We start from the raw sequence: 140,663 nt of genomic DNA, 5'->3' as shown, positions 1-140,663 counted from the left end.
AGCACATTGAGGTAGCACACTTTTCACTATTAACATTAAAATTACACAATAGGCATTAATAACAAACATTCATAAAAGGCATGATCAACATATGAAAAAATAAAGTTTTTTTAAAATGTCATGCTTACCTTGAAATCCTCTAACAACACTTTTTCGCTCTCCTTAAATTGATTTTCCTTTGGATACTATTATTTATACATATTTTTTGTCTCACAGGAGTCTTTCTCTGAACACCTTGGCTTCTCCAATGGAGTTGTAACGGGGTATGTATGACTACTACATGTTAAGGTTTTTTCCATGGACATAAGTGATATGTGTGAGTATTTTGACCCACAGTCATTGGAGTACATGTATGTTGTTATTGCTCTTATTCCAAGCCCTTTCATGGTCTTGTTGGACACCATAAAATAAAATAAGAGGCCAGTTTCTATGGGTAATATACAAATTTCTAGTTTGCTGCTTTCTCCATGCTTTATAAATACAAAACTGTATTAAATCTAGTACGCCGAAACATTAAGTTTACTTCTTGTTTTATAACTTCAAATATTGTATGACTGTGGAATACTGAAAAAGTTATGCTCATTTTAGTGCTGCTGCTAACAACATGGCTATAATATCAATAAATTGTTGATGTGAGCAGACCGGAACTGTATCGTTCCTCTGGGAAGTTTGAATTGCTGGACAGGATCCTACCTAAACTCAGGGCCACAAACCACAAAGTGCTGCTCTTCTGTCAGATGACATCTCTCATGAACATCATGGAGGATTACTTTGCCTACCGCAACTTCAAGTACCTGCGCCTGGATGGTAATTCACTCTGTACCACTGTACCATTAATATAACTTAAAGATTTGCATTTTCTCCATTTTCTCCATTTGATTGTTGACAGCTTGACCAATTTCGCAACTAATCTTAAAGCAATAACCATTAACATCTCTCACTGGTGTTTCTATTTTAGGAACCACTAAGGCGGAGGACCGGGGGCTGCTGCTGAAATCCTTCAATGATCCTGCCTCTGAGTACTTTGTGTTTTTACTCAGTACCAGAGCAGGAGGACTGGGGCTGAACCTACAATCTGCTGATACTGTCATCATCTTCGACAGTGACTGGAACCCTCACCAGGTCAGCAACGACATGTGTTGTAAACGCATTGCAACCTGGAAGCCTGTAGAAGGCATTATTTCAAAAGAAACAATAATGCACCCACAAAGCTTATACATAATGAAGTTCTGCTTGTATTCCCCAGGACTTGCAGGCCCAGGACAGAGCACATCGTATTGGTCAGCAGAACGAGGTACGAGTGCTTAGGCTGTGTACAGTCAACAGTGTGGAGGAGAAGATCCTGGCTGCTGCCAAGTACAAGCTGAATGTGGACCAGAAGGTCATCCAGGCTGGCATGTTTGACCAGAAGTCTTCTGGATGTGAGAGAAGAGCATTTCTGCAGGCCATCTTGGAGCATGAAGAGCAGGATGAGGTCAGAGCTCATTTGTTATTTGTGGAGAATAGAATTTTCATGGAAAACAGCGAAAATGGTCGCAAACATTGAACCTGATCACTGGGGAATGTGCAAGGAGGGTCAACTCGTCCACCTCACACTGTTGATTTGCTAAATTTTGAAGAAAATCACAAAAATCAAGTAGCAATCAAGTAACTAGGATAAAAAATTTGAGTTCTGTGAGCTTTAATTTTGAGTGAAGACCCTGAGGAAAAAATATTGAAAGACCGATGAATCTTAACCTTAAAAATAGATTAGAATTGGCAGCCCTCCCCCTGAAGTGTTTCCTTCACGGTTGTGAGTGTTGCAAGAGGCCTTTATCACTGCCTGCAGTTTTAATTTGTCTCTTCTTTCTTTGCAGGAAGAGGATGAAGTTCCTGATGATGAGACCGTCAATCAGATGATTGCCAGAAGCGAAGAGGAATTTGAACAATTCATGGTAAGTGGGAAGGAAAGTAAGTGAAATATAAATTAAAATAAATACATTTTGGCTAATATTAAGTGTATACACAGATGTAGCTCCATGATTACATTAACAGTAGGTGTTCACAGTTTGTCCTTTAGTTTTGGCTTTTATCGTTCAATAGTTGTATGACATATCAAACATTCCCATAAAAGCTGTTTGTAACCTGTTCTTCCTTTTTCAGCGTATGGACCTGGATCGGCGGCGCGAAGATGCACGTAACCCCAAGAGGAAGCCTCGTCTGATGGAGGAGGACGACCTACCCGGCTGGATCCTGAAGGACGATGCTGAAGTGGAGAGGTTGACCTGTGAGGAAGAGGAGGAGAAGATGTTTGGAAGAGGGTCACGCCAACGCAAAGAGGTGGACTACAGTGACTCACTCACTGAGAAGCAGTGGCTTAAGGTACTTCTCCTCTTAAATACAGTACAACTATAAGAACCACAATGAAAAGGAAGGCACTCAGAATCAGAAACAGAAGACTTTTATTGCCATCATTTGTGAACACAGTTCACAAACTAGGAACTTACTTTGGTGATAAAGTGCAACATAAAACACACTGAATAAATACAAATACAAATAAGGGCATGCACAAAGTTAAAAAAAGATATGCTTAAAAAAATACTTGTAGGTAGAAAATATATACAACAGCAGCATCAGAACAACAGTGCAAACATGACTTGTTAAAGTGACCGGTATTATAAAGTGTCCAGTTTTGTGCAAATATTATAAAGTGTTCATAAGACAAACGGCAGAGGGGAAGAAACTGTTCTTATGACGAGAGGTTATGGTCCCAATGGAGCGTAGCCTCCTGCCAGAGGAAGTGGCTCAAATAGTCCATGTCCAGGATGAGAAGTATACGGCCTGCTCACCCCCGAGTCCTGGAGAGGTACAGGTCCTGTAGAGATGGCAGGCTGCAGCCATTACCTTCTCAGCAGAGCTCACAATGCGCTGCAGTCTGTCTGTCCCTGGCAGTGGCCCCAGCGAACCACACAGTGATGGAGGAGGTGAGGATGGACTCAATGATGGCTGTGTAAAACTGCACCATCATCTGGACCGGCAGCTTGCCTTTCCTCAGCTGCCGCAGGTAGAACATCCTGTGCTGGGCTTTCTTGATGAGGGAACTCATGGTCGGCTCCCACTTGAGATCCTGGGTGTTGCAGGTGCCCAGGAAGCGGAAAGAGTCCACAGTGGTGATGGGGGAGTCCTTCAGGGTGAGGGGAGGCAGGGGGGCTGTGACTTTCCTGAAGTCCACGATCATGTTTTTGGGGGCCTGGTAGAGCCAATCTGGTCGACATAACTGGCCTTATTTTGAGTCCTCATCATGAATACACATTCATTCACAATAAGGACTCTACCAGGGGCATGAAGCCTCAACAACATGGCTCCTAGGATTATTTGGGTGCATGTGCATATTGAAAAATAATTTTCTTTATGGAAAAAGGATGCTTGTACATAATTGCAATATGTAAAATACTAAATTGCTCAGCTAAAACATTTTGCTTTTAAACGCCAGAGGAGATAAGAATATGAGACCCATGTATTTGCATCCCCACAGGCCATAGAAGACGGAAACTTGGAGGACCTTGAAGAAGAGGTGCGTCACAAGAAGACTACCCGGAAGCGCAAGAGGGATCGGGAAGACGGCATGTCCACCCCCAGCAGTTCTGGCCGGGGGAGAGACAAAGATGATGATGGCAAGAAAGCCAAGAAACGTGGCCGCCCTCCAGCCGAGAAACTGTCCCCTAACCCGCCCTCTCTCACAAAGAAGATGAAGAAAATTGTGGACGCTGTGATCAAGTATAAGGATGGGTGAGTGGAAGAAATAATGATTGAATGCATGAATTTCTCAATCACAATTATTTTCAGTTGGTCTTTTCATTAAATAAGTATAGCTTTGAATATTAAGGTTAAATAACGTGGACAGGTTTATCCCTTTAGACCCTTTTTAGCACAGAAAAACATCAGATATTTGCAATCCATATGCTTTTACTGCCTCAGGATTGACTTGAGGCCTGCCGATTAAATAGACTCAAGTTGACCATTGCAATCTGGAATTTTTGTACAGTCCTAACTGGAATCTAATATGTAGTATAACTTTGTACAAGAAGTTGGTCCAAGCCTTACATGGGCTCATGACAAAATATTCCAAATCAGTTTAGGACTTGATAACAAAAAAACTTCTCAGCCCGTCATGCATTTGCGTTATGTCAGATGTTAATTGTGGATGTTATTGTTTGCAGTAATGGCCGACAGCTGAGTGAGGTCTTCATCCAGCTTCCCTCTCGAAAGGAACTGCCAGAGTACTATGAGCTCATACGCAAACCTGTTGACTTCAGAAAGATTAAGGTATGCGTATAAAACCATTCAGCAGTTGCAGTGTTAAGTATTTTATTTAAAAAGAAAGTAATCAGAAATGTTAATAAAGCAATATATACATAAAGTGGTTTTATATTCTGCAAGGCCTTGTGTTATTATAGTGGATAGTATAATGGCATACAGCTCCTGTTGAATAACATAAATTCTACTCAAACATGTTCATGGGTAATTTTCACCTACACAATTTGTTTCATTCAGTAATTGTGAAGTCAAATTGTTGTCATATGAATTACAATAGCTCAAATCTGTTTTATGTCTGTCCTAACCTCTGCTTCTCTTATTTTCCAGGAGAGGATTCGTAGTCACAAATATCGTGGCCTCAATGACCTGGAAAAGGATGTGATGCTGCTGTGTCAAAATGCACAAACTTTTAACCTGGAGGGCTCTCTGGTCAGTAATCTGCTCCATCACCATGTTTGAGTTAGGTCCTAAAAATAAACTTTGTCTTTGCAATTTTTTCAGATCTACGAGGATTCCATTGTGCTGCAGTCTGTGTTCACCAGTGTGAGGCAGAAGATCGAGAAGGAGGAGGAGAGTGAAGGAGAAGACAGTGAGGAAGAGGAGGAGGAGATGGATGAAGGCTCAGAGTCTGAATGTGAGAACCACAACTCGCTACTGATATTGACTTATTAAAAAAAAAATCTTAAATTAAATTCGATCTGTTATGTTTTCTGACATCCTTGTATCATGTGTATCAGCTCGATCGGTGAAGGTGAAGATTAAACTGAGTCGTAAAGAGAAGGGTGACAAAGGGGGCAAAGGTCAAAAGAGGAAAAGCCGAGGGTCACGAGCCAAACCTGTGGTGAGCGATGATGACAGCGAGGACGAGCAAGAGGAGGTGAGCTCACACATTCTACTCTGCTCATCTAAAGCATTTAACTCATTGTCAGCATCAAATTCATCCTTAAGACCATTTACCATTTGCACTGATTAAATCTTGTGTGATGTGGTAAAATTTACAGAACAATACTTCTTTGTATGCTGAAACTCAGATTTGCTTTTAATTTGGATTTCAATAATTTTACGCAAGTAATTTATTTGGTTGTTTGGAAAGTTGTCCCCAATGGGCAGATTTGCAGTTCTGATTGGATCCAAATGCCATACTCTGTACTTTCTGAAATGGTCCTTCTTTGCCTGGTGTATAATAAGTGCATGTGTCTATTTTGTCTCCAGGATCGCTCCGGCAGTGGCAGCGAGGAGGACTGAGCTCTCTGATTCAACGCCCACCCTCTCGCCCTTTGACTGTGATTTATATATTCTACTTAGAAATGGCAGGTCTTAGTTTTACCTAGAAGAGCTCATTTTTAGTAAGACTGTTGTATTCTCATAAAGTATAGCATTAATCAAACCCCATTAAACTTAAGATATGAAGCACCCCATTCCCATATTTAATGCATTGTCCTGTATGAATAGTAGTGTCTTTTGTTAAAGTGGAACATGTTGAAGCCTATTGTAGACTGATCGTGGGTTTAAAAAATTTTTTTTTTTAAAAGTGGTATTCATTTTCCTTATTTTTGGGACCAGGAGTACTTTTCTGAATGCATGTTTGTCTGGATGTGTCTTCACTAGCATCTCTAATTTAAAAAAAAAACAAAAAAACAACAACAACAAAACTTTCTCAGCGGGTCTCGACTCGTCCCACCAGCAGACCCCCTCCCCTTCAGGTTGGTAAACGGGGAGGGAGGGACAAAGCCGTTGCCTGTATTTCTGTCACTGGACTCAAATTTCATAATAAAGGCACCTCATAATAAAATTTGAACTGAAGTCATTTGTTGCAGTTACACAATTGTACAGTAGATGGCGCTAGTGCTACGTTGATAAACCTTGAAACAGTTTATTCATAAAACTAAACCTCACCTCTTTGGTCAAACCTTAATGTATGGATGATCTGTCCTTGGAAAAATAAATGCAACATGTTTACATTCATCAGCTTTAAGAACGTTAAAAGTCTCATGCATAAACAGTCCAACCAACACTTCTGTGTTTTGTGGCATCACCAGATGTTTCCTGCTACTATGAGGGTTTTTTTAAACACCATGTCAAGAACTAAATGATGGTTACAAAAATCATAATGATCCAAGCAGAATGACAAATTTCATGGAAATAAATGATTAGCTTGTTTTTCCTACATTGAACTGTAATAGACAATACAATGATTCCATATTTATCTACCTGTATTTGTTTCTTTTGTGTTTTGTCCATAGATTTGTGTATCAAAGTGTTTACCACTCACAAGAACTTCTCATTCTGAATCCTCATTACTGCAGAGCAGTGTGTGCCTCCAAAATCTACTTGTCATGGAGTAAAGGTCCCCATGGTCCTCTTTAATGTTCCTAAACACACCGCTTCAGTCCACATGAGTCAGGCTTCCACTGGGTTGTACGTGACCTCTTCTTCGATTAATCATTGCTAAAGTCGTTCTTTGAAAACTGGACTTCCATGTCATGGGTGCCACAAAAACATAACCATTTCATGTCACACAATTTCCACTTTTGTGGTTGTCATTAACTTAGGGTTTATCCTAGTTTACAGTGTATACAGCAGAACTCTCTTGACGTCTGGCAGTATGCACCTGACCTTGTCCTGTGCACATGACAGAGCAGTCCAGTGGCAGAGTTTGCACTGTCCCAACAGTTTTTGAATTGTGTACAGTTCACACTGTGGTTGCCTATTATTCATGCTCATGAAAGGTACACTCAGGAGCTTCTCTGGTGGAGGGCCATCTACTTGTCTCCATGAAGATTATTGTTTTGCCTGGAATGTACCACTGTATGGCATATTTATTTCAACTGAGATGTCAACTATGGAGAGGCTATTGGGTCAAAGTAGAAATACATGCTTCCTCATGAAAACCACCTGTAATTGAATGAATGCAACATTGATACATGTAATGCCATACAGTGGAACATTGTAGGCGAAGCAATAACATTTCCAGTTGGTGGTGGACCCTTGACAGGGTAGTAGGGGAAGCATTGTCTCCAATTGGCTTGTTTGTTACTGACAATATCTTTGCTGATTGGCTGGCCTAACCCTCTTCCCTAACATTAACCATTTTCAGCCAAAGCCTATTCTCTATTCTCAGGCCTACAGCAAGACAGGAGCAAGGCAGCAGCTGCTTTTCCCTGCCACCCTGTCAAAAATAAATTGGCGGGCCCTCCACCATAAAAGTTACATAGTGCACCTTTACAATCGCCCCCTGTTTAAAACACCACTATACCTTTGATAGGAAATTCGATGTTTGGCATTTGAAAGATTCTAAATAGCCTACATCTTCAAGGAGTGCATGCCCACATGTCTTGTGAATAATCTTGAGAATATGGAAAGCTTTTAGCCATGTGAGTTAGAATCAGTTACAGTGACTGTTATTTTTAATGGTACTAATATTTACAGCAGGTCAGAAAGATGTTATTGTCCCAAGTGTCATCTGAATAGATGCATTTTGGCACTTTGACCACAACAGGTACCCCAGCAGGTGCAGGTTGTCAGCAATTAAATTCAGGGAGGATATGAGACATTTTGCTTTTGGTGAGGAGATGGAGGGCCTGAAGATGCTGATTCTGTTACTGCAATAAAAGTGGAGCAAAAAGGGTTGCCAATGAATTTGCAGGTTGTTGGAAGAGAGAGTGAATGTATAATTTCAAGGAGGTTGGTTACGGATAGAGTATTAACCTAGTAAAAGTCGTTATAATGTCCAGGAATTAAATTTAAGATCTTGTTCTTGTGAGGCAAAAGTGTTCTTATGCATTTTGTATTTCCTTTTATATTTTTTGGGTTGAAAGAATAAAATTATTTGACAGTAAACTCACAAACTGATGCTGGTATCACATCCAAAGAAGAGCTTGCAGTGTACATGGAAAAAGACGGCAACAGCAACAGGCTTTCCTATGGGCAGCCTGAGTAAGTAAGTGTTGACACAAGTCATGTTTTGAAATGATCTTTTGTTTATTGTGAGCAGTAGATTCACAAAACCTGGACAGAGCTGTAATGTAAGCCAGTTGTTTTTGTTTTAAATAGTCCTCCTTTCAAACATTGTTCTCCCCTTTGCCACGTGTTGCAAAGATGGTCTATAAGAGAAATGTAGTGTAATAACATGTACTTTGGAACCCCTAGAAGTTCGAGGAAATTTTCACAGCGGTGTTGTGTTTCAGAGCAGGGGCTGGACCTTCTAGGAAAGCAGGGGGCAGAGGAGGGGGTAGTCCTCTTCACGTTCAGGGCCATACCACATACCACAGCTGCTCACGCCAAAATATACAACTGTAGGCTCCAGCCATTCTACTCAGCCCACATACTGTAATGCTTTTGAAAATAAATAAGAAAATATAGGCCAAATGTGATTTATAATTGAGGGGCATTTCAACTAAATGTTTGCATATAAAGACACAGTGATTCTATAATAAATAGACTTTTTATTTATGTACAACAGAACAACAGCTAAAACAGCATAAGTAACAAATATTTACAATTATCCACATCATATGTACACATGTATTTTATGGATCTATGTACAGCTGCCCACTCCCTCCCATAAGCTTCCCTTTTTAAACATATTTACATGACCTCACTTTGTAACGGTTTCTCATCCATCTAACATCCCACTGTAAACAGATCTAAACATTTTCACCATCAGGACAAGGCAAACAGTCAGGCATTTAGAGTGAAATACTTGCTGCTGTATTAGAGCCAATGTTAACATGTGGCTTATGTTATGGGGGAATGCACAGGTAGGTCCGGCCCCTCACTGGGATGTAAATAATGTCCACGTGAGCCACAGAGAAGGCAGAGGCCATTACTCACACATGGAACCATCAAAGCATCCGTGATAGAGAGGAATGTGATCGTCCTCTTGAGACGAATAAGGCAGGGAAAGGTCTGCTCTAACTAGTCCTGAGAAAGTACAGTATCACTTTAAAAACACAGGGGGGGGCCATGGAAGACTGCAGCCAGACAAGGCACAAGCAGTGTGGCTCAGCAGTGGCATAGGTCCCTTTTGTGAGAATACATGAGGCAAAGGCTGCTTTCATATAACAAACTTATACAGATGTAGTGAGGTCAATATGGTAATTGAGTTAGTAATAATTAGAGTGGACATTAATTTGTTTTCACTTAAAAATAGAATAAAAGTGATGTTTGTTTTCTTTAAATTAATTTCTATGTTTTTTCAAACTTAGGCAGTTACAACTTGGGCAACCAAAAATCTTTAAAAAAAAAAAATCTAAATCTTGGTAAAAAAATTTTCCCCTTTTAAGGGTGACACATGAAAGAGAACCTTATCACATCTTCTGATGCGATAAGCTACATGGAGATTCTATGGATTGTCGATGAAACTTGTACAGCTGATATTTAACCCTGGCTGTCCACTGAGTGCTATATCTTTGTGTGAGGTAAAGGTCTTCAGTTTTCAGTGAAGGCTGGATTGTCTGCTTCTTCATTCAAGTCAACTATCTGTCTCTAAAAAAACACAAACAGTGAAATCTGTTAAACCTGTCTTTACAGTGTTCCATTGTTTTAGATGTTGTTTTAGAGCCAGTCCTTACTTTTGGATACGTGTAACCAGTGTCAAAACTGCTGCTCCTCCAGATGCGCACCTGGTCCTCTGTGGTCTTCTGGTACACTGGGTTGTCAAAGTGAATCGTGTTTGTGTTCTTGAGTCGGTAGTTTCTCCACAGCAAAAATCCACCAACAACCAACATACAGACAATGACTAAAACGAAACAAGTCACATTAAGAGAGACATTTTGAAATGGACGTTTCCTCCACAGATCATTTCCAATTTACAATGACATCAATACTAAAATAAAACTAGAAAATTATGGGACTATGCTATACCATAACAGAAGAAAGAGGCAATTGTACACTAAATACACTAAACTTACTTCTGAGTACTATCAAAAAATATCCATACATCACTAGAAAAACACATATCAGTTTGTGAACCATTGCTTTAAAATCATTAGGCAGGCACTCACCTAAAGGGAGCGTGATGTACAGAGCGATGGGGGTACTTGAGGCAGTGCTGGGTACAATTCCAGGAACATGTCTCAAGTCTGAAGGGAAAGTAAACAAAACATTGAAATTAATGTGGTACTAAACCAGCTACTGTGTATGCAAATAGAAATGGGGTTATGACGACATATGGGTTATGACGTCTATTATGATTCTAAAACGCTGAGTCAACATACTGAGTCAACATGTTTTCACTTTGCAAAGTCTAATAACACTCTGATTTGTATGGATTTTATGTCACATGGTGACAAGCTGTCTTTGATTGTTAGACCAACCTTTCAGCTTTGAAAATCACTTAATAAAAAAGAAAAATTTTATTTTTTTTGTTGTTTTTAATTTTTTTTATTCATGTAATGCCTAACAAAAAGTCAAAAGTCAATTTTCCAGTCATATTTTCTATCCAGCAGCATTTGTTGTTATATTCATAATAAAGTACCTGAGGTAGTGGCTGGAGCCTGGGAGTTGGTCTGGGCTCTGGGGGGGACAGTGGTGGAGGTCACAGCTTTGGGTGCGGGGGTGCTGGGTGCAGCAGTGGTCCTCACTGTGGGTTTAGTGGTGGGTGGAGTCCACTGGGTCACAGGTGTGGGGGGAGGTCCGGTTACTGGTTTATGGACCACCACAGGAGCCTGGGTGGTGGTGCGGACCAGTAATATAGCTGTGGTCGTGGGTGGGGTGGGGGGCTGCACAATCTCAGGCTTGGTGGTGACAGGGCGGGCAGGTGTGGGGATGGCTAGAGACGAGTCAACAGTGAACATTAGCTAACATTAGGCTTATTTAAAGCTCGTATAATATGCTTTATTCAGACAGCTTTAATATTGCATATTGTTGGGGCATTAATAGGCTTTATAAGAAAAGGTTCACATACCAGGAACACATCTCCTCATGTCTCGGGCGAGCGTCATGTTGTCAGGACACACACAGGTGTATCGTGGGGGGTGTCTCCCCACCTGAGGGGCTGCCAGACACATGAACTCACAGCCACCATTGGACACTTGGCACCAGTCTCTGCCTACAATAATGCAACACACAATTATTTTACAGGCTATCATAACATTCTCAGTATTGATTAGAGTTTGAAAGACAAGTGTCCTACCAGCAGGCTGCTTGAGGTTATGGTACAGAATAATGTCCTCAGGTGATGAGAGATGTTCAGCCACTGGTCTTATGTCCTCTCCGGTCACTCTGTTTGCACTCAGGATGGCATTGTTACTGACGTCTGTCCAGAAGACTTTCTCCTACAAATAACACAACAGCCTTAGTACTTTTATATAGTATTACCGCATATACAGCAAGTATTACCATCTGATTATAGGACCTCTGCCTATTTAATCAAAAATGTATTAATTTGGGTTAATAAATAGCAAAAAAAATACATCACCTAACAATCATTTGGCATGTTAGAAAGTGGGCTAGACTAGCCTAGTTTATCATGCAGCATATCTACCTCAAACACTGTCAGTCCCAGTGGGTGAGCCAACTGCTCCTCGTCAATAATAAGGGTGCGCCGTCCACCACCCTGCACGTCAATACTGGAGAGAGTGTGTAACTTAGAGTCCACCCAGTACAGCCGCTGGTTCAACAGGTCTGCAGGAGCAGGGGCAGGAGTCAGACCAAATGGATGCATTAACACAAAGGATGGAGGAAAGTCAAGTGTTTACCCAGAGTGATGCCATTGGGCCACTCAATGTTGTCAGTGACCAGAGCAGTGCGGTCCACTCCATTCAGCCCACCCTTCTCAATCTTAGCAGGGTTACCCCAGTCGGTCCAGTACAGGAAGCTGGGTAGAAACATAGTCATTTTTAATCAACTATACACATATGTTATGTTATGGATAATACATAAACAGCATTTAAAGGTTTATTCTATGCTAAATTGACTTTTTGAGCCAGGTTAGGTTCTTCACTATTCAAATAGCAGTTGTTAAAGCCTTTTAAGCATTTTCAGAATAGTGGAGTAAACACAATCCTGGTGTTTGGAATGTGTTTGCTATGCTGTATATATTAGTTATGAAATTAACAGAATTAATAAAAAATATATATCCTCAAGATGACCATGCAACGGGAACAATTCCTCATTATGTAGCTCTCTGTATTTCTGAAGATGAAAACTTACTTGCTGTGAGGGTCAACTACTATGGCCCGTGGCTTGGACAGTCCTTGACGGAAGAGAGTTTTACGCCGCGTTCCGTCAGCGGTTACCACGGAAACAGTGCTGCGAATACTGTCGGTCCAGTACAGGTTCCTGTGGATCCAGTCAAAGGCGATTCCCTCAGGAGCCTCGATGTCATTACTGATGAGTATGTTATGACTTGAGGGGTTTTCGGCTAAATCCATCTGAGCTCTAGAGAGATACCACAATTTAAGCAGAAAAATAAAAAACTATTTAAACTACATCACTACTGTGTGTCAATAAACTACCTGTAGATCTTCTTCTGAGAGATATCAGACCAGTATATGTCTTTTGTGGCCATGTTCATGTCCAAAGCCACTGCGTTTTTCAGTCGGGGGATGACTCTAGTGTACTCGCTCTTATCCAGGGTCATTTTCCTGACCTCATGACGGTTTGTGAAGAACAGGTAAGCTATGGTACCTACAGGATAAGAAAAAAATGATGTATTGAATTGAAAATAAAGGAAAGTATTTATTCTTGGTGTACAATTAAACACAATTAAACAAGTATTGACCATCCTAATACTGTTACAGGTATAATCAGCAGCATTCATTTTTAAAAGTAGCCTAAATATGCAACTCTCATTATCTATTCATATACCATCATATAATGCTTCAGTTTGAATCAGTTTTACTTTTTCCCCAAAACAATATAAAAATGACTTGTACTAAAAGATGGAATTTACCAATTGCTTTGCAGGCTTTGGTGGCAGGGTCCACTTGGTATCCCTCCTCACACTGACATTTGTAACTGCCAATCTGATTTATACAGATCTGGCTGCAGGTGTCTGGGTTGGCACACTCATCGATATCTAAAAAGAGCAAAAAAAAAACAAAACAACATTATCTTAAAAGCAGGGAAGTGTCAGTGAAACAAATTAATCTCTAAAGAATTAACTCACTGACCTGGAAGAGTGAGTAAATAAAATACGCAATAAGATCAAGGTTCCAAACTATCGAAAAAATATTTGATTAAACTCAGTTACCTTCACATCTCTTTTTATCAACGAGATAGAACCCGGTTGGACAAAGGCACTCATATCCGATCTTTAGGTCATTACAAATGTGTGAGCAGCCGCCATTGTTGAAGAGACACTCATTGGTGCCTGCAGTGAAGAGAGGTGAGTAAATGTTTGTTTGTCTGTGCATCTCCAGACGCTCATTAGAGACAGAGAAGTTATAATTAGGTGTAAGAGACTGGGCTGTACTTACCACATTCTGTGAGAGGCTCATCAGACCAGTCCCTGCAGTCCCTTTTCCTATCACACACTTTGTTCATGTGGATGCACTCCCCACTACGACATCTGAACTTCTGAGGGCCCTCACACTGTGTCACTGAGGATGAGAAACCAAATATTACAAAAGGAAAAGAATGGAAATGGGAAAGAGATAATGTGTAATTTGTCATCCCTAGTCAGTGTTTAATAATTTAAAAAAAACAATGCTGTGTAATGAGTTTTAATATTGAGTATTCTAGTAGTATTGCATTTTCATTATGTTCTTATTTTCCTGTAAAGTGTTAATAAACATTGATTCATACATTTAACTTTTAAGTAAAAGGCATTAAATGGGGTGCTTGTTTTCTGTCCAAGAACAATGACACTATTAAACTATTATATTCAGGGACACTGTACCATTGATACAGCCCAGCTCGTCGCTCATGTCCCGGCAGTCATACTGGTGGTTGCACTGGTGGCTCCCGTGGATACAAGTCCCGTCTCCACATTCAAACTCATCAGGACGGCAAGTCACGTGAGCTATAAAAAGAAACGTCTCAAAAAGTAAGTATAAAAATATTTACTTCTCAGATTATGAGCTAAAAATAAGCTAGTAGCAGGGGGACATGGAGTAGCCTGTGTCTTTCTTTATCAACTGTGTTTTAGTTAAAGATTCCATAAAGGTATCAGTACTAGTTTTGTCAATTAGTATCTGGGTATCAATATCTTTGACGACTACATTCTATCCTAATATTATATCACACCATCAGTAGACTTTATAGTTTATGGTTAAGGGATCATATATTAATGGCTAACTAATTGCTTGCTAACTAAGTGCTTAATTACACCTTTGTTAGTATTTATAAAGTACTTATGAATGTTTTTGTGTGTTTATGTGTGTTTATGTGTGTGTGTGTGGGTGTGTGTGTCTGTGTGTATGCGTATGTGTATTTTTGGTCTAAGGTCATATTTTCAGCCATGATCTATTTTCATCCCATTAAACTGTTCATTAGCATTGTTAGCAGTAGATGCTTTAGTGCCTGCTAAGAACCACTAATTACCATCCAATTACCACTTAGTAAATAATATGTGGAGCCTAAACCAGGTTACTTACCACAGTTGGCTTCATCAGATCTGTCCAGGCAATCCACTCCTCCATCACATCTCCAGTTGCTGTGGATGCACTCGCCGCTGCCACACTTGAACTCTAGAGCTGAGCAGCGCTTGGTCCCCACATTGGTCCGGGACCCGCAGTTAGAGGGCCACTCATCAGAGCCATCACCACAATCCAAGTCCCCGTCACAGGCCCACAGGCGGGGAATACAGGCCGAGCTGTTACATCTGAAGGAGGCGGAGCTACAGGTGATCGGGGGGCATGACGCCTCATCACTGCCGTCCTCACAGTCCGACTCCTCGTCACAAACAAACGAGGAGGAAATGCACTGGCCTGTCCCGCACCGGAATTCTGAGTCCATGCACTGTTTGGGAGCTGAAGGGAAATGAAAAAAGGGGTAAATACAAGAAACTGTGCCCCCTTCCTTTGTTGTTCTTTTCTTGAGTTTATCAATGACGATGGCGTACCACAACCCTCCTCATCGGCTCCGTTCTCACAGTCTGCCTTCCCGTCACACTGCCAGCTCTTTGGGATACACTGGTTCAGTCGGTCTGCGCAGGTGAACTCTGTAGGTCTGCACGATTTAGCCACTGCAAACCATACACATACAACTCAGAATACCTATAGCTACTTCACGGTGCTCAGCTGTGGCAGGTTTCAAAACATGTCCAGGTCATTTAAACTCTTATCTATTGCTTTGATATTGAAATGTTCTGGTAAAATATTTTGAACCATAATATATCACATTACATTGAAAGCCAAAATTTGAAAAATGTACTTACAGTAACTGAGGCACATACATAGTGTATTAAACTATTTTAATTGTCAAGTACCAGTCAAGTGCCACACTTCTACAGCCTGCTTTGTTCATTCTTGTGAATACTAGAAGGGGAGTACACTGGGTGACACTTACAGCAGGTTCCAGGGAGCTCGTCTGTGCCATCACCGCAGTCGTCTGTTCCATCACAAACCCATCTTGCCGTGATACACTTCCCATTGCCACATTGGAACTGCCTCGTACCACAGGTAATGAATGCATCTGTTTAAAAACACAGTGAACATTAAAATGACTTTGTACTTAAGTAACATAACCTAGCAGTGTAACATTTTTCCAAAAAGGGAAATTGTGCTGTTTTTGGTCAGTGTACCAGATTCCACGTTTTTAAAACATTTTTGTTTTAAATTTTTGCCATTAGGAAGAATTATTTGCATATATTAACTAGTTATCCATTGCAGCTGGGGCACCTGTTAGAAACAAAGTATCTTTCCAGAACCTCCTCCAGACCAAAAGTAGAATGGTATCTCCAATAAGGCAGTCATGCTTCCAAGTATATACCATATTAGTATAAGACATATTGTTTGCAAGCAAACTTCCCAACTACATAGATTTTTTCCCCCCATCTAAGTTATTATGAGTAAACATTAACCAAAAGTGGAAGCAGGTTCTCAAACTGACAATGTTAACCCACTTGTGGGTTTACACAGCATGGTCATGTTGCTACTTGTTGAGTATAGTTAAGTCAAACACACCTCCTGGTTCTATACCGCACCTTCTGGTTATCTTCATTTGTCTATACACATCATCACTGTTCAAATACATAATATTTATAATAACTTCCCCTCCCCCAATGTCACCCTCACACTACTAAAGCTGCATTAGACTGCACTTAAGAGGGCATGCTCCCTGGAGACTCCCCCTGGGAGACCACCTGTTTGTGATGGGAGTTAAGACACTAACAGACACAAACAACAGCAATAAGGCAATGAGGAACACTTGAGGCTGTCATTGATTGCATGAAACGGGTACTTTGACTGATATTGATGAAGCTTCTTACACTAATGCTGTTTATCATAAGAAATACCATGAAAAGGTACTGTTTCTTTTTTTCCAGCCTCTCCTGTACAGTATCTGTATGTTTGGATTCTGTATGCAGTCTGAGACCACTGCCATAAGTGCTGAAATGCACCTACTATTGCTTTATGGGTTCACGTGACAGCAAAGAAGGTAATCAGTCATGGAAGTTATTCCTAAAGGCAAAGAGACATATGCAAATTCATTCAATACTCATAAATGTTAACTGTCACTACTGCAATTGTTTGTGTTTTTAATATTGTAAAAAAAAAAAAAAGAAAATTTTTACAGTTCACTTTTGAACTTTTATGTTCTTACTTCAGTCCCCTGCCCCCTTAAGAGTAAAATGGTGGATGACAGTGCAGGTTTCCCAAAACCATCTGGTTTCCCAAGGTTGTGGGCTGTCACCTGGATTTGGTTCACGTGGCATATTTACAGAGTGAGCTTAAAGTTCAGCAAACCCCCTGATGGTAGTGTTACTGGCTGGATCAGTGCTTGGGTTATAAAAATATCTTACTATTGCATTATCCTCTATTCAGTAGAATGCAATATTATTAATACTTTGATATTGCGAATCTTAATAGTCTGTCACAAATTGTGGCTGTCCCAAGCCTATGTCGAAAGGATTGAATCAGATGGCAAACTTTTTTGAGCTGTTTTTTTTTTATTTGTATGGTAACAAAATCAAGATCCTTAATCTTCCTTAATCCCTAAATGAGTAGTAAATATTTTCACTTAAAATTATGTATTGAACACAAAGGCAACAGTTTCAGATAGCATGATAAAAGAATGTTTTCATTTGTATTAGTAGGTCTGACCCTGACCTTCCAGAGACAATACAGAGCATTCTTCTGTCAAGGCTGTTGAAAGGTGGATTGGTCTGAGCCAGTTTGGACAAGCTTTACCAAAAGCATACATCGCGATGTGAAGCTCTCCCAATATGTTTATAGTGCAAACCCCTCCCTTTTACTAGAGCGCGGGGTATTTCAGGTAAGAGGAGCAAATTGGACCCAGAATCCAAAGAGCAATCTAAGACATATCGGACCATAGACGAGGAACCCCCTCAAATTCTTTGGATATTGCATCAGGGTGGGATTCCATGCAGTTGGCTGATGCAATGTAATAAACTGTGCCATTTTTTTCCTGATCATGTGCCCAGAATGTTTTTTTGAGTTGCCATTGGCGCGTATCCTTGCAGCATGAATAGCGCCACCGAAAAACCGGCTTTTCTCTCACTCACACCGTATTCTGGCGCTCCTTGAAACCCATTGGCTACTATGAGCGCCACAGTATCCAAACTATGCCACTACATTCACACACCAGCCTGAACAAAACACACCAAATGCATTCGAATCAGTGAATAATGCCGAAAAGCATTCAATACCACAGTGGTAAGCTTTATGATGAAATGTGATCTTATGTCGATTCAACTTTTTTTCATCGAAAGCAGAGAGGGGAGTGGGAAAAAAAGAGATTTGACCTACATTTCAAGGAATATCTGTGCCCTCCCCCATCATCATGCATCCGGTACTGTCACGGGAGTGGGCAATTTAAACTACCCCGTGCTGTAATTGGTTCAATTGGCTAATGCAAACGTGCCAAAGTTTACTTTTTTGGGGGGAAAGCGCCAAATTGATGCAAAAATGCACAGTATTTAATTCGTGATGGATTTGTCATTTTAACTTTAACAACAAAATAAACGTAGCCTATATGAATCCTTAAACTATACTTACTTGTTTGATAAAAGGTGAAGATGAGGAAAACGACGTATGCGTAAAGCAATCGTCCCATGTCTCCAAACGCGCGGTTGGTTGAACTGTGCGCGTCTATTCTTCTGTCCAATGTGACAGTGGATGAGTGTCTGTGAGTGATGCTACTGCTTGTCACCCAAATACAGGGACCGTAATGTGTGAATAAACTAAGTGCAGAGAATATTATCCCTATATCAGGTCCCGTTGAGTCGGAAATTAGATGGTCCAGTTTTGATGCTCAGGGCCGGGATGCTCCACACACTGTTCTGTTTGGCAACAACATCAGACCCATTTCAATGTGGTCCTGGGTGGGTGGGAACTGCAGGGGCCCCCGAGAGAGGGGCGGATCCTGCAGTGGTGTGATTTCTGAGGCACACAGTCCCTAAAATCCGGGGGCGGGGTAACGTGCCTCGGATCCTACTACGAGCGCGTTAACCCTTTACGCCTGCAGGAAGCCTGTAGCAGCTGAATATATGCAGACTGTTACTGTATTTGTGTACATTAGCCTCACGGAGGGGCCTGGCACAGTCAAGAATTTGACCTCATCATCGCAGCTCCAGGGCCCCGCGTGCGTTAAGGAAGAAGGCGGCTCATATTTTATACACAGGCGGTGTCAACAAATGTGAAGGCAGACTATATCTACACCCTTCCAATATTACCATTACTTGTGGTGCACACAAGGATATTATGATAATATATTAAATAGTCCATATGATTCTTTAACAAATTAATAAGGTCCCAACTGCCCCTTTTGTACTGTGTGTATCTCCAAAAATAGACACAATAGTCATAATTTGTCTAGCACTACTGTCTTGATAAAAAAAAAGTGCAACAAAATATCTGAAGTATGTTTATGTAACATTTTTCTCCTGAAAATGACACACGCTAGTTTCAACCCACCTCTGCCAGTATTGGACATAGGTCTAAAACAAATCTATTTAAATCAGTAAATGGTGCTGCATGTCTGAAGTCCACACTTTGTCCCTATTTGAGAGATCACAACTGTACACTAGCTTCACTGTCGTCACATAGCCATCTAATAAAATTAATTTAAATAAAACTACAATGAAATAGAACCTACACTATACGTGGTTAAAATGGAAGTATGATAAATATATAGACAAGCTATAAAGTAATAATGGGTTATATTTACTCACAATGACTTCTGCTACCATGTGTCATAAAAACAGTATGGGTTCAAAGTCCGTGGCCCTCATAGGTCCATGTAGTTTACAGTGGAGCAGCATCAGATAAAACGTGTAAAGAGATAAAACTTCTAAACAACCTTGACCCACTGTGAAGAAGACAACATGATTAATTACACAAAATAGATGATTAGAAAAAACAAACAAATAAACATGTTATAATCACAAATGTACCATAAAGAACTTGTTGAATCCTAACACACTAAAATACTTAAAAGGACCAATAGGAACAAAGAGCAGATAAAAATTAGCGTCCTATAGACCTTGGTCCATTTCCAAATTCTATTACATTTGTAGGCCTATGAAATGCTACAAAAAAGTCAGTATTGTGTATGTATGTGTATGTGTAACTAGTCCCGATATTAACAGTATTCTTTTTATCAGGCCTTGTCCTGAACCTGCTCATCTCTGTGTACTGTGGGCCGGGGTCTGCTTAATCTGAAGTGACATGGAATTTCCAGGCCTTTGCAGTAGTGGGAGATGCCCCACCATTAACAGTCACATGTAGGCCAGGCTAAGAACAAGAGGAGAGGGGTCACATTGGGCATAGAGGTGGGAGAAATATTACAAACATGGATAACATCGCAATTGTTGTTGTGGGGAGTATATTACCTATAGTTACAACTATTAAAAATGGCCATAAAAGAGACTGAAGCATTAAGCGTAATCTCCTAAACAAGGACATAAAGTGATATTTCTGCACTGTGGGTAACTTTATGATCCAGTCAAGGTTTGTACTTGACTTTCACCGCAACCAAGACAATTACAGCCATCTTTTAGCACATTCCTGATGCACTGTGAAAATACCATCTGAATATTGTTACTGAGATTCAAAAAATATCCACATATTTATTTTTGGCAATATCACTCACCCCAAATTGGATGGATGGATTTTTTAACATGGATCATTAAGATTTTTTTGGTTGCTACCGTTACTGTGGGTGGTTTTGTCATTCTCAAAGACAGTCACACAACATGTTCTCAGACAAATATTGTAGATGAAACCTGTCTAATGCAAGTAATGTTACAGTTACAAAGCCTATGCGGCAAATAAACATCGGACACACTGAAATTACAAGTTATACCATCTTTATACTCAATAATAGCCCAAACACATACCTATAAAAGTAGGTATGTATTTATGATAGGTCCTGTTGCAACTTATTTTATTTACATATTCACACTCACATCCATCTATATTTTTGTCTTATTTCTAAGCATTCTGAACTGAATAAAACATTGCACAATATCCAGCCTGGCTGCTGTCCCATACAAACTGTTGATGGTCCAGCTCAGAAGAGGAAACCAGTGCATATAAGGTCAAGTTCTGAGCAAACCACACCCCCTCTCCTCCCATACTGCTACACTCACCACAGCAACTATTTCAGGTTGTTCCACTTTCTACCCGCCACAGCCCATTCACATTAAACAAATTCACTTTTGGCAGAAGAACTTCAATTTGTCCCCCCCCAGCTTTCCCTTGAAGGTCAAATCAGGTTCTCCCAGAAAGAGCAGATGCACAGTAGCTCCTCCCCCCAAAGGAGACTAGAACAAGGGGATGTGGCTATGTGGGCCATAGCCAAGAGCACAAAGAAAAGCTTGTGTTGCTTGCACATAACTTTGTAGTGATGATCTATGATAGTGCATGGATATGGTGTGCCTGCTGTCTATTTGTGTAATGTAATGCATATGGAATGGAATTTTCTCTGAATTTGAAAAGAGATGAATCAGAGAGAGAGTGGATAGAATAAGCTAAGACTACTGATTGTCATCTTGAGTGCCATTTTGAAATTACTGCATTTCAGCCGTGTGTAAATTTCTATCAAATTAAAGCTCTAATATATTTAAATTACTTACATACTGAATCTGGCATTGGCCTGTTTAAAAAAGAATAAATAAAAAAAAACATTAACATTGGTTAAAATGGTTATTCAAAGAAAATGGTTCAAAAGAATGCATGTGATTATTCACTCTAGACTTTATGGATAGTCTCTCCACTGATGAGACTGATAAAAGAAGAAAGCTACGTCAGGAAAGACATTAGGTGTGAAGTAGTAAAAAGGCAAAAATACAGGAGTTAACGCTTGTCATTGTTTTTTTTCTTTGGATACACTTAATAATAACTATGCATCAAACAGCCTTAATAAAGCATGAATAAAGATCCATCCATCCATTTTCTTCTACTTAGCCAGGGTCAGGTCGTGTGAGGTCATGTGAATAAAGATATCATTCATAAAAAACAAATTCTATATTAATAACTTAATTTAATGGCAGCTATTGAAGGTTAATTGGGTGTGGTTCTTAAAAGGTGCGACCAAAACTATGCTCCCTAACCAGTACAATCTCATGACTTAAGTTGCCAGACCTTGAAGTAGGCCTACAGGGGTAGAAGTGATCTGTGATTATAAAATTGAATACCAATATTTTTACGGAGTTTTAAAGGGTCTGTCGGGAGAGATACCTTTTTTTCTTCAGCCCACACCCATGTTTACTCAGGTGGACGTCTTGCAGATAATACAGCATGGGCCCTGAGATGTTCAAGAGTCAATCATGTGAGAAGGGTCATGGTCAAGAATCCTGTGAGATAGGAAAGGAACAGATTACAGACACCAAATCAGATCACTTCAAAGAGGCCACATTATTGCTATAGAGAGTGAATGTATTGATAAGTATTAATAATAACAACGTCAAGTAGATTTAGTTGGGTCAGAAATTAGGTCTGAAATGAAAGCGTAGAAACTATACCCTGCTGGGTAATGATGAATGTCTTCACAAAACTAACCCATAGGAAGTAGGTCAGAAGAGAAGTTCACTTAACAAATCTTAAAAGAGAGAAAGAATACTAGCGAGAGCCACTGTTCATTGGCAAGGTCAACAGTGCCTTACCATCTCCTTTTGGGCCCCATACTGGTGCAAATATTCTTCCTCATCTTTCATTGAAAAGCTGAAAAAATAAACAAAATACAGTGAGGGCACGTAATACACAATACAGATATAACAGACAAATACAAACTAGTGTCTGATTCCAAGAGTAAAATGTATCTATAATTTGCAACATTGCAATAGTTTAGTCTACAAATGAGAAACTTAAGCAAAACGTTCATCTGCAATCAAGAAGCATTGTGGTAATTCATGATGCTATTTCATTTTAAAATTATTTTGAGCTTTAAGCCATGGTACTCTTATTTTGTAATCAACCTTGAGCAGTGATTTATGCCTGAAATTTTTGTCCGAAATTTTCTACAGTAGGTAACGCAGTAAGATCTGTGGAGAGGCGACCGGCATGCAATTAAAGATCGCTGTATCTGGATACACAGAGATTTTGTGCATGTTTGAATAATGTTTAGGCTGTCTTCCTCTCTAGAGTGCTCCACTGTGTTACTAAAGTCAGTACACCTTCATCCCACTCATTCGGCTCATTTGAACTCTAAAATTGCCTAAATCTGAACTAAAGCGACAGGAGAACTCTTCGTTTAAGTTGAGCTCTAGGCTGTGGCTTTCATAAAATAAAAACTATGCCAGCGCGCCCTCTGCTGGATCTGGGCTGTGCTGGTGAACGTTCTTTAAACCGGAAACCACGTGGTACAGACAGATCCACATAGACGCCACAGCTGGCATGAACACACATTACATTATATAATTTACTATCAAATATAGACGCACATTATCAGACAACATGCCCGAGAATGCCACATTTAAAATAAATTCACAGTTTGCGCAAAGATATGACAAGTATCGCCAGAAAGAAGAGCTACAGAAGCGTAAGTTTGCAGCCGTTAGCTTAGCACGGCTAATAACACAACGTGGGACAGTGCAAGTTTGGTTAGCGTGTAAACCTGTTTGATATCTAACCGTAATTTTGCTTTGCAGTGAAGGACCGTTTCGGAAACGGAGATGAAGACAGCGAATCCTCCTCAGAATCCAGCTCTGACGACAGTGAAATGGTGAGCAATGAGAGTGGATCATCAGTTATACATGAGACCCATGTATTAACAGAATGTATTTGTAGCTAAGCTAAATTATGGTTTGTCTGCATCAATTTTTTTTTTTAGGAACTGGACCCAGAGTTGGAGAGGGACTTCTATAGAACGTTATCACTGCTAAAAAAGAAAGACCCAAAAATCTATGAGAAAGATGTAAAGTTTTACTCCGAGGGTAAGTTTGGAGACAACTTCATTATTTTATTTTGCCAACTGTAGGCCTACCAGGATATTTGTTAAAGGTATAACGCCTATCTTTTAGTTCAATCCACCAGTGACGAAAAGCCCTCAACCTCAAAGAAAGCGGTGAAGCCCATGTATTTAAAAGACTATGAGCGCAAAGTCATTCTGGAGAGAGAGGGGTGAGTGGTCTGCTGATGTAGCGTCTTCACCGCTATTATTTATGTTTCCATCTTACATGTGCGTTTATTATAGCAAATTTGAAGATGATGATGAAAGTGACGAGGAGGAAGCTGCTAAGAGGAATGAGGTGTGTTTGTGTGCATTATGTGTGTTTCAGATAACTCTAATTGTACAGATTTAATATTCATTTAAATTTGTATTTTTTTATGCTCGATTTGTCTGTTTCCACTACAGAGAGCAGCTTCTCCAAGCTACATTCAAGAACAAAAGGAGTTAAAGGAAAGGTAAAAAAAAAAAGTGTGGTAATGGAAGTCTTAAAATGGTAATATTAAATTATCATTTAAAAATTGTCCTTAGCTTTCGCAAGTTCATCCAGGACAGTGATAATGAGGAGGAGGCTGTTAAAAATGAGGTCTCACAGCTGCTGACCAGGAGGATCAAAACACAAGAGGAAAAGGTCTGAATTGCTCTGCCACAGAATACCCATTCTTTAAAAAAACAACACAATATGCTTATTACTGTGATTTGTTTGTAGGATAAAGAAGAGGCGGACTATGTGGAGTGGCTGAAAGGCCAAGCTGAGCTCGACGACCAAGAGGAGATGACGGATATGGTGAGGAACTTAACTGTCAATATTGCCAGTGTGAAAATGAGCAGACATGCTGGATGGTCCTTAACCTGTGTTTAGACCATGGTGTCTGGGGCATCGGGTTTACATGCAAAGTATATAGGGGACACACGTCTAGCCAGGTCCAGTGTTTCGACAGCACATTTCAAGTGTTCACAAGCATGTCCAACGGCAGAGTAGAAAATTTTGTGAAACTTACCACACATCAATGAGTTTCAAGTGTTTTCCTTCAGATGCAGAGGCATACAACTAGAGGCATTTGTCACGGTGTGAACAAATACATTTCTGTAATCATTGTCTATTTGTAATAAAAACATTTTGGGGTTGTGGCAGAAATATTTGCGAGACTACTGGAATGACCCTGAACTGGATGAGAAGGAGCGTTTCCTCCGAGACTATGTTCTGAACAAGGGTTATCGAGAAGAAGATGAAGATGTGGACCGGTAGGTACACTGGAAGACCTCAATATTTACAAAGATCTTTACAGATCTTACTGACCTCACTGAAACTATACTGTTGTGATCAGGATTCCCACATATGATGAACTGGTCCAGGACGAGGTGGAGGACTCTGAGGAGGAGGGGGAGAGCTTTCTTGAGCGACAGGAAGACTTTGAGAGGAGTTACAACTTTCGTTTTGAAGAGCCTGATTCTCAAGAGATCAGAACATATCCACGCAACATCGTCACATCAGTGCGCTCAAAAGATGACAGCAGAAAACGCAAGCGAGAGGAGGTTAAGGAGCGCAAGAAGAAGGTACATGTTCATATGAATCCTACTTCTCATTGTGGGTGGAGAAGCACTGATACTAGATTTTGTTACACCTCTACTTAATAAAAAAATAAAATAAATAAAATATACATATAATCACAATTATTCATGGAAATAAGCGCTGAATTCAGTTACAGAATTATGATTATGTAATTGTATGTAATAGCGATTACTCTACTGCAAGATTCATATTTTTAATAGATTTTATAATTGGTAGGAAAAAGAGCAGAAGCAAGAACAGCTGAAGCAGTTGAAGAACCTGAAGCGTTCTGAGATAATGGAGAAGCTGAAGAGGCTACAGGAACTGACGGGAAACGAGCAGCTGGCCTTCAGTCTGGACGACCTGGATGGAGACTTCGACCCTCAAAAACATGACCAGCTCATGCAGGTGCAAATGATGTCACAACATTCTGGAGTCTTTCGGAGTATAATGATTTGACGGTATTTTGCCAGTGTTTGTAGAGCGCTTTGAAAAAGTGTGATCACGGACCTCTCTAAGGGCAGTCTAAAGCCCTTATCATATTAATTGTTTTTTTTTAACAGTGTATCTAGTGTGTCCCTTACTGTGAATAACACATGACTTTCATTTGCAGAAAGTGTTCGGAGATGAATACTATGGAGGAGAGGAAGATGAGAAACCTCAGTTTGATGATGATGAAGAGATTGAGGGTAAGTCAGTAAAATGTATACAGCTTTTTACTTTTATGATAAAATTAGACTTAAATCTGATATGTCTGAAACAGAGCATTGGAACTGGGATTCATGGAGCGGAGGGGGAAGAGAGGATGAAGAGCATGAAGACTATGGTGAAGAGGGGCAGTACGAGCCGCACTGTGATGACGAGGGCTTTGTTGTGAGTCATATGTCCACTAATGACAAAACATATTTGAGCTTTGTTATTCATAAACTTGTTGCCCAGTAGATGGATGCAGACTATGACCCAAGCCAGCACATATCCAAAAAGCAGAAGAAAAAGGAGAGGCAGAAGCTGAAGAGGGAGGACATGCCACAGATGGGCAAGAAGAAAAAGAAATCTCACTTTGCAGAAGTCATCACCAAAAGCAAGCCAGTGTTTGACCCCAGTACGTTTCAGTACCAATGGAAACAAAACAAAGACAAGACCAATATTACAAGTATATTTCTGTTGTAGAGGTGAAGACCTTTGAACAGTACTTGGATGAGTATTATAAGCTGGACTATGAAGATATTATTGATGACCTCCCATGCAGGTTTCGATACAGGAATGTGGTGGCAAATGACTTTGGCCTGACCACCGATGAGGTGAGAAATGAGCTAAGTCCACCTTTTGTGGTAATTGGGATAAAATGCACTCTGAAACTTCATCTCCTTTAATTCCTTTAATTCATACAAAGCCTTAGGTCTTGTCCCTTGGCAGTGGCAGTGATGAGTGTGCAGATACTGACCTGGTATTGTCCTCTGCTCTGACCAGGACATGATCTCAATTGCTTAATCTTCTCTCTGAGCTTAATCCAGACTTTCCCATCCTGAAAGTTACACAGGCGTATTGTACTTGTTGAAAAATATGTGTGTTCTTCATTCAGATTTTAAATGCTAATGACAAGGAGCTGAACCAGTGGTGTTCTCTGAAGAAGACCTGCATGTTTAGGTATGGCACTCTCAGTGTACTAAAGAGTATACAAGGAATATGAACATAAGTTTTGGTCTGATTACTACTTTGTGTCTTTCCTAGGTCTGAAAGAGAAGAGCTGTGTGATTTGAAGAACTACAACATAAAAGCTCGAAATGAAAAGAAGAAAAGGGAGATTCTCAGTTCAATATATTCACAGTGAGTATTTTTTTTCTTCACGTTGGGATTTTCTGTAAAGTTGTAGTTGAACACAGATTGTGTCTAAATGTCCACAGAGAGGAGCAAGAAATGGCTGAGGCTAAAGGTAAAATGGGCAAGAAACGTAGAGACCGCTCCAAGAACACTGAGAAACGAGACAGAACTGAAGTGCAGGAAGTAGATGCAGACAGAGCTGCATCTACTTCCTGCACCTTAAACATAACTGCAGAGGAAGAGGAGCCTGAGGAGGTCCTGATACCCAAGAAGAAGAAGAGACACACAGAGACTAAAGGGAAAGTCCCAGAAGAGGCAGGGGAGGAGGTGAAACCAAAACCCAAGGACAGATCAAAATGGGTCAAGAAGAAGCCCAGACGTCTATCGCTCTTATCTGCGTCTGGGCTTAAGATCGGAGGGAGAGAGTTCAGCCGACAAAGACTGAAGTCCTATGGGCTCAACCCCAAGAGACTGTACTTCAGACAGCTGGGTCGCCAGAGACGCAAGGAGCAGCAAAAAAAGGAAAAGCGGCAAAAGAAAGACTCATGATCAGTGTTATGTACGATGTGAGCTCCATGTGGGACTAAATTTAAATTGTGTACCATAATATTTTATAAAAAAAAATAGTAATTACAGTTGATAAATTTATATTTTATGCTGTAATAAAAATCAACACTGATGAATATTGTTTTCCCTTTTTTATCATGTAGAGCGAGTATAGGTTATGTGTGTATTTTACCTTGTGGCTTCTCACTTGTACATATTCACTCTCAAGTATAGATTTTTTTGTTCTTGGTGTAAATGCAACAGTTTCTAGCCTCATTACATGACAGGTTAGGAGTAAATCTAAATCAGGCAATGTTCATGCCTTTTTGATTTAGGATCTTCATTTAATCCTCATCAGGTCTTGAAAATTGACTGCAATAGCATAATTAAATGAATAATATCGTCATCGAGAGAATTGAGTTGTAGTTGGTCCAAAAGATGGCGCTATACGCTCATGTGTCTGGTGTCTGCCGTAGAAGAAGAGAACGGGCGCGATCAGGTAGTGCATTTGAATCAAGGCAAAAACAAAGTGAGTAGTTTTTCTTATTTTGTCCAGTCTACGATTAGAGGCTGTTTTGTCAATGTAAAATCAGCAAAACTCTCGTGTGTGTTAAGTTCCTTTCCATTTCATTACTAGCACCATTTAATCCAGTCCTCAAAAGGTAAACGATGCTCGAGGATAGCATTAGCTATTAGCTAATTTGGCGATTTTTAAAAGAATAAACAACGATTTTGTCACGTGGCACATAACTTTGCCTAACCCCTTGTGTTTGGTGTACAAAATTCTTACAATTATGCTATACGTAAAAATAAAGATAAGAAAATTGGCTTAAAATTGGACATAACTTGTGTATTTTGATCAAATTGATTTCAGATCAAATGTATGCTTGATCAATTCCCCAAACCATTACCTGCTTTTGCTTTGAATCCATTTTTCACAGCAATAGTTGAGAAATATTTTTCCTGTTTCTCTTTTGATAGTAGAAGCGGAATGGCACAAGGACACAAGTTTCAGGACCTGGAGGAGACCGGGGCAGCTCTGATGGACTTTATCAATAGCAGTGAACTCCACAAACTCCGAGGGGTCAAAGATGCTCAACACATGCTGTACGACCGACACACAGAAACAAAGAAGACTGTTACACAGATTCTAATGGGCAAGTGACCGTGTTTTTCATTAAGTTTTGTGCCTTCCACCCATAGAAATCATAACTATCTTTTTTATTAAAAAAAACAAAACAAAATAAACTTATCTGGAATCTGAAATATTTATTGCATAGTCATTTAAATATACACCATACCTTTTGCCACATTGCTCTTTTATTTCAATTTTTCTCACTCATCTGTTCAAAAAGAAAAAAAATATCTGTTCATTTTAAAATAAGTATCAGACCAATACCGTGAGAACCCTTCAATATCACTGATACCAATACTGGAACAGGTATGTGGCACATCCCTAAATATTTGTCGTTTGCAGCATTTATTGTTATGAAAGAACTGTGTCGATACAATTGCTATTTGTGGATTTTGTCTGTTACTGTGGAGTTTGGTAAAGGCGACGGTGAACAGGAAAGGCTTCAGTGTCACTTATTATCCCCAGATGTGGCTCAGATCGAGGAGAGTGCCGGGCAGAGGTTGCTGGACATGCAGGAGGAGCAGAAGAGAAGGGAGCAGGATAGTAACAGTCTAGAGGAGCAGCTGAAACAGTGCACAGCCAAGAGCCAGATTACAGACTCCGAACTACAGTATCCTTCATGTATCTGTTTACTGCAAAAAAGCATACCACAAACAGAAAAAAACTAAACGCATAGACATGGCACATTTGGTTTTTGATCTTTTTGTATGAAATGGTATAATTTATTGTAAAAAAACAACAACTGTAAATTGGATTAAAATGCAATAAACTTTAGATGGAGACTATTATATCTTTATTAGAAAGTTATGTATAGCTGCTACTTTGTTATTTCTTTATCACATTCCAACAGGTTTCTACAGAAGGAGTTTGATAACTTACTGAACAGTGAACAAGAGCTGGAAACTCTACAGAGTGAGGTGAATGAGGACACCACAGAAGTGATCCCTTCATCTGTGTAAGACCAATTTGTCTTTTAATGTTCCATTTCTTTTTTTCCGGTATGGTTATTTTTTTCACAGGTCAATGTAAAACAATCTGACCCCTTAAACTATTATTATATATTCATCCTCTTTTATTCTTTTGTCCCCTCTTTTCTTGGCTGCTCTGGATTATCTTAAATTAAAAATGTCTATTTATCTTGATGCATGTATCTGTCTGTCCTCTCTAAAAACTGACAAAATACAAACTCGACATTTTTACAGATGCTCTAAAGACACAAATGCTGTATAAAAAGACAAAATATAGGGCAGCATATTGGCCCAATTTGGCCTTGTGATGTCACCTGCTTGCCCCCATGGAGCAGCAGAATATTCTGGGTATACAACATATCTATACAAGCAAGTGGCAGACCATCCACTGAAAGAAGTTACACAGGTCTTCCAATACCTTATATTGTATTTCAGGCTTCCTATTTAGGACACACACATTTCAAATTTAAATTATGTTAATTGTATGATTGTAGAGTGGAATGCACTTAAATGTGATTGTTCCAAAAGATAAAATGTTTGTTTTCTTCCATATCTCCTCAGTTATGTTGCAAAATTGTACTACCTGATAACCAAGATCAAGTGGGAGTACGACACAGAGCCCCACATTCTCAAAGGAGGTACTGTTAGTTTGAATGCTTAAAATACATCTCTGTACCCCACTGCTGTACATTTGTATTCTAATGCGTTTTGCAGTGCACTATGGGGCAGAGCTAGCGAGTCCCATTCATATCGACAAGTCGAGCCAGTCTCCAGGAGAAGTGAGTGACCATCTCTGGAGCTTTGTCAACTCTGAGTGGTAGAAGAGGTTCAACCATTTTGTTTTACATGCTTGTAATTTTTATGTTATCAACATCACTTGTATATCTGTAATAAATTCATGTTTCTAATATTATTCAGTCATTTAATTTGTAACTAATTTTGGTAAGCTTTGAAAAAAAAAAAAAAAAAAAAAAATATATATATATATATATATATATATATATATATAAATTATATTATACAATCTTGCTAAAGAAGCTGTTTAAACTGCACATTGTATCCCAAATTTACTGCAATTTGTAGGCCTCTAGATGTCGCTGTGATTCAGCAGAGGTCCCACTGAGTCTGCTAAAAAAAAAGATTTGATGCATAATAAGATTGGGTTTATAATATCAAATTGTATAGTTTTTTTGATGTTGCATTTTTTAAATTAAGTTGTGGTTTAGTTATTTTTTTGTGACAGTAGCTGATGTGGGGATGATGACATCATAGAATCATTTATGAGAAAAGTGCATTTTGCTGTTGTCACTTCAGGAAAGAGGAAGGCTGGTATTCTGTGGTTCTTGTTATGTGTTGGTGTGTCTTGACTTGTGGTTGACAGTTAAAAAGAAGTCTAGATCAGTGTTTATTAATGTTTTAATGAGAATTTTATATTCAATTTTCCTTGTTTGTAAGATGCAATAATGAAAAATACACAAATGTCAAAAACTATCAGTCAACTGACAGTTAAGGGAAAAGTGAATTTTCTACTGTTTTCTTAATGTCTATATGGAAATGCAATTTTTGACTCAGAAGATGTTATGACATGCTTGGAAATACTGGCCTTGAAAAATGTGAATACATTTGCATGTATTTTATTTGTAATTACTAACAATTGAGTCTGAAATGCCATAGTTATTTGTCAATACTGTTTTAGCTATGAATTATCTACAATCTGGAGAAACTAAAAAGTCAACACACTGTCGAAAAACTATAACATAATACATAGGCCTACTTTACCTCATACTTTTAACAAACATAGGCAACTCAAAATGGGAGGATATACCAAAGGCAAGGAGAAGTCAGGGCCACCATTTAATAACTTTGGCATATCTAATAATTTCAAGTAAACTAATGTAGATCAATCATACAGAAAACATTTTTTGAAAGAGCCTTCAATGCAAAGTTCAATTACAATAATCTATGATAATCTACTGCTGTGGGTTTTATACTGCTGTGGACTGACTTGTGCTATAGTAAAAGAAAGAAAGAAGCAGTTACAAAATTAGTTTGAACATGATTCACATACTATTGTATTGTTTATTCAGTGCAAGTATAAAATAGAAATCATAACTTAAGAGTATTTTACAATACAAATGCCACTTTGAAAAACACAAAAAGATTACACATATGTACAGTATTATGCATATGAGACAGTAAATAGTATTTATATATATATATATTACATTTATATACACAAGACACAATTGTCACTACAGTCACAATAAAACTGCAGACTCAGTTTCATCCAAGTTGGTTTTAGCATTGAAAATGTACAATTTTGTACAAGATGAAATGCCCACATTGTGGTCCATAGGCGTCACAGCCCTGCCTGTCATGTTTAATGCTGCTCTTATTCATCATGTGTTGCTACATATGTTGTGTGGACCTCCAGGGCAGCACCACCAGGGCTGCACCACCAGCACTGCACCCTGCCCACTGCTGACCAACACTCACATGGGCTTGATTACAGATCTGGCAGCACATTCTGGGTGTGGATACTCTGTGATGGCTAACAACGTGTGATTATGTGCTACAAAGGGAAAGGCAGGGACGATAAATGTCTCTTTAGCCTTCACTCCCAGTCTGTCAAGTGGACACACACCGCTGCTCTGAGCTTTTATGTCATACGCGTGCAACCAGACAATTATCACGTCAACTGCTTGGACTTTAATTGAAATACAAGCCTTCAAAAAGTGAATATGTCAATATTATAGTAAAAAATCTATTGCTACATAAATTTAAGATTTAAGTTCATGTCTGAAATCTAGGCCTACTGTGTCATTCAACCATTCTTCTTGCTTATTGGGTTAGTTGAACAATATTATCAAGCTTAATTGGCTTAACTTAGCAAAACTAAGGTAAATAATGCTGACATGTAAAAAAGCAGTCCAACAAAATATACTTATTTTGTCTCAACTTCATGTAAACCTGCATATTACTTCAATCACATTTTTAGTTTGGAAGCAACTTGTTCATAAGTGGTTTTGTCCATTATTTGTTCTTATGCTAGTGTCATGATTTGGATATCTTGGGGTAAATGGCTTTAATTGTTGATGGTGTGAAATTTCCAGAAGACACTGTTGTCTCCAGGCCTTCTAACCTGTGAGAGGCTGCATCAGTTTTACTGGTGCTACACTCCAGAAACGGGATGCCAATCTTCTTCACCTGTCCATCTTTGGTGAGGAGGCAGTGTCGACAGAGCAGCCTCAGAATGGCACGTCTCATATCTTTGCTCGTCAGTGTGTAGATGATTGGATTGAGGAGAGAGTTGAACATGGCAATTCCCAAGAAATAGTCAGCTTTGAACAGCACTTGGCAACTTTTAGCAGGGCAGAAAAAGTCCAGAAGCAGCAGGATAAAGAGGGGTGACCAACATGCAATAAAAACTCCCAAAACAATTGTAACTGTCTTGAGTAGTGCCAGGTACTTTTGGGACTTGCGGTACAGTCCTTTTCGTTGGGGACCAGAACCAAGGCGTTGTGTGTTGGTCTTGACGATGCGGAAGATTCTCACATACAAAACCACAATCGACATCAGTATAGCTGTGAAAATTGTTATATCAAAAAGAATATAACTTTTGGCATAAAGGGGAAGAACTGTGGAGCACTGGTCTAATTTTCCAATACAGTTCCAACCTAGTATGGGAAGAACTCCAAGAAAAATAGACAGCACCCAGCTTGCACCAATCAAGGCAAACATCCGGCCTTGCTTGTCTCCTTGGTATGGTTTCATCCTCACCATGGTAACATGTCGCTCAATTGCAATGGCTAGCAGGCTAATGACAGATGCAGCGAGCATTATGAAGACACCACCTTCTCTTAAAAACCAAAGTACAGGGGTCATGTTAAGAGTGTTGGCGCCAGATGTGATGATGTTGACCATGTATGTAAAGCCTGCTAGCAGGTCAGATAGAGTCAGGTTTCCCAGTAAGTAATACATGGGAACATGGAACTTCTTGTTTCTCCATAATGCAATTAGAACAATAGCATTCTCAAGCACAATTAGCAAACAAACCAGCAAAAATGCAATGGCTTCTGGTTTCAAGCCCTCTTTATATTTATTCTCTTTGAGTTTGCCAGTAAAGTTATAGTGCTTGATGATAACGTCGTTGCTCTGATATTCACCAAACATTTTAAGAAAATTCCTGGTGGACGGAGTCATAGGTTGCACAGATGGAGGAACAGCAGCATACGCAGAATGGAAGGCTTCTGTTGCCATTATTTAAAAAAAAGAAAATTGTTCCTTTTGAAAACAGAAATTAGAATCCAATTGTCATAAAGTTACTAGATGGAGCAATGTCTTCATTGTCAGAAAGACAGTTGTTGCTGTCAAAGTGGAGCCTTGTCTTGAGGGTTTTGTGGTTGGAATATTATCAAGATGTTTCGATTCCGAACCTTTGCAGCAGGGGGCGGTAAAAGCTGAGCTGTGAAAAGACATATGAGAAAGTCACAATTTGACTTTGAAACAATAGAAACGCTTTGAATACAATAGAAATAGAATAGAAGTGAGTCATTTTAAATAGTAGGGCTATTTATTGTTACATTTTCAAAGCAAAACATGCACACATGCAAAAAAAAAACAAAAAAAAAAACAATTTTATCAGTGAATGCTCCTCTACAATTCTGCAAAAATGCATATCGGGTACATGTGTGATATTCAAATAGGCTAGATCAAGAAGGAAGCCCACTCACTGTAATTACAACCAACAATAACACACTGGACCAGAACTGCGTTGATATATCAAACATTCATAAGCCTTAGATTAAAACACATAAGATTTGACGCGATTAGAAACTATTGTTCTTTGTCCGTGTATGTTTAGAAGAGCAACTATTGTAATTTACGCGTACGGATCAAGCCAATTAGATGGTTCCATTAATTAATGAAATGTGCTATTTAAGTTAACTTTTCTTGAAGTTTTAACAACAGGACCACTTCCACTCTGCTATGCCAGCCACTGTTTTATAATATAGACTTATGGGATACATAGAAGTTCACTTGACGCGTTGTTACGCACAGGGACGTACGCACTTTAAAATGATTTTGAATTAGTACTGGACTCACATCCATTACTTCTACTCTACACTATAGTCAAACGTGTGATGTTTAGATGACCGCTTTATTAATACAAAGATGTTATCTTTAAGTACAAAGTAGCCCATAGGTCTAATACAAAAAGAAGTTTGAGTAACGCACCTTCTGGAGCAGGTATCCGCACGGAGCGTGTCACCTCAGAGGTATCACAATCACATGTGAGTGAGAGAGAGAGGGGAGTGATGTGGGAACGGAGCAGGGCAGGACTCGACACGCACATGTGGGTTGGTCTACTACTACTACTGTTACCCTTCAAACACCCCCGCTTTACCCCCTCCCTGCGTCCCACAACGACCCCCTCGGGCTGCCCTGCGCTGCTGTGGCATCAGGGGGAACTATACTCTACTGATGGACTGGAGTTTGGCGGTGCAGGCGGAGAGGTGACCGACTTCAGCGGTTGGCCCTCGGGTGCAAAGCTCTGCCAGTGCCAGGAAAATACTAACTTTGCTCATGACTGGAAATTCAGGTTTGGTCCCTCTCATTTCATGTGGCAGTGACAAATTAAAACGAAATATTATGTTTGTTATGTTTAAATGGTGAAACAAGTATTTCCCACAATTGTCAATATAATAAACCACGCATGTTCTGTGCCTCCAAATTTCAAATTGAAAATGTGATTAATCATTAGTCATTAATGCATACTGGCTTATTTGCTTACACCTTTGGTGACCAGTGTTCAAACGTACTCCTTAAGCATTCCTGTCTCTACAGTATGATAAAAGATAGTTGTTGTTTAATTGCACTTGAGTCACGACATGTTGTATTTGAGTCACACAAATAAATGATGAGGGAGCCGCAGGAAGACTGCAGTTCATAAATGCATAACATAGCAGTGACTCAAATGGATATGGTTCACGTTCAAGAGTAATGTCACTACAATAACAAGTGTCAGTAATTGTTGACTTGCTATTTTTAGGTAAAATGGTAAACTTTGTAGTAGCAGCCTAAACATCAAACCAAACAGTTTGTACAGTTAGCTCAGTTCTCTTATGAGACGTTGTTCAGGCCAAAAACCCCAGATTTCAGAAAATAACTTGAGCCCTCATCTGTAATTATCCCTCACTAACCATCAAAACACACTCTTTCAGGGAGCTTGTGCTATAAGTTTTGACTACCATCACACAAGACAGCCCAAAATCTGCCCTCTTGATGAACTGGTGCTTTTTCTACAGACTGTGTGGACAAAGAAGCAACATACACAAATGCTCATTTAATCCCTATTTATATTTGGTAGAATATTCCTGTAACAGTGATATATGGATATTATTTATTTCTTTATTTAACAGAACAAAGAACATTATTACGTTTACAATAGAAGCCCAAATTCCACCATTGTCTTTTGGGAATAGAAGTGCATTAGTATATTATACTGGTAATATCATTTTCAACAACCAGGGATTTCAAGTTTAGAATTATCCAACAATCTTGCTCCTCCTTTTCACACTGTTGGTTTTCTGAACTTACATCGCAAATTACACATATGAACCTCTGACTTTTCATTACTCCGGATTACACTAATGTCCATATAAGTGACATAATGACAGAAAACTGCTCCCTGAAGCAGTGTTGTGTGGTGACAATAGCGGGAGGCAGGACGAGGGGAAATTACGTAAAGCCAAGTTCGTGATGGAAGGCTGGTCCTGCTCTAAACAGGAAGCAGCTCATTGTGCCTCGAAAGGAGCGGGATATCCTTGTGAAGCAGATGAAGTCACGGGTGCTCAGTGACACATGAGGGACTGACTAACAATGACGTCCCAGACTGATCAGCATTCATGTCCCACTGGGAGCAATAAGGGCGTTTATTCTGTATGCCACAGGATATTCATTCAGATACGTCATAGTTACAGTTAGTGTTGTCATGATATTAAAATGACTAGTTCTGATATAGAGTAAGACCATTCTAAAACTATTAAGGAAAAGTCCACTTTTGCTTTTTTAAATATTGTTTAGTATCCGGTATCAATACTTTTGACAACCCTAGTTTCAGTCTTCTGTATGTTGTTACAATAATAAGACACTTTTTTGCCCTCCCCAATGTTCTGGAAGAATTTTTCAGATTAATTATTTCCATAAAACAAAAAATGGATAAAGAAATAAAAAATCCATATAGCTGCAGTGTTTTACAGCTAATCAGAGGCTGTGTTTTAAATGCTAAGATCTTTAGCCTTACTAGCCAAAACCTTTAAACCTTTATACACCAAATATCCCATTGAGTTGTCATTGTAGCTACTTCTCATAGCACCTGCAACTTTGGTCTAAATGTGTTTTGTTTAAGTGATTTCCAGTTGTCCTCTCACACCCCACACTGACCCCCACACTCAGTGTATGCTCCCTCCCTCTCTCTCTGCAGCCCAGTGGCATTCAGCTCCTCACCAGGCCACTGTGACAGCTCTCTGCAGGACCCCTCTCATTAGTTAGCACACAAAGACCTGGACAGCAGGAATCTTCACTGGTTCTTCTTCCCACTTCTTCCCTTCTCTCTCTCTCTCTCTCTCCTCCAGGCTTCCGTTCAGCACTGGTCCCACCCAACTGCTTAACTGACCACAGGGGCTTTCTGTATTCTCATTTTCCTGTGACGTTAGTGTGCTAGCAGAAAGGAAGCCACTCAAGATGCTTTTGTCATGGCTGCTCAATTTAGATGTTCCCTGTCAGTTTGGATACAGTACACAGGCTACTATGTGTCACTGACTGATGAGTAAATAACAAGTGGGCTGTCTTTTTATACAAATATAATATTCATCCATCCATTTTCTTCTGCTTATCCGGAACCAGGTCGCGGGGGCAGCAGTCTAAGCAGGGACTCCCAGACATCCCTCACCCCAGACACGTCCTCCAGCTCCTCCGGTGGGACATCAAGGCGTTCCCAGGCCAGCCGAGAGACATAGTCCCTCCAGCTCGTCCTGGGTCTTCCCGGGAAATTCCTCCCGGTGGGACATGCCCGGAACAGCTCCCTAGGGAGGCGTCCAGGAGGCATCCTGAGCAGATGTCCGAGCCACCTCAACGTGTAGGAGCAGCGGCTCTACTCCGAACCCCTCCCATGTGACTGAGCTCCTCAACCTATCTCTAAGAGAGTGCCCAGTCACCCTGTGGAGGAAACCCATTTCAGCCGCTAGTATCCGCGATCTTTTCCTTTCGGTCATTACCCAGAGCTCATGACCATAGGTGAGAGTAGGAATGTAGACTGACGAGTAAATCGAGAGCTTTGCCTTTTGACTCAGCTTCTTCCCTACCACAGCAGTTTGATACAGCAACCGTATCACTGCAGACGCTGCACCGATCCGCCTGTCAATCTCACGCTCCATCCATCCCTCACTTGTGAATAAGACCCCGAGATACTTGAACTCCTCCACTTGAGGCAGAGACTTCCCACAAATATAATTAAGATATGCCTTTATTAGTCCCACAGTGGGGAAATTCCAATAATAATTCAGGTTAATTGTTGTGACAATAATGGCACAATATTTCAAATATAAAAAGTGTGTTTTAAGCAGAAAAAAATTACAAGCTTAACTACTTCAAACACATTTTCTTCACATATTGTTTTTGCATATTGTTTGAATTTATATTTTGCAGAATAATTCTCAATCTGCCTGGTCAAGTTTGAACAATGTAAGAGATAAAGTAGATGTACTGCCTGACTGTTTTTCATAAGTCAAGACTGACTTACGTTTACGTGTGACAAGTGATCCATTTGATGCAGGTCACACCTCACAATGACATTTTCACCTTGGCTGCATTTTATGTTGTTTTACCAGAACAATGGAGTGCGTTCACACCTCCTCAGCTCAGACAAGCGGCTGAGTTAAGAGCAAGGCTTAATAGAGTTAACACTTGTCAAAGGAAACTGCAGACTTAAGCTTTCACTTCAATTGGCATAGTGTATTCACACAGAATCACATGCATACAGCCTATGATCACATATAAGGAAGTCATATCCTCGATAATCTGAAGAATGGCTTCACATTCATAGAGTTTTGCCCATGTTTTAATCAGTAGCAAAATAGTATCTAGCTTACACATTCAGGACACTCACATCTAATAAAGGATATATGCATATGCAAGTAAGCATAATCATACAACAATCCCATGCTAACAGTAAATGAGTCAGATAATGCTAATGTTATTTGCATTACATTGTAGTCCCTTTCACTTCTGTTTACAAGAGTTCTGCTGCAGAGCCACTTAAAGTCTCTGGGCGGAACAATGCAACAATGGTTTGAGGATGGTTTAATCTCACAAATACACATGATGCATTCTGAAAACACAAAAATATGTTTAATTATCAACTTAAAGGTTCTTTTAAAGATTCACTGAAGTAGGTCATTACATTTTTGACTTGCATCTTGTAAATTACTTGGAAGTTTGCCCTTGCCCCAGAGCGGTCTCCTCAACACACTTCCAACTGAAGAGGTTTCACAAATCTGCAGTGTTTTAACTCCAGATTGGCCTATTCCTCAAAGTGAGGCTGAAAAAGAGAATAAAAAACAGGGTAATGTTGTGACTGGCAGGCATTTTTAGGGTTGCTGGAAATAGCTTTGTCCGAGTACAGCTTTGTGCACAGTCCGGACCCGGAGCAGCTGTGGCACCAGCTCCTAATAAGGGGAAATGGGAAGACCACATGGAAATGTGGGAATGCTGATTTTCCATGGATTGACCCAGTCTCTCCATAGTGAGACTCCAGCTGCTCTGGCTGAATATGTGTTGTCTCCTCTTTTATTAATCATGGGACCAAATCAGGCCTCTCCATTACAGCATTTGAATTGAGACGATAAATGAAGACAAACACTGGTCTCAAACACAGCAGTGGTTTTCTTAATCTATTCTTATGTTGCTCTTTTAATGACTTCTCTCTGTCATGCAAACATTTGTAAATCCAGAGGAGAATGGCCTGTGACCGCAATAAAACTTAACATTTACATTGAGTGTGCTGTTAGTGGGGCCCATGTGTAAAATATTTCCGGAATGAAAGTCACAAGCTCACACCTGTTTTGCTAATACTGAAAGTATTTTCCTTCAATTTTGGTGATGCAATTTTTAAAATAATATCAAATGTATCATGGCACTTGTGTGTTTGATGTTTTGAACAGGAGTAGTCCAGCAGTTGCAACTATTCCACATCTTTTTGCTTACTTAATGTAACACATTTTAAGTAATCTTAACATATTGTACTTATTAGTAAAATCTAATGATGGTCTATGCTATTCTATACACAAATACAATCTAATCCTTGGTAGGCTTACTGTGTATTGATGTATTTTTATATTTATATTCTTGGAGGCATAAGCTTTGTTGGTGAAGTGGCTAAAGTCATTACACATTAGGGATTCTCTGGCCCAAATAAACACAGGAAGGAGCTGCCATTCGAGTGGATTTTAATTAGACGTGAAGCAAGCGCATGTGAACTGTCATTCGTGTCCATACGTGAACACTAACATCCTCCCAGAGCGCACTCTTTCCATAACACGGATAAATGATTGTTTGGCCATTTTGTGCATTTTCATGACTTTCCACTAAGAACCCTTACAGCTGTGTTTATTAAAATAAGCAATAGCATCAGTCAAATCGAAACCGTATGCACAAAAGAGCGTTGTTTAAGTCTGAGACCGCAGCTATCTTTCTCTGCCAAGAGAGGAAGTTTGCTATGTGTTTGTTATTAAGACTAGTTCAGTGAGCATGTTCGAAGCATTTTGAATGATTTTTGCAGGACTTTTTCTCATTGTCAGAGTTTTGTCCACAATGTATCAGTTTGTGCGTAATGCTAATTGTCCTCCATGTTGACTGATGGATGCAAACTAATTGTATCACAGCCCACGATGTTTGCTCAGCTAGTTTTTTTTTAATTTTTAATTTAATTTTATTTGTTATTTATCTTTATTTATATAGGGAGATCCCAATCGGAGCAGACCTGTTCAAATACAGAAAAATACAAACAAAAAAACAAACAAATAAGTACACAAGTCTATAAAAAAAAAAAAAAAAAAATCATCTCAGTTCTGATGCAGCCAGCCTTTAGGCTTATACAGTCATGTGATCTTGTATTAAATGCTCCTGTATCAATGTTCAACAAGCAAGTGAGATATTCCGGTAATCTATGAAGCAGCAGTCCCTTATAAATACATTTCATACAGTGTTGTTCTCTTCTGACAGACAGTGATGGCCAACCTATTTTTTCAGAGTGTATAGTGATGGGTTTCACCTGTTATGAAATGTTAAGTTAAGAGATAAATTACAGCTACTTTATGTAAGTTAATTATAGTGTATTTTCTTCATTTTGATTGACAACAGTTGCCTACTTTTTATTAATTTGAACCAAGTAAACCATGGGGCATATAGTACTTGAATTTTAGTTTATGTAGTTATTTTTAGCAGCAATTTTGATTGTATTCTAAGTTGTTCTCTTCAGCTTCACAATTGCCCGATGATAAAAATAATAATGCATTATTTTTTTTGACAATCAAAGAACCTTTACATTGCGTTATTTAATCACTCCAGTGGTGATGGTATTTTTGCTATTTCTGTAGCCATAGCTGCCCTAAGGTAGACTAACAGAAGCAACGCTGCCAATCTGGGCTGTCCCTCAAGCACACACCACATTTATTCATAAATATAGGCAAGGTTGGTGAAGTGTCTTGCCTAAGGACACAATAACAGTGTGCACTGGTCTGAATATTTGATCCTCTAACAGTTGGGTTGGTGGACTAGTACTTTTACCAATAGCACTAATATTAAATGTGAGAACAAAGATTTATTTTCCTGTATGTAGGAGAGGTTACGCATGATTGCACCTTTGGATTAGAAAAGTAGAGCTTGTTATTTAGCAATTGGTTAGTTAAATATTTTTTATTTTATGTAATGTGATGATTGACAGTGGTAATGTAAAAAAAACAACAAAAAACTGATCTGAATATCCCTCACTGTCTATAGTGAGATAATATTGGACCTTAAGGTTTAGACATGGTAAGTCTTTCACACAAAGTAGATTTTAAATTCAGTTACTATGCAGCTTAGTATGATTGGCTCCTAGTATGTATCCATAATCAAACCAGTACAACCATCACCACAGACCTTGGTATGCTCTTAATTAATCTGTAATAAAGTTAGTTATGTCATTTGTTCCACAGATAAACCACAGTGTCTTTGTCATGAGCATCCACATTCCTACATTTTAACTTCTAACCCCTCTCTCATCTACTACATGGCTGACATTCACAAATAGAGCCACATCTTGATAAAAACACATTCTTTCCTCTACAGTCTCAATGCCTGACTGTGAACCTTCTGCCAGTGTCTTTTTCCATGTTTCTGCCATGTGGCCTTTCCCTTCATTGCACATTCACTGACTAATCATGCCATGCATGTATTTTCCCATATTAGCTGTGAACGTGAAAGCATGGGTTTATGAAAGGTGGTTTTGTTCATAGAGCCACAGTTTACGATGAGTTCATCCTGGAGGACAGAATGGAAGGAACGGGCAAAACATGAGTCAAAGAGCATTTCCCACATGTGGTGGACAGACAGGGAGGAGAGGGGTGGGGGTCTGACTGCTGGTCGGGATGAGTCATGTGAATAACTAGCTGGACCCTGGAAGAGATTTATTCCTCAATTAACAACATGCTGAAAAGCCACAAGAACCTCACCATCAGGGGCTGAATTCTGGGAACAGCGGCCCACTCCCCCTCAAATAGGGATGGTGGGACCCACTTGAACAGCTCCATTTAGGAAGTTTAATTGACAACTTTACATGGTTTTGAAATTTCTTCTGCACCTTTTTCAACTTGAAATGATGTATAACTATGAACAAGTTTTGGTTTGTTGATCTTAAAACACTTAGATATGTATATATATCTAATTAAGCAATTGGAGAAATGCATGGTTCAATCATGTAAAAAAAGAACGAAATATTAACACAGATGAATGAGAAACAGCACTGCTTTCTACAGCAACGATGAGGATGTCACTGTATGTTGTTGTCCAGACCTTCATTTTAACAGAAAATAGGAGGGATTGACTTACCAGGCAAGTTGTCTTTACTGCCATAAGCCATAAGCCAGACACCACTAGTTGCCATATTTCAAATAGGAAGCGTGCATGGGTGTGCTCCATTGACTCTAGCTCCAATTCCATTTGTATTGAAAACAGTCACCCCTCTCTCCGTAACTGCTGCTGTCAGGCTTGTCATTTTGGTCTTAAAATGTTCCTATTAACCTGCTCTATACGATCCTGGTATTTTTTTTCCGCTATTGTCTCCGTAAATCAAGATATGAAAACCGCTTCTCCTCAAGGTTGCTCCCATTAGCGTTGCTAACGCTAGTGGGAGCAACCGAACGCTTTAGGTGATGCCACGTGGCATCACCTAGAGATTTGGCCTGTAACATGTAGCAGAGCACGAGTATGCAAGGCTCACTGTATAAATTGTTTTCCAAATGCATTAATTAAATTAATAATTTATTTATTCAATTTCAGCTAAATAAACACTGCAGAAAAACTCACATTCAGTTTTATCAAGTGCCAAAAGATCAACAACTTGCTGAACAAGGTTTACACCTACCCATATTAATATGTTTGGCGGGAAGGATTAATAAACCCAAAGGGCCATGTGGCCCCCCGGGCCGTAGTTTGACCATGTCTGGTCTATGCTGTAAGCACTAAAACTGCAGCAGCAGTAGACTTTGTAAATTTTATGTTAGTTGACCTAGTGAGCTTTCCCATGAGTAAATAATGTTGTTCTGAAGTCTCCTAGAACAGATTTTAGCAAACAATTTTTATAGAAAATTGTGATGCCATGTTTGTTAGTGGGAGTATGAGGATGAAAAAAATATTGTTTTATTATTTTGTGACACTACATTCAACTACAAATTACAAAATCATTTCTCTGTTCATACACATGTTTCTGTGTGAGAAATCTGCCTGGAGCTTTTATCTGAATGTGTTCATTTTATGTTGTATTATTACTCTAATACAATCATAATTCACAGCAGTAACAAGTCTGTTTGAGCTCAGTAGTTGTTCTTGCTGGTTTGGTCCAGGACAGTGCATATTAATGAACACGGGCTCATGTAAACACGGTTAGGTCAGAGCAAATTTCCATTTGTTGTCTTGCTTTCCTCTTTGTTCTCACTTTCATTCAGCATCCACAGGCACTGGAAACAAGATGTAAGAGGGTTTCCAAAAGGAAAACACTCTGTGAATGTAGATCTTTTAAGTTGTCAAAAACCCCTTTAGTCTGTATTTGAACTATGCTTGTGTGCGTCGTTACTTTAATGAGAACAAAGAATACAAGAACTCCATGCAAAGGAAGCCGACAGCAAACAGGTACAGCCAGATTAGGAATACAATAGCCATTTAATATGCATTCAGGAAATGTCACAGTTGTTAGACCATCAGAAGAGATTATAAACCATTAATGCAGTAGCAGTCACTCAGTACTTGTCATCTTTGTTAAAAATGCCTCCATTGTCTCATTTCAATAGCAGTTCATTTTATGATCCACTCCCACCAACACGCAACTCAAATCAAAAACGTTTCACCTCCAATAAAAAAGTTGGTTACTGTTATAGCCAGAGTAGATAGGCCCACTTCCTGTCAGGAAAGGCTCTCCATATATAAAACACATAGAAACTAGAGGAGGCTGATAAGACCACAGAGCTGCCATATTGGGGGAATTGTGCAAGGCCAAATTACACCCAATAAAGTCTATTTTGGTTTGTGGTCATGCCGAAATCATCCGGAAACTGTTCTCTCAAGAGTACAGTGTAGGAGAACAGATAGGCCAGATTTTATTTTTCTTAACAAGTCAAAAATCAGAACTGTATTTTTCTGCAATGGCAGGGTAATTTTTTAAAGGTTGATAAAGAAGAAAAAAACACATAGAGATGGCTAAAGCCCAAGCATTGTGACTTCAGCCATCTTGAATTGGTTCTTGTAGGCAGTGTGTCCCATATACATAAAGCTCTTGTAGTGCAGCTGAAGTTAGAGGAGATTTTAAAACAGTACATTTAATCCCCTTTGGACAATTTGAGCTCCACTGGTAATAAGGCTTGAACGTATGGCTCTATAACAGTGGGAAAAAAAGTACAATAAATGTGTTTCAGGAAAAAACTGTGATGAACAATAATATTAAATGAATGTACCAGTGAACAGGAGCAACAATAAATAAGTAGTACAAAGAGACATAAGCATGCTGTATCTACAATGAGTTATGAGTGTGTTATCATTAGAATAAGAAAATTATGCCTACTAGTTCAAATAAAAGGTAAAAAAAAATAACATAATTGGGTCCCAAAAATATAATTAATGTCTAATTTGTAAATCAATAAGTCAATATAGAAATTGGTGTGTCAGTCCTATATTGCCCCAATTAAAACACAATGTAGTTTGTTTACTGAAATTTGTAATCAGATTTGTTAACTGTACATTTTACAGTTATTTTTTGTCAGTATGTTCATTGTGCTTGTTGATTGAGTGGACAAACCTTTTCCTGTGTCCATCAGTGATGGAATGCCGGTATCATGCAGTTACAACAGCACGGTATTTATAGTCAGCTGTTCTGAGAATTATTTTCAAATGCACGTTTGACAGATATTTAAACATTTAGTCTGTGACCATGAGTGCAGATAATGCTACAGTACAACCTATAGTCACACATTTGAACTTAGACAAGACCACCCATGGAGCTCTTGTCTGGGGTGAACCTGAGCAGACACTTCCACTGCGTAGTCACATGGTTTATTTGAAGTTAATCCTTACGGCATTGTTCCTGTGCGCTTTCAAAAATAGCTGAGTCTAACTGTTCATTACTGGCGGGCTGTGAGTCGGATTTCTGTATTTAGCCCAAACCAAAGTATTGTTTTTTCTTCTCTGGTTTCACAAGAGTCCTGTAAAGAAGAGCCAGCAGTGGGAGGTTTTCTGACGAATGGATGTCACTGTGAGAAAGTTCAAGTGCAGTCATAGAAGCGGTGAGCGGTGTTTTCTTTGGCACAGGAACTTTATCAGACATTGAGATGCAAGGCTCGGTTACACATAATAATCCTCTCCTGACAAAAGTATTATTATTTCCGTTCAAACTAAATATTCTCTGTCAACATCAGTGACAAAACTGAATGGATCCATGTGCATTGTGCACAGATAATTTGGTTGATTGAGTAAAAACTGATAATAACAGCTTACCACTCATCTAATTTGTCCACAGTCAAATAATTTTTGATCATGCATGTATCACAATCAGATTGTGGGGGTTGACCGCTGTCTTAGCTTGTTTTCAACATCCATCACACTCCCCCTTCTCTGTTTAGCAACTGTAAAACAATAGTAAAAGGTTGAAGCTCTTATATAAGCATGAAATTGGGGCTGCATGATTATGTTATTTAAAATGGGAAAACTTGTGTTGTTGCGTTATATTTATATTTTGCAATCTAGATTATTCCACCAGCCAATATTGTGACATTAAAACAGATCGATATATGGTGCAGACCTACATGCAATTCTACCATTGTACTACATTGGCCCTGGTCCCTGGGTTTCAGATGTACCAATATGCACTTGTCATATGTACATTTACAACATGACTTATTACAATATCGCCCATTGTTCTCTCAACTGGTATGGATGACATTAGGTTTTAGTTGTTGCCTGGATGATGCTCTTTTCTAACCTCTCTTGATTGGGCAAGAGTAATTTATTTACTTTGTCAAATATGCTTGGCTCTACACGTTAAGGGTAACGAATGTTATTGCAAGACAGTCCCAAGTGCAATTCTCTGAGTATGTGAGTCTGGATAGGTTCACCCTGTCAAGCTAAAACATACAGAATATACTGGCTCAAAACTCAAACCAAGATTGCTCAACATCTGGAAAATGGTCTGACAGGTTGCTTCAGGTCGAAAATGGGACAATAAGGTCTTACCGTTAACCTTAAATGTCTGAATATGCACTATAGTTAAGGTGCTAAATGTCTTCAGTATTTTTGGGGCAGTTTCCTTCTCTGTGTCTGGCGAAAGTGTGAACATGTTATTGTAATCATCCTAACCTATTGTACACCAGAGGCAGAACAGCTCATTTGTCTGGGACACTTGGGCTTTGGTGAAACCTTCTGCACAGGAAGTGACTTGCTCAATATTTGGTGGGTTCTTGTGTTTTTATTGGCTGACATGTCCACCCTCTGGAACCTATTAAGACCTATTTAGCTTGGCGCACATACTGGCACACGCATGACGAAGTGTGAAGTATCATAATGTAAATATAAACCAAACATGTTTCAATGTGAAAGGTTGTTAAATGTATGAATTCAACATGGTGAGATTGGTTTGAATAAAAACTTGTACTTGATCTTAAAACCAATAAGCAATGCACTCACATACACATTTCTATTCACTTATAATGACAAATAGAATCCTACTATACAAGTTCTAACATTTTTCTCATGAAACTACTACGGCCTAATTGTGTTGAATAGATGCAGTTTTGTAACATTTAACATGTGCATTCTCACACCCACATCCTTCACGTTTGCCAACCTCTAACTCATACTATGAACGTAGGAAAATACCCACTTATTCATGATTCAGAGTGAAACTGGAATTAGCCACCAACAATGTGCTGCAGGTGGTAGAAAACAAATGCCTTATTCACTCAATCTGATGGGTTCTTAGAACAAAGCACAACTTAATATTGTTGTCTAACCTATATGCCTTTTTCTAGACAATTCAAGGAAACAAAATTCACGGTTCTCATTCTCTCCTGTGTGTTTTTGTCCAAAAGATGGAATGGGAAATGCAGAATATTAAATTTATGCCACAAAATTTCATACAACAACATAAAAAGTTGAGATTTCTATGTTTGAGTCACCCAAATATTGCCACACACATTTATGAAGAGTGCTGAATAATAATAATAATTTATAATAATAATAATAATATAAAAATAATAATAAAAATTCACATACATCCAGTAGTTTGATATGCTGAAAAACTTTCCTAAAATTTTTCCTAAAATGGCATAAATAACAGCAAAAATACCAATGGCTGTGTGTAGAACAGTTGTGGGATAGCAGTTGCTGTTGCGTGTATCGTAAAAGGTGGCAGGTCCCCAGCCCTCGCAGACATGAGTAGTGGCTCTGTTACTAGGAGTTGTAAAGTTATGCAAGCTATGTCACTGTAAACGCCAACAAAGCCCATATTCTTTACTGCCAAATACACAAGACCTGTGTACCAGAGCACTGCATGGGAACGGCTGAGTTCTGCATCTCTAGACACACGCCTCATCTAAAGAAGTTCACTATAAAAACATATGCAGAGCAAGAGTTTCAGCTGCTAACTGACTGACAGGAGTTTGGCAGACACATCCTTCAGTGCACCAAATGAAAAATGTTGACAGAGGATAATTGTAGTTTGATTGCATGCTTTTTCTGGACCCATCACATTATCTGAAGAATCTTACACAAATTGTGACATACATCAAGCTGAACCAGTCTGAGCAGACCCCAGGCCAGCAATTAGAAAAGAAATCAAACAGACACAGGGTCACAATCAAGATTGCTACTCAGAAAGCATGTATTATATATGGGCTATACCAAACTTGTTACTACACTAATTATTTAAAGATGCACTATGTAACTTTATTGATGGATGGTCTGCCATCTGTTTTCTACATAGTGATGATATCGCTTTGCCTAAATGTTACATAGTGCACCTTTAAAATGGGCTTAATTTAATCTGAAGTAATTGCTTAGTGTTATGTCATTCTTGTCAGACCAACATACAGTAGGTTTATTTGAACACATGGTTGCAGTTGTGTGAGTAGTCCTCTGCGATTCCATATTCTGTGGTCTCATCTGTTTTTGGCTTTTTTGTCCTTGTCTTGTATCAATTTGAGTAAATTATCCGCAATCTTTCCTCCCCTCTGTCCAAGCCGATTTGAGTCACATGTTTATTCACGGTCCTTCCGCAAATCCAACCTTAATCATGACCAACGCGTGACTGCGGTCTGGGACTTGAACTCCCATCAAAAAGCACTGGGTCTGGTTAAATGAGGTGGAGATTATGAAGGAAAGTCTTGTTTGGACAGTTACAGTATGATCTGATGTAGTCCCTGCTAGCATGTGGTACGGTGCTAACCAAGCTTCCCAGAAAATATATGGACGGCACATGTTCCTCTGCTATTGAAAGACTTTAGGGCCACGATCGGAATCTAGTGCTGGACGTCTGCAGGTCATTGGTCATATTTCTCCCACACACAGTCTCCATGTTTCCCTCATGGCTCTGTACAAGGCTGACCTAATTATGTGCCATGTTTTAGTGTGGTCATATTATTTGGTATTTGTGGTGAAAGATGATTGGCAGGAAAAGTATCCAGCGCATAGTCACTTGTCAATGGAGTTACTAACGTTGTAAATCTGCTGGGTGAAGTGTAGGTGAAAGTGAAGAAAGAAGCCTCACAGACTAGACATGATGTGATGGCACAATTTGGTAAAGATAAAATTCAGCATCTGCAGTCCACTAGATCATATAAATGGCAATCTAGACCTTAATCTCTCTTGTATGGCTTCTTTTTCTTTTATTATATACGTATTGTTTACTGCCTCGATTTTCGACTAGTGTGCCTTGAGGTATTGCCAGCTGTGCCTTCAGAACATTTCATACTTGAGTTAACAGATTCACACATGGATTTAATGGAATAATTTACTGTTTTGGAGTGTCCTGAGCAAAATTCTGATCCAAAAGGCAACACAAAACCACTACCAAATGTAACATACCAGTCACCATAGCATATACACTACCAGTCAAAAGTTTGGATAGACTTTTTCATTTATTAATTGTTTTGTTATTTCCATGATTATTTGAATTGTAGATTCTCATTGGAGGCATCAAAACTATGAATGAGGAGATATGGAATGTTACAAACAAACTATAAACTTAAAATAAATCAAAAGTTGCTTTACATAAAAAATAAATTAATTAATAGTCACCCTTTTCTGTGGTTTGTATTTTTGGTATTTCTTGACCCTGACAAGGCACACTTGTGAAGTGAAAACTGGAGACTTCATCAAGAAGCTTATGGAGGGAAGGCCAAGGGTTTGCAACACTATCAACAGAGTGGCTTTTTTACTTTAAGGATTTGAATCTAAAATAAAATTTAAAACAAAAAAAAAACAAAAAACAACAACAACAAAAAACAACTCAGTTGAGTTATTTCACTTGTTTTTCTTTGTTATCTGATTCCATACATCTTGCTTCATATATTTGATGTCTTCCGTATATATCTAAAATGTGGAAAGTATTGACCATAAAGAAAAAAAACACAGAATGTGAAGGTGTGTCCAACCTTTTGACTGGCAGTGTACATGTGTAAATTATATATGTGAGGTCTAATAGTATTTTAGTAGGTGTTGTGTCACAGAATGATTTCACGCGCAATGATTCAAAATAGTTTGAAAACCACTGGTTTAGAAGATGATAAAATTATAATATAAAATGAGATAAAGATGATATTTTGTGTTACCAACCAACTTGATCGATGAAATTATAAATAAATATATAGCAAATCCGGCACAACATTTAACACATTAGTGTAAATATCTGTTTTTCAGGAGAATAGCTGAGCATTACAGTGAATGTCAATGTGAAAACATCAGCTGTGTAGTGGCTGATGCTCTTTTCCTGTCAGCAGCTCATCTTTACAATAACTACTCAAAACCACATCATGGTACAAAGAGCATCTGATAACCATTAGCAAGCAAAATGTGCAGGGTTCTGCATGCATCCTGTAAATATTCACAACAACCTGGGATTTGTGACTGAAAAATCAGGATAGCCCTTAGGCATGTACACATAATGTGACAGACAGACAGTAAATTAATAATGAACTACAATCAGGCTATTTGTTATAGTCTGTTTTTGCAGAAGTTTTGTTTTCAGAATAGCTCAGGGTGGAGTAGGTGTGCACAGTACTATTTAACACAAGGACCTTGTGACATCTCACTTTGGTTAGCACTTACCACCTCATATGAAGAAGAGAAGCTGTGGGTGGACTACACGTCGGCTTCTGATAACCACATGCATAAGACCGACTTCAAATGTGTGGCTGGAGGCTCTTTTTTTTCTTTTGTTGAGTTTTTCCTTCAAGGTTCCTGTTTTTGAGCCATAAATTTCCTCAGTTGCCGTCATGATTGGGCTCCTTCAGAAACGCATTTCCTTGTTGTCGCCTGTTAAGATTGACTTACCCAAACAATATGACTACCCTAATTACACTGAGGAGATTTGTGGTAAAGCAATGGAGCTGCAACCAAAAGTTAAAATGACAGTAATTCTGCAAGACCCATTAACAACAATGGAGCTTAATTAACGTCTCTAGCTGTATTTTCTTTGAGAGTTAGCACAGTACGCATGCAATACAAGTAGAAAATGTTACTTACTAAGCTTGCAGTGATACATTTTTAAGTGAGGTTCAAATTATTTTGCTTATATCAAATTCAGATTTAGTGCTGCAAAAGACAATAATTGCTTTTCTACATTTACACTACATCATTTTGCTACAGTAGGTCAGGCTTTCTCTCTGCACCTTATACCTTGTGGTTGTGGTTGTCTTGGACAGACTTTAATGCCCCCATGTCATTGCCCCATGAAATATAGTTTAATCTGGCTCTAAATGAATATGCCATATGTAGCAGTGAGGAGAGTTTTGTAAACTAAAATGTGACAGTGAAATATTGGTGAACAAGTTCTTCGTGTAACATACTGCATGACTTTGGCTTACTACAATGAAAGTAGTGAGTAGTAAATCTAACGTTACAGTCTGGGAGCAGTTGAAAGAACTGCCCCCTTGAGCTGTTTCTAAACTTGTCTCAAAAGCCTGTGCCGACTCCCACATCTTTGTCTATTTTTAACCTCCTCGAAACCAAACATGTGTATTTTCTTGTGTTATGTTTTGGGTCATGACCTGAAAGTGCTGCCATTTGATTGTCCAATAACATGTTCCATTAAATATTCCCATGGACACAAAGCATCTATGTGCTCTTACAGTGCAGGACTGTAAGCTGACAGCTTTTCGATTTTCATATGCTGTGCAGAGGTCCAGGAGCAGGAGAATCTTCTCCGACGTAACTTTCGCCTGTCCCTCATGATGCACTAATAAGATTGTCTGTAGATATATAATGAAAATCCTGAGAGGAAATTGCCACAGAAATCCATTTGATATAATGATAAGTATGTTATATCTGTGCTAGATCTGCTCTTGTCCTCCACGATGACGTATCATGTATAATGTATCAGACACGTTGCTCAAAAGTAGAGCCACAAGCGAGTGAAAATAAACCAAAAACAAAAGTCTTTGGAGAAGTTGTTTGCAGAGAGAAAAAGGCCAACTGAGGAGTCAGAAGAGGAGCCTACGACCTCCAAAAAGAAGAAAGCTAAATTTAACAGACAATACCAGGAGTCCTACTTAAAATATGGGCTTGTTGCTACAGGTGACTCTCACTCGCCAAGTCCGCTCTGCGTAATATGCGGAAAAAGCGAACGAGACAATGAAACCTTCAAAATTGCTTCGGCACAGAAAGACGTGTAGAAGGCTGGTCTGTGAAAATAAAACCTACATTATTTCGATCCATGGTGCAAAAAAGGTTGGAGACCCCTGTCATAAGCACACTAAAGTTGTTTATACAAAGTTTAAAGGTAAAAAACAAAAACAAAACAAAAAACAATATATACAGTATATATATATATATATATATATATATATATATATATATATATATATATATATATATATATATATATATATATATATATATATATATATATATATATATACATACATACACACAAATATTTGGGGCACAGAGGCACAGTCTCCCCCTGTGTTACGGGGAGGTCTTCCTGACCGTACATGCCGATCTTTAAAATCTGTCAACACCAAAGACGTTACATCACAGAACTGGCTGTGTTCCAGGGCTCACTGTATGCAACACAGATTTAACAAGGCCCATGAATGTATTGGTCCAACTTAATATATGAGAAGATGCACACATTCCATGTGGTTGCAGTGTCACCAATAAACACAAAAACTATGTGTAAAGAGCACTTTGTTGAGTCAGATTCACATTTAGTATTTAGTATATTGCTAATTCATTAATTAGATTGAAGGGAGTGTGGGATGACTGCTGCCTCTGACACACGGGCCACAATGGGTTCTAAACTTTATATATATATATATATATATATATATATATATATATATATATATATATATATATATATATATATATATATATATATATATATATATATATATATATATATATATATATATATATATATATATATATATATATATATATATATATATATATATATATATATATATATATATATATATATATAAAACTATAGAGATATAGAGATTTGGCCTGTAACATGTAGCAAAGCATGAATATGCAAGGCTCATTATACAAATTGTTTTCCAAATGCATTAATTTAATTAAATTAATAATTTATTTATTATGTTTCTGTTAAATAAACACAGCAGAAAAAACTTTGAACAAGGTTTACCCTTACCTTTTTTAATATTTGGTTACGTTTGGTGGGCTGGATTAATAAAACCAAAAGGCCGTGTGTGGCCCCTGGGCCATAGTGTGCCAAGGTCTGAGCTAGAGTAAAGCCATTTTGTGTGTCACATAGATGATAATAATAATAATAATAATAATAATAATAATAATAATAATAATAATAATAATAATAATAATAATAATAATAATAATAATAATAATAATAATAATAATAATAATAATAATAAAACCTATATGATACATTTTAGTACAAATCAACACTTAGGGTTAGCTATTGGTTTTGACAAGTACAGTAACATGAAAATAATGGCTTCAGTGTGTTTATCTCCACAGATGAAAGGAATTTCAACAATCAAAAGCAGAGATGAATATTAATCTCAAACTTGCCAATACGTTTTCAAATGAAATACACTTGGAAATGAATAACACTTTTGGATAAATCAATGTAAAAGTATTACATGTAAGCATAACCCACTGTATTTATTTTACAGTCATTTATTGTATATTATAGCCAAACTATTCCAAGATGTTGCAGTTACAACAATCCTAAGCCAATATAACCATAGAAACATGAGCTTAATGAATCTAACACAAAAAGTACATTTAGTTTGAGCTGCTTTACATTAGACTACAATGACCACACATTAAGGTCATTTACTCTGTATGGAGAAAATCTGTAATCCTAGCCTTCCCAGACTGAATTTTCCACTACGTTGTGCAAGTTCCAGCAGCAGACAGCAATGAAGGGTTAACCACATAAAGATTCTCACTTGCCAACAGATTGTAGAGGAGGAGAAAACTATAGTCACTGAAAATAGCACCAAAATGACCTTTTTTTCTCAGGGCCTGTTTTAAACCCACTCCACCCTTTCCTGCATCCTTAAACTTTAGGCAAAAATCAGCACCGCACAACCTCAAATACGTTTACATATCCATGGGGAGCGATCATAGTACATGAAAGATGTGGGGGAGAATTAACGGAAGTACTAATACCCCTTACAGTGCGCTTTCTCGGGAAGTTATTATTTACTGTTTTGGAACTGAGTGGGTGTTCCAGGACTGGATAGATTTCAGAGCTGATTTCTCCCATGTTCCTCTTACATTTAAAGTGTGGTTTTTCTTTTTCTTAAAAATGGACACAAATAATGCACAGCAAGATCTACGGTTTTTAGATTTAATGGCATTATTCTGTCTTTTCATAGACACCTTAGGATTTGTCATTTATGTAATTTAAAATGAAAAATGATGTAAGTCTTAATGTCAAAGGATGCAAGCAGAAGGCACAAGAACAAGGGGTGAAGCAATTTAAATCAGCCTTATTAAATATTATCTGTGAATATCATAGAATGAACACTGGAATGATGAGGATGGTCAAGATTTATGTTTTTTGATCAGTTTACACCAAAGTTAATACGTTTACAAGCTGAAAAGGTTAGTTTTGTAAATAAAAAAAGAGTCTGATTTGATGTATTGGATATTTATATTTGCCACAGGGCAAGTTACAGGTCAAATCTATGTAGTGGTGACACCACTCACAGTAAGAAAGCATGTTCTGTCAGTCACTGAATATGCATGATAGACATGTATAATACCATACTCTGGAACATTACAGGAAAAGCTATAATATCTCTATGTAAACAAAATGCACATTTAAATATAATACTGTGAACACACAAGTTAAGAGTGCCCCATTTCACCTCAACTTTTCTTGTTGATGATCTTTTCTCCAAATAAGATTCTACACTATCTCACCTGAATCACGCAAACTTCCAGTGAAATAATCTGATCGAAAAACAACTGCCCTGAGTCACATTTCCCCCACAGTCTATACAACCAATCCCATCTCCACTCCATCAGACTTAAGATCCAAATCTGTTGTGTTTTCAATTGTATTTGCATTCTAGTTTCTTGAAGAGGCATTAACAGGGCATTGTCTCTTTGACTGATAGTGCCGCATGCCTGGTGTCTAGACGCTGTGATATGGCCAATCTAAATGACTGGTCCCTGTTACGTCGAGCAGCGAGTGGGATTCCTCTGCCTATTGTTTGGGGCCGATAGAGAAAGGCCTTGATGTAGTCTCTGGAATGAGATAAAATACAGTCAAAGGAAGTCCATAGGAAGACTTTGAGGAAACACATGTCCGCAGCCAATCACAGATGAGCGTACGGGAAGTGTGGCAGGTACGGATGGTCAGGTATGTGGTGTCCAGGGAGCAGTTGCAGGATTTGAGTCATGGAAAAGAAGTGGAAAAAGCCACATGCCATGCAGAGTAAACAGTTTGTGAATCAGGGTTGAGTTGAAAGAGGAGCAGGACGGGCTTATAAAAACTCTTAAACAAGTGTTTGTTTTGAGGTCATCTCGTGGGAAGGACAGAGTGGGAAGAATCGTGATGCAGGGTAGCTGTGACAAATAAGCTGTACCACAGTAGTGTCCAAACTCTTGTAGTTTTCACTTTCAGTTTTTAAAAATTCCATTTATGCCCAAACTGAGGAATGTCAGGGGAGGTATATCTGATTATTAGTGGACACAGGCATTTAATCATTGTTAGTTACTGACAATTTTTGTAATAATAGAAGCTGTAAAGTGTAGTGTTAGTTTTCTTATTAAAAAAAATTATTTGTGCCATTCTGGGCCAACAATCACATTTATACAGGCATGTTGTGTCAAATGTTTTATCTAAAGGAACACCAGAATTTATCAGCAGTATCTTCCAGTAGAATCTTTATAATTTGACTTTGGTAAATTTAACTCAATCGTGAATGTCTGGATGACCAAAAGGAGAGGAAAGAGATGCAGATGGAAGAGCATTTGGCTACAAACACGTATAAATGAGTATTAACAGTCTGCTCTTGTATCCACGAGACCTGAGACACAGGTGGGCTGCATTTCATTTGCAATTTATGACTTCCTGCTAGTTCACTATTTTTATTTGAATCAAATTTCTCCCAAATGACCCCAAAAACTGACACATCTTCTCATTAAACAGATTGTGTATTGGCTGTAAGCCCAATAATATCAGCAATTGTGTTGTAAAAATAAGTGACATTATTTTCAGCTATTGTGCTTTGTACATCACTGCCAAGTCATTGTTTCAGATTTTTTGAAAAATACATGCCCTACAACAACAGGAAAATAATTCTGGGGGTCAGTCAAAGTCTAGTTTATGTTAACACCAAAAGTATAACAAGTTAATACCAAAGCATCTAAATTTGGACCAATAAATAAAGTGCACATTATAATACTCTGAGCACAGAATAATAAAACAACAAACAAAATTTAATTTAATCTTAAAAGTTAACCTATTCTTAGTGTTCCAAGTGTAGCCTAAAGAGTCTTAAAAGGTATAAATACACAGCTGCTATGCAAATCTGTATATCTATGGAAGGAATTCCCGCTGTCCCACTCTTCTGAGCTATTCTTGCACTGGTTCTGCCTGTTTCCGAACAGACAATTTTCAAAATGACTACACTAAATATGTCAGATTGTATATCTTCAAATGGCATGGAAGAACTGATAGAGCCATCACATAAAAACATTGTTCTGTGAAATTTTCTTGGGCTTAAAGGAGCTTTGAATATCTAGATTTCTTCCAAATGCAGTGTGTTATTGCCCCTAACCCCACACTGCCCCTCACTCACAGTTCTATCACTGCTGCCATCTCACACTCATATCCTCACATTGTCCCAGAGGAAAAGCTGACCTCCAGCTGCTGATATAAACTCCACACAACCCTGCCTCCGCCTCACCCAAAGACCAAAAAGAGCCCCAGGAGTAATGTGCCAGGACCCTACTATAACCACCATTAGCATCTAATAATACCAAAGGGAATACGTTTAGTCCTCAGGGTACAGAGTCTCTTCTGCGATGGTTTGGTGTTGCGCCTGTTGACAGCTGTAGATCCATCATTATGGCTAATTTTACTGGCAGTAAAATAAATATTTCTTCATGACCTCAAATAAATATTTCTTCATGACCTCATTGTCAGTTACATAATGGGGGATGGAAACATGTTCTATATTGTTTTTATGGTGGCCTCAACGGCTGGATTCTTCTGGTTTGAGAAACAGACTCACTTGATGTAAGTGTTTGTAGGTGTAGCTATTCCATTCACTTTAACCAAGAGAAAGCTGCTAGTAACATACAAGACTAATTGAAATGAAAGGCATCATCATATCTGATTTTTTTAAATGTGAAAAGCAGAACTAGGTTATTTTAAACTGTTTGCCATGCGTTTAGAGCATCTTAATCATTGACCATGATGAGTTTATAAATGCTTTTCACAACATTCAGAGAAATTGTGTTATGCTAATGCAATAAGAACAATAACAACAAAAAGCATGCTAGCCGCAGACTTTACAATTAGGTGCACACAGTACACAGTGTACTTTCATCCAAATATGTACAAAAATGGGTACAGGCCATTTAACCTAGTCATAAATCAGAGGCTATTTGTGTGTTTTTTTCTTTCACACTATTGTTTATACTTGATGTATATATACATATACATGAGAAAAAATACTGAAAACAACAGATGCATTTACTTTTTATTTGTCCACATCCACATCTGGTTTGGAGGTAACTTATAGTGTGTGGTATTAATATGCTTGTAAAGTGCAGACTCACTGTTGGGTAACTTCTGTTTCACTTTTACACATTGTAATATTTTTTCACATGTTGGTTAGTACAAGGTTTAAATGTGCTTCTAGTGTACAGATGTGGATGCACTGCAGACACTTAGCAGAGAATGTGAGAGAGGATAAGACAGTTCTCACAGTCGTACTTATCAACTGTATCTTAAGTCTTGTATCAGAAGCATGCTGGAGAACACAGCAGGGAAAGTTCTGCTGGTAAATAATAGGATTACTTTTCTCCAGTAAACAAAGCAGTGGATCATGCAAAGGTTAAAAGAAGCTTGCAGAAGGGTAACTTAGATAATGGGAAAAGAATGGGAGCGCTAGGTACATTGTTCATAATGGCTGTAACTTCCTTGAAAGTTACCACAAAGATGTCTGGTATTATCAAAAATTACGGATAGTTTTTTATTCCAATATAAATAAAGGGTAAACCCTTACTGTAAATATTCATTTGAGCAGGTATTGATACTGCATTAATCACATAAATACATAAAAATTAGACCTTTCCTGAATAGTGGTATCGAAAAGTCCTTTCCTTGAAATCATTTGATGATTACAACACTACTAAACACACTGCTGAGATGAGTTCAAGATAATTTACCCCTTTTGAAGACTAACCATAACGAGGAGATGGATCCTGTGTTCTTCTGTCATTAATATTTAAAGTTTTGACTGGTTTAGATTGTAGATGACTGAAAAGTTACTACACCTTTGGCTTGTTCACATGACTGCAATTATGGAGATTCTTTTAGACGGTACAATTTCTTGTTTATGAAGTTTAGGTTTCGTCTGAAGATGAGCGAGAATCTGTGTGCTTGGGTGGGCGTGTGGGGCAAAGGCTGTGGTTTGACCCAGATGACTGTTTCCACACCACACAGTACCACGGCATGCTACAGACTGCATGCCATCTGAGCCTGTGGTTCAGTGTCTACATTTGTTTTTCCCACCGTATCTTATATCTACATATGGGCCTTTGACTGATGTGAAAAAATCTGTCTGCAGTACTATTCTTATGACTTAACTTTTCTACACAAATTGTTCCTATTGTGTGTGTTACAAGTTTACGTCAGAGGATGGCTGTTAATGGAGTGCCAGGTATGGCATATAAATTTGACATTTGGTGTACTCTTTTTCCCCATGCTGAAATATCAGAGGTTGCTGCAAATACCCTTAGTCAGTTTGGAAATTTTAATTTGAATGCAGTGTAGTCTCTATGTTGGTGAGATGCACGCATGCTATCACTGTGTGAATTGTCAGACTGAGGTAATGGACAAAAGTGTGTGTACACAGTTCTATACGTAAAAGCTCTAATTAGATAGTGGGTGTGCCCTAAAAGCAGTGTACGTAGATGTAGTATTCAAAGGTTATTTTGAACAACAATGACCACTTGAATTATTAGGACTTTTTTTTAAAGGTAATGCAATTGCTCATAATCATGTAGGGATGATACAAGACGAGACAAGCCTGGGCCTGCAAGAGAGACATAAAATTTGATTTTGACATTTTATATAATTCAAAAATTGCGTTATGTTCACAATTTTGGTCTCACTACTTTTATTTATTTTATTAAATTCCTTTGTTGTAACTGTAACAATACTTGGAACTAAAGTTTCTCAAGAGATGTTGCTCAGCAAAGTTTTTTTTTTTTTTTTTGTCCAAGCCAAATGTAAACACATGAAAAAATCTCACCAGATCATTTTTCCTATATGTACACAATGTTGTGGCAATTTTATCTCACATGATCTTGTGGCATTAGTTTTTTCCTTATAATCATGGCATGTTCAATATTAACTTAACCCTGAATTTCACACATTAGAGCCCTGCATAGATGCTTCTAGTGCCCCAGGTACTAAAGCTACTTTTTACATTGCTAATGAATATGCTGTGGCTCTGGGGAGTAAAGTCTTTGAGCTAAACAACCACAACCCAATCTGGCACCACATAGAGTTCCAACTGCAACTGAAACAAGTCTTTTAGTGAGTCTTTAATTTTCATGAAAAGCCCTGATTCGAGTAATATGTTTTTTCTAGATGGAAATGGAGAGCAGATCTCCAAATTACTCCTGTTTTTCCTTGACCACATGCAAGCTTTGTTGTCATTCTTCATTCTTGTGCGGTTTGTGTATCTCCTGCCTCTTGAAAACTCTTGAACTTAAATACATAAATAGTCTTAACATTCTTGTTGGCTCGCACACACACAACAGGACAACAATCTTGTCTGTTGTGATCCTAAAGCACGGTCCTCTGAATGCTCTATAAAGTTAAGTGGACAACAAACTCTGAGTCCATTTTGAGTGTGATTTTTATTGTTTTTTCCTGCGCTTTTCTTCACAGGGCCTCTTGGCTAAATAAAGCACGACTTTGTTAGTTTTGTTAGTTCCTTTCTGTGGCTGGGAAACAGGGAGGGAGAGAAGCAAGAAAGTCCCCAAATTGGTGAAGACAAATTGTCCATGTCGCCATAATAGTGTATCTAGATGTTGCTGCAACTGTTGTTGCCGGGTTTCAGGATAATTAAACCATTAGAGCTTTAAAGCTTTTTGGTTATGTTTTGATAAAGTACAAAAAAATGGACAAAATAACATAAACAAGTTTTACAGATATATACTTTATATTAAGGAGCATGGGCTGACAGTTATTCAAGATTTACAGCTACAATGCAACTTTAGTTTGTTCATTGTACCTTCCCTATGTGAATAAGATTCTGCTTAGTAGCAAAAACATGCTTGAAAAATTGCTAGGAAATCCCCTAAAATGACAAATGATCCATGTCCTGGTCACGTATCTTTTCAATTTATTGTGTAGAAGGTTAGATGGGAATAAAATGCTGAAGAAGTTGCCTCGACCTTGCGAACCCTCCAGTTTGAGGACTTCCATGCAGGCAGAAGAGAGCGTGTTAAAGATCTGCCTGACAGTGTGAGGAAAAGAGGGGAATATGCTGACCTGTCCTGGGAGGTTGCTGCCAGAGGCCTGAGGGGTGAGCTCACAGTGTTCCCCTCCTCTTACAATCATTGGTGCTGGTGGGTGTGGGTGCAAGTCTTGTGGTGGTGTGTGGTTGGGAGGTAACACACACGCCCTGCCATTGAGAGCACAGGCGGACAGGGGAAATAACAGGGTGCCGTGGCCTAGGGGGAACAATGCCACCCTTTAATCACTGTACTCATTCCATATGGACTAAGTGTGTGTAGCACATGCCTGTACAGTGACATAGGCTTTGGATACACTATAGCATTAACAGTATGCAATTGGAAGTCATGCAAACTTATCTTACATACATGTGGATTTACAACAAAAACATACTTTACCATTTGTTTTCTCGTTAGTACTCATGTTTTTGTTTTGGAGTAAAGTACAAACCTAGACACTCACAAGGTGACATTTCTGTAGCTTTCTTTGCTGTCCCATCTCCATTAGGGCTGGCCAGTTCTAGATTCTTACCCAGCCAATCAAATTAAAATCAATTAAAACTGCAAGCACTGATAAAGGCCCTCGCCACCCCTTGCGACCGCCGGGGTACATGCTTTGGTCGGTATGGCAATAGGGATGTCCATGCCAAATTTTAAATGTTTGTGACAAAATAATTTTTTTGAGTACCATTCAAAAGGGGTGCTGTGGTCAAATGTAATGTTTGACATATGTAAATTGTATATCATTGCATTCAGATCAACATTTTGAACCAAATATATATTAATGCCGGGAAATAGGGCACTGCATGTTTGAGTTACGCGGCATTTAAAACTTCAAAAAAGCATTTTTGAGGGGTTTTTTTTGTAGGCTGGCCACACCCACATTTACGATTTAGAAAACTTCAAGAGAGTAGCCTATATTCCCACATGGATCTAATTCATTTTGACCAATTTGCAAATTTCTTGAATGTGAGAGTGAAAATTTTGAAAAAATTAGGTTCCGCTCACAAAGGGTGAGGTCATAATATAATTTTTTACTTGTCTTGACATGTTCTATGCTTGTACCAAATTTTGAACATCAAAATAATTAATTTTTTGCCAAACTTGAATTTTGGGTCCAATAAAATTTACTTTTTGTTAACGTTTAGGGGGTCAAAAATGGGTTCCACCCATTATTTTTCTCCTAAACCATAACAGCTACAGTCATGTGACTTTCTCACATTGTGCCCCATCACAAATAAGGCCCCTGTGAATTTTTTCACAAGTCCAGGACAAATCGATTGTCTCCTACGAATTTTTGAAAATTAAATTTAAAGAGGGCGCTAGAGAGACATTTTGTGAGAGAGTGCCTTGATTTGCATATCATTGCGTTCAGCTCACAAATGTGCATAAACGCTGTATTAGCGTTTTCCCAACAAAAAATGTGTGAAAGAGAAATATTTTTTTGAAATATTCAAAAAATTGTGATTTTGTATTAAATTCACCATGACCACAACCAAAGTCATATTCAAAATGTAATTGATAATCTTTAATTACACATGGGTTTAGTGGGATTTGGCCAAATTTGAAGTGTTTGTGATGAAAACTGTGTGAGGAGATGTCCTGAATGTGAGGGTGTGCACTTTTGTCATTCCCGAGTTTGATTCAATATGGCCGACTTCCTGTACGTTTTAGGGCGGGCCCATTGTATCATTTTTGTCATGTTCTGACATGTTCTATTTTATGATGTAAGTTTCAGGTTTTTATGTTGACTTTTTTCCAGGTTGGGTTCCCATTGGCCCCATGAAAATCAAAGTTTGAGGTGGTGCTACTGAGTCGTCTTTTGTTATTTTTTCTCGGGGTCTTTTCTGACAGTTAGAGGTCATGGAGTTCTAATTTTGGTACTTCTCGCCATGTCATGGTGTGTTTACTACTTGATGTTTGCCATTTTGCAGCCTCCAGACGCGGTTTTAATGAATAAACGATTAACCATTATCAGCTTTTATATTTGATACATGCATTTTTCAATCTGCACATCCATTTTAGTGGGATAAAATTGGAGCCTAATATCCATACTAAGCACTCTGCTATTGAGCTACTTTGTTATGACAACATGCAAACAAATGTCTGTCTTTTTTTAAATTCAGTTTTCTGAAGGACCCAAGACTTCAGCCTGAATAAAGTAATCTTCCACCACCATAATCTAAGTTGCACACACACATTTTCATTTAGCATCTGAAAATTCTGTTGTTTTCATCCCTTGGCTTGAGTGTTTGTGAAATGTGGTTACAAAGAAACACATGTTAAGACATTACACATTCTTGGCATCTTTTTCACAGTAACCCACTACTCAGAAGCAGGGCCCCTACTACTAATTATCTTACAAACAAATGAGAGACAGTATTGACTTTCATCTGAAACATGCTGCTAAAACATTCACATTCTCACTAACCTCACTGGCTACATTTGTTCTATTTTCAAAACACATCTTCCTGATTGGAGAGGAAACAGAGAGGGACCCCCTAAATAGACCACAGGGAATAAACTATCATTTTGACCTCAGCAAACTGTGGGGAAATTCTGCATTGGCACAGTGATTTATAAGCACCATAACTTCAAACATATTGATGCATTTGAACTTGTATTTAAGCCTGGTTTACTTCCTCTTTCACATGACTCTGTTCTTTGAGGCTTGGGCTAAACACATAATGGGATTGGGTGGGTTTGCACGAATGTTGCACAAAAGAAGGAATTCAAATGAATGGAATTCTGCTGCCAAGTACAAGGCTGAAACTCTCTTTCTAAACTGCTACAATACCCTTGCTTCATGTTGCGTTAAGAAGTAACTAAAGCTATTGGCTTGTTCTGAAAGTTCATATGTGATTGGAAAAAATTGCCCATCACTCAAAGCATTATGGGAGCTGACTAACAGGAGGAGTAGCTGGGTGTTTGTGCATGAAACATGTATTAAACAGAAACACATTAAATCCAAGTATAACTTATAGATTGGCAGACTATGTCAAGTATAGATCAGTTGTTGTCCACCCTATTTACATTTTTGAAATTCTCATTTGATCATGTTACACAATTTCTTTAAGAATAGAGTAGAATATTTTACTTTCTGGAGGTATTTGAACCTTGATCAAGATACCTCATCCAATACTTCACTGGCCCCACTTTACTGATGAATATATGAGAAACAAAACAACTGCTTTCATAAATTGTTCTGGTAAATAAGGAGATTCATAGTACAGAGGTGTAGGGGGATGATCCTTCTGCTAAATGTCTTCATTGTGTGGAGAACACGAGTGGTTGGAGCCATGTTTAAGTGGATTAAAAGGGCAAAGCAGGTAAGAAGGACAGACTGGACTTTGCAAAACATTTCTTACTGTTAAAATGCTAAATATACTATGGTTTGAATAGTAAACGATAAAAAAGGTGGGAGTGTAGCAGAAATATAGCACTAAATAAATGATTGTAGTAAATATCTCTTGTTAATAATTCAAAATTATATCTGGGGGCAATCATGAACATGATATGTGTACAGTACCTGCGGTTTACAATAAAGATTTATGTATGGGTAAATATAGGCCACAATTCAACACTGCATCACAAGAGACAGATGAGTCCTGTAGATCCAAGCCTTTCTGATATCCAAATTGTCACATTATGATTTAACCATTGTAATAATTAAATTCCTTTACAGATAAAAAAAATGTCTGAAAATAACAATTTTTACAAAGAGCTTTTCACTTCCCACTTTAAACTTCCTTACTGTGTCACGTTAAGGTTTTTTCAAAAATAGTTCTTCCTTGTCTGGAGCTATAAGTTCAGTGTCATGTGTCTAATATGTACCATCTTTTACATGCAATTAGTCCATGCTTCTGCTCATAACTCATAAAGCAATTTCTTTCTCAAACTGGAGAAATGTTACAGCCAACTAAAATAAGTCCTTGATTAGTTTATTTGAAGCTTGTGGCCATTTTAAAATAGCAGAAACTATAGACTAACTGTAGATTAATAGAGACCGACAAGGAAAGATAACATTATAACATGAGATTCATTGCTGATTAGTTTTTGGCATCTAACATTAGGTTCAGAGCCCTCTGTTTGTGCTAGAGAAAATAAAGTTTAATACAAAAATAATGGTTGTTATCTTTAATCATTATTCAAAAACAATAATAACGCGACCTCCCTTCAGCCTTTGATTTGACTGTGTCTGTAGGATACTTATTGAAGCCAAAGCAAATAGTTTTATGTTTGGGAAATTGGATTGAGATATTATGACAAAAAGAACAAACAAACGATAAATCAGATTCCATTTCCTCTTGTGTTACTCTTGGAATGAGCCAAAAGATTCTTATTGACATTCATGTGGTCTCTTTTAAATCTGATTTTCCCCTCACACACTCTCTGCGAAGCTAACACGTTGCTAATCATCATGAATTGTCAATGATCATAAATCCTTGCTAGTAGCCGTCGACATTTAGATTGTTGTAGATGTGTGCCATTAACATTGCCAGGTCATTAAAGCCAGTCTGTGGAACATGCCCAGACCTGTTCTCACCGTTATTAGTAACACCGTGAGAAAGACTATGTGCGTGCGTTAGATGCCGCAGGGTAAGATGGATGAGCTGTATGATATAAGGAAGTATCAGTTTGATTTCACTATGATTGATTTAGTGTTAATGTATTAGGGCAAGTGAAGCTGTAGGACCAAGAACCAATAATGAAAACAACTCTGGTAATACAAACATAATTTCAATGACATAATACAGTAATAGGTCTCATTTTATGGCTTTTTCAATTGTCTCTGTTTAAAAGAAATGAGTAAGGAAGAAAAAATATGTCACAAAAATGCTTAAATAATGTTTTACTCATTTATAGTCACAATCAATCAACATCACACATTTAACATTGTAAGCAAGCACCACCAAGTGCCCACAAAAACATCATAAAACATTTAACTAAATTCATTTTTCCTATTAACATTTTACAGCATTTCACTTGGCAGTATGCCACATAAAAATGACAAGTCATTAAGGTATTTGACTGGTAATGATTAAATAGCCACAATACATGACACAAGGAAGTAGGTTCGCCCTGGCCCACCTGGGTCTCCAGTTTCTCACGGCTCTGGGTGATGCGTGCTGTCAGCTCTGTCTCTATGAATATCTGTTTGCCTCTTTTCTGTTCAGCTGTGACCTGCACTTTCCATCATAAGGCACAGGAAGGACAGGAGGCTGCAGGGCCCTCACATGCACTTAACCCATAGCCCACACTGACCCATGGGCTCGGGTCACAACTTTTACTGGCACAGTGGTGGACAAACATATTTTGGATGCCCACAACCATTTAATTTCACAATCTGCGCTGAAGACGAATGCATGCCGAAAGTGCTCATGTTCAAGAATGTTCAATCCTCAAGACATAATACAATCCTGGCAGAATTATTACTATTTTTCCAAAGCACCTGACAAGTTACTATAATAATATGCAAGCCTTTTCTGTTGCATTCTATATGATTTATTATCATTTTAAAGGACACTGAGTCCAACATTTTCACAAAAATGTGTAGAAGTATTAAGGTTTGTTTTGCCTGTGGAATTACAATAGACAACTACTCCAGCCATGTGGAATGACATTACAAAACATTTATCCAGTATAAAATCCTTAAATATACTCACTGTTTCACACAAGTTTATACTAATACTGAGACTATGGTGACACAAGTGATCCATATTTGAATAATTTTATTCAGTACAATATATGGAGAATAAATGTGACTCTTTGGCTTTGCTGATAAGGAAAAAAAAATAAAAAATCTAAATAAAGATTAAATATATATAATATACTCCAAAATTGTTTCAATATGCATGAAGTATAATTAGTTTTACCAGCTTTTAGTTGAGATTAATTTTAGATTATGAGGGGCCACCATAGTCTCTTCTATTATTGGGAAACACTATATACTACATCAGTGGTTCTTAACCTGGGTTCGATCGAACCCTAGGGGTTCGGTGAGTCAGTCTCAGGGGTTCGGCGGAGGTCAAGACACACACCAGACTCATACGATTAGCGGACTGCGAGCGTCTTCAGATGTTGCCCAATTCAACAAATGCACCCTTTGATGTGTTTGTCGAAGTACCTGCCCAACTTAAATGAGCCGTTTGAACGGCATAAAAACAAAACGACATAAAAATGAAGAAAAGGAACAGACTTTGCTGTGAAAATGACATGAGAGTGGCCAAGGTGAAGCCAGGCATTTCTGAACTGGTCTCTCAAAGGCAACAGCAGAAGTCACACTGATTTGCAGTAAATATTCATTATTATTCTAGTGTGATGGAAATTAGGTGATGGGTGTGTGTTAAAATGTTACAAATAATAAATAGCATAAATACAATAAGTTCATTATTGAAATACATAAGGTTAAAAATTAAAATAATTTCAGTGTGGTAGTACTAAAAAAGGTCATATCTTTGTTAAAAGGTATATATGTAATTTGTTGTGAGTTCACGCATTGTATTGGTTTTATTCTTTGAACACAGTGATGTTAATGCACGATTCATTTTGTGCACCAGTAAAACATACATATGTTTTGAATTTGAAAAAAATATATATATATATTTTTCAATAAACAAGGGTTCGGTGAATGTGCATATGAAACTGGTGGGGTTCAGTACCTCCAATAAGGTTAAGAACCACTGTACAACATAATATTATATTAGCACTATTCCTATAATACTACAAAACTACTATTACCTAATGTCACTCAGTGCCCTGTCAGCCTGTTTTCCCCACTCATATAAACACATTTACACCTCACATACTCATAATTGTTCGAATTCTTTTGTCTCCTCCATTTGAAAGTTACAGCTGTTCCCTTTCAGTGCAGGAATTCTCAGGACATTTCCCAATACTCCCCTATACATTTAACATTTCACATCACACATGAGTTACAGCCGATGGTCCATGGTAAGTGTGCACCTCCTGCTGTAGAGGACTTAAACTAGGCCACAGCCTGGTTTTGACAAGACTCTACTGGAGACAGACTGATCCGACCGGCCCCTGTGCGCAGCCTCAGGCACATCCAGAGAAAATTGTTATATTACAAACAAAAATACTGTCAACAAAACATTAAACCAGCAGATCAACTTAATGCTTACAACTGTTTCCTTTTCAAAGTACTTTTATGACACAACAAATGTATACAATCTGCCACAACTGTTTTTAGGATCTGAGTGCTCCCTGTATGAAATAAACTATAGGAAAATGAATAGGTTAACATCATTATGTATTATATTTTACCTTAGGGCATGTGTGTCATATTTGTTAGGCCCGAGCCCATACAGGGCGTAGGGCCTATTGCTTCCGCAACGATGAGTGCATGGGCTTCGCCCATGCACTCATCGTTGCAGACTGTCTTCATGAAGTTGCACGCGAAGCGCTCATGTCCCCAAACACACTCCTGACATCGAGCACTATCCAAGCCCCCATGCCGCAGGCATGGGCCATATTTGTTACTGCTAAAATGAATGAGGGGCGCGTCAGCACCCCTCATTCGCCATTGACCCCACGGTGATGTGGGAAAAGTCGAGAGCTTTCAAAAAACGTATAATATGTCATTGTAATGTTATCGGATATATTGTTTTTTCTAAAAATATTATTATAATTTTTTTGTTTTATTCTTCTTCTTTTTGAGCAGGAATTTGACCCCCTGAACATATTAAAAAACTCACAAAATTTTGCCCAAAATTCAGGTCTGGTGAAAAATTTATTTTTTTATGTGTTGCATCATTGGGCATAAAAAAGTGGCACGACAGCGCCCCCTGCAAAAGTCAAAATACATTGCGTCAATGGGAGACGTCCCGACGTCAACTTTGTCGTAGAGCCATGAAATTCGGTACACGCATTCTTCAAGTGATGCCAAACAAAAAATATTATTATGGCCACGCCCTCTGACGCACCGGAAGTTGGCCATCTTGGAATGAAAATTCCAAAATGCAAAGTCAGCGTTTTCGCGATAGCGCCCCCTACAGAACATCTAATATATTTGTATGGAGACTGACTTATGTCGTCTTTTGCACCATGTTGCCATGCTGATGTGCCAAACTGCCAATGTTATCCTAATGGGAAACCTCCCAATTTTTCCCATTCATGGGAACAATATTAGTTTCATGGAATAATGTGAAATTTGGCACCATCACTCTTCATGTCATCCTGATCAAAAAGGTCAATGAGACCCATGTCATATTTTTCACTGGGTTGCCATGGCGATGCGCAAAACAAAATTTCCACATTTTTGTACATTTCAAAGTCTTATAACGACTTATTATCGTCAACGACAAACATAAAATTTGGAATGGTGATTCTTCAGGTCGTCCCCGTCAGAAAAGTCCTGGGGGCCAAGTTTGTATTTTGCACGGTGTTGCCATGGCGATGCCTGGAAAACCCATGTTTTTGCATTTTGTGCATCAGCACTTCCAATGTCTTGTTTGGTGACAAGTGCAGCCCAAAGCCGCAATAAAACAGAGGCAAGTGGCGCGTCAGCACCACCCACAGGGAGTGCCAGGTCGGCCGAATGCGAAGCACGGCCCGCGAGGGCCGTTAGATGCCGCTTGCGGCTTTAATTTACGTTTGTTGCTGCAGTAACTTTGGCCCATTTCTCTTGTTCAAACATGCACAAATATGATAATTTTGGGAGTCACCTAAAGTCCTAACTAAATTTTATGTATGGAATGTGTTTAGATATTACACAGTAGAAATACAGGTATAAAAGTTTAACAACTCGATATGGTAGCAGAAAACAATAGTGACACATGTTATGTAGTCATTTGTGAGGACTCAGATGAGAGTGGCTGCTTCTTTGGTGTTCAGATATGATTTTTAACTGAAACAAGACCCAGATGTGATGCAAGTGCATCTCTTTTTTTCCCGGACACAAATGTATCGTGTCTTATTGGGTATTTCAATAGCATCTTTACTAGTCTTATTGCAGGTCAATGCAAAATTTTCTTAAGAAAGGAAAAAAAGATATCTTCTATCTTTAACCGGTAAACTTGCTGTGGAGAAATGCTTATTCAGAATGCTGAAAAATTAGGATTGTTGTGCATTCTTAAAAAAACAACTTGTAAACCTACATGCTATGCTATTTTAATTGGCCCCATGTCTTCGTCTCCCTGTGCCTCTGTATAGAACACTTGGAGAGTGACAGGCCCTACCAGGTGCTGTGCTGTTCAGATGCTTGAGATGGAATGCCCCTGTCAGCGCTGCACTTGTCCCCTCTGACCGCTCCGGGAATGTGACATGGGACATCACAGCTGGACGTGTTGGACAAAGTGACCTGTAGTACAAACATAGAGAAGTTATGACACTGGAGAGAAAGTCTTGCCCACACTTGTTTGTTATATTGTAGTGTATCTGATCTTCTAATTTTAAATAAAAAAGTCTGGTTATCGAGAAAGAAAGCCAAAAAGAAATATGGAATAATTAATGAGACCCTTACAATAACAATGACTGTGACGTAGGGGTTTAAGCACTCACCTGCTAACTACAGGTCACTAGTTCTAACGTCCAACTTTCCTAATCAACCACATTGGAAGGGCATTCAAGACACACAAATTTGGTTGGTTCACTATCATTTTGGATATTTTTAAGAACTTGAAAGACATTAGGAAATTCACCACATTTGAAAGGTTTGCACTCAAATGACGTCATTCTTCATTCCTGTGTGAGTCTCTAATCCTCTTTCTATAATAAATTTAAAAATGCATGAAGTGGCTTTTTGGCTGTACACTAGGTCAGAGAAAATCTCAAAGGGTATAACTATGTTTTTAAGAGCATGTCAGGATTCTACAAGTTCACATCTTGAAAGACTCCCATGGCCTGAGCGCAGCACCTTCTGCTCTAAATACACAACACAGGTCATGACCCCCTGTCTGCTGAGGGACCAGTTGCTACTTTACCCGTGAGAGGTCAAAGGTTAAAGCATGTGCCTGCCACTTGCTTCAGAAGTCAGCAAATTATTTACCACGGCTCCTTTTATGTGGCACCAAATGTCCACAGTGTAATGTTATCTGGACTTCAATGTGTGGACATGAAGGATCTTTGAGTATCTGCAATGAATGTTACTTTCGCTTTTGTGGCAGCTGTTTGGAAGGCTGAAAATGTTACCACCTTATATATCCTGCACCCATGTTTACAACCTGCACCTAAAGTTTTATTTTCAGATGTCAGATAGCTTGTTTGCATGGCAGAGATCTTGTCTTTTGCACTTTAGGCTAAACAAACAAAACAACACAAGTACATACAACTTCAGAGCATAAGCTCATTCCTGCAGCTCAGGAGGAGATTGACAAGATGTGGACCAGAAGATTATCTGGTATTTGGATAGAATGAAAAACGTGTGGCCATTACTTAATACTTAAAATTTCTGATCAATAGTGACATATTTTTTCCTATAGCACTGTATGAAAACCTTTGCTTGAGGCCATCACCTTCATAACCATCATGTAAAATCGGAGGTAGATTTTATTGTCCCCATAGGCTACGATAATTTGGAGACCATCTCCAGATCTGAGTCTCCATTCCACTTATGAGTACCTTTCTGAAGAATTTACATGTTTTTAGTGGAAGAAATTTATTGTGGTAATTTTGTCATACACAGTTGGCCTTGGAAGGGTTATATATGAGGTTTATGAGTGGCACAAGACACTAAACAATGACCTAGTTTGATTACTTTATATAAAAACAAAAGTGGAAGTGGAAAAGAAGTGGAAAAGAAACCCACCTATATGCATATCCAAGTGACAAACTTCATATAACTTCTTGTAATGTTTTATTTACTGCACCAGCAGAACATTCTTGCAAACACCGCAATTTTTTCTGGAGGAGTCCTTGGGAAACCTCACTAATAACGGGGTGGTGCTCAACTTGGCCTCACTTTTTGTCAAAGTGAACAGAACTGGCTTAAACTATGTTCACCCAGACAAATATTATGCACTACTACTACCTCTACTAGTAGGCCTACAGTAAGAATCATGATAGCACATACTTTTTGTTGTTCACATGTTTAAACCTTACCTTACCAAAGCTTTACTGTTTATCTTTTCTTCATTCATTCCTCAGTCTCAACTACAGTTCACTTTCTGTAAGAGGACCTTACCAGACCTATTCTATTTTGAGTCATTGTTCTGTCGTCATAGCGCCCCTGCATCCCTGACCCCTCACTATCACTCATCACTGTACGTGCTCCTCCAATCACAACATCTGCACACGCCCCCGCTCTGACAAACTGCAGCTGGACTCAAGACAACTGGAAACTTCATCTCCATCTCTCCATTTGGCCCCACAAGCGACGTCCGTGCCAGAACATCAACTAGTTGGTTAACTATGCAACAACACAGAAAGTCCAAAGTGTGACTTATCTGAAAACGTGCTTGTTCAACAAGTGAATTTTGAAATGTTTCTGTGAGCAGCTCTCTGTCGTTGTCATCTGTGCTGACACAGATACAGCAGTCAGTAATAACAGGGTGGTTTATACATGGCCACTGCAGTAGAGCAGAAACATCCACCTCAAATGTGAAATCTAACTAGTGAGCGGGGGTCTGGAAGCACAAAGTGAAAGTAAATGCAAACAAAGTCATGAAAACACTTTTCATTCCTCTTTATCATTTTTGCTCTTGTTGATGGAACTTTTAAATAAACATCCTTCACTGGCTCTGACTTGAGTAATTCTATTTTGCGCTTATTAAAATAAATATTTTATAGAGAAATAATCTTGGATACAATTTTTCTCTCCCTTTCCACTTCTTGATTTTTGAGATAATGGCTCCATCTGCTGGAAAATGTTCAAATAGAATTAACAAAATGCGATATTATGTGTGATTATATATGAAAGTCCATGAGTAGATGAAATGTAGTTGATGTTTAAGTTACAACATTTTTGCCCATTTCTGATTTCTGGTATAAAAGTGTTTATTTTTGATGCACTGAGCTGGGATTTATAGTGCTTCATTATGTTTAATACATTTAAAATTTGAGTTTCTCATTTTTTTCATGATTGACACTATGGACACTGAGGACGCAGATTAGCCTATGTCATTTTGACCCTTATCATTAATGACCACAAGTTCTGTTTTTATAGTTTCTTTCCCACAATAAAATTCCCTGTAGAGCCTAGAAACAACAACAAATGCACTGTGCATTTTGTGCATAAAATAACACCTGTTTGTGTGTTTTTATTTGATGTAAAGTTCATGAACTCTTGATAATGAGTGTAAAATCATAAACATATTCATTAGTGCAGGTGGTCTTGGTTGTAAAACGTTGCAGGAAGCAATGAAATTAAAAGACCTGTGTTTACTTGCCAAATGTTTTTGCTTAGTGCAGATATTTATGTACAATGAACTGCCAAGAAACAAGACAAAAGACTTCAGGCTATCATAAAGACTGTTTAACAATGCAACAAAACAATCCAGCTGAGAGTACTGCTATAAACTGCAGCTATTATGTGAATTGAACATATTAAGGTTTTATTGCACTAGCGTAGTACCGGCTTAAGGTATCAGGTCATGTCTGGTAGGATTTAGGGTCCTACAATGATTAGACGTTTGTAAACTACAATAATCTATTGGCGAATAATACAGATGAGGGCGCAGCTAAAATGAAAAATGCAGATTTTGTTGTAATATAGAAAGTCTTAGGATCGTATTAATATTAGAATTGACCAGGTCCTTATTTGTGTATTTACCTTTTGGATATTCGGTTCTTTTAATAGATCCTTGGGCCCATGTGGGATTATGACGTAGTTGTAGCGCCCTCACGTGGAGGTGAACAATAGCAGACTCAGTTCTACAGGAAAGTCCTTCAGTGCTTCTGCCAAAGGTGAATTACGATCAACAGTCTCAGTCTAGCTGCAGCAAGAGGAAAAGAAGTAGACCAAAAGGTAAAATAAATGTAAAGACAGCAGCCATGCTGAAAGTCGTTAAATCTCACCTGGTCAATTTGTTCTTGTTTATCTTTTTGCTGTGAAATGAAGCGACATTCCCGCCAGATTTAGCCCGAAAAGAAATGGCACATGATTAATTGCACAAATATTAAATAACACATCAGCACTTGATGATAATAATAATAATAATAATAATAATAATAATAATAATAATAATAATAATAATAATAATAATAATAATAATAATAATAATAATAATAATAATAATAATAATAGAATTAAATTAGACTAGTGATCCATAAACGAAATGGCCCACTTTAAATGAACTTTACGTCCATTACATCCATTACAGCTGTAGACTACATTTCAAAGAGTCTCATGATGCTGTATAAATACATTGTTTTGCATGTTACCATAAAAACTCCAGTTGTAAAGCAGAGCGAACGTGTTCGATGGCGAAGAAGTGTCGTCTTCATCCACCACCAGAGGTCGCCCACGGGTCAGCGCTCATGACTGGTCACGAGTCATCTGTCAACACATGCATGGAGCTGGAAGCAGTCCTCATGGAGGTATAATAAGAGATAACTATTATAACTAAAATATACCAACTTCAGAAAAAGAAAAAACTACAACGACAAAAAACCCTTTCATTTTTAATTCATTGTTTCATTTCAGATCTTGGGTCTGGGGGATCCCCAATGCCCAACCACTTTTTTGGTCTATGTGGAATAGCTGTACCTCACCTCATAACTATCACGAATGCGTAGGCTTGATGAATAGATCTGGGGTTGTTATTGGGTTTAGTTCAATTTTAGTACCAATTTGCATGTGGTCTGTGTTCAAGAGTGAATTAACTCTTATAATGAGTTATTATTGAAGCAATAATGAAGTTATGAGAAATAAATTACAAATTTTCAGTTGTAAAATGCTGGGCCAGAGTTATCTGTAATGTTCAGTTCTAGTCCGATTTTTTAGAAATAATAAATGCTGCGTTTATTATTGGACAAAATACTATACCTATTATATCTATGTTTTCAGCCATATTGTACTTTTCCACAAATATATTTTAGGCTATAAGGAGCCTATTTATTCAAACATGTTATAGTCTTCTAATTGTTTTAGGACTGTTATAATATACAGATATACATGCTCAATTATGTCAAATACTTATTGACATAACATCAACAATACGTATCAAATGATGTGAAAATCTTTGCCGTCTTGTAAGCCCTCTCTTACCTCTCTCAGTGCTTTGGACCTTGGCCCTGTGCTCAGCCCATTACTGTGCCTATAGGTCAAATTTAATCTAGTGTTTTAAAACTGGTAACATTCTGGTGTCACAAGTACTCTCTCAGGTGTTCATTATAACATCTTAAACATTTGTATTGTTTGTTCAAATAAGACTTTACTGTGATGTACAGGGAATAGTCTACATCTATAAGTATGCCAGTGTCATTTGTGAGCTTATAAAAGTTGTGTTAATGACCGGCTTAGCTTGTGAAATTCACACAACTTCCCCCCTTAAACTGCGTGTGCTCGGTTCCTGCTCCTCTTTTCTTCCTGCTTCTCATACAACTATGATACCTTAAATTACACATATTATTATTGTCTGGTGTGCTGCCAAGACTTTAAGAGGATCAAGATGAGAGGAGGGGGGCATTAAGTGAAAATAAACCCCAAGCTTTGAAGCCCGCTTCAGCCTTTCCAACCAAAAACAACCGGCTGGATTTTTATCACAGCCTAGATCATGCGAAGAGAAAACATTTTAACTGCAGTAGCCTTGGCTTTGACCTGCAGAGAGGTAAGTTCAGTTTTCCAAAGTCATATGCTGAGGTAGGTTCTTTCAGAGGTTCCTCAGGCTTGTTTGGTTCCTTCCCGTTTGATTTAGTAACTCTCGTCTTTGGTGGCGACCCACGCTTATCCTTCTGCACAAAAAACAAAAAGAGATTCACAAAGGATGCGATTGTTGCACTGCACTTCTCTTTAGGTCAACACGATTGCATCATTGAACAGTTCCATATTGCACGAGTTAGATGGGTATTCCAGTGGAGGCTCTGAAGATGAGAAGTGTGAGATTATGTAGCCATCAGTGTTTTATTTCGAACTACAAATGTTCTTGGAAATGTACATGTTCAACAATTATATATTTTACTTGATGGGGTGTGGAACTTAGGCTACATCAAGCTTACATAACAATATATAGACTCATAATTATTATGAAAAATGTATTGTAATGAAAATATAAAGTAGATTTCTTGTTTTTGACCCATGCTGGTAAAATGCTTGGAATCAGGTTCAACAAATAGTTTAATGGTTTGCAGCATCATCTGTATTTGGGTTTTGGATTCAGAATTATTGTGCTAAGTCTTGATAAAGATCAACAATGGCTCGAGTGTTTTAGTCAAGATTGGATGTATTAAAACTACGGTTTCTGTTTCTGGTCTTATGAAGATATCCTATGATAAAACTGTGTTTTAATTCACAGACTATCTTGAAGCTGCTTACAAAAATAAGATGATCAGTTTTCAGTGCTGGCCTGTGTTTGTTAGCCTATAAGATAGGCAAATCACATTACGCTTCTTTTATTTTCTTTTGTCTTGTCCCTTTGCGTTTGCTCGATGTCTGTCCTGGAGCCTGCGCACTTTGTGACGCGGATTGGCTGGAAGCATACAGCGCGCAGCCTGCTTCAAATCTGCGGACATGCGTGATGAATTTGGAAAATGATGTGCGGCTCCCCGGTCCCGTCCAGGCCACCCAGCCCGGACCCAGACCCACGCCCCGGGCAATCGATGCGATTAGAGGCAGGAAATGCGGGAATCCCCAACAAAGGGCTCCATCATTAAACACAAATAAACGTTGACTCCCAACAATAGCCCTCTGGCCAGCTCACCCGCGCACGGCTCTATGTCCTGCACCAAGCACTTTCAAGTCTCAGACGTGGAAATCCCACTTTGATCCGGTATCAACGGCCTGCTCAGCTGTGCCGTATTAGCCAGATATAGGCTACTTTAGTACGGGACTTGGAAAAATGAAAATCTTCTCACATCATGAGTATTTAGCCCATAGCCTATTTCTTGTGAATTCATTAAGATATCTTTGACCTATTATACTTTTCACATGGTCCATCAATGCATATAATGAAATGTGTGCGCGCTCTATGCACTTTTTCCAGATGATTTGTATCTCCTAGTTCTTAGCTATAGTTTATGTCCTTTCCTAAATCAATCAATGAAGATGGCCCTTATATCCTTTGCTCCATTCTCACTGCTGTGTTAGTTGAGTTTCTTTTCCTAGCCTATGTGCACACACAGTTTTTAAGTCACGCTGCTTCACCCTTTCAGTAATTAATTTTAGGTCTTCCAATATGTCAACATATGATTGATTGTTTATGAGTATACAAAACGGTTACGGGCCAGAGCGCGTGTGATATAGCCTATAAATAGCGTACAGCCGAAGGCTGATGCCAGGATTTCACTCTCGCGCTGGTCCAGGCCTCTTCGCCTCTTGAGTTGTGATTGGTCAGGATGTTCTTCATCATGCCTGTGTGACATCACATCCCTCCTGCCGCAGCCACGCAGAGCAGTCTCAAAGGATGCAACATTTTTCCGAGGACGCACCTTCTCCTCTACGCGCACAGACCTCACAATCGAGTTCATGCAGGACCAGGACTAACGATTTTTAAACGTAACGATAGCACACAGATGAAGCTTACGTGGCAACTCGAGAGTTAACGAATCTTGCTTAACAGTTTGGTGATGGTGAAACGTTGTGCGTAAAAGTGGTCGGTGGCTGTAGTCTTGACCCACCTGCCGCAGGTGTCACTGCTGGTCCCAATCTCTCGACTATGTGCCTGGTCTGGAGTCATGGAGGACGCACTGATCGATGTTGTGGGAGAAGGAGTGAAGGAGCCCACGGAGGACGGGCCTCAGGACCAGTCCAGCCCAGAGGTTCCCGGTGACTGCTCCGCTCCCGTGTGTCCGACACCCAAAGCCAAAGGACCTACGTCCGTCAAGCCACCATATTCATATATAGCGCTGATCACTATGGCTATTCTTCAAAGTCCAAAGAAGAGACTGACTCTGAGTGAAATCTGCGACTTTATCAGCCACCGCTTTGCTTACTATCGTGAGAAATTTCCCGCGTGGCAGAACTCCATCAGACACAACTTGTCGCTCAACGACTGCTTCGTGAAGATGCCACGGGAGCCTGGGAACCCTGGGAAAGGCAACTATTGGACTTTGGACCCAAACTCTGCGGACATGTTCGAGAACGGCAGCTTCTTGCGCAGACGTAAACGTTTCAAGCGACAACATTTCCGGTTCGAGGCGCTCAAGGAGCAGCATCTGGAACCCAGTGTGCTGCCGGGCTTTACGCACGGAGCTTACGGACTTGGAACAGGGGCTGTGCCGCTGCCCGGACTGGAACTGTACCCGTATTTCCAGCACGCACCATCTCCGTGTGCCGCATCCATCCCGCCCGTCAGCAGTCTACTACCGGCGCTGTCCAGCTTCTTCTCCCGAGGCGCGCTCTCAGCTAAGGCTCTGTTGCACGCGCAGCCTGTGGCACGGTGCACAGCATACTCCACTCCACTGGGGCCAGGGTACGGTCCCCCGCTCTTTCCACCCGCGGCTCCTCAACTTCTGTCGGTGCAGGAATACCACAAGATCCAGGAAGAGCGCACTGTGGCTGCTCTGCCAAAACAGTGATTCCGCGCGCACTGACTATTCTCAGGTAACGGACTTTATCTGGACCGTGACCCTATCGTTAAAGACTGAAGAACGCTGTACATAAAGACCCTTCTTACTCTGCTACATTCTTCATCTGACATAGTCTAACTCTTTTATTAAAATATTTAAATAACGTTTCTGGAACATAATAAAGCTTGATATTAAAGCTTCATTTGCTCTCAACGTGGATTTATTTTGGGCGTAAGCCATGTCCATCTTGATTTTGATATGATAAGTATAAACTAAACTAAAAGAAGATAATGAATAAGTTAGCCGTTTAAAAATCACCACGTTATATCTTTTGTTTTTGTTTTTTTGTTTTGTTTGTTTTTGTTTTTTTGTGTTTATCAATATGACTATTGCGCAAAAAATCACGGCTCTTTATGTAGCCCAGACGAAAGGCCTGTCGTTCCACTGTCTGAGTCGGACATGTCTCCTCTGTCACAAAGCCCAGGGTCTGACACATCACGTGACTCTCAGGTGCACTTCGGCTTCGGCGGATTAGCGCGTGAAATCCCGATGCTGCGCTCAGTGTGGCCTCAGCGCTCAGGCCTTCAGACCAGTTCCGTTTACTCATTTTGAAACCAGGGGTTCTGGTAGGCCTATTCTATACCATACCATCGAGTTATTTCTTAATTTCTGTTAAGATGTACAATATTTTGTATCTTTAAAAGGATTGTGCAATAAATTGCATGTTGGTTTGTAAATTCACTTAAATAAATTAAACAAGGCCTGCCGCGTTCTTGTCTTCCCATAACAGTAGGCCTATATTTATTTGAAAACGTCTACAAAGACGCGTGCCAGTGTAAATCCGTGTGTCCAAACACCAGGAACAGTTCAATTACGCTCTAGCTAACGCAAATAAAATAGGTTATTGTCTACTTTTTGAAACATTGTAGGCTATGCAAATTTATACCACTAAAATATTTCAAACGTACCTAAAAACTCAAATTCATATTAGCCTATTTATAATCCATATCCCACAACATAAAACGTAGGCTTGTTTGCAAAATGTGTTGATTTAGGCTAATCAAAAAGAACTGTTGCCATCATGATGTAACAGGGGCTGTGTTTTCTCAAATTTAGAACAACCTAAAGTAATTTAACCAAAACAAATGACTTATATCTATTTATTTAATTCTATTTTAACCAGCTATAAATATTTATAATCATGTATTTGTTTCTATCTTCTAATCTGTCAGACGTGCTATATTTTAGCTTTATATTGCAGTTAGGTCTCCACAGCTCTGACAGTTTCCAATAATTACATGTTGTGGAGCATGGAAGTATTTATTTAATTCTGCTCTGAGCTTGGTTTAGTTGGATTAGCGAGATGAGGTCCACGCGCATGGGCTCAACTTTATCCAAATGAAGACAGTGTACCTGATGGGCTCAGCTTCTGTTCACTCTGGTTTTGGGGTTTATGGAACTCTACCAATCTCAAATATTAGAACTTCAACGTTTGGTTGTGTGTGGTTGGAATAATTCAAAAAGTAATATCACACACTCTTCTCTGAAAACAATTTACCCTGATTTCTGTCAAAGACTAAGCAAATTCAATTTTGTAAATGTAACAAAATGTTTGGAATTATTTTCAGACATGTTTTCTGTTAATGACAGGGTGATTCAATGACGTGCAAATAAATAAATCATTTGCAATTGAAAAAAATTATACATTTTGTAAGAATGCATAAAACTGATTTAAATTAATAGTAAATATGTTATCAAATCACACATTTATTCACACAACTATTAAAACATCAAAAGATCTGGCAAAATATACTGCATACTATATTGAGAAAGTTACTCATCAATTCATTCATTCAACAATATTCAACAAACAGGATGAGTCTCATTGTATTAAAGTGGCATAGCCGTACAGTATTTTTCACATCCACAGGTGATCAATTAGACAAACAGAAACTATAACATTTATTTACTACATGTTAATACTTTCTCATTCTAAAATGTTTCTTTAAGTAATTATCTTCATTTAAAAAAATGTTTGTGCATGTTACAAAGGGTAAAGCATTTGTTAAACTTTGTTTGTGAATGATCGCTTTGTTGTTTTTTGAGTGCAAACTAAAATAGGATTTATTTCTTTTTATCTATACCTGATTCTGATTCTGATTCAAAATAAATATGCAGTGCACATGTTAGTGTGTCCAGAAATTCCAGTTTATATTTGGGATTGTGTGAGCTTACCTCAAATCATCATTACTTTGAACCAATCAAGCCACACTTTATTTGTACTTACATTTGTTCTAAACTCTAATGTGCTAACGTAAGCTTTGTTGGGGAGTATTGTCTTCATAGTGTTGGTATAAAGAGCAGCGCACACTGAGCACTGTGTCCAGATGAGCTGTGAGTGAGACCTCACTGTTTCTAATGAGCTCTGAAGACATTTGATGAAGTAAGTCTCCTGAGGTGCTGGAAGGCCAGGATTAGGACATGGATAAACAGTGAACACTGTAACAGCGACTGATTGGCAGCCAGAGAGGGGAGTCGGGGTCAGCGTCTGGGGAGGGGGAGCCCGTGCACCTGATAAAATAAGCACAGCACACACTCGGGCTGTGTGTGGTGAAGGACTAGAGCTCATCAGTTTTCATTCTCAACGAGCAACAAGACACCGTAAGCCTACTCTGTGTGTCATAGTGTGACACATTTTTAATCTTCTATTGTAAGTTCTTAGGTGGAACCTTTTATGTTCTTCACTTTTCCATTCACTTGCAGTAATGTAAATATCATTGTGCTTGGTTGAATGTGTTACCAGAGAGTGATAGTGAAGAAATTATTGACTTCTGAGATATAGGTTTGATGTGAGTATGGCAGTGTAGTATGTTCCACTTCATTCTGTGCCTCCATGTGGACGTCATCTATGAGCCGTCATAACTCATATTTCTCTCATGTGGAGCTCTGTCTGGGAAAAGTGTGAGGACTGAGTCAGAAGTCCTCCCAAGCTGAACAGTGCTGTAGTACTTTCATTCTCCACTGCCTACGCCAAACAAAACACGAAAGACAAACTCATCACTGCAGCTCCGCCTCTCCTCCCACAAACACAAACTGGCAAATGTTTGACTGAAAATCAATGCATGTGTCATCTTGCAGAAGAAAAGATTTAGATCTTAAAATTGCTTAGGAATTCAAAGCACTATTACTGTTGACACTGACCCCAGATCATATCTGCCAGGTCCTTCTGTTCACATATTCATCCTCTTCTCATCACAGGTTGCAGATGATGACAATATGGGCCTACAGGAGATTACCTTTTGGACTTTAGTGTCAGACACATGACATGCATATGCTTACTTGAGTGATTTTGTGGCATTTTCTGCTGTGTCCCCCATTTTCTGCCGTTGTAGTCAGGGACGTTGCATGGGTTGGAAACAGAGGGATTGAGCAAAAGAGGCAGAGCTGGAGGTAGCTGTGATGAAAATGTAAAGATTATTTTTGGGAGTGATGATGATAGCGATCGTATACATATAGAGGTGGTGCAGTGAGAAAAATATGCATGAGCTTTCAGTTGATCAAAGAAGGTCCAGTTTCAAATAAAATAGAACATTTCTATATTATATGAACGAAGACATGAAGTTAGAAGTTAGGTTTGAGAAAAGATGTGATTTACTGTAATGATCCCTGAAATAGGAGAAGCTTTAAGAAAAAGAATAAATTAACTGTAAGTACACTGTCCCTGTCAACAAAAATAACAGTCTTAATAGAATGTGGCTATAATGCGTCTCTACAGCATTCGTTATTATCCCTCTGTTGGTGTAAGTAGTGCGTTGCATTCTGGGAGGACTCCTGCCTGAGCAAAAACAATGTCTGTGTTGTTTCAAGTGCTCTGAAATGCATAATTTGAAACACTTCTAAAAGACTTTCCACTCTTTATGCTGTGTCTACAAAGGCCGCCTCACAAATCATCAGTTTGCCAGCCATCAATTTGTCTCTGTTTTTCACAAGTCCAGTTGCTCAGCTGAGAAGGTTGACAGCATATGTCCTGAGGCCTGTGGTTTTAGGTTATCATGTGTGACGCTGACACCTTTAGGTGAGCTGCAGAACTCACTTTAATGGCTGACTTGCACAGTCCGCACTTGCTTCTTGGTGTTTGCTTTTCCTGGCAGAGTCCGTCTCGGCTACCCTGCTTTGGGGAGTTATTCAATTATAAATCTTCCAACATTCGGCTTCGGCTTCCTTCTGTGATCGGTCTTTGCTTCACATGTAGCCAAGCATAGTAAAACAGGCTGCCGCAGGTCTTGTGCCCAACAGTTTACTAAGCCCTGGCATGGTAAAGAGTCCTTTTTCTGGATAAGGGACCCTTTTCGTAGCATCAGTGCCAACACATGACTGTGACATATAGCAGGATAGCCACCCAAGAAGCAGAATGATCTCACACCTCAGCCACGCGCCCACAGCCTGTGCAGTTGGGGGTTAAGGCAACAGTAAAATCTAAACTAAAAAGAAACAATGAAAAAAGGAAATAAACAGCCATCTTTAGAAAGTAAAACACACAAGTGATCAAATAGCACTGTAGTACTCAGTAGGTGGCACCACCTCCACCTGTCCTGCAGCTCGCCACCTGGCAGCCTCTTACCTCGAACTTATTATTTCATAATTGCAAAAAAATGGCAGATTGGTTGTCTTTGGCTTGCTGTTTCCCATATACATTCAAAATTAATGCACACAGCGTACTGGCATGCAATAACAAAAATAAATCTAACTTTCTGTCATTTTTGGTGAATACATTTAACTTGAAGCAATGGTCTAATGTGTTGATTGTATAGGTTCCGTACAATCAGTATAGGTTTGTCATAATATTGAGCTGAAGAACTGAGCAAATGGAATTGGAAAGTATTTGTGTGTTTAGGGTGGTATTTTACTTGTAAGTTTCACTGTGACTGTGGTGTTGTCCGGTGTATGTTAGTTATGTTTGAGCAACTCTCCCTGTTCCAAAGAAAGAAAAAAACAGTAAAATTAACTAACTAACTAACTAACTAAAGTAATTCAAAGTGCTTCACAGAATAAGAAGGACATTCAAATCACAAAAATTAAAACATAAATAACCACAAATAATCATCATAAAGTTAACATTAAAACAGAAGAGAAGAGTGCAAAATAAAAACCTTTCAGTCATATACACAGCTGAACAGAACCGTTTTGAGCCTGGATTTAAACATTGTCAAAGTAGAGGCCTGTCTCACATTTTCAGGAAGACTGTTCAAGGTTTTAGCTGCATAAAACTGAAATGCTGATTCCCAATGTTTAGTCCTGACTTTGGGCACAAGCAGGAGGCCGGTTCCTGATGTCCTAGTTTGAGAAGGTTCATATGGCTCTAACACAATTAACTAACTAACATGATTGGTGGATTATTTATTGACCACACTAGCAAACAGTCAAATCCTTAACTTTTCAATCAAGATGGAAAGCTGAAAATTACTGGTTTGATTTTTTTGTTGGTTTTTTTTTTTTTTCATTTTGTTTTGTTGAGTTAAAGCCATAGTCCCACAGTGCTGTTATGCTGTATCAGACAGGCAGAGGCAGAGACATGAACCACCCATGCAGATCAATAAGTCAAATTATTTCATTGCCGCTGGAAATGTTTTATTTTATTCACTTTTTGGAAGAGTACACAAAGGGGGGCTGCTTCTTGTACTCAGGTCTGAAGAGAACTTTCCTCTCCACTTACAGAGCCTTTGTGATCAAAGGCAGTAAGAGTGTGATGTCACCCACAGCAGCCCCTAACCCACTTATTGCACTAAATGAGAGCCATTAGCCATGCAAACACTGGCTTATAACTCTCTGTCATCTCACCAAATGCTGACCAGGAAGTACAATTAAGGTCTGGTCCAAGGGGCGTTACAAAGGGGTCAGGCTGTGTGCAAAGGCTCGTTACTGTAGCATAGGCTAAACCCTAATGAGTCACTTACCCCAGACTGACCAAAGTACTGCTCGCACACCCGCCAGGGCCATCACATCTGAGCACATCTGAACACGATCCAGCTAATAGCAACTTCTTTCTTCTTATTCTCCTCTATAACATCTGCAGTGGCATATTACAACTTGGAAATGGATTTTAAGAGGGGAGTGGAGAGTGGTGCCAGAATGGGAAAAACATGGATTGGCTCTATGGAGTCAGATTATGTGGGCATGCCAAACCTCACGCTTTGTAAGAAACAAGAAAAAGAGCCCTTTTTACATTAATGCTCTTGGTGCTGGGGACCAACAATCAAAAATCCCACCCATTTTCAAACGATGGCAATTCCAGGCGGCCAGTTGTCACCTCATACAAACCACTCTCCTTTGTGCCTTGGGTGTCACTGGAGTGAAAAACACTGTACAGGGCTGTGAGAGTCAGTGCAACACTTTTTATCCACACTGTAGGTCCATGTAAAGCCAATCCCCAGCCTTGCAAACATCCTGTAACTGCAGCGCAAATCCACTAATTCAGGCCTTTGTGTCGCCTAATGGTTGTTGTGCCGGTCTCTGTCGATGTGATATGATAGGATTGATTGCCGGGGACTGCTTTCTAGCACCGCCCTGCCACCCAAACTGTAGGGCCCAACGAGCCGTTCATCCCATGCTGCCTCTGTTGGTGGTCCCTGGTGTAAGCTATATTTTCTCCTCACTTCTCTTTCTGCCTTCTTTCTTTTATAGCGAACACAAAATTGTTCCTAATTCGCTGCTGCTAGAGGGGGGTAATTTGTGGCTTTTGGCTGAGTGTCACAAGCCCCAAATTTGAAAAAGCTGCTGGGTTCTAAAGGCGTTTTCTGTGAAAGGCGAGAGACGCAGTGAGAAAACTGTCCAAATCCAATGAGATGAATTGGAATCAAAACATGATAAGCCTCCAGCCTTATGTAATAAAGCTGTTTTGTAACGTTGGCCCTAACCACGTATCATTATGGCTCTGCTAATAAAATAATGGTGATAATGTTGAGGAGATTCCAGTCTAATTACTTTAGTGTAAACTGTCTAATAGGAATATATTTCCTGCAATTATTTGTTTGCGTTTAGCTGACTGTCTGTGGACGGACTCACATGTCTCTTTTGTATTCCTCATTATTGCTATACTTACAATTTATTAAGCTACATGCTGAGAACATCACAGACATCCATTCACTCTTCCAAAAGCCCATATGTGCGTTTGTCTTGTCTTGGGCAATGGGAGTGGAAGTCAGTTATATTAACTTGCTTTGTAACTTGTAATTGGCCAATATAAAAAAATTTAAAAAATCACAATAGGCCAGATTAATTCCTTGCTTTTGCACTGGTCTAATACCTTACTCATTGTTTGCAAATGTATACATTTCTAGGTTAAATGCCCACTTTGCACATAATATAGTTTCTCAGTTTCCCTGCATTGATATGATGAGCAAACTGAAGATCAGCAAACTGCACAGAGAAGTGCCCGGATGTGTCTTTATACCCATAGCTCTGAGCAGGGCCCGTGGGTGTCCCCTGTGGCCTCGTCAGAAGCCATTCATTTTGATTAATGGCACCTTCCTGGTTCCATCCCATCCTTGGTGGTTCCTTGCTCCTCAGGGAACAGCTCTATTGGATATTTTCTTTTTTTCATTCCACATGGTTTTTCACTTCCACAACAGCACGTCATTACCCGTGTGTTTAAACACTTAACAGCTACAAAGAGGAGGAGGAGCGTAGAAACACTCAACAGCAATGAACAGTCCTACATGAACTCAGTATCACTCCGGGGAGCTGTGAAGGCTGCCCTGGGAGCCAAATGAAGTCCATAAATACTATGGCTGTTGTCACATGTCTGGCATGTCTTGAGAGGAGTGGAGCGAGTGGGGCGGCCCACCATGTTGAAATGAAGGGTGATAAGTTTGGGCGGCCTCGGTGAATTAGACGCTACAAGTTTGCTTAGAGCCAATGAATAATGAGGCCAAGCCTGCAGTGAGATGAATCTAAAACATGAGAAGAACGCGTGGTCTAAGTCAACCACAGCTTGTTGACAGCGACAATGGCTCAGCTCTGGGTGGGAGACGCATCACAACAAGGAGAACTGTTATTTTATACAGACCCTGTGATAAGGAGGCAACTCCCTCTCTGACATGCACTCAGAGCCCATGTCAGACATAAACTGAAAAGAAACCTCAGAGGGAGACTCCACTCATCACCTATTTACAAGCCATGAGTGTCGATTTTGATTTCATTTCAGACAAATAGTGAAAATCAGTCAATATTAAATTATTTTTAGGTTGACTTTTCTCACCATGACTATATATTGTATATATATATGACTATTTATATATTGTATATGACTGTATATTTTATGGTATATTTAATCTACCATTGCGATTTTGGAGAAGATTTGGATACACTTTTATTGCCTCAGTACTACCGTATTCAGCTCAATCAGCTCAAATGCATTAAAGTAATATTATGAACCTACACTATAGAAATGTATTGTTAGAGATTAATGACAAATTTGTATCGGTGAGATTTCAATAGTATAATGCTATAAAATTCCAAAAAAGCAGTAGCAGCTGCACAACTGTTTTTCCATCTTAAAGCCATTGATCAGTATGAGTCCAGAGAGGCGTGTGGGAGGGGGCTAAGTCAAGTACCGTAGCTCAAAGGAAGCTGCAGGTGTGAGGAAGAGAAAACACAATCACAACTCAAGTCAAACAAATGGGTCTCAGCTGATGGAGATAGATGGAGAGGTCAGCATTCCAGTCCAGGCTGGAGATCTGCTCTTGCCATAGGTCCTGCATATGAGGTACTCCCGGACCAAACATCTGCAGACACCCATGTCGCAGGCCGGACAGAGTAGGAGGAGCAAAGGTCAGAGGAGAGGGGGAAAGATGTTAAAGCAACTCATTGTTTATCTTCTGAGGCTAAGGAGTCCTGCAGAGGAGGTACCCACATAAGTGAGCTCCCCCACTGGGAAAGTTAACTCCGTCTGTCTTGTCTTCATGTTATGGCTGCTATCCTGATAAACAGGAGAAATAGTTAGACATTAGTCTTGGTGACAGTTAGTCATTAGGGCATAAGAATTAAACTGTGTGATTTCATAGAGTTATGACTTATGATATCTATGACCTCAACTAGGTGTAAGGTGGCCTTGTCCATTTGTACATGCAAGGCTTCATATAAGGGTTTTACTCTTTGCCACATTGTACGTTCTTCGCTGTGGAAATGTCTAATTTGGGTGTTATCACAAATCATTGGCAGGTTACCATTTGTGGTATCTAACCATACAAACAAAGGCATAACTTTTGGTACCATCCATGCAGATTCTTCCTGTTATTGGAAATAACTCCTTTTGGGAAGAGTGTTAACCTTTCTCATTTGTCCAACATGTTGGAGACAACTAGAGGTCAGAGGGGCAGTTAACGGGGTAACATTCTGTAACCCACTCCACTGCCATCTTTCAGCGAGCAGACTTCTAACTGACTGCTTCAAATTTCAGCTAATTTTTTTCTTCCTTCCCCAGGAGTCCCATAAAGTGGTGTTTTTTCTGTTAGTGAGGGGATGAGTTGAAGCTCATAAAACGTGCACTCGGAGGGCACTGTGAGGTCTGTGTTAGAGTCGTGGCAGCAGCCCTGGTGATGTTGCAGTATAAAGTTGTACACCTCGGGAGTACTTAATCCCTGTGAGCAGTGCATGGCCCGGGGAGGACACGCTCTGTAAATCTCCTACGTCTGCTCTGTTCTCCAACAGCAGCCACAGCTTGTAAAAAACACATGACAGGTGCCAGAGTCAGGAATGTGGAAGAAGTCAGTTATAAAATATTAGCTCTTGGATTAAAAAAACAAAAAACTTTTATTAACACTCACAGGGAAAGTTCAGGGATTAGAGATACAAATGATAACTCTCAAAATATACTGCAGCATATCGTAATCCAATTAATCAATTAGTTGTTTAAATGTTTTATTTAGTTGGTCTTTTCTCTTTGCATCTGAATTTGGTGTGCTTTAAAAGATTTGTCAAATGCATGCCTCAATAAAAATAAAAATAAAAAACATTCAAAATTAAGTATAATTTATTAAATCCTCTAAACATTTATCTACCTACAGAGTTAAATAATATATTATAAAAATATTTTTTAAACTGCAACTTGCATGCAAAGTAGCAAGCAAAGTGTATTCATATAGCACCTTTCAGACAAGGAAGTCACAGAGAAAGAGTTAAAATTCTGAAGAAAAAAAAAAGTAATTAATAGAAATTACATAACTACATACATCGTTTGCAAAATACTATATTTTTTTACTTTACTTATAAATACATATAAATTATAATAGCACCAGCACATTCATGAAAACATTTTCATTCATAAACACACAGTTGTTGTATCCCTGGGCCCACACTGGTTGTATAGGCTAGATGTGTGTTTTGCTGATGGCACTGTGCACAATTTATTTGAACAGATGTGAACTCTCGGTGCCAGCGCTGACCTCAGGACCTACTTGGCTACACAGTGGCTGATATTTCCGCCTTGGAAAAATAACACTCCATTTAGCAGACTGACCCATGGAAGCCAGCTATGGCCTGAAATAAAGCTTCACTTCCACTCAATATATGCTTATAAAATGAAGGCTAGAGTTATAAAAACCCATGTGAATCTTTCTCACTCACTGGGCTGGTAGTGCTCATAATGTTTCCTAATATAATCAATACAACATGATCATGACAGCTCTATAAATGATAGAAACACTTAGACTCTAGCGTGCATTCCTATGGTCAGGGCCATATCTTTCAACACATGAATGAAAAAATTTTTTTTTCGACTGTTGCCATGAAAAAAACAATTGATAATCACAAAGTTCAGCTCTGTTGTGGTGTTTACTTCCCTAAACTTAAAGCCCCACTGTGTAACATGTACTGAAAACAAGTAGCATCTCTTTGGATTAACGAATGGGAGTATCCATGCAGATGGAGAGTGACTGCTTCTCTGCATCTGTGGTTCCTCCAACTATCACCAATCAGTAACACAAATAATGTGTCTTGCCCAAGAGCACAATAACAAAATTCACTGAAAGGTGTTAGGATTAAAAAGCCTGGGATCCAAGCCACTCCTACCCATGTTTCAACATTAAAACTGTATGAAAAAGTAACTCTACTTTGACCTCCACAAAACTCAAAACTACAGTTAAATCAAGCACTATATAAACTCACAGTATAACCTTATCATGGGACACCACACAGCAACATGCTGTCAGGCTTTGCCCTTGTCTTCTGTGAAATATCTCTGTTACACTAAGCAGGAGTACAGTAAAACCAGAAGTTATATTCTTTTCCAGCTTTGATATATAGCTGTGGATTTATACCCTCATTGACTGAAAATGGAGAGTTTTATACCAAACAGGGCGCACATTAACAACAGCAAGCATGAGTTAAGGGAGTGCAGAGGTTGCCGACAAGAGCCATAAAGGCATTGGATTTATGTGACGGCGCAGTCCAGGCGGGAGGTCAGAGCCAGAGTGAAGCGTGGAGGGTCGACAGGGATGAACACACGGCAATGTTTGGACAAAGGACAGAAGAGAGCAACGCTAATTCATACCATGCTAATTGGAAACAGAAGAGAGGAGCACCTGAAGCTAACTGTGATGGAGCAGGGGGACCTGGGGGATGCAGAGGATGGACAGAGTTAGGGTCAGTGTCATCGGCAATGCTGCTGCCCTCCCCCCCTGTTTAATGTGTGGGTTTTAACCTATACTTCTAAGAATTGTTGACACGTATTTATACTTTCTGTATTCTTCTGGGCACAAAGGAATCAAATGTTAAAAGGATCCATGTGTTTTTTGTTTTTTGTTTTGTTTTTTCAAAATATTTTCAAAAATATGCATTTTTTTATTTATTTGTTTTTTTCATTTTGCACATCAACATGAAAAAAGTGCAAGTGCAGGAAGAAACAAAAACAAACAAAAAAGTGCTAAATATGTAGGCCTAAATATGATTATGAGCTTTACTGAAAAGCTCAATAATAACTCACGCTTAAAGGGCCCGTGCCAGATTTTTCCCATGTATTTAAGCAAAATTTGTCTTGCCCCAGAACAGATATATTGTATGAACTCTTGAGGTAAACATAAGTCTAATTAGAAAGCATTTTATTGTCTAATAATCCAGCATTACGCATTCGCATGCTAGTTGTTGTTATCTTTACTACCACGGCAAAACTCTGCTCTGGTCTCTGAGGGTTGTGAAAAGCTCTTATAAACTCATCACAGTGAATAATTAGAACGCTTGGAATGCTTGAGATAAGTGAGGAATAACTTCAGACCACTACAAATATGTTTTTAAGACAGTAAAAATGCCTCTAAATATATTTTATTAATTGGTAGACCTGAATTTATGAGAAATGTGTGTTGGAGGGATGCAGCAGGATAGAGGATGGGGTCCGTGTCAATGGCAACCTTGTCCTAGTACTTTGTGTGTTTTGGTAGCACCGCCAGCTAGGCTTCAAACTTAATCACTGCTTGTGCAACCAGAATTTGAATCTCTAGTCTCAGAGATTGTCAGGGGGTCAGTTTGTTGTGACAGGGCTCCCGGACCACCCTGCTACACCCACCACCACCCCACACCTGGACAGCACGCAGAACCCGAGCTCTCTCAACCCCTTGCTTAAACAAATATGACAGCGTGCTCTGATAATCATTGCACTGAGTCATTGCATCCGTTAATTATCGGGCTGGTCATATGAAGAGACACATTCATTTTTCAAGTGCTGCTGTCTGCGTGATGCCTGTAGGGTTTCAGTGAGTGATGGTGTATTCAGATGTTGGCTGTGACTGGGGTTTGGCGTGCTGCTTTGAATGAAGTCATCTTGGAAGTTCAAATGGAAAAACAATACTTGATGTGCTTCATATCTGCTGGTTCTGGTAGTAATCGCAGGGGGGTTATAGTCAAAGTTGAATGGAGTAGTCGAGATCTGTGCTCAATTAAACGTTATAGATTGAATCCTTAAAACGTATCCTCTTTCTAGCTAGGCTACTTTTGACCATGATTCTGGCCCTGGTGCTGTTTTCACCTCTGGCTGGTAGCTGTGATTGTATCAAAATAATAAATACTTGCCCAGACCTTTGTGTGACTACTTATGTCACTATTTCCAGATCCACTTTGCCCTGTTTGCTGTTTCTAATACATGAGTGGCTTTGTGGTGCCCCAGTGATAAAGTAATCAGGATGGTGCTAGTGATGGGCTGTCCTATCTAGACCTCCTTGTACTTGCACAAGAATTGGATACATATCCTAGACCAGTCTTGAGAATTGTGGAATGGAACATATGGGGAACATATTGGTGGCAGTGTTTTGATCACAGAAGAATACAACACGATTTAGATGTGGTAGGGGCTGCGTTGTTTCTCTTTTAAGGCTTGTCAGTTGTCTTCCTCGCTTGAGGTTATTTGAGCAAAACTCTTTTTCTGCTTTGTCACCGCTCAGTGATTGACGTGCCGATGGTCTTCACACACGAATGAGTGCATACAAGCCCTTTGAGATGATAGCACCAGACTCTCCACAGCTCTTTCTACTCTAGTGGTTAGCACACAGACGTTTGTCCCTGTATCCAGGCTTTTTCCACCTCCTATCTATTCTAAGGATTGTGTGTACTTCAAAGCCACCACAATGTGTCGGCTTTCTCTCACGATTTGTCTCTCACACACATCTTCTCTCTGCTGTGCAAACCGTGCACAAACTGAAACACATTGGACTGTTAGGGATTCATTCTACATAGTCTTTGATCACTTTTGTATGACTAGCATTCCACCACAAAAGAGTCTAAATATACTTTGGACATTGAAGATTTGCTCACCATGTATCCATCGTACTAATTTTGACAGACAATGTCTGAGGCTTCAAATGACAAGCGAACACTAGATTCACTGCATGCCAAAATACACTGGATGATTCTTTCTACACAGACTGAAGTAAGGACAGAGCAACTGCACATCTTCATCTCATTGCCTGCTCCTGTCATGTTTACGCACTGCTCTTTTCTGAAAGATACGTGAGTTCAAAGGGACCACAGAACAAATCAGAGGCCCTCCTGGTGCATCGATGGCCTGTCTCTCATTTCACATGGAGATTGAAGGCTCTGGGCGTCAGAGAGAATCAGGGGCCGCCTCGGGGCCTCTGCGTTTCCACCGCACGGGAGCCGGACCGTGGTGCACACCAAAGGCAAGCCCACCACAAGCAGCTCTTCCTCCTGATGTGTCTGCAGAGAGCAGTTATGGGAAAAGCCCCACAGACCATACTGTAGCCCTTGTTAGCTCAAGGTCGCGTGTGTGAGTCCACTGCATGCTCTGGGTTTGGCTGTTTTTGAAAAAGAGAGACAGAGATATAAAGACTGGGAGCGTGGGGAAGAAGGAACTCCTGACGTTTCCTGAAGAGCAGAACCGAGTCAAAGCTGATCCAGAACACCAGATCAGACCGTCTCCAACTATATCAATATTCTGTCTCCATAATATTACATTGTTCACATAATTATATAACTAATAAGATCAAGACTCACAATAAATCATATTGTGATGAGATTTTAGTTACAAACTGTGGTGCCCATAGCTGAAAACACCCATACTTACAATTGTCATTCAACCTACATCATTAAATTGACAATGTTATTTTGAAGCAATTAGCATTTCATTGACTCATATTTTAAGGATTACTAGAGAGGCAAAACAACAATACAATAACAGAATTTACTTACAGTGAATTTTCAATGTGAATATTTGTGTTGTTTCTCATCAAACACAATTTTATGTAAAGTCTAAATAATAGAGCCTAACTGAAAATCATGGTTCATTTTGAATATCCATGTGGTCTCATGTTTATGATCTAAGTGAAGTACCAATATTTACCTCAAGTGTTTACTCCTCTTACTATTGTTGGTGGTCGTCTGATAGCAGCTACAATATTCACTGCCACGCTCTCTCTGGTTTATCCACAAATAAATGGGGAACAGGCCGGATATTTCCTCTTCTATTTTGTGTCTCATGAATTATATGTTTGACTGGGACCAGGGCTTTCTGCTGCTGTGATGTAAACAGCATGTGTCCTGCTGTTGTTTTGAGCTGCTTTGGTTTGATAGTCACGGCTTAGTATTGCTTTGCACACACTCCATTATTTATCTGCTCTTTCTTCAGAAATACATAAAAAACTATCATATAATATTATATACAGGAGTGCAATAAAAATAATAACAAATCAAATAATAGTCTGATATAGGAGTAGTAGTCCTACATAAGTCTTTCCAGACACTCAAAGTCACTTACAATTTTGTAAATGACTCACTTAGGTACTCAGATGTATTAAGCTAGATCTGAGTATACAAAGTGTAGCTCCCAATCTGCTGCATCTGTCCAGATTTTCTTTCTGTGTCTAGTCATAGTGAATGTGCTGCATATGTCCAGTGTCAGTCTAAAGTGGCTCTTGACTTTGCTTATCCTCCTCTTATGTTTTAAGTTAAGGCTTCTTTCTGTAAAAGGTTAAAGTTGTTTAAAGTGAAGGCGGGCTCTGCTCCTGAAGAAGGATGTGTGGACTTAAGGATCTGTGAAGTGGAGATGGCAACAGCAGATCCATTTCAAATACAAGTTTTACATCAGAGCCATGTTTCTAATCTTCTCTCTTGTCCGTCTCTTTGTAGGCCTGCCTTAAGCCCCCAGCATCTCACGGAGGGCATGGCCATCATGACCAACATGACAGCACATGGGCCTGAGTGACATCAACGCTGATGGCAGGAGCGAGCGCAGGCCTCATTGTGACTCCATTGATGTGGTAAGAGCAGGGATTACCACTTGATCCAATAGAGCGGAGAGGAGCGGACCAGGCTTGGGTCAGATCTGATTCTGATTAGGTCCGTGTTGTAGCAGGAATAATACAGCCACCTCCCCCAAAGCATTCTGATTGTTTGTGTGTGTGCGAAGCCTGCGACCAAACCACAGCCTGGTGTCTTTTACAGAGTGAGGGGTCCGCTCTGATGGTTCAAACACAGCACACGGCCCCCTCTTCAAAAGGATCTCCAATCATCACACCCACTTACAGCCAACGGCGCATGTCACTTAATGTGAAGCAAACTATTCCTCAATTATGGTGGGCTCAGGGGCCATCCGTGTCCCACCACAGAGTAGTCTGGAGTGAAGCATCCCCCTCAGACCTCATAGTCCCCATATGCCATGAAGACCACCAACTCACACAACATGTCACGAGAAGACGGTTATCTTGTTTAAGGCTACAGGGCTCCATACTAATGATTTGAGTTGGTTGCACTGTTGCACCTAAAATTTTCATTTGGATACACCAGAAAATGCTTTGGGTGCACTAAAGCCCACCGCTTATTTAAGCCATTGTAATGTATTGTCCTGAAATTGCCTCATTAATAAGGGCTAAATAAATAAACCTTTACCTGGACATGCAATATATACTCTATACTACTCACTTATTAAACAAAAAAAGAACCTAAATAATATTTCAAGAAGGACTAATTTTATCTGTTCAAACTTGTCTATTTGATCAAATAACATTAAGATTTTACCTTTCCTTTAAGTTAAAACAAAACAGAATGAGTTATTAGTCTATAGGTTTAATTCATAAAACGTTTTTCAAAAAATAGTGGCTTCAAAAACCAGTTAGAGTGAGAGATCTGTGCTTAAGAATCTTTACAGTTTGCTATGGAACGCGCAGAGTGAGCCCTCTTACTTTCAATGTCAATAGTTGCTCTTTGACGTTTTTTGCCGTCTAACTTTATTTTCTTTTTCACCTTCACAACGGCAGCCTCAGTTACGTAGTAAAATACGATGTGGAGGATCTACAGGTTTGATGTAGCTACCTAAAGGTAAACACAGTGATTTATTCACAAACAGATGAAAAACAAAAAACTGAAATGCTCTGCCGTGCATTTAGCTCTGCTGACCAGAGCGTGACCTGCGCGCATCGGCCTCAGGTCTCGGACTGGTTTAGAGGTCTGGTCAGAGGGGAGGGTATGATTTAATCCGTGTTTATAATGAGGAGAGAGGACACAGAAGAGGGGTTATGATGATGTCAGGTGCATTTTTAGTCCTAGGGCAAAAACGGGTCGCACTCTGAAGCCCTGAGCTCGATTGCTCCAATGGGGCTTTCCTTTCTCATTGTGCCAAAATCACATCGAATGAGTTAAAGTATCACCATGACACACTTAGCTGCAGACAGGTGGGCATTTTAACCCGTTACTACCTAAGCCTATTTTGAAGACAAATTTTCCAAAAATGTATATCCATTTATAAACTGGTCTATTTCAGCAACCCCAAGGTGGATTTGAATGATTTTTGTGCCATTGTAAAGGGATCATTGGGCAGAATAATTTGATATGTCATTTATCCATGTATGTGTTACTGATAAAGAGAAAATTAGGATGAAACACAGCAAAAATTTAGATTTTTTTTAGCCTCGCCTAAAAAAACAAAAACAAACATGTTTTATGATGAATAACTCTTTGGAATGTTGCTAACATAGCCTTTTTATTTCATAAAATAGAAACCAAACATGTGAACATTATCTCTGCAAAGGTTGAAACTGATTAGATGAAGCAGATCAAAAAAAGAGAGATTTTAAAGACATCCTACAACATCTACATTGTAAAAACTATCTTGTCATGTCACTATCGTCAAACCAGCTTTTACAATACAGGTATTGAACTAGTTTGAGTTTCTCCAAAACTCACTTGTTCACATTGGGATGACCATCCTCATCCATCCTCGCCCTTTTATTTTCTTCTATAAAGAGAGTTTTGCAGCGGGCTGATCCACATGCAGCACAGGCACCTTCACCCTCACACAGCGCTGCGCATCTGTCCTCTGGCACGAGAACTGAGCCGGACGGCAAACCATTTACTGTCAGCGCGCGCCTACATGTTGCCAGGGGCCATTAGTCAAGCCCCACTGCCTTTTGGTATTCCAGTGACAAAACGTATGTTCAGGTTGTAGCAGTGAAAATAAATGCCACAAATGTGGCGACCATATTTGGCTTTCCCTTCTAAGAGGCAGATGACGGCAGGAAGAGACCACACATCGTCCTCTCAGTCCAAAGAGTTTCTCATGGCGTAAACCTAGGACTAAATCCTCAGTCCCTGCCTCAGCAGCTGTGTGCGATTTTGCATTCTAAGAGGTTGCACTTTCTTTTTCTACTCTTCTCAGCACCTTGTTTCATGAGCCCCAGGAATGTTCCAGTGACATTATGATCTAAACTGCCTTCAATCTAAAACAATGCCATTCCCCATTTATTATGTCACCATCTGTGTATAACATAATACATTTTCTTATATCATATTAATAGCTAAAATTATAATAAAATTGTATATATACAATTTAATGCAAAAGTAAAATGTATTGGGCATACTTAGTTCAAATAATGAAACATGTAAACATTTACTAATATTTAATATTGTCTTTTAGGTCATTCACCATATTCCATCAGAGATAGAACAGATACAACAAGACATGGACTACATTATTCAACTTAAATATGCAAAACTAAATATGTATTAAATCGCTTGTAGTTCGACCCCAGGGTCAGCATTTCACCATAGACCCTATTTGATGATGTCTAGACAACAATGGAAACAGTGAGGCTTATATTGGTATATTAATAGTGCGAGGGATTCAGGGAGGTCCGAATTAATAATATCCAGCATCTGCACTGCACGTCATGCTGATTCAATTACAATAGCTTCAAGCTGGAGTCAGAGGCAGTTTTTGTGTAAAAAATATAAATCTGATAATATTTATGTTCCATACGGCTTTAAAATGTAGCATATGCCAGACGTTTAACTGGTTTTACAAGGTCTTTAATGAGAGGAGAGAGGAAAATGAAACAAATACAATTCATCGCCCATATTATGTACACACACAATCAGAACACGTATTCCAATATTATTTTTCACAATACATTTTTAAAAATAGATCTATATTATCATCTTTAAGTTAATTCATTTATTTAATACAACTACTTATTCTGTATTTTGGTATTTATTTTCATTATTCATCTTCATTCATCACATAAAACTAAATAATAAAAATCGTGTGAAGCCTAATTTATATATATATATATATATATATATATATATATATATATATATATATATATATATATATATATATATATATATATATATATATATATATATATATATATATACACACACACACACATTTGTACCATTTGAAGGTATAAAATGATCAATTATATATCATATCATATTTGATGTATTTGATTTGTATTTGTTATTACTAAAAATAAGATACTTCATGCAATTTTCATATTAAAGCTGTTGTTTTTTCACAGTCGGAAGAGGAGAGAATAAACAACTGCAGGGGCACACGCTCGCACAGGAAGAAGCATGAAAACAGCAGTAATGGGAAAAAGATGAGCGGCTTACAGTCAGATCACCCAAAGAGACAGAGATCGAGAGGGAGAGAGAGGACAGGAGCCCACTGCTCTGCTCCAGGACCATAGCACAACTTTTATAAGTCTACAATGTATTATACTATAATGCCACCCCAAGATCACTGAATCACAACAAACAGGATTAAGAAGAATAAATCTCTCTTCTGGGAGACTGAGGACATCCTGTATATGACATTCATATAACATTTATATTTGAGACTGTAACAGATGCTTCCTATTATTTATTGTAATGTTTGTGTTGCATTGTTGTATTTATTTATTACATCCACATACGAAAAGTTACATTCTTATTATCCTACATCCTTAGACCAAATTATTATAAATGCACTCGAGACCAAATTATTATAAATGTACTTCAACTTTTTATAAATCTATAATTTGATGTTTTAATTCAAATATTTTTGGTCTTGTTGCTCCGTTGTCACACATTTAATATCATTCATTTGATTTATTACCCAGCTCCATAGCTTTTCTATTACACATTCTCTGGCTGTGTTGGGGCTGAATGAATGCTTCTCCAGTCACACCCCACATGCAGTAGTCCATTGATTCCTCCATGTGCAGCTCAGGAAAGACTGTGTCATCTCTGTTTATTTTCCTTTCTCTGTGCTGTCTTTTCCACTCTGCAGGGCGCAACGATAACACCAAAAACCCGGAGCTGGACTCACGGCGGCCGGCCTCAAGTCCTCAAGGGCCCTTAGCACAACATGAGAGCAATGTGAGGAGACCAGCCCGGCCCAACACTGCCTTAATGATGGGCCACTGGTGAGTCCCTCCAGTGTTTGTGCAGATCTTGGTTTTGCTTATACACACAGGCACAAATCAACTGTCTCTACTGCTCCAAGAAAGGCCTCTGCTGTCTGTGCCCCGAGGGACACACTACACACTTTGATTTGTGACCTCAGGTTCCGGGATGGACGAGAGAGTACTTGGGAAATATTTGTGTACAAGTAAAAGAAAATATCCGTCCTCAAGATTCAAATTTTTGGACCCAAAAATAAAAAAATAACTGATGTGTGGAATTGGTTAAATCACTTTTGGCTTTTTCCCTACCCAGCAAAATACAAATTAGTACACAGAACAGTCCATAATATTCTAGCAGTAGCTATAGCACGTGTGGTGGTATAAGTAGTGTCAAAAAATGAATACTAAACTTCTAGTGATACTATGAATGATCTTGAAGTTTTTCAGTAGTATGATCAAGTGGTGAAATGAAAAAAAATCTATTATTATAGAATTGTAATTATATAGGAAGCTGTGTAATACAGAGATGGTAATGGAGTTAGGTGTTCATGTAAGACCAGTAAATCAATTTATCTTTTCAATCAAAACAAAAGTGTATTTGTATAGCACTTACAATAAAAACAACAGAAACAAAAGTCTTTCCATAATTTGTCATTAAAGCATTTGTTTTTCATTGTCGTTTCAAATTTGGCAATGAGTATATCCTTAGTATTGAGATTTAGTTTGAAATTTAGTACAGTGACACCAGGTTGGAGTAGAGATTAGTGATTGTGTAGAAAATTGGTATTTTTAATATTTGAATGCTATATTTGAGTACAGTGTTCAAAGGTGCAAACTTGCACTAGTTAGGATTTTTGTAATCAAATATTTAACTTATACAGTCATGCTGCCCTTTGTCGTCAGCTCCACAGATTTAAACCTAGAGAAACATTTTCCTCTCCAAAAAAGACTCATTAATTTCTGTAGAAAGCCAGCTTCATCTTTGTTCTCCGCTTTATCCATTGTGTAACCAGTGAGGGCTGAATAATATTTGGACAGGTGCTCTCCTACATACATGGACTTGAAGGGAGTAGTGTGACGTTTCATGAAAAGAGAAGCATGCAGTCTTGGTCAGTGGCGTAAACTCCATTCTGCATGTGTAATCCCTGACAATAAAAAAAAGTTTAGCACCAATTCTCCATTACTTTAGAAACCTGTTTTCTGCCCCTCTTCCATACAACAGCGGAGCCCACATCTGGCAGACAGATGTAGTTCTCACTGCCTCTCTCTCACTCTCTCTTCTTCAGGGAAACATGAGAACAGAGCTAATTCGCTCTCCAACCTCCCACCCACCGGCGCACAGCCGGACCACCCACATTCGGAAACGCCTTGCAGTTCTGGGTGCAGGCAGAGACGGCAGAGCGAGGCACAGAGCGAGGCACAGAGGGAGAGAGACGTGAGGATGGGTTAGCACTTTGAGCTGAGTATTCATTACAGCCGTGTCATAGTATAACCTTCTATTGTGAACACAGGCCTCAGCTTTGTTCTCCTCACCAGGAACTACAGACACTTTCAGAAAGACACCAACAAACAAGTATGCAATTCTTATTAAAATGATATCTGCTGTTATCCCTCAACCGGCCCAAGGTTATTTTTTCAGCCAAATTATATTACAGCAAAGCAAGGTATAGACCTCAGTGCCAAGAATAGGTATTATTTATAGACCTCTGAACGATTTTCTACTCTTTGACCCATAAATAAATGCAAGCCACACACCAACGTTCTTTTCAGTGTGTAACTGCTCAAATAAACTTAGTTTATTTATTATATAAATGTCTATGTATTTCCCAGTAATGATAATTTAATTATATTTCTATTACTTTGACTTTCTTTCATCCGTACTTAATGATCACAGTTTGTAACTGTGTTTACTGGGCATATTCATGTCATGCTAATGACTTCTGCGACTTACTAGTTCTCTTAAGGTCTTATTGGGTCAGCTGATCACACTCTAGAGGACAGTGCTTTTTATCAACACAAAATGAAATGCAGATATAGCTTTATTTAAAAAAAAAAAAAAAAAAAAACAACGTACAATTTATCATGCTTAATTTGAAGGTGAATGTCTCCACCATGCGGTCATCCAAAGTATTGCATTTAGCAAGACGAACTAATGTTCTCTGCTCTCAGGTAATGTGTGACAATATAGTTTATTTAACTGTGCCTCCAAACTGCTGTATTTAGTGCGTCTGTACTTATCATATATCTGAAAGATGCTGTGCATGTTTCCATCACACCAATAACACCATATGTGCTACAACCAGTCCAATCACTTTTAAACATCAAATTATGAAATAAATACATTATAAATTATATTGAGTTCTATTGTGCTCAATTGATGAACTGTCTGCAAATGAATTACAAATATATTGCTTTTCAAATACATGCGGTCTTGCATAAACTGGATCACATTTAGGTACATCAGATTTCTACCCCTAACCCACATTTGTAAGTAAATATAATAAAATAAAATACTGTAATGCAGTTAACCTCTTACTGAGGTTAATTATGTAACAACACAAGAATAATAACTTTTTAAAGTGCAAATACAGCCAATGATTAAATGCGGAAATAAATCCTGGTGACTAGTTATCCACCAATGTGTGGAAACTTTTGTTTTGTGAAATTGTGTAACTTTGTATTGAACAGAAGTTGTTTTCATGATGCATCAAGGCACAAAAAGGTTACATTCTCTTAACACTGAAGCCTTAGTGAAAATTAAACTATATCTCTACAGCTGATGGGTGCTCGATAACAGTGATGCGACGCTAAGGTGCATTCCATAAAAAATTTAGTACCTCTGATTTTGTATTTCACTTTGATTTCTGTGTTTTTCTTCTGCCCACTTCAGTCGCCACTGACCCAACTGTGGCTCCTACTGCCCCACCCACTGGCCCCCCCACAAAGAGACCGACCAGGGCCCCCAGGAGGGCTTCTCTCCTCACCAGTTTAGGCAGCCTCCACACCCAGCCAGTCAGTTTCTCCCACAGCCCCCATAAGAAGGAGCGGCCTGTTGACACCTGGACATCACTAGATGGGAACAGACCATCTAAATTCAAATCTATGCCTTCTATGCTCCTCTCTGCCTCCAGCCTCACCCCCTCTATGTCTTCAGAGTCCAATCCATCTGCTTGTCTCTGTCCAATGATCTCCCTCTGTCTCTTCTGGATCTGTTCTTCTATGCTCTGATACAGTTGACAGCTGAAGTGGTCCGCCCCACTCGCCACCACGGCTTGATCCACTTTGTCCAGCAACTCTCGGACTGCTTCATCGGGCTTTGCTCTACCTAGATATTTAATTCAATAATCAATTTAAACTTTTAGTAGTTACATGGACTTCAACTTTTAAAGATAAAATGATTTATTTTGTGTTATGTCACATCATTATAGGTTTCATTCTTAAAGTGTTTCTTAAAGGGTTTTATTTTAGTACTCTAATTTAACCAAGATATTCTCATTGAGATTTGGAATTTCATCTTCAAGGTGGTCCCGACTCTATTACTTAAATGTTATGAGATACCAAAGCAGCTGGAGGACACTTACCTCATTATTATATTTGTAAACACATATATTTAGATTATCTACCAGTGATCCTAGGTAACAAACACATATTAGACCTACCTGGCCATGTCTCCAGCGTGTGATAGCGGTCCCCACACCTCCTCACCAGCTCAGCCAGGTCCTTCCTCCAGATGAGGAGGTAGTCCTCCAGCCCTTCCTCCTGGTCCAGCTCCTCTATGTGGGTGAACATCACAATGATGTGATTTTGGACCAGGGCTGGACCCAGGACCTTCTCGAGAACATCAAGAGCCTTGGTCTCTCCATCAGCAGGCTGGTTCAGGGGCACACATAGGAGGAAGGCATGGGGCCCAGGGCTGGACAAGGCTAACAGAGAAGAGAGCTGTATTCTCCTGTCCTCTGGCACGCAGCCTGACCCGAACCAGTCAGTGCTGGACACTACAGTCACCTAGTAGAGGTAAAGTCAAGAGGTTTATTACACGTTTACTCCACACAAAAAGGTCACATTGGGTTTGGGAATAAAATGAAGGACCTTCTTACTATGAGGCGAAAGCATTTACCACCCAGCCAGGCACTGTGCTGCCCGGGATATATGTAAAGTGACTGTAACGATCAAATTAATTTGTACAATTACCTTCAGTAATAAATAGCTTTTACTTACAATTAGAGCAACTAGCATATTTCTTTTATGATTATTATGCACAAAAATCTGTCAGACTTTTCATCAACTGCACATAGGCATGTGTTATGTTTTCACACTTCTTTGACTGTCTCTGAGGCTGTGTCTCACCTGTCTGCCTGCAACCTGGCCCGTGTATTTCATACATTCCTGAGAGAGAGCTGCGCCGTCCTCCAGGCCCAGGATGGTGCTCACTGTGGAGCTCTTCCCTGCCCCGGCCCGGCCCAGGACCACCAACCGGACCTCTGCTGTGCAATGGAAATATTTAGACACGTATCTATATGCTACAAATAATGCTATTTACCACACAGAAACACGGCCACACAGTCACCGACAGTTAAGTTGTTATGAAACGTGTAAGAAAACAAATGGGCGACTGGAGCGTCACGGTTGCGCTCCATTGCTTACGGTTTTAAAGTAGGTGAGGCTGTCTGTTCTGGCGATCCACGCAGCCTACTACCAATAAGTTTTCCTTTTATGGAATTAACATGCTACAAGTCTTACCGGACAGATTAAGATGTGACATTCCCGGAGCTCCACGCGGCTCTATTCAGATGGAGTGTACTGTTTTTAAAGGAGCACTTCCTTGTCCGTACAGTGACTCTGAAGCAGCTGCGCTCATCAGCACCAGCCCTACACACACTGCGCATGCGCTGACCATTGACACTTTACAGCTGATATCATCAACATAACCTGAGGGGTCTGGAGCTTTGTTACTCAAGTTAGACTTTAATCTTTAGCTTTATTTTAATACAATCTGACTATAAAAAACGACTTAGCTGGAACTTCAACAGGTAACATGATTTGTGCTGTTGTGCTCTTATTGATCACAGGCTCCTGACAGTGTGCTGTTTAAATCCATTTTGTATTTGTCTTGAGTTTTTAAACTTAATCTTAAAAGTTTTTTTGCAGTGTTTACTCGTGTGCCTTGTGTCACCATGGGAACTGCAGATACATTCTGTCATAGGCATACATGTAGAACACCCCTAGCCCCTGGTATCACCACAAAGTATCAATAGGTTTGCAAATGTACAGATCCTAATGGGTCTGAACAACAGGTTATACAGGTTATTTTAGGCAAACAAATTTGACTTCAAAAAATACTTGATTCAACATGTTATAGGCCTATAACAGTTCTCAGATGAAAATAATTTTTAAACAAGACAAATTGTGTTTTTTTTTCTTTTAGTTGTTGGTAGGCATACATAAAGGCTGCAATGGGTGAAAAAGTGAGGATGCATAAAAAGGCAAAGACCAAGAAGACTAAGGAAATTGAAAAAATAAATTTAACTGTGCATTTAAAAAGCACATGATTAGTACATAGATTATTACAGATAAAACCTGTGTATGGGGTGGAGCAGCCAGAAAGTTGTTATTCGCCCTCTAACCAGTTAATTATTGCCCTATAAGCCAAAAATGTTGAACATCACCCACATTGGCTACAAAATACACATTCAACAAATCCTACATGTGATCATATTTATTAGATTGTAAACTTCATTATTTTGAATTGTATCATAGACAGAAGTGATTACTGTACTCTATTCAGTCTTAAATTGTAAAAAAGCTACAACAAAAGGCAGAAGACTTCACATACAATAAATCAATAATGCTGTGTTATGGATGATTCTATGACCTATATATTTTAGTACAAAATATAAAATCATACTTCATAATTATTTGACAAATTCCCATCCACACATACATAACCCACTTTAAAATCAAGGAGCAGTAAAATCCTTGTTTAAAATACAATTGTTTTCTTTTTCAAATTAAAAAATACAGTTAATAAAACTTTTACAGGTAAGAAATGTCCAAGTTATTAGACATCAGGCCATGGTTAAAATACATCACTCAGAGCCCAGGCATGATGTAGGCTATGTTGTCCAATGTATTCGACTGTAAAAAAGCAAAAATGTATTTGCAAATTTCAAATATCAAGTTGATCCACAATTAAAATGAGTGACAGTGTAAGTAATGCATTGCCATACCAGGACTTTTCGTGGGCAGCCGTTTAACTGTGGGATCTGTGCTGTGAGACATGTCAGAGGGCCGAGTGCACACAGGATGGAATCCAACAGCACAGACAGACTCCCTGATACTGCCACCATCCCCTATCAAAGAAAAGGTTTTTGCAGCCATAATGTATTTCTACAAATAGGTCTAGATGTAGTTATTTACATAGATTTTAGCTGAAGTCATTGGTAATCTCAAAAAATTTGGATCATACAGACCTCTGTCTCCTGCAACCTGTGTCCTATCAGAGACAGGGATTCCCCCAGAAGTTGCAGATGGGCTGCAGCATCAATGGGGTCCACCTCTGGGACTCTTGCTGGGGACAGCGACACACTGTGGGATTTGTGTGGGGACGCCACACCGACAGAGCCACCACTCCCTATTATAAACACAAAAGAATGAATACATACAGATCTACTAGGTCTTAAAATATAGTTAAAGGTGCACAGTGTAAGTTTTCTGGTGGAGGGTCTTATAACTGAATAAATGCAAGATAGACAGGTTTAATGCAATACTGAAAAACATTCTTGGCAAACTAATAACATCTCTATAGAGACAAGCAAGTACCAAACTTTCTACCAGCAATCTTGGACATTGCACCTTAAAACTGGATCTAATTCTACACCAAAAAAAGTGAATAAATCCATAGCATGTTTTTACAAGTACACCTTTTATGAGCCGACCTTTGCCTTTCCCATCAGCTGAGCCTTTGTGTTTGATTGTTGTGGCCTCAGCTTTGTTTTGTTTGTGCTGTAGGTGCTGAGCTTTCTGCCTCCACACCTGCACAAACGATATATTTATTTCAATTTACAGTTTTATTGTATATTTTTAATTCAGATAATAGGATGTAAAATATGAACAAAGACTCACCAGCTTGTCCTTTTCTGGCATTGCTTTCCATACTTCTGCCAACTTCTTACTCAGTTCACCAAAAACTAACAGCACACAATATAAGGTCAAACAATAAGACAACAAAAAGGAAAATCATGCATTTAAATATTTAATTCACCTAATCCTGGCTGTTCTGCATTGATGTTCACTCTATATTCTTTACAAAATACTTGATATGCAGTAGTTGTGGTCTTTTTCTTAGGCTAGGAGGGAAAAAATATAAAGAAAGAAAACATCAGTACTTGTGGGGTATGTTTCAGTCCACACAGAAGTAAGGGAGGAAGAGAATAATTGTACTATATGAATGCCTCTTGAGATCACACCTTCTCTTTGTCTTTCTCATGTTTTTCTCGATCCTTCTCCTCTTTCTTCTTTTTCTTCTCTGGTACTGCATCTGCGCCTGGGTTGTGATGTGGAGGGAGGGGTGCACTCATGGCATACATGGGTCCAACAGCACTATGGGTGACTGTGGGGTGGGAGTGGCTGTGTCTTGATGCATCTAGTGGATAGAACATTCCAAATGTACAGCAATTTAGAGTGTGAATTTGAGTTCATTTTTATTGACATTAACCTCCAAAACCTTTGCTGTGCTTCTTGTCCTTCCCGCTCTTTTCTCGATCACGGTCTTTCTCCTTGTCCTTCTTCTTCTTGCTTTTTTTGCTCTTCTTCTTCTTCTTGGACATATGTGTATTGTAGGAGTCATCAATCACTAGTTCACCTGCCTCCAGCTCACCTCCAGATGAAGAGCTGTCCTCCCCCAGACCTCCTCCATAGTGACCTGTGAGCATAGTTCACATATTAAGAGTAATATGATTTGTCATATACTACACATTTAGACACCACATGACACACCATTAATTCCACCTTGTGATGTCATTTCACAAGGAATCACTCTTAATTTAAAGGAGACATGCAAAAAAAAAAAGTCCATGTTGAGATACCAAACTGTCAAAAATAGGATGCATCTCAACCTTTAAGCTAGCAGACATGTTTTTATCCTCATTTGAACATCATTCCTCAGTACCCAGCACAAGGCAAATCCTTGCCTACCGCACCCCCTGCTGGCCATGGCATTTTGTATGAACAGAAATCATGAATAAATCACTTTTTCATGCATTTACAATATTTTAAAATATTCATTTAAAAAAAGAAATCCTTGAACATTATGCAGTCATCTAGTAAGCCTGTACTGATATCAGCAACATTATTTTATTATTTAATTTACTTCCGCATCCCAAGAGCTAGTCAAACACAAATGTCTTTCTCACCTTCAACCTCCACCTCTTTTCCCACTACCGGCAGAGGCTCCCGACTCTGCTGTGACTTCTTCTTGGGCGACTTTGTGATCTGAACCCTGTCTTTGTCCTTCTCCTTCTTCACACTTGCTTTAGGGTGTGGTGTGTACATGAAGCCATCAGTCTCCTCTTTTTCAGGAGACATGATCAGCTTCATCTTTAGCCCCTCTGCTTCCCGTAGTGTCAGCGGCTCTTCTTTGGGTAGTCCTCCATGGAAAAGAGAGGACTTTGAGGAAGAGGAGGAATGCTTTTTTGAGGATGAAGAACCAGGGCGGGAGTGTGAGAAAGTGTGGCTGCTCTTGCCCCCTCCGCCACTGCCCTCGCGTTTGCGCTCTTTGGATGAGTGGGAGGAGAAGGAGGGGTAGGAGGGCTTCTTGTGGAGGTGTGGGTTGGGGTCTGAGCCAGTGGCTAGAGGGGAGGTGATGGCCTGGAGGAGACCCATGGCTGTGTCGGCTGGGTGGGAGGAGGAAGGGGACAGTGTGGGGGAGCGGTCCACTGACTTGTGCTTCTTCTTATGGGGTGGAGGCCCCGAGCCATCATAGTCTGACAAGATAAATACTTTGAATTTAGCATGTGACATTTTACAAAAATGTACTTACTTACTGTGGCGTTTGTTTGGTGCCTCTTCAATATTTCCCTGATGTACAATGTAAAAAAAAACATTTGAGTAAATTTACCTCTGTAATAATAGTCATCACTGTGCTTTTTCTTCTTCTTGTGAGTGTCTGTCCCCATCATGAACAGTTCAGCATCCTAAGAGTTTAAAAGTATTTATGAATTATGTGAGAAAAAATAAAGATGAAAATGACATTGTTGTTATAAATGTTTAACATTATTACCTTTGGACGTTTCTTGGAGGACTTGCGGACCTCAGCTGCTATTTCTTCTTCTTCCCTCAGCAGATCTTTGTAGGACCTTCTCTTCTCTCTTTGACTGCGGCCAGCCACTAGGCCCCGGTCACCATCCATCCCCATATCTGAAACGCCAACCAAATGAATGTGAGCAACATACTTTTTTTAAATTATTGTTATACATTTTATAATTTCATATTACCTTTAATTTCTTCAAATGCCATGGCTCCTTGTGTTAATTTCCCATGAGGGTCTCCACAATTATAAGCTGTTGTGAAAATACACATTTTATATAACATGGATTTGTTTGTCTAACTAACATCTATCCAAAATATAGTATTAGTATAACAAGAAAGAACTATCCTGTGATCCTTGTTATGCAAACATTGTTGTGTGTGCTTGCAGTGTTCCATGACAGTGCATTGTGATATTCTTGGATTTTTATTTTTTTTGCTTGTTTCACAAGTTTATTTGCAAAAGATTGATTGTAAAGCATCTCCCGCCTTCTTACGCAGATCTACACAAACACACCCCCTCTCAGTTCATTCAGACTAATGGCACTTTACTATAATCATGGCTAGGGGACACTCAGCCGAGGCTGGCCATTGCTGTTCGGATACAGAGGAGCATGATAGACCGAGGCTTCTGCACTTTACTAGGCCTACGTTAAAAAGGTAAACGAAATCGTTATATCTTGCATGCATTTAACAGTGCTGCTAATTGCATTTTGGCTATTACTGTAAAGGGCAGAAACTACGACACTTTGAACAGCAAGAATTTAGTGATTCTGCTATATTACCTTTGATAATTGTCCAATTCACACGGACCCAGTCGCCATCTTTGTTTTCATCGACAATACACGCCTGCAGATGGGAGGAGCTTGTCTGAGACAGCCAATCAGCGAGCTGGGAACGCTACAAAGGGCTGCAAGTACTTTAATAAAGTATTTTAAAAGTCAGCGGGCGTTAAAAACCTACAATAAGCTTAGCTAATTGTTAGGCATAACACAAATGATCATTTACAGCTCTTGTGCTGTGTTCTGCAAATGCAACACATTTTATGATTGAAAAATGTATTGTGGCTTTTCAGTCACTGTGAAATGTATTGCATAATTGCATAGGTTTAAATTTCTAGGATTGAACACAGTGGATATTTTCTATACACAGAAAAAACACAACCTTAGTACATTCACTAAAAACACAAAAACACAACACACTCTGAAATATACAGATTTATTGTCTCAAATATCCCTTTTAGTCACAGAACACAAATCAAGTTTTAATATAACACACAGAACAAGGCAATAAGACAAAGTCATACATATGATCCATAGCAATTAAAAAATAAAATTTTGCTATGGATCATACCAGGACGACTGAGGGATTACACAGATATCATTCATATGATGTACAAACCTGAATTAACAGTGAAATCACTTTAAAAACAAAACTCAAGCACCCTTAAAGATACAGTGTTGTAGAGCCTGTGCAAGCCCCCTGCAATTCTGAGTAATGAGAGCGTGGTGATGAACGTGGAAGAAATTTGTTGTTTGTTTGTAATAGATTAGTGTTAACCCTATTAGTTCAATCCAGTAAAAGCATGTTCTGGTGAATCCCATTTCTTTGTAGATGCTCTGAGCCATCGTCATCTAACCACATTTTGGTCTTCATCAAATCACTGAAATCTTTATAGATTATAGAGAATTTTAACTCATCCTATGGTGGAGAGATAACACTGCTTGTGTTATTGACTTTGCCTGTCAGTGGTCACAATGGTATACCTGATCAACATAAACAGTCACTTAATTAACACGTTTAAATAATTATTTAAAAACAGAGATTCCAGCTCTCTACGTATCTTTTCTACCTATCTCCCAAATTCTGTTTTTGTAAGCTGAGGGACGTAAAACTGGCCAACAAATCAGTTACTTCATCTACCTAAGGGAATAGAAATAACAATATATTATGAAAATTTCCCAATATTAATTAAAAGTACAAGCATTTTAGTCAGACAAACGAATCCAACCTGTTCTTTAGTGCGTGTGTGCTGCAGCTGTGTCGATATGTGTTCGAGTCTCTCCTTTGCTTCACTCTGACCCATCAAATTTAGGTACTCCCTCAACATCTGAATAATCTGAGGAAAAAACAATATCTTACATGTTACACAAAACTATAACCAGCAAAAGTATTTAAACGTATTTCCTTTATTACCTGTGTGACCTCTCCCCTTAAGTTTTCAAGGCTGCGAGAATCTCCTTCTTGTAAAATATTGAGTTTGGAGCGGGCTAAATGTAGAGGTGTCCTACCAGCTCGGTCCAAGGCGTCAACACGGGCTCCTAATACATATATTATATATAATTATATAAAACCACTAATCATCTTATTCAATTCATCTATGAATTTTCAGAGATAATAATAAGTTTTGCAAATGTATTTCTAATAGACTGCAGCAGCTTTCATAGAATGGTTGATGCAGGTTTCAGGATTTTATTTGGGTACAATCAATACCTTTGTGAAACAGTTAGGGTTAGTTATGAAGTCCTATATCTTCTCCACCAGGTGTACTCAGTCTTTTTAATCATACATAAACAATGTAGATGGATGGGCATTTAACGCTTCTCTTACCTCCTCTGAGCAGTGTGGTGATTACAGGCACATGGTTGGTACAGGCAGCTGCAAAAAAACATGCATTGAGAGAGCAAACAGTATTCCCAAACACAACCCCCCCTTCACCCAAAGACCTAATGTAAACATGGCATTTTTTTTAATTTATTTTTATTTTTTGGACATATGGCACAATATTGAGGTGCATGATGAGATGTAAGCAGGCAGGACCAGAACACAGCACACCAATATTCTTATGCTAAGTCATGTCCAAGTTAAAATAGATGAGTGCATTTCCTTACCCAAATGTAGAGGTGTGTTTCCTAGACTGTCCCTCTGATTAGGATCAGCACCATAGCTCAGCAATAACTGCACTAAAAACAGAATACAGGAAGCATATTATACCTTTCATCAATGTATGTAATATATTTTATTCAGGATGGATTAAGTTCTCTAAAATATTATCATTTACATTTTTTCTCATCATGAAATGTGTGTAACGTGGCACATGCTGTCACTGCGACAGCTGTGACAGCTGTAAAAGCGCAACTGTATTAGCAAATCACACTAGACCTACCAATGTTTTCATTTCCATTGCAAGAAGAAAAATGGAGTGCTGTTCTCCCCTTGTCATCTGCTGCACATGGGTCTATGTCATCCTCCAGAAGCCTTCGGACTGATCAAACACAGAAAAAAATAATACTTTAGAAGATGTTACCAGTATTTCAGAACAAAACAAACATCTCATACCTGTGTCAATGTCATTGCTGTTAGCTGCTTCTCTCAGTCTTTTCACAGCTAGAAAAACATGTAGTTTTAGTTTATGCAAATAATGCCTAGTTATTAGTATTAAGAACCAAATGGTAATATTATACATATACTTTTGCATTTTAATTTTGTTGAATCCTTGTGAAATGCCAAACACACAAATGCAAAAATGTATCTTATGAGCGTTTTGATGTTTTAAGAGTTCAAATGTATTATTATAAAGTTCAGGTGAAGAGGACAAAAAATTGAATAGGCCTAATATGTGCTAGGAATGTATAGTGAAAGCTTAATGACTGAACACTGTTGAACGAGCTCTTACCATAAATATCTTTGCCAATGGGACCCAGACTGCGCACTGCCCGGTGGTGCCTCCTGGACTTGCCACCCAGCACCTTCCCAAGCTTCTTTTGCCCCTCTCCGGAGCCCACCTCTGCCCGTCCTGGCTGCCACAACAAATGCAAGTACCGAAGCTCTTTATCGTCCATCCGTCCCACTCGACCCAGCAGAACCTTGCCGTCCCCTGTCCCACTCAAGCCAAAACCCACAGCCGGTCCTCCGTCTTCCATCATGTCCATGCTGCCTCGCTGCTGCTGCTGCTGCTGCTGCTGCTCGCACTCAATCGCCTTTCGCGCTTCGTTTTCAGGTCCTGGTTCGATCATGTATTCCCCTTCCGAGCTGGATCTGTCGTTGTCATATACGGTAGAAACGATGGGGCTCCACCCGTCCATAATGTGTCGCAATCACAACATAAGGGGACCGTGTTTACACAGCAGTTGCTTCACTAGATGTTGTCTATTACAGATGAAAAAACTGAATTATGCGCATTATTGTCAATATTTTATCTTTCTTAAAATTGAAGCTATTCCTGTAGCTCTTACATCCCGTCTTACATTTTCTAGATAAAACTAGTAAAAGACGTGCCCATTGTACGATCGATAGTACTCGCAGATTTCATCCAATGAGCAAATATGTTTTTGCGTTGCTCTTGTCCAATGGCATCACGAGAAAAACAGAAATAACTACGCATGCGCAGTGCTATAAAACAATGAAGTTTACTTAAATTTTTTAAAGCGTCAATGCGTTTATATTTTTTCAAATTTTCCATGCACTGTATGCGAACACAATATAGTGTCAAACAGAGAGACGGAGGTGAAGAGCGGGTAGGATATTCAGTAAATTGTGAGATCCGGGAGTTTTTCTAACAGTACTGAGACCTGCACAAACCGTGGCATAAGTCTTACTTAACATTCGACAATCGGGCAGCGCTGATATGCAGTAACAAACTTTTCCAGGTATTGTCACCGAATTAATTCTACTAATTGGCCATTTATGAAGTAATTCATAATTGACTGCGCCAGTACCCAATGTAGGTTTTTAATGATATGATGGTGATTATCTATTCCAGGATGGACAACGTAGACATAGACAGATCAAAAACAAAATAATCAAAGTTCATGTTTAATTTCTGAGGACATGGGGATTCCAGCTCGTGTCAGGTAATTGGTCAATGCAGAGTTGTCTTGTTGTGGGCTATTTTCAATTATCCCAGGAGATGACGTCACTGAGTTGTAGACTTTTTGTCCCATCTGTCCATTTTGGGATAGCCCCTGCCCTTTCAGGTATCCATGCTGACAGTACAATGGTGGCTGGCGATGGGTCAAAGATAGACGAAAACACGATTCTGCAACAGAAAATTACCAAATTAAGAGTGTTGGTAGTCAATAGTAATATACATTAACTAGCAGCATAAACCTGATTTTGGAGACAATGGACCAACCACTAATTAATATTAATGCTGACTATTTTCAGGGTTATGAATACAGTGCCCATCATAAATTGTAATGCAATGATAATTTTGTACATTTACTGTGAGAAGTGCTAAATCAAACCAATTAGAGGTGCTCAAAGTGGGCAATTTTAGAATATTTGCTTCCTTATGAAAGATATAATCAACTAACACACCTGCATAGAAATGTCTAAGATCAGTCTGGACACAGTGTTCGAGGAAACGCTGCAGTGGTTGGACGTGAGATATGGGAGCATCCCATTCAGTGAGGAAGTCCTCTATCATGTGATGAATAACTTTCGGCCTTGGTAAAGGCCAACCATGTGGGCGGAGCTTAATTTCTTCCTCTATCAAAGAAGAAATATTTTACTTTTGACTGTTAAGACAGTAAAGATAAATAACATATTACTTATGACTCTCACCAGTAGGAAGTCTGTTGTAGTAGTATAAAACAGGATGAAGAAAGTTTGATTTCCAAGCTCTGGTCCAGTCTGTTTCAGCTCTACTACGACCTAAAAAGTCAATTTTCTTTTTTCCATATTGCAGAACAAGAATTATTAGTCCATTAGTGACTTTGTGGCCAGACAGGGAGGAAAGCTGAGGCAAGGCTTGAAGTGGAAACTCCTCCAGGTATTTACAGTGAGATCTATGGACAAAAATGAGGATATGTTGAGATAAACATTAAGAGGTCAGCTAGTGTTCTTGCAGGAACTAGGTGTCTCCATGGCAGGCTCTCTCTGGGTATTCCCCAAACATACTTGTTTTATGTGAAATAGTGGCAGTAAATTGACTAGCTGTGATTAAATGTCAACTTGAACTATTAGCTAGTATTATTGGTATAGACTCTACTTACCTACGAACGCCAATATGTAGAAAAAACATAAATTCAAGTTTAAAACATAAATTCAAGTTAAAGTAGCATTAATTTGAAATTACCCCTGCAGCAGAACAATGTCACCTAGCACCTGGAACATTTGGTATGGTCCAGAGGCCTCGTTAACCCTCTTCAGGATCCAGGGCAACAGCTGTGTGCTCAACAGTTTAGTGAAGGGCCACTGGAGACCATGGTACCGATGTTCAAGAACACGATGCACAGCTCTGACTGGAGACGATATAATCAAATGCAGAATCCATTGAATAAATTCATGACCAGCATAATAAGTCTGGTATATCACTAGGAAGCAGATGCAAGTCAGCATACATGGCATAAATTTATAGGGTATATAATCCTGATAAATATAAAAACTAAAGATTATTTTAGTAGTCAACAAGTCAGCAGTTTCTTTTTTGATACTTTTTGATCACATGCTGAGTTTCTACATAGAGAATATTAACAAATCACATACATTGTTTAGAACTGTTTTACATTTTGTTCTAATCTTTGACCTGTCTTTTTAAGTCCAGATAAAAAGTAATGATTTAAAATAGTCAGCAATTTATGATTAATTGTTACAGCCCTAGTAAAACACATGTTCATACTATCAATACTACACTGCAATTAAAAATGTGCAAAAATGTATTCTATATGCCATTAATTTAGTGAAAACAACAGATATCATTCTGAATTCTTACCTGTGTACCTAAAACCATGGACAAAGCCTCCAGCAGAGGTGCGATAGTCTCTTGAGTGGGCAGCTGTTCCCAGCACAAACAAACCAGGAGTGTTTTTCCCTTCATACCAGGCTGTCACCGCGGGCAACCTCCCTCGAGCATTCCCACTGTTGGGTGGGCGTGCAGTTCTAGTAGGGACATTTGAACATTTTATTACTAGCAACACAAAAGCATGGTACCTATACATTTCAGTTACGGATATAAAACTAGTTACGTGAGAATTTTCATGACTTTTTTTACTTTTACTTATGGGTTTATTTATATAAATTATTACACTTACATCTGCATAATAGCAAATGTAGTTTTTATGCATTTTAGCCTCTCTTTCCACCACTAGTGTTAACAACAGTAATAATAATAATACCTGTCAAATATACTAAAGTTGAATCTAAACCCCAAACAGCGAATCACACGGTCGTAGGGTTTCCTCATAGAGAAGTTGTCGATATGAAAGCCAGACAACTCCTCTGCTCTCGAGTTAGTGCTATTACTTCCATTCTGCATGAACTTATTTAAAGTCAGGTACAGCTTTTCCTTCTTGTTTCGTCCATGTTTGGGTCTCAGTCTGCTCTCCTCTGTTTGTTTGGTGATAGCAATCTCCTCAAGGTGGGTCTCCACTAAACCATCAAGAGACTTCAACTGATATGTGTCCAGGACCTCATTGTTCACAGCTCTAGAAGAAAACGCATGGAGCATTGTCATTTACAAATTTACTGAGTAAAAATGTAGGTTTATATTTTTGCACTTTTTGAGCCTACACCTTTAAATTAAATAAAAATAAAAAATATATAATGAACAGAAATGGACAAATACCTTAGGTCTCCTACATAGTGCGTTTGCCAGGCCAGTCTGACAGGGCTACGGCTGACCATGTGAACTCGACTGGCACTTCCCAACAGACTCTGAGCAGTCTCAAAGGCAGAGTTTCCCTTCCCTAGAATCAGAACAGCCTGGTTCTTGTAGTCCTCTGGGTCTGTAGAGATGGACTCATACCCCTCCACCAGGTCTGAGCCCACAAATGCAATGGTCTGAGGTACCCACAAACCAGTGGCTAGCAGTAGGACACTGTATAACAAATTAGAGACAATGGTTAGTAACAAATGTATTAATACCCAAAAGTAAATTTTTACTTTACAACAATACAACCACTCAAAGAAGTACCTGCAGAAATATGAAGAGCCCTGTTGATCGGTGAGGACATACTGTCTCCCACTGTCTGATGAAAGGGCTCTGATGTGTCCGATATCAACCCCATATTGGACCTTCAAACCCAGCTCTCGCTCGTACAGGGACAGATACAAGGGAAATGCATCGGCAGTAGGGTAAAACTCACTGCTCACACGTCTAAACAGCAGGTCTGGTTTATCGCTGAGCAGAGAGTTCCAGTCGTGGCGCAGGTTAAACTCTCGGTTACAACTGCCCGTGTGGATCTTGTTAATGCTTATCAGCTTTCTGTGTCTAGGATATCTACGGGACAAAAAGAGGTTCTTAATATTAATTATGAAGATGCAGCATAATTATACCTAAATGTATTTTACTAAATGTTTGAAACTCATAAACTGTGTTATAAACCAAATTTGGATTGGTGTTGCATGTGTATAAAACACTGATGCACAAAACATCACAGTGAATTAAGAGTTCCTTACTTGTTGAAGAAGCTCCCTGGGCCTGAGTTCCTCTCCAGTATGATGTAGTCTCTCTGGGTTCTGGACAGGAAGTGTCCCATCTGCAGTCCAGATGGACCTGCCCCCAGCACACAGTAGTCATGATGATGTGTGCTGTTGGGTGAGCATGTGATAAAGCCCATCAGGACACACAGCAAACACACCCGGCTTGGATCCATCCCCTGAAATAAAGAGTACAAATAAGCAATATGACAGAAAAAGCAATTTAGCAGTAGCATTTGTGTATCAACATTGTTTATTACTTAAAGCTTTCAGCATAATTCGAATGGCCAATCCTGTTGTATTCTCACTTAACACCTCTTAATGCAATCTATGTTACTGCTCTCTTATAGTGTGCCTGCTTTGGCTTTCACACATTTTGTGTAATATTTCATGACAATTCTGCAATATATGTGATCCACATTTGGCACTCTTCTGGGTTTTTTTTTTGTTTTTGTTTTTTTGTATAATGGGAGGAAAATGTAAATACTTAAGCTGAAAAAGTTACTATAACTGACAAAATGCATCCTTGCATAACAATTTAATTAATGATACCTATATATTGTGTCATAAGCCAATGTTTTAGCACAACCCAAAAAAGTGACCAAAAACCTTAGATTACTATGAAATAAACTACAGGAATGATAGTAATATTCAGGACAGCAGCCTAGTCTAGCTGTGTTGTTGACACGGGTCGCGGAGCTAGCTGATGCTCTCTGAAGAACCAGACGTGAGCGTGTACGGTGCGTATGAAAAAGCCCGTACCTTTTGTGATAGGAGAGTCCTTTTGCATAACTCTCCGGCAAATCTGCTACATGTTTGCTGGTGATCGTTGTTGTATGGTTTGGTATAAACATGTAACACGCTGCATAAGAATCTCGGATGTGACTTGGCCCGAGTTAGCTCCGCCCCTGTGTGGTCACGTGCCTCACGCACCGCGCTGATGGAGCTGACGTCATGTATGTCTTATTTTCTTGTTCTCTACAGTCTATAGTCTCTCCACTATGGAAGCGGGCTTCCATACTAAGCAGACCAAACAGTAATGATTTTTTGGAGGTCAAACATTGGAGGACACAATTGAGAATGTCCCCGAACAATAACAATATAGTGTATGACCAATATACAGCAGATTTTGGACTTATGCAGTACTGAAGAAGAAAAGATATAATGTATTCTTTAACGTCTAATGCCTCACATTAAACAGTGATGAACCTTATCAAACCAAATCAATCACCAATCAATCAATGCAATTTGGATGTTTTAAGCAGCTGTGTCATGCTTTGAGCTTCCTCCTCCAGTTTGCTTGGTCATGTTTAGTTGTAGAAATTAGTGACACTGGTGTCAGCAGTTCCACTTCCTCAGTCAGTCAGCACCCTGCTTTGGAGATATAAAACCTGACAGCAGAACAGCTCATATCACAGCTCACAACCTGGCCAGTTCCTACACTTTGAGAAGAGAGACACAAGACTAAGGTGACATGAATCCTCTGTTGCTGCATGACTATATTTATATTCTATGACTATTGTGTGTGGATTAAATTAAACTGGCAACAAATTTAAGTAATTGTTGTTTTGGCAGATGGAACCTTTAAAAAGTGCAAGAAAAGTTGACTTACAGGACTCCGGCAGGTAGGCTATATTTTTGTCTGGATTTAACTTTTAAATATAGCGTGCGTGTATGTATGTATGTATATGTATGTGTGTGTGTGCGTGTGTATATATATATATATATATATATATATATATATATATATATATATAAAAATAAATAAAACTTGCTGATCACTATAGGGCTCATTTAAATTAACCAAATGACTGTTGTGTTACAGTGACCTGTCAGAGCAGATTAAAGCTGCTACTCAGGAAACACATGTGAGAGCGGAGAACACAGACCTTATGACCAGTTTCCAGAAAGGACAAATCACTCGGACACAATACAAGGTAAACTATCATGTGCCTCAACTGACCACATTCACATTGCTTGTCTTTCCAACGATTTCTAAAAGGCATTTAGTTTTGCATTTAAATTAGCATCATACAGAAAGTGTGGACAAAAAGATTTTTGTCTCATAAAAATGGACAATAGAGCTGGCCAACCAAAACTGCAGCCCATTTCCGAAGACATCTGTAATAGAAAATACAGAGATTCCAGTACTCTGCCTAGATTGTGGTCAAATTTAAAACAATATCATGAAAGAAACAAGGTTAAAGACTGTATTGCTATGTTTGTTGTATCATAGGTTCTACTGTGTTCTCTGTATGAGATCTACACAGCACTGGAGGAGGCTTTGGACAGAAACTCTTCTCATCCGGCCGTGGCTCCGATCTACTTTCCTCAGGAGCTGGACCGTACTGAGGCTTTGGAAAGGGACCTGGAGTTCTTCTTGGGCTCACAGTGGAGGAGTAAGGTCATTGTCCCAGCCGCTACACACCGATACGCCCAGAGGCTACGAGAGGTAAGACATATGATTTTCATGTGATAAAGGGGTGAGTGTGGTAACTGTCCTTAGCTGAACTCTGTCCTAAAGGAGAAGTGAAAATTTGGATGAATAAGGGTCAACAGAAGAGATAATCAAACCATTCTGAAATGTATAAATAGCAATCAAACAGTACACGGATTCTTTAGCATTTAACTTGAATCTAGCTTTGTATGATAACTAACTTGAATTACTTACTTGATCACTTGAATAGACTGGCTTTGGCCTAGACTCTGATAAATGGCCACATTAAATACAAGAGCATACAGTTAAAATGACAAAATTAACTTAATTTTACCCTGGTCATATTTAAACCTTTTTTTAGTTAGCCTATAACATAAGTCTTCATAAAGCCAAAGATTTTCCTCCATCCAGATTGGTAAGGTGAAGCCAGAGCTTTTGGTGGCCCACGCCTACACTCGATACCTGGGAGACCTTTCAGGTGGTCAGGTCCTGGGGAAACTCGCACAAAAGGCCATGGAGCTGGAGGGCAAAGATGGCCTCGCTTTCTTTTCCTTCCCTGGAGTGAGCAGTGCTAACCGCTTCAAACAGCTGTACCGGAGCAGAATGAACAGTATCGAGCTGTCGGAGGAGCAGAGAAGAGAGGTCCTACAGGAGGCTGTGGATGCCTTTAATTTTAACATCCAGGTCAGGCAGCTAACAATCAGCTCATTGTATATTCACTTTGTATTCATGGACATTAGAAAAATGTATTAGCAACCAAATATAGCTATCCATAGCGATGTCTGTGGCAAGTGTACCCTCTATGGAATTGTTTTGTTCTAATCTGAGAAACAGAAGCTTACGACTATGTTTGGAATTAAAATTTAGTTCTGGAGCAGTCCTTACACTAAAATATTGAATGTGCCAGAAGATATAGTTGGCTCAATGAGCAAATGCTCATCTGTTGATACTGTGAAATGTCCCAATCGTACTCACCGTTATCATATCACTATTGTAAAGAGGAAATCGTTTTTGTTCCCAGGTTTTCGATGACTTACAGAAAATGCTGAGTGTGACATCTGAATCTGCAGAGAAGCCCAAAGGAACATCTCGGAGCACTCCTTTCCCCCCTCCTTCCTCTGTGCAGCTCACTGTGGGGCTGTGTGTGGGGCTACTCACTGTAGGCATTGGACTGTACAACTTTTAAATTAACAACCAGCATTTCAGCACAAGATGCACTTTATGACGATGCCATAATCCATTTTAATAAAGTTTAGATATGTTTTTAGACAAGTTTGAGTCAATTAAAATTGTATTTTAAATGATTCTGTGATTGAATAATGTCAATTACACATAATTAAATCAAGCAATCAAAACAGTAGCCCAATGTAAGGTTTTGAAATATTATGTATTAAGATGCAGTCATTAAACCAATTAGATTCCTAATGTCTTAAAGTATTGTTTTGTACACAATCTTGTATCTAATGTCAATAATTTTCAGTAAAAGTAAAAAGTACCAAGTATTTGATTGAAAGTGATTACAGCATTAATATTTGTAAATAAAATATATGCATAAATGTATTTTCCAACACTTTATTTCCAAAGATTACACTTTTTTTCCCACACAAAATGATTCAACACTTTAGACAGTTATTTTTAAGAATGCTCTGTTGTATCATAATGGGTACAGATCAGAACTATGTACATGACCATGGTTTGAGTGAGTGTTCTACTTGACTCTGTAGAGCACCTTCCTCTGCATACGGTGCTGCATCTCACCTCTCCTCAACATTAGGTGCAGCACTTTGTAGATGGCGTGTTCCGGGTATTTCTACACAAGATGCAGAGTGGGGGGAAGAAGAGAAAAAAAAAAAAAAAAAAAAAGGTGAAACAGGGCATAATCCATCTTTGTTGTTTGAAATTTAGAGGTCATGGATGGCTAAAACACAATTACATCCTTTAGTCAATTACAAAAAATATGTTTGTACAAGTGGATTATTTTTATATGTATATGATCTGCGAGCGTCTCAAAGCTCTGTGTGTGGGTAGAAGAGAGCGTGTGTGTGTGTACACACAGAGGGCTGGGGCTCCACTCTATTTCCAATATTATTAAACAGCTACACTTGTGACATGACTTTAGTTAATTGTTTGTCATGCCACTGCTCAAATAATAATGTACAACAGAGTACAAGGGTCACTTAAAAAAAAAAAAAAGCTTGGCGCTAGAAGAATAAAATTGTAACATTTTGACATTAAAGTCGTAATTTTATGAGAAGTCACAGTAAAGACGTAATTGTATTCAGATTTAGGAGGAAGAGCAATTTGCCACCACGATCAGTGGTGCAAAAGAATGGTCTGTATTGGAGTATTGCATAGAAAATTTAAAAAGATATTTTAAAAAGTACAATAGATGTAGAACTTTATATTGCTGGCCTTTTAAACATGAACAACTGATAAATCGTTAACCCCGAAATGACCCCCATAAGCCTCTGTGCGTAGCTGAGTGCTCCTGGGCAGGACACTGACAGTTGTAGAAGCCTTTGCGCAAATTTCACCAAATCTATTCCCTTGACTTTGAGTTTTCTACACTTGTTTACTCAGAAGCTGTGGCGAGGACAGTATGTGGTGTTGATTCCGCATACAGAATTTGGGATCAGGCACTGAAAGCAGTTTCAGCTGTGTTTTCGACCAAGCTGTGACCATTTTGAGACAGAAACAGAACAGGGGCAACAGAGATCAGGCTACAGTATAATCAATCTTTGAAGGGTGATTGTGTGCAAAATACCCATGTTTAGAATAGTAGAGAGCGGAGTATGGGTATGTGTTGAGACTCCACCAGCTTTGAGCACAGCCTGCGTCCTGCCCAAGGGAGCGCCATACTCTGTAGACTTTTTCCAAGGAGGAGTTCAGTCACTCCATGGGGAGAAAATGTAGCCTACTTCATTAAACAGTTTGTTACTATCGAGAGGTGGCACTTAAATTGCAGTGCAGATTGGTCTAATGAACTTATGGGACGTGTAAAATGTTAACATGTCAACGTTTGACATCCTTATTGGACATTTATATAAACTTTCCAGTCTGCATTCATTTTGATTCGATGTTGAGCCCCAAAATCATTAAATGTCGATTTTATCTTTCGTTAAATTAGGCATTTTTGGTTACAACTTTATTATTGTAATTTAATGAGAATGAAGTCGTAATTTTACAAGTTTAATGTCAAAATGTTACAAGTTTATTCTTGAAGCACCCATATAATTCATTTTTGATGTGCCCCTTATAGTCAAGTAAAAAGTAGAATATATACCTGAGGAACAGCCGTCACTATTGTGCCTGTAGTGCCCTCTGGTGGCTTTTGAATTTTGATTTTGATGGTAATCTCTAGCAAGCTCTTGTCTAAAAGTTGATTTACCATTCAAATACACCAAAACATTTATAATAGTTTATAAAGTTTTAGAGAAGGCCATTTCAAATATTTGCTCCTTTACAACTCACCTGTTTAGTAAAGTCCTGCACAATGCTGTGTTCAGAAACCTGGGAGCCAATGGCAAAGCGTCTCTTTAGCTGCTTCTCAATACGAGACAGCATCTCCTGGTCCTCCTGACTGGTAAATCCCTCCACACCTGCACAATCGGACATAATGCAAGTCAAAATCATATTAAAAGTAGCTTTATTTTAGTTTGACTAAACAGGCCCAGCTCTCACCTGAGAGGCTCCCTGACAGCGCAGCATCCAGAGTGGAAACCTGGAACAGTCGAAGAGCCTCATCCACCTCCTCTTCTCCTGCTACCGCCTGCAACTTCATCTTAGCAAGGGACTCCGCGATACGCACTACTGCCTCCAACTGCCTGTAAAAGACAAAACTGCATTGGTCAGAATAAGTCATCAGGTGTAATGAAAACATGGTCTATACAGTGATATAGACACATAGAAAGTAGACTATTGATGTATATCACATTGACCTAACACTTGTCTGATCAATGGAATCCAATTTTTCATTTGCCAAATAAATACCTGACAGTGATTGGGATTGAGGGTTTCTTGTCACTCTCACGTTCATGTTCTCTGGCTCCACTCCTCATCACCACATATCTGTTTTTCAGCTTCTCTGCAGCAGCCGCAGACAGACGAGGGCCACATTTTCTGCAAAAGTACAAAATTGAGCATTACAAAATGAGCTCAGCTACTTTGAAGGATTTGAGGCTATAATCCACAGGTACTTACGTTCTGGCATATGCAATGTACTTCTTAAAGGTGGCCAATGGGATCTCTCCTTCTACTCCTTCAGTCTGTGTCTGAGCGCTCAGATGAACATTCATCACATGACGAGCCAGAGTCTGGAAGAGTGTCAAATCATTAAAACTATACAACATCTTTGAATATCAACAAATTATTGTGCTCCAGCTGACCATGTCTCTATGCTGGTCGTGATGGTCTTTGATGATAAAGATCATGTCAAATCGAGACAAGATGGTGGGCATGAAGTCAATGTTGTCTTCTCCTTTGGTGTCATCCCATCGTCCAAATACAGAGTTAGCAGCAGCGAGCACTGAGCAGCGAGAGTTCAGAGTGGTCGTGATACCAGCCTAAAACAGATATTAGAAGCACATGCTACACTGTTTTGTAGACCTTCACAGATTCTGAGTGATTGAATACCTTGGCAATTGAGATGGTCTGTTGTTCCATGGCTTCATGAATGGCCACTCTATCATCTTCTCTCATCTTAAAAAGGACAAATTCTTAAAATTAAACCTATTCTTTCCAATTTAGGAAGCAACATAACAAAGCTCTCTTGTACCTTGTCAAACTCATCAATGCACACCACTCCTCCGTCCGCCAGCACCATGGCCCCTCCCTCCATGATAAAACCTCTTGTGTTAGGGTCCCTGAGGACTGAAGCTGTCAGACCAGCTGCACTGCTGCCTTTACCTGAGGTGTACACCTGAGAAGAGAAAGTAGCAGAAAGCCAAATAAAGTGCCACAACAGACAGCTAATGGACCCTTTTTCTGTCCAACTATAAAATTCCTCCTTTAAAACTTGTAGTTTATTCAAGATGATCAAAGAACCTACCCCAATCGGAGAGCACCTCTCCACAAACTTTAGCAGCTGGGATTTGGCTGTTCCAGGGTCTCCCAACATCAGGAGATTAATGTCTCCTCTGCGGGTCAGACCATCTGGCAGTCTACAAGAGAAGAGGCATTTAAAATTGGGGTTGTTAATAAAAAATACAAATTAAAAAAAAAATGGAAGCCCCCAATTATACTTTAGACAAAAGCACAACAGGGCCTTATGGGACATTGTGTAAAATCCAAATCTATTTCGGTCTCTCCTCTGACCTTTTTCTGGAGCCTCCAAACAGCAGGCATGTGATGGCCTTCTTCAGATCATCACTTCCATAGATGGAGGGAGCCACAGAACGGGCCAGAGCATTGTACACATCAGGAGTACCTGCCAGCGCCCTCAGCTCCTCCTCTTCCTGGGGCGACACAGAGCCAGTGGCACCACGACCTGGGAACAGTCAAATACTCCATCATCCTCCTCATCCTCCTCTTCCTCCACAACACACAAGATGATACAAGAGTTACTATCTGATGTTACCTGTGCCCTCAGTGTCCACCTGGATGCCCACAACCCTCAGGTATGATGCTCTGATGCCCACCCCCGCTGCTTTCTCTTTGCCTTTGCCCTTGGCAGCTGCCATTTTCTTGATAGAGTAGATTCCTTGGATGGTCACTCGGTTTCCTGGTACCACTCTGTCACACAAGTACCTGCCAACGAGGAGTTCCAATTAGATCAGTTTTATGATAGATGCAACTACTCATGGCATGATGACCAATATTAATTTTATTGATGCACAAGTTATTATTTAGGCCTTGATAATCAACCAACATATTTGTAGTCTACTTGTGTAAAATTATAAAGGAGGCTTTAAAAACATGGCCAGTGTCTTTACCGCAACTCTCCGCCTTACCTATCACAGTAGAGCTGCAGGTGTCGGGGCATCTCTCCATGGGGAACAGCATCCGGAGACTCCTGGAGCCGTAGAGTCTGGAAGTCCACGCACACACATCGGTCCGGAATGATGAAGTATGGGTCCACAGGGCACTTGACTCTGCCCGCGTTTTCCCTGAAGAGAGGGTCAGATTATAATTTATATATATTTTCAATGAACAGGACAAAAAGGTGTAAATACAACTGCAGGAATACTTCATAATCACACCTTTCTACCCATCTTTAGACCAGTCATAATATCTTTGTGCTTTTCAAGGACATTTTCCTTCAGCTGTCTGATATGTTTGCTAGGCGTAAAGTCAAATCAAAATGCAACAATAATTTTGTAATCCCGTGTAGAACAATAAAGTCTCCTTTCTGATGTTGCGGTTTTTTGCATGCGTTTAGACTCACGTGTTGCACTTGCGAGGCAGAGCATAGCCCTGCAGACCCGGGGGCAGGGGGATATTACTGATCACACTGCGACAGCCGCGGCACTGCAGACAAACTTTAGTGGCTTTGGCCTTCACTGGTGTGGCAGAAATAATGATGCCGTGGACCTTCACCAGGCGGGACACCTGCTCGGACTATATAAAAAGCCAACTGTTAGGGCTGAATGAGAAAAAACGCAGGAACAACAGCAGTAAGATTGTAATTACTTTGAGGGTTCGGATGGATGCATGGTGGGCATCACTCTTGAGCATGACCTGGATGTCCTGTACGTTCTCCTCTCCCACAGGACGAGGGCGGGTGACTTCATCTGCCACCTCCCGAGCAGCCTCCTCCAACTGAAACACACACATTAAGTGTGTTATTATTACACTAAAACATTAGATACAAATGTCAGTGCAATTCAGCAGGTAGGTGTTGGCACTGACCAGAGGCAGGTTTTCAGTAGGTAGTTTGTAGAGACAGTCTGACAGATCCTCATCAAAACTGGCCAGGTCCTCCATCTCCACCTCCACCCAATACTCCCCCAGAGTGTAGTGGCGCTTCAGCTCATCTCTGTGCAACATCAGACAACATGGTCAGAAATACTCTTGATGGAATAATTAGAAAAAAACAATACAATTGAATTGCATTGTGTATTCTATGTAGCGTGCGTGTGCGTGCACACATATAAACACACACAAACACACAACTGTCTTTGTGCAGTTTTTGTGTTTGTCCAGTAATGTGGGCCCGATATGAATTAGTGGTCGTCCAATAATAATACTCATTGTATAGTACAGCTGGCCTTTACCTGTATTTGTAGGTGAAACCGGTTCGGTCCGTACCGACCCTGAACTGTCGAAGAAACTCTCGGAAGCGCTTTTTGATGTGAATCCTTTTCTGTCCACCTTCATCCAAACCGGGTCCATCTCCTCCGCCAAAATTGTCACTGTAGTACACTCCAGGATCGTCAAAACCAGACATTTTCAAACAGACCCTGTGATGGACGTAGGTGAGATTAAAAGAGGGGTTGCGAGGTCTTTTTCTAAAAATAAAAAAAATCACACAGAACGTTCAGATCTTTGTGGTGAAGATACTGCTGCTTGTTCGCGGCAAAGTCTCTTCTCTTTCCGGTCTGTTTCCCGCGAGAAGCTCCAGGCCCCGCCTCTCTGCTCTATTTTCATTGGCTAAAGAAAACCAACCCTCCTTCTATTGGCCAGAAGTTTATATGTGGGAGTGTCGTATTTGAGGAGGTGGGACACGTGCGGAGTAGTGGCGCGAAAACGACAGAATTAGTGTGTGGCGTGGTGGCAGACAAAAAGGGGACCTCAAAACGAGAATAGTTGTTAATTGCAAAACAATTTTGAAATGTGAAGTAGAGTTATTCGTAAAATGTATATGCATTTGTTTTAAGCATGTTTTCATTTCCCGATCCAAAATTTTATTCCGAAGAAATAACATGTTGCTTCAACCCTGCTAAATCACATGCACACCAAAATCTCATTGTCTAATTTCTGGATCTTTAAAATGATTTATATGACATGTATACCTCAAAATTTGAGTAATCAAAGGAACCATGATCAGAAATAAATCAGATTATTTTCCTATTCACGTTATTTTAATAGTCTTAACGCCAAGAATCTAATAATGAACAGACTTTGAGTGTGTATGTAACCACAGCCAGTCACTATATAGTAGCCTCACCCAGCAGATCTAAAGGTATGGATATTTGTATATCAAAAATTGTGAAATACTGACAGTTACACACAGTTTTTGTTTTTTTGGGTTTTTTTTTTAAATCCAGAAAATCAAGAGTAGAATAGTGTCTTGAGTAATCACTCCCATAGAAAATGAGTCCTTCATCCTTCATTGTGTAATTTCTCACCTATAAATTGTTAGCAATTTGCAAGTTAAAAATCCTTTGGTTGACCTCAGAAGTTGTAACGATTACCACGTTGTGGTTGTAACTAGTTCCATATGATCATTCAGAAATCACAACTAAAAAGGCAAAGATTTGCAAAAATAAATGTACAATGTTCACAGTAACTTATTTGGTTTTGATTCAGAAAACAACTCCATGTTTTCTGCCTGTTTGAATGAAAGCATCAACGCAGTGGTCAATGTCATCATCTGTGTGAGCCGCAGATATCTGGACACGAATCCTGGCTTTGCCCTTTGGTACAACCGGGTATGAGAATCCAATGACATACACTCCTACAGAGGGGAAGAAAGAGTCATAATCACATAAATTCAAACTATTTAATTTACATATTTGATTTATAACTGTCTGACCTAGTTTGAGCATGTCGTCAGCCATGACAGAGGCCAGCCGTGCATCTCCTAGCATTACAGGACAGATGGGGTGAGCTGTGCCTGCAATGGTGAAGCCTGCAGCTGTCATCTTGTTTCTGAATCTGAAACACACAGGAACATTTAGTGTTATTATTTAAAAAGTGGAAGTGGAAAAAATATGTTTGATACCGATTCTGATTAGAGTTAAATCACATAGTTTAGGAAAATATATAGATATCGCTCTACCTGACAAAACAATGAGATTATATTCAAATCCAGTTTAGAAAACTGACAAAAGTGGTAAATAATAAACAAGAGAGTATCACGCATTTAAATAGTGGCTTGATGTAGCCAGTGTGTAAGTGGCTTGAAGCAGTCATTGCTGGAGGTAAATATTCTCACCAAAAGCAGTCTAAACATTCATTAACACAACGCAATTAATGCAAAGACTTGTATACACTATGCAGAATCCTCTAGTATATTATAAGAGATAATAATGTTCATAAGTAGGACTGTCAATCCTATCTGTGCTGAACAAGACAAAGCAGTCAGGGCACCAGAGCAGTATACTGTACCTCATAGTTTTGGCCGACATGCTCTGTGCGATCTCATTGGAGGCCAGCAGCAGCTCCACAGCCTTGGTGGCACAGCCCACTACAGGAGGGGGCAGGGAGTTAGAGAACAGGTACGGGCGGGAACGCTGTCTCAGAAGATCAATCAGAGGTTTTGGACCAACTGTGTAGCCACCTGGACACAAAGCATTTACCAATTTGTATTTTTTTCAAATACCATATTTCATAACAGTTAGTGAGGTGCCATTATGGGGGAAATGGACTGCCTATACACTTCTGCAGGAGCCAAAACCAAATATGATCAATATTAATTTCAATTTTTGGAAATAAATAAAATCATTTTGGGCTTTGCTGTTCTAGTGCCCCTGTCTTTCAGAAAATGTATGTCTTACCAGCAGCTCCTCCAAGTGCTTTTCCCAGTGTGGAGTTTACAATCTGAACTCTGTCCATTACTCCCAGGAGCTCATCTGTCCCTCTGTAAAACAGTAGAGCTTGTTTAAATACTCTTTAATAATAGGCATACAACACTCTTGTTTACATTCACCACATACCTGCCCCTTGGTCCTAAAAACCCTGTGGCGTGACATTCGTCTATGAACACCATAGCTCCATACTGTTCTGCCAAGTCACAAATTCCTGGTAGAGGAGCCACATCCCCATCCATAGAGAAGACTCCATCAGTGACTACAAGGCGCATACGGGATGACTGAGGACATAACATTTGGACATTTGAACTGTGAGTAATAATATCAATCAATTTGTGTGCATGCCTTTTTGATAACCATTTCTTCTGTTTGATGGCTGCATGTCTATAGCAAAAGTGATTTTTTCCTTGAGGATGAATAAAAGTAATTATGACTATGATAATTAAAATCCCCCCAGGAGCCCCTTTAGCACATTAAAGAAGAACTCCATTGAAATATATAAACACACAAGTACATAAATATAAAGGAAAATTGTTTGCAAAATGTACACACACACCTGAGCCTCTCTGAGTTTGGACTCCAGATCACTGAGGTCCATGTGTTTGTAGCGCAGCCTCTTGGCTCGACTCAGCCGGATGCCGTCAATGATGGAGGCATGGTTTAGTTCATCAGACAGGACTGCATCATCTGGACCCAGCAGCACCTTGAAATGTGCACGTATACGAGTTATACTTCTTTTTTCATTCATCCTTACTTCACTGGCCCAGCATACAGTAGGTTTGTCAAAACAATCAATACTCCAATACAAATTGCTACTAAGTGTAAAAACTAGATAATCAAGAGGTATTGCCATCAGCACATTAATAGAACAAAGCTGAACCTTCCTTGAATAGTTTTTGAATTGTTTTAGAATGGTCTTGATCTATATCAGAAGGCCACATAAAAATATTCTAAAAAATACTATTTTTTGCTAATTGCATTTCATAGCAATTACATTATATTGTATAAAAAGGAAATGTGTTTCCATTATCACTGTGGTATTGAAAGACCACTTTTATAATCAAACCTTTTTTTTTTTTTTTGTATCATGGCAAGACTAGCATAAAGTACCTCAAACAACCCAGCATTGGCATCAAAACAGCTGGCATATAAGATGCAGTCTTCTCTTTCATGAAACTGGGCCAGTTTCTGCTCCAGATTTTTGTGTAGGTCCTGAAAATAAAAGCATAACATAATTGTATGGGCCTTTATTGACAATGATGATGATGACACCAGTTTTAGCACAATAATGCTGATCTCACCTGTGTGCCACAGATGAATCGGACAGAGCTTAGTCCTGCTCCATAGGCCTGCAGAGCCTCCACCCCAGCCTGTACCACCTCAGGGTGACTGGACAAGCCCAGGTAGTTGTTAGCGCAGAAATTTAATATGCCTGAGAGTAACAGTAAGTGTTGTGTTATGAATAACAAGTTTAAAACCTAGAACAGCAAGGGTGAGATAGGCTGAGAGCATGCTGACAAAAGAAAGAAGACAGACATTTGACAACAATGAGAGGGCAGGCTTATAGGGGGCTTGTTGCTGTGACATCCAAATGGATTGAATTGGGTGAAGGTCATGGCCTCAACCAAAAGGCTATTCATAATCATCTGCTAAAGGTTCATTCTGAAATGTAAACATCAGCAGGCTGGAGTTAGACAGACAGCTGACTCACAATACCATTGCAAATTTATGGAAATGAAACTTTCTTTTAAGTCAGAACAATGTTGATTACGGCCTGTCTGAACCACCTACACAGACTAGAGAGATGCTGTTCAAACAGGTAAATCTAAGAGAAACTGGTTTACATGTACCACTGATTGTACTTGAGCTTCTTCTGGTGTGCGTCATCATTACAGACTCAATGTCCATGCTTTGGCAATGTAATGTATATTTGCCTTTTCCAGGTTTATACCCAGCAATATTTTGCAAGATGGTACTTGTGTGAGTCACGACAGAATTACGTTAAAGAAGAACAACACAAATGTAACTCTTGTTGTGATGAAAATGTATATATGATCATCAACTGCAAGGATCCTGACATACTGACTGCAAAAATACCACTGTTCAACGTGAAATTCATAAAGATAAGAACTTTGCAACTCTGCTCCAATCTGCTAAAAGCATGGTGCGTTCAAGGACACCCGTCAGCCCAGGCATCACGTAATTTAAGTCAAGTGCACGCTCCAAAAGCCCCTCTCGTGAACTTACCGCCACTACTGCCGTGCACATTGATATGCGGACCCTGTTTGGAGGTGATGACCCGCTCTCCCTTCCACGTCCCAGCTAAGCGAATAGAGTCCAGCTCGGTCTCCAGTAAAGCCCTGGCCTCTGCTACCGCGGAATAACTCCGGTTTAGACCGAAGCCCGAGGGCCGGAGCACCCCATGGACAGGTTTGAGCAAACTTACAGCTTTTCGAAAAGACATAACGGGAAAATAAGTTAAATGTCCCAGATGACAAACAAAACGTGGAGGAGGAAAGCTCAGAGAAGGTGTTGCGATGCGTGACTGGACGTAAGAAAGGCGTTGCGGTTCTGGCCAATAAACAGCAAGAGAGCGACCACGTGGTCTGTGATGCCCAATCACAGAGCACATAGTGTTTACTTACTTGACATCAAGTAAGGCAGCGACGTGTTGCTTTTAATAAATTGTAATAAAATATTAGCCTCCGCTTTCTCAGGTGATACTACGTTTAAAATTGTAAAAAAAAATAAAAAATAAAAGAAAAAAACTTCCATTATGATGCCAGAAGACGCACTATTGTTGGATTAATGTCTTAGAGTAGGGTTTTTGATGGGGACAATATTTAAATAAAATAAGCATGCAAATATGGTAAATATGCCACACTGGCATGAGGGAAAAAAAAATATGGAGCAATATGAGGAAAGAAACTATGGGACAACATTACTCTAATTTCCTTTTAACATTTGTACTTAGATATCGGCCAGTAAATTATGCAATGACAAAATCATAACCCCAAACATCCAGTTAATCACTTTAAGTTTATTACACTTGTTTCTATCATACTCAATTTTTACAGGAAAAAATATTCAAAATCCCATTAAAACCATCACAATGCACAAGCCAGTATCAAAATATCTTTTGCTCAAGCACCTTCTCTATGTTGACAGTAATGCTTCTTAGACAAGGTCCTCTTCTTCAGTTCATATCTTGACAATATATATTTCACAACATAAGACATAATCTTTAAAACTTGTAACAATATCCTATGTTTATCACCAGCAGGAATGTACAATATAAAATGTGCAAAGTTTGCATTACACATAGCTTCCACACTTGAGTCACATTTGATCAGATACAAAACCATTTCCTTTTAGTAGTTTTCCCCTTAAGTCTTTCACGAGTGGCTCTTTCCATGTCGAATGTGCCTTAAAACCAGCAGATAGTGCAGGAGCTTCATAAGTTATGTTAATATTTAGAGAGAAGTACAACTCAGGACTCGGACGTGCTCTGGTTCTGTGAGGAAGATCGGATGGACGGGAGGCGATCTGCCACTTTGGCTCTTTCAGCTAAAAACTTGTCAAACTCTGCAAATGAGAAAACATGCACTTATAGACACCTGAAGTAAGAACACATTAATGAGAGCTGCAATTACTTTAAGGAATATTTCCAAGCTGTTCATGACCCACCACACTTTGTTAGTGAATAAAAAAAATAAAAAAAATCATAGTTCTAGTTTTTGTCTTGTATTTACTATATTTATTAACTCTTTGTGATAATAGATGCTTGTTATACTTAGTCTCTCTATCAGAACACTGTGTAACTACCTAGACTTTTTATGCCGCACCTTGCAGATGCCAACAGATCAAACATTTTTATTTACTGTTTGTTTACTCTTATGTAGACAACATCAGTTACATGCAAATATTAAATTAATGGTGGCTGGTATTTTAAAAGGCAACTAAAATATAGAAGGAACAACATATTGTAATACAACATAATACAGTGCCATCTAAAGGAAACATTATGGTATTGATACCATAATTGAGGAAGTAAACAACTACAATACCAATCCTTACTGTGACAACATAACTTCTACTAAGCTCTTGGGTTCTTACCTTCACTGGTAACACCATCTGATTCTTCATAGTCATCATACTGCCCATGAAACAAAACAATAAAACAATGGTCAAGAACAACAGAAAGGGGCTGAAAATGTTTTGTTTGACTGCATCAGGTAAATTAGAAAAGTACAGTTCAGTAACATATTCAGAATACATCTCACATAAATTTGACTGTAAGCATTAAATCAAATATCAGATTTATTTTTATTTAGCAGCAATATATCTTTAAAAATACAATACAACACCATTGTACTGCTACAGGTAAAAAGCAAGGCTACCCTTTCTTGGTAGGATCCTCCCGGCAGCACACCCTTTCAATTATGCAAAAATACTCACATCATCCTCCAGTGAAAGCCATTTCTCAATATCATCCATAACATTTGCTTGGCTTAAGGGAATCTAAAAAAGAAGTAAATAACAAGCTTTAGTAAAACTACATGCAGTTTGTACAAATAGTTAAAAAAAAATCACATAAGTAAAATTATATAAAATAAAAAAAAATCATCCAAGAGTGCATATTTTTGGCAAAAAAAATCATGCTTTCATAGCTAAAACTTAAAACATGCAGTTGCAGTACTCATGCATCACTGTAAGATGAGCCAACAGAAAGCACCCGGACCAAAGGTAACTCATGAGAGAGGATGTGAATGAGAATACACCAGGCCACACCACAAAGTTTCAACAGACCCACCATTCCCCTCTTAATCATCCAATCTAATTTTGGGGAGGAGCTGTTGGTAGAAGGAGGGCTCTCATCCTTGGCGCAAGATAGAACATGGAGTTGAAAAAAAAATGGCACCCCGTCAACAGTTAGGCTGATCAGATCTGATCCCATGCAACTATAGTGGTCTATGTATATTACGTTTCTAACCCCAAGAAAATTTAGTCATCTATGAAACAAACAAGTAATCCATTGTAGATTTTTTTAGCTCTCTAATCAGACTCCAGGAACTTTAAAGGGTTTGTCTTCGCTCTATGGGAGTCCCAACCATGATTCTAGAGATTCTAGAGAATCTTTAGACAACAAATACAGATAAGGCAGATTATGTTTTGTTTCTTAGGAAAATCTATTGTTTGTGTTTCATATTAAAACAGGTAAATCAATTTTAATCCAGGACAAAAAGTTACCATTACTTCTTCTCTTGAGGTTTTGTTTACGCTCTCTTCACTGAGATATGTGCCCATAATAGACTTTAATGGACATGGATTTCTTACTTCCTGTTTGTACAGCTAATGGGACTTCTAGACATGAATTGTTGCTGTATGTCTTTTTTTTCCAACTTAAGTTCTACACAACATAAAGATTGGGTTAATTTAGCTTACATGACCTAATGTTAATATTAAAAAGATCAGAAAGCACACAATGAGTCACAGTTATTGTAAGTGCTGACACTGTATCTTGTGACTAAACTTGTTAAAGGGCGTGACTGCAAATGTTACGGTAGATTTACTTACAGCTCCACTTGGATGTAGTCGACTGGCAAGAGTCAAGGCATCGACTGCAACTTCACTCTGCTCGCTAAAAAAAGAAACAATTAATTTTACCTTAGAAAATAAATTCAGGCTTAAAACAGTTCTGTTTAACTGTGCATATGACTGATTTTTTTTTTATTCTGCAATCTTCTCTTTTCATGTTACTGATTATTTGCATTTTGATTAGTTTGTATTGTGATTTAAATGTATTTCTTATTCCAAAAGCACTTTGAATTACTTTGTGTATGAATTGTGCTATAAATAAATAAATAAACAAACTTGCCTAACATTAAGCTAGTACCGTTAATAAGTCACAGCCTATTTTAAATATTGAAAGTTACTTAAGACTTCAAGATATAATTACCTTGTTCTGTGCAAAAGTGCATTTAGATCTTCTGCTTCACTTGTGCCTACAACAAAAATTATATGGTAAAAATGTGCTTATTTGACATTCAGGGTTTAAAATGTGAGTAAGAGGTGTACATACTGAGTCTAGCCATCTGCCCACACAGACTGCCGGACTGTGACTGGCTGAAGGAGCTATCACTCTCTGCAGACGCTGCTCCTGATTGGATACCTGACTCAGGCGTGAGGTTGAGGTCAGCAAGGTTGACATATGTGTGCTCCTGGAAAAAAAGACAACACAAACTTAACACATTTAAAGACCATCTAAAACCACAAGTCGGCACTGTCCCACAATTGCACACAACCTAACAGAATAAATCTTGAGCCCCAAATCATCATAAAAATGAAGTACATGAGCATAAACTGTATTTTTACCTTTTGTGTTTCATGTTGGCCATTTGTTATTCTCTTTTCAAACCTAAAAAACCCAAAACAATTAACTTATTAGTCACAGTAAAACATAAGTTTTGAACAAAATGGATGTAGTCTGTATGGGACCTGTAGTATCGGCTAAAGGCAGTGTTCATCTCATCGTTGGTCGCTAGCAGCTCTTCAATAAGCTTCTCCTCACTCAAACGGGGCACCACTTTCGCGATCCTCTCCTGCATCTCCTTACAAACACTGTACAGCTGCTAATGACACAATAACAAAGCATGTGTGGGCGGGGGGGGCATTGTCGGGCCGATGTCACAGAGTAGTATGATATGGGAGATCAGTTAAGGGAAGAGAAGTGCAAAGTGACAGAACAGCAGAAAGGCTGAAGATACATAGTTGTGGTAATACCTCGAGCAACTCCATGTCGGCCTGTTTCACTGTGACTGGGTCTAACTGACTCATCATCTCAGACATGGTGATCAGGTTACTCCTCACCACTGCCAGCTCAGACTTCAGCTGCTGCACCTATACAAGCACACTGGATCAGTCAAAAACAGAGCAAAAACATAGAAAACTTTGACAGACGGATCTATATACTGGTAAAATACTGATTACTCCATGTTTATATGCTATTTGAGTGAAAGGAAAAAGATAACAGCGTGACAGAGCAAGTCAGAGCAGTTAAAAGGACCAGTGTTTGCAAATTGTAAAGTTGTCAAAAAGCTGTGGCTGTAATATTCATGTTCTCTGTTATACAAAAAAGCAATGATTGATAACTAAAAGGTCTTACATGCTACACAAGCATTATTGCAACTATTGGTTCAAACTGTCAGGAAAAATCATATTATTCAGTTATTCAGAGCTTATTAGTTTTGTCATTTTTAACAGGAAGTCAACAGAGCTGTTATTAAGCCATTTTAAATAACTATTGCTGTTTAGAATAAATATAATGTAAAATAATGATCCATGTATCCAGTCAGGAGAGAAACAGTACCTGAAAGGGTAAGTCAAAAAGAAATGCGGCACTCTGCATATTGTGAAATTTTAAAAGTCCTTTATTATACCTGAATGAATAGCCTGAGGATTTACGAAGGGTAGTAGTTGTAGTAAAGAGTAAGCTCCTTCTGGTTAAAATGTATTTTTTTGTTAAGGTCTGTAAATATAAAAGGCACTTTAGAAGCTAAAAGCAGCTAAAGAATAGGATGTTAGTATATTATACTGAGTGATCATTTAGTGATCATATTTGACCCATCATCACCATCATCTCGACTCTAATGCAAGTTGTTCCTTTTCTACAAACACACTCTTCTTTGTGCGCTGCTATGCTGTTCATACTCTGCAAGGCTGAGCTACGAAAGCCCAAAGGAGCATGCCTGGCTTCTAGACAAATTAATATGAACTTAAAATTCTATTAATCGATTTAATATTTTTTTCTCAGCCCTAGATCTACATATGTTATAGTTTAATACTAAATACCCTAAACTAGCATTCTTTAAGTGTTCTTGCACTTTTGGATAAACAAATTGGAATATTTATTGTATAATAGTTAGCAAATGTGAACCAGTGACAGAAAAAAGAGCTCTAACTTTGTAGTTTTAAACAGCAATGACCCCTTATGCCCCCCATTGAAGCTGAGAAAGAAAAGTAGTGAGTAGTGAAAGCCCTTCACCTGGCTGGGCGTGTAGGCGTTATTTTCGTCTTTGGCGTGTTTGAGCTGAACGCTCTGTGGCTGCTGCAGTGGGAGTTTGGTGGATATAAGACCAGCATGCAGAGTAGTGACAGTAGGCCCATTCCCCGGAGAGGTCTGGCACAGGTCCCCAAGAGAAGAATAGATTTAGGAAAACTACAGTATTAGCACAGAAACTGAGTAAGGGGAGAGGAAGCCATGTTTTCACCTCTTTGTGGTTTTGGTGCGAGCTGTATCCTTCCAGCTCCACCGTGGGAAACTCAAGTCCTTTTCTGCGCAGGTCTTCATACACAGAGACCACACCTGTTAAGTCAGGCGAGCTGCGGAATGCATCGGCCCACGCCTAAACACACAAAACCGTGTCTCATTCATATTTTTTCAAGTGCTATGATACAATAGATAGAATATATACCAAAATATATGGCATGTATGTATTTATACCTGAATAATGCTGAGAACTCTGTCATGAAGCACCGCAGGGGGGTTATTTCTAGGGATTATTGACCGGACCAGAACACCCTCTATAAAATCCCTTGTGGTGACCAGGACGTGAAACCTGTAGCCACAGTTTTTGACACATGTTTCTAAAACCTGAAAAAACATGACATCTAACATCAATTTAAGAACTATATAAGGAGTATGTAAATTACCGGTACCTAAATTTCAATGTATGTAATGCTAGATAGTAGATAATAGTAAGTGTCAAAATTATTATAATAAATATAAATATAAAGAAATATAATAAATATAAATATAAAGAGCTATTACCTTGCCTAAATTGTTTGTTTCATTCAAGCCATCTTGTTACATGCGTTACATTTCAATTCAATTCAATTTTATTTTGCACAATGGCCAAAGTTTAGTAAGGCACATACATACGTAGCAACATACACACACGTATCAACATACTCATCTACAATTCTGCGTTTACATGCTACATATGGAAGTGTATATCGTTCACCTATTCCCAGTTGACCCTGTGAAAAACATGGAACCCCAAGAAGCTATGTAACATTTCATGTTACATAGTGGTATTAGCACATTGTTTTAGCTTTATTTATCATTTCACAAAATATAGCAAAATATGTCTTATTTGTCTTGTCACATGGATACTTAGAATTAGAGAAATGTTCAAACTATAAATGCTTTTTAAAAAAAACAAAAAAACAATTAATCGCAAGGCATGGTGTTATTCCTGTACCTTATTCTTTTTGTGATGAAATGTGTATTTTATGGGTATACACCATGTAAAGGATTGGTTGCATTGCCAACTCAATTTCATTGTTGATGGGTTCAGCTGAATTGCTTTATCATGAGTGAATGTAACTCACAGTAAGGGTCATCATAACCTCCTTAAAGTTTTTATTCCCGACAATTCTCTTCTTTATGGCTCGGACAGCATCTCTTGGCCTGGAATGAGATTATTATCTAATTTATCAGTCTGAAACTGATAAAATAATGATCATGTAGAGACAGAAGCCCACACACCCTTCCTCTGCAGCATTCACTATGTCACAGATCTCCATGTTCAGGGCCCAGTCTTCTGAGGGCAAGCTGGAGCTGGTGGCCTTCTCTGTGATAAGACAAATGTGCCAGTGTTATTATAGTGCTGAGGAATGCATGTTTAAGGGTCATATGTTATTATGCTGCACTGTGTAAGAAAAATACCAGAAACTCTTGTACCCTGTCAAAAACAAACTTGATAAGTGACAAGTGCATAAAATAGTTTCATACTGTTTTAGCCTGACCTGCCTGAGTGTAGTTAGTTTTACAGCTTTAGATTTTAAACATAGATGATATACACAATATTGTTTTGCATATCTCCAAAACTAGAGATTTTATCAAATTTTCAATATATCTCCCACCTCTTGTTGGTATGTAATTAGCTTGCAATTAACAATTATTTAAGTCAACTATAGGCAGCAGTTATTGTTTTGATTATTTCCCTTGTACAACTGAGATTATTGGTTGACATTATGATTTAATAATGTCTTAGGTCTTATATGTTTTTTGGCATGGCTCTAGTATGTAACCAAATTGTTTTTGTAATTACTGAATGTCATTTAGACTGAATTCCACTGAGTCTGAAAAAGAAATAGCTCCATTTTAGATAACAAATCATGACTCTATCTCCTGCCAACCAGTCACACAGTTTTGGGCTGTTGCATTCCATTGACAGTGAAGAAAAAAAACACTAGGTCCAAATAAAATACAAGCAAAGAAATTTCTGACAAATATAATATGGCTGAGATGGCTGACTTTCAATGATTTGTAATACACAGCTATACCATTATTATTAAGCAGGCCTATTGCCATTTATAACTAAAGCCACCACCAATGAACATTTACAAAGACCTTTATTTGCTTGTTTGATTTCACTTTTTACTGATGGGCAGTGTTGAGAATGTAAAGAAATATAGGTCTGTCAGTCATTATGTCCATTGCTGCTGTTACAGTATCAAAACTCACTGTGATTTGGTGAATGTGGACGACTAGGCTATAGCATCTACTAATGGCGAATCTAAAGAGACTGACTGAGGTCTGACTCAGTTGGTTATTCTCTCTCTCTCTCTCTCTCTGTGTGTGTGTGTGTGTGTGTGTGTGCGTGCGTGCGTGTGTCCGTAACCTAAGCTACCATATTGGCGTTTACCACAATCATCAACCGACATGATACCAATATCAATCTTATTTGGGTCAGGAGGATACAGACCACTTTGTCCGCCCACAATTCGCCGGTAAAGTGCTCTATAATAGCCAACCAATCAGCGTGGGAGCAAATACGTTTGGGCCCGCCCCTCAGCTCCTACCGCTATGTCATTGAGCAGCTGCCCTGTCAATCAAAGTATAAGCCGACGCTCCCGTCTTGGGTTTTTTACTATATTTTTCCGAGTTTTTAAATTAACCAAATTGATATGCATTCATTAAAACGTTCAAATCTAGTACAATAATCAAATGAGCCCAAATCATTGGCTAGAGACGCAAAATGTCTGCGGTGATGATGACAGAGCGAAGCTAACTCAACATCCCGCTTATTCCAATATGACGCTAAGCTAAGCACGGCTGCATGTTTCTTACCGATGAGCTGGCCCACCGGAGTGCTGAAAGGGTTGCCCAGAAAGAACTCCATGATGACGGGAGTAAGGACCCAGCTTTGCACCGACCTCTCCGGGCCACGAGAATCGAGCCCACGCCTCCCGCTGCTGCTGTCCTCTGTCCTCTGTCCTCTGTCCTGTCCTCTGCTGCGGAGACCAGACTGCTCCGCTCCACTATGCTACAACAAAGTGGGCCACTAGTTGAGCTGCGTCACTTTTTAAAGGGAGACGACCCTTCACTTGAGTGGGCTATCAATATCATGTATTATTGATCAGATTAGCTGAACCGCTCTGGTTCTAAGAGAGTGGACAGATCCAATGTTATAGCCTAACATAAGCCTACAAGGCACTATCAAGGTGTACCTACTGCATACACTGTGATTGCATAATACTATGAAGGTTGGTCAACATTTTTGACCTGACTGGTTCAGCCAGTTTATCTTAAAGGTAAACGATGTTCTGTTTAGGATGCTAATACAATGTGTGGCTAGACCTACAATAGATATAACCAATTATCACTAGGCTTTGGCTATTGTTTACTGTAAAATACTGATCCATCATCCAAGAACTGTGGGCCTTTCTAGTCTTACCAACAGGGTTTTGTTGGGGAAGGCAAACTTTGTGTGTAATCTATTAAACAGAACTATTAAACTATAGGCCTATCAGGCCAGAATCGTTCATAAGTCTTAGGTTAATAGTTAAAGCTACTCCATTTTAATCTTGACCAAATGTAATTAATGTGGAATTTGCAGAGGCTCAAGATTCAGAGGTTTTGACCACATGGGCACACTATCTAACCTATAACA

The 140,663-nt window shown here is 39.1% G+C and overlaps 14 protein-coding genes and 1 non-coding gene across 19 annotated transcripts in view; 6 read left to right on the top strand and 9 right to left on the bottom strand.

The window, feature by feature from the left end:
• The window catches only part of smarca4a (SWI/SNF related, matrix associated, actin dependent regulator of chromatin, subfamily a, member 4a), a 15,373-nt gene extending 9,285 nt beyond the window's left edge, over nt 1-6,088 (top strand). The window contains exons 22-34 of the mRNA XM_033970652.2: nt 1-11; nt 217-263; nt 641-807; nt 959-1,122; nt 1,247-1,474; nt 1,857-1,934; nt 2,143-2,361; nt 3,515-3,768; nt 4,200-4,305; nt 4,624-4,725; nt 4,798-4,930; nt 5,034-5,173; nt 5,509-6,088. The exon at nt 1-11 is cut by the window's left edge and continues 76 nt beyond it. Coding sequence (XP_033826543.1) covers nt 1-11; nt 217-263; nt 641-807; nt 959-1,122; nt 1,247-1,474; nt 1,857-1,934; nt 2,143-2,361; nt 3,515-3,768; nt 4,200-4,305; nt 4,624-4,725; nt 4,798-4,930; nt 5,034-5,173; nt 5,509-5,541 — 1,682 coding nt within the window. The 3' untranslated portion in view covers nt 5,542-6,088. The remainder of the gene's footprint in view (nt 12-216; nt 264-640; nt 808-958; nt 1,123-1,246; nt 1,475-1,856; nt 1,935-2,142; nt 2,362-3,514; nt 3,769-4,199; nt 4,306-4,623; nt 4,726-4,797; nt 4,931-5,033; nt 5,174-5,508) is intronic.
• A 2,635-nt stretch (nt 6,089-8,723) lies between these two features.
• ldlra (low density lipoprotein receptor a) lies at nt 8,724-18,741 on the bottom strand. The gene is made up of 18 exons (XM_033970654.2): nt 18,423-18,741; nt 15,751-15,876; nt 15,305-15,427; nt 14,838-15,212; nt 14,141-14,263; nt 13,719-13,841; nt 13,493-13,612; nt 13,193-13,318; nt 12,756-12,927; nt 12,451-12,678; nt 11,997-12,115; nt 11,783-11,922; nt 11,432-11,573; nt 11,204-11,347; nt 10,775-11,068; nt 10,302-10,379; nt 9,870-10,036; nt 8,724-9,783 (listed from the first exon to the last, which is right to left on the bottom strand). Exons 1-18 carry the CDS (start codon nt 18,478-18,480, stop codon nt 9,727-9,729), a joined length of 2,715 nt encoding a protein of 904 aa, XP_033826545.1. The 5' UTR covers nt 18,481-18,741; the 3' UTR covers nt 8,724-9,726.
• A 4,436-nt stretch (nt 18,742-23,177) lies between these two features.
• kri1 (KRI1 homolog) lies at nt 23,178-27,744 on the top strand. Its single transcript, XM_033971248.2, has 18 exons — nt 23,178-23,406; nt 23,516-23,589; nt 23,698-23,800; nt 23,888-23,987; nt 24,061-24,115; nt 24,223-24,272; nt 24,346-24,445; nt 24,524-24,601; nt 24,950-25,059; nt 25,143-25,371; nt 25,604-25,774; nt 25,980-26,055; nt 26,130-26,239; nt 26,309-26,468; nt 26,537-26,667; nt 26,949-27,013; nt 27,098-27,193; nt 27,271-27,744. The coding sequence occupies exons 1-18, from the start codon at nt 23,322-23,324 to the stop codon at nt 27,734-27,736; spliced, it is 2,259 nt and encodes a 752-aa protein (XP_033827139.1). The 5' UTR covers nt 23,178-23,321; the 3' UTR covers nt 27,737-27,744.
• Nucleotides 26,783-26,873, top strand: LOC117375585 (Z30 small nucleolar RNA). The gene has a single exon (XR_004541712.1). It is a non-coding gene; the product is annotated as a Z30 small nucleolar RNA (small nucleolar RNA).
• A 458-nt stretch (nt 27,745-28,202) lies between the features above and the next one.
• On the top strand, nt 28,203-30,746 carry spc24 (SPC24 component of NDC80 kinetochore complex). Its single transcript, XM_033971308.2, has 6 exons — nt 28,203-28,262; nt 28,715-28,890; nt 29,334-29,478; nt 29,719-29,823; nt 30,398-30,474; nt 30,551-30,746. Exons 2-6 carry the CDS (start codon nt 28,725-28,727, stop codon nt 30,655-30,657), a joined length of 600 nt encoding a protein of 199 aa, XP_033827199.1. The 5' UTR covers nt 28,203-28,262; nt 28,715-28,724; the 3' UTR covers nt 30,658-30,746.
• Nucleotides 30,747-32,133: 1,387 nt separating this feature from the next.
• Nucleotides 32,134-35,168, bottom strand: s1pr5a (sphingosine-1-phosphate receptor 5a). The gene is made up of 2 exons (XM_033971457.2): nt 35,075-35,168; nt 32,134-34,301 (listed from the first exon to the last, which is right to left on the bottom strand). The coding sequence occupies exon 2, from the start codon at nt 34,094-34,096 to the stop codon at nt 32,891-32,893; it is 1,206 nt and encodes a 401-aa protein (XP_033827348.1). The 5' UTR covers nt 34,097-34,301; nt 35,075-35,168; the 3' UTR covers nt 32,134-32,890.
• A 42,424-nt stretch (nt 35,169-77,592) lies between these two features.
• On the top strand, nt 77,593-78,855 carry foxd7 (forkhead box D7). The gene has a single exon (XM_033971287.2). The coding sequence runs from the start codon at nt 77,855-77,857 to the stop codon at nt 78,695-78,697; it is 843 nt and encodes a 280-aa protein (XP_033827178.1). The 5' UTR covers nt 77,593-77,854; the 3' UTR covers nt 78,698-78,855.
• A 22,019-nt stretch (nt 78,856-100,874) lies between these two features.
• On the bottom strand, nt 100,875-103,720 carry si:dkeyp-69e1.8 (uncharacterized protein LOC100001340 homolog). Its single transcript, XM_033971055.2, has 4 exons — nt 103,594-103,720; nt 103,201-103,334; nt 102,513-102,858; nt 100,875-102,178 (listed from the first exon to the last, which is right to left on the bottom strand). Exons 1-4 carry the CDS (start codon nt 103,613-103,615, stop codon nt 101,706-101,708), a joined length of 975 nt encoding a protein of 324 aa, XP_033826946.1. The 5' UTR covers nt 103,616-103,720; the 3' UTR covers nt 100,875-101,705.
• Nucleotides 103,721-104,371: 651 nt separating this feature from the next.
• On the bottom strand, nt 104,372-109,049 carry hmgxb4a (HMG box domain containing 4a). Of its 4 annotated transcripts, none has more exons than XM_033971375.2 (13): nt 108,942-109,049; nt 108,345-108,410; nt 108,131-108,267; nt 107,969-108,044; nt 107,265-107,834; nt 106,577-106,774; nt 106,320-106,495; nt 106,115-106,199; nt 105,976-106,040; nt 105,774-105,885; nt 105,324-105,484; nt 105,081-105,203; nt 104,372-104,988 (listed from the first exon to the last, which is right to left on the bottom strand). In XM_033971375.2, exons 2-13 carry the CDS (start codon nt 108,364-108,366, stop codon nt 104,944-104,946), a joined length of 1,770 nt encoding a protein of 589 aa, XP_033827266.1. In that variant the 5' UTR covers nt 108,367-108,410; nt 108,942-109,049; the 3' UTR covers nt 104,372-104,943. The 4 variants fall into 4 exon arrangements, with proteins under 4 accessions (XP_033827266.1, XP_055079694.1, XP_033827265.1 ...); XM_055223719.1 differs by having other exon boundaries at nt 104,429-104,988; nt 105,789-105,885; XM_033971374.2 differs by having other exon boundaries at nt 104,849-104,988; nt 106,568-106,774; nt 108,942-109,007.
• A 308-nt stretch (nt 109,050-109,357) lies between these two features.
• Nucleotides 109,358-112,414, bottom strand: ankrd54 (ankyrin repeat domain 54). The gene is made up of 8 exons (XM_033971737.2): nt 111,833-112,414; nt 111,496-111,543; nt 111,323-111,421; nt 111,048-111,119; nt 110,767-110,814; nt 110,353-110,477; nt 110,168-110,275; nt 109,358-110,079 (listed from the first exon to the last, which is right to left on the bottom strand). Exons 1-8 carry the CDS (start codon nt 112,239-112,241, stop codon nt 110,005-110,007), a joined length of 984 nt encoding a protein of 327 aa, XP_033827628.1. The 5' UTR covers nt 112,242-112,414; the 3' UTR covers nt 109,358-110,004.
• Nucleotides 112,415-112,547: 133 nt separating this feature from the next.
• foxred2 (FAD-dependent oxidoreductase domain containing 2) lies at nt 112,548-117,485 on the bottom strand. Its single transcript, XM_033971056.2, has 10 exons — nt 117,340-117,485; nt 116,557-116,756; nt 116,072-116,377; nt 115,724-115,975; nt 115,275-115,583; nt 114,872-115,038; nt 114,236-114,401; nt 113,722-113,945; nt 113,476-113,646; nt 112,548-113,194 (listed from the first exon to the last, which is right to left on the bottom strand). Exons 2-10 carry the CDS (start codon nt 116,751-116,753, stop codon nt 112,959-112,961), a joined length of 2,028 nt encoding a protein of 675 aa, XP_033826947.1. The 5' UTR covers nt 116,754-116,756; nt 117,340-117,485; the 3' UTR covers nt 112,548-112,958.
• Nucleotides 117,486-118,108: 623 nt separating this feature from the next.
• hmox1a (heme oxygenase 1a) lies at nt 118,109-120,215 on the top strand. The gene is made up of 5 exons (XM_033971057.2): nt 118,109-118,202; nt 118,403-118,514; nt 118,814-119,029; nt 119,426-119,698; nt 120,036-120,215. The coding sequence occupies exons 1-5, from the start codon at nt 118,153-118,155 to the stop codon at nt 120,198-120,200; spliced, it is 816 nt and encodes a 271-aa protein (XP_033826948.1). The 5' UTR covers nt 118,109-118,152; the 3' UTR covers nt 120,201-120,215.
• A 172-nt stretch (nt 120,216-120,387) lies between these two features.
• mcm5 (minichromosome maintenance complex component 5) lies at nt 120,388-126,565 on the bottom strand. Its single transcript, XM_033971221.2, has 16 exons — nt 126,226-126,565; nt 125,861-125,987; nt 125,642-125,770; nt 125,397-125,569; nt 124,963-125,118; nt 124,590-124,759; nt 124,328-124,499; nt 124,062-124,173; nt 123,789-123,932; nt 123,647-123,712; nt 123,400-123,576; nt 123,215-123,327; nt 123,005-123,133; nt 122,696-122,838; nt 122,486-122,613; nt 120,388-120,824 (listed from the first exon to the last, which is right to left on the bottom strand). Exons 1-16 carry the CDS (start codon nt 126,396-126,398, stop codon nt 120,723-120,725), a joined length of 2,214 nt encoding a protein of 737 aa, XP_033827112.1. The 5' UTR covers nt 126,399-126,565; the 3' UTR covers nt 120,388-120,722.
• Nucleotides 126,566-126,841: 276 nt separating this feature from the next.
• Nucleotides 126,842-131,250, bottom strand: gcat (glycine C-acetyltransferase). Its single transcript, XM_033971326.2, has 9 exons — nt 130,951-131,250; nt 130,005-130,135; nt 129,814-129,915; nt 129,260-129,406; nt 128,830-128,984; nt 128,671-128,753; nt 128,282-128,453; nt 127,707-127,828; nt 126,842-127,628 (listed from the first exon to the last, which is right to left on the bottom strand). Exons 1-9 carry the CDS (start codon nt 131,165-131,167, stop codon nt 127,477-127,479), a joined length of 1,281 nt encoding a protein of 426 aa, XP_033827217.1. The 5' UTR covers nt 131,168-131,250; the 3' UTR covers nt 126,842-127,476.
• Nucleotides 131,251-131,724: 474 nt separating this feature from the next.
• On the bottom strand, nt 131,725-140,234 carry tom1 (target of myb1 membrane trafficking protein). Of its 2 annotated transcripts, XM_033970757.2 has the most exons (15): nt 139,841-140,181; nt 138,254-138,338; nt 138,097-138,175; nt 137,207-137,356; nt 136,974-137,108; nt 136,748-136,882; nt 135,487-135,603; nt 135,202-135,335; nt 135,079-135,121; nt 134,786-134,924; nt 134,663-134,708; nt 134,281-134,344; nt 133,162-133,224; nt 132,820-132,859; nt 131,725-132,288 (listed from the first exon to the last, which is right to left on the bottom strand). In XM_033970757.2, the coding sequence occupies exons 1-15, from the start codon at nt 139,890-139,892 to the stop codon at nt 132,194-132,196; spliced, it is 1,377 nt and encodes a 458-aa protein (XP_033826648.1). In that variant the 5' UTR covers nt 139,893-140,181; the 3' UTR covers nt 131,725-132,193. The 2 variants fall into 2 exon arrangements, with proteins under 2 accessions (XP_033826648.1, XP_055079695.1); XM_055223720.1 differs by lacking the exon at nt 136,748-136,882 and having other exon boundaries at nt 139,841-140,234.
• Nucleotides 140,235-140,663: the final 429 nt, after the last annotated feature.

The sequence above is a fragment of the Periophthalmus magnuspinnatus genome, chromosome 8 (assembly GCF_009829125.3).
Source record: "Periophthalmus magnuspinnatus isolate fPerMag1 chromosome 8, fPerMag1.2.pri, whole genome shotgun sequence".
Classification (NCBI taxonomy): domain Eukaryota; kingdom Metazoa; phylum Chordata; class Actinopteri; order Gobiiformes; family Gobiidae; genus Periophthalmus; species Periophthalmus magnuspinnatus.
The sequence above is the reverse complement of the archived record's forward strand: the minus strand, read 5'-3'. Positions and strand labels throughout refer to the sequence as shown.

Coding starts and splice junctions, on each gene's coding strand:
- ldlra (XM_033970654.2), bottom strand. CDS start 18,480: ATGGGACGATTGCTTTACGCATACGTCGTTTTCCTCATCTTCACCTTT. Junction 15,877..18,422: donor CTTCACCTTTTATCAAACAA/GTAAGTATAGTT, acceptor GTTTTTAAACAG/ATGCATTCATTACCTGTGGT. Junction 12,116..12,450: donor GTAGTTGACCCTCACAGCAA/GTAAGTTTTCAT, acceptor GTTTCTACCCAG/CTTCCTGTACTGGACCGACT.
- kri1 (XM_033971248.2), top strand. CDS start 23,322: ATGCCCGAGAATGCCACATTTAAAATAAATTCACAGTTTGCGCAAAGA. Junction 25,372..25,603: donor TTAAGGAGCGCAAGAAGAAG/GTACATGTTCAT, acceptor TATAATTGGTAG/GAAAAAGAGCAGAAGCAAGA. Junction 26,240..26,308: donor GTGATGACGAGGGCTTTGTT/GTGAGTCATATG, acceptor GTTGCCCAGTAG/ATGGATGCAGACTATGACCC.
- spc24 (XM_033971308.2), top strand. CDS start 28,725: ATGGCACAAGGACACAAGTTTCAGGACCTGGAGGAGACCGGGGCAGCT. Junction 28,891..29,333: donor TGTTACACAGATTCTAATGG/GCAAGTGACCGT, acceptor TATTATCCCCAG/ATGTGGCTCAGATCGAGGAG. Junction 30,475..30,550: donor GCCCCACATTCTCAAAGGAG/GTACTGTTAGTT, acceptor TGCGTTTTGCAG/TGCACTATGGGGCAGAGCTA.
- s1pr5a (XM_033971457.2), bottom strand. CDS start 34,096: ATGGCAACAGAAGCCTTCCATTCTGCGTATGCTGCTGTTCCTCCATCT.
- foxd7 (XM_033971287.2), top strand. CDS start 77,855: ATGGAGGACGCACTGATCGATGTTGTGGGAGAAGGAGTGAAGGAGCCC.
- si:dkeyp-69e1.8 (XM_033971055.2), bottom strand. CDS start 103,615: ATGTCACATCTTAATCTGTCCG. Junction 102,859..103,200: donor GCCAGGTTGCAGGCAGACAG/GTGAGACACAGC, acceptor TACCTCTACTAG/GTGACTGTAGTGTCCAGCAC. Junction 102,179..102,512: donor CACGCTGGAGACATGGCCAG/GTAGGTCTAATA, acceptor TTAAATATCTAG/GTAGAGCAAAGCCCGATGAA.
- hmgxb4a (XM_033971374.2), bottom strand. CDS start 108,366: ATGGCATTTGAAGAAATTAAAG. Junction 108,045..108,130: donor CCTCCAAGAAACGTCCAAAG/GTAATAATGTTA, acceptor TTAAACTCTTAG/GATGCTGAACTGTTCATGAT. Junction 106,041..106,114: donor TGCAGAACAGCCAGGATTAG/GTGAATTAAATA, acceptor GTGTGCTGTTAG/TTTTTGGTGAACTGAGTAAG.
- ankrd54 (XM_033971737.2), bottom strand. CDS start 112,241: ATGGACGGGTGGAGCCCCATCGTTTCTACCGTATATGACAACGACAGA. Junction 111,120..111,322: donor CAATGGAAATGAAAACATTG/GTAGGTCTAGTG, acceptor TTCTGTTTTTAG/TGCAGTTATTGCTGAGCTAT. Junction 110,478..110,766: donor CACCACACTGCTCAGAGGAG/GTAAGAGAAGCG, acceptor TATATGTATTAG/GAGCCCGTGTTGACGCCTTG.
- foxred2 (XM_033971056.2), bottom strand. CDS start 116,753: ATGGATCCAAGCCGGGTGTGTTTGCTGTGTGTCCTGATGGGCTTTATC. Junction 114,402..114,871: donor CCATGGTTTTAGGTACACAG/GTAAGAATTCAG, acceptor TATCGTCTCCAG/TCAGAGCTGTGCATCGTGTT. Junction 113,946..114,235: donor GACATTGTTCTGCTGCAGGG/GTAATTTCAAAT, acceptor TTTTGTCCATAG/ATCTCACTGTAAATACCTGG.
- hmox1a (XM_033971057.2), top strand. CDS start 118,153: ATGGAACCTTTAAAAAGTGCAAGAAAAGTTGACTTACAGGACTCCGGC. Junction 118,203..118,402: donor GACTTACAGGACTCCGGCAG/GTAGGCTATATT, acceptor GTTGTGTTACAG/TGACCTGTCAGAGCAGATTA. Junction 119,030..119,425: donor ACGCCCAGAGGCTACGAGAG/GTAAGACATATG, acceptor TCCTCCATCCAG/ATTGGTAAGGTGAAGCCAGA.
- mcm5 (XM_033971221.2), bottom strand. CDS start 126,398: ATGTCTGGTTTTGACGATCCTGGAGTGTACTACAGTGACAATTTTGGC. Junction 123,328..123,399: donor ACGACCAGCATAGAGACATG/GTCAGCTGGAGC, acceptor ACACTCTTCCAG/ACTCTGGCTCGTCATGTGAT. Junction 123,134..123,214: donor TACATTGCATATGCCAGAAC/GTAAGTACCTGT, acceptor GTACTTTTGCAG/AAAATGTGGCCCTCGTCTGT.
- gcat (XM_033971326.2), bottom strand. CDS start 131,167: ATGTCTTTTCGAAAAGCTGTAAGTTTGCTCAAACCTGTCCATGGGGTG. Junction 130,136..130,950: donor TGTGCACGGCAGTAGTGGCG/GTAAGTTCACGA, acceptor TGTTACTCTCAG/GCATATTAAATTTCTGCGCT. Junction 128,985..129,259: donor CCAAACTCAGAGAGGCTCAG/GTGTGTGTGTAC, acceptor TTATGTCCTCAG/TCATCCCGTATGCGCCTTGT.
- tom1 (XM_033970757.2), bottom strand. CDS start 139,892: ATGGAGTTCTTTCTGGGCAACCCTTTCAGCACTCCGGTGGGCCAGCTC. Junction 137,357..138,096: donor AGGTTATGATGACCCTTACT/GTGAGTTACATT, acceptor ATGTTTTTTCAG/GTTTTAGAAACATGTGTCAA. Junction 135,604..136,747: donor ACGCCTACACGCCCAGCCAG/GTGAAGGGCTTT, acceptor GTGCTTGTATAG/GTGCAGCAGCTGAAGTCTGA.